Source organism: Leucoraja erinacea, chromosome 20, assembly GCF_028641065.1.
Source record: "Leucoraja erinacea ecotype New England chromosome 20, Leri_hhj_1, whole genome shotgun sequence".
In the NCBI taxonomy this organism is placed as follows: Eukaryota; Metazoa; Chordata; class Chondrichthyes; order Rajiformes; family Rajidae; genus Leucoraja; species Leucoraja erinaceus.
Genome location: NC_073396.1, coordinates 24,501,883 through 24,605,609, shown reverse-complemented (window position 1 = coordinate 24,605,609; position 103,727 = coordinate 24,501,883). Strand labels below are relative to the sequence as shown.

At 41.2% G+C, this 103,727-nt stretch overlaps 2 protein-coding genes across 5 annotated transcripts; one reads left to right on the top strand and one right to left on the bottom strand.

The window, feature by feature from the left end:
• The first annotated feature begins 3,255 nt into the window (after positions 1-3,255).
• On the top strand, positions 3,256-19,866 carry b9d1 (B9 protein domain 1). Of its 2 annotated transcripts, XM_055651685.1 has the most exons (7): positions 3,256-3,453; positions 5,276-5,344; positions 14,257-14,368; positions 14,871-14,967; positions 16,371-16,433; positions 17,480-17,547; positions 18,700-19,866. In XM_055651685.1, exons 1-7 carry the CDS (start codon positions 3,265-3,267, stop codon positions 18,822-18,824), a joined length of 723 nt encoding a protein of 240 aa, XP_055507660.1. In that variant the 5' UTR covers positions 3,256-3,264; the 3' UTR covers positions 18,825-19,866. The 2 variants fall into 2 exon arrangements, with proteins under 2 accessions (XP_055507660.1, XP_055507662.1); XM_055651687.1 differs by lacking the exon at positions 16,371-16,433.
• Positions 19,867-22,898: 3,032 nt separating this feature from the next.
• Positions 22,899-88,148, bottom strand: epn2 (epsin 2). 3 transcript variants are annotated; one of them, XM_055651684.1, is made up of 9 exons: positions 88,030-88,148; positions 58,244-59,033; positions 47,035-47,147; positions 42,103-42,210; positions 40,874-41,027; positions 40,122-40,280; positions 38,639-38,734; positions 35,826-36,038; positions 22,899-28,356 (listed from the first exon to the last, which is right to left on the bottom strand). In XM_055651684.1, exons 2-9 carry the CDS (start codon positions 58,839-58,841, stop codon positions 28,037-28,039), a joined length of 1,761 nt encoding a protein of 586 aa, XP_055507659.1. In that variant the 5' UTR covers positions 58,842-59,033; positions 88,030-88,148; the 3' UTR covers positions 22,899-28,036. The 3 variants fall into 3 exon arrangements, with proteins under 3 accessions (XP_055507659.1, XP_055507658.1, XP_055507657.1); XM_055651683.1 differs by lacking the exon at positions 88,030-88,148 and adding an exon at positions 87,543-87,668; XM_055651682.1 differs by lacking the exon at positions 88,030-88,148 and adding an exon at positions 87,207-87,411.
• Between the last annotated feature and the right edge of the window lie 15,579 nt (positions 88,149-103,727).

Below are 103,727 nucleotides of genomic sequence, written 5' to 3'. Positions count from 1 at the left end.
GTGGCTCGGTGGGCGAAGGTCCTGTTTAGACGCTGTATCCCTAAACTTAACTAATCTAAACTAAACGAGAAATGTGTGACTGGTTATTTAACAAGAGCTCAGGAACCGGGGCTTTAGTGCGTTAAAAGCGAGTGCATGAACTGAGGCCTCCGTGAAATGGAAGAGGGCGTGGAAATCAGAGTTCTGAGTCATTGTGTGGCACGGTGGCGCAGCAGTAGAGTTGCTGCCTTACAGCGTTTGCAGCGCTGGAGACCCGGGTTTGATCCCGACAAAGGAGTTTGTACATTCTCCTCATGACCACGTGGGTTTTCTCCGAGATCTTAGGTTTCCTCCCAACCTGTAGATGTACAGGTTTGTAGGTTAATTGGCTTGGTGTATGTGTAAATTGTCCCTAGTGATTGTAGGGTAGTATTAATGTGCAGGGATCGCAGATCAGTGCGGACTTAGTGGACAGGAGGGCCTGTTTCCGCGCTGTATCTCTAAATGAAACTAAAGTTAGAGGGGAATGCAGGAACTGGAGCCATGACGAGTTGGAATGGAGCGTAGGAATGCTCTAATCTACCTCACTGCAGACATTGAACTTTGTCTCTGGAACTGTTACCCTACAAATATGAGAAACTGTATTCTACACATTGCATCCTCAGCTTGAGGGAAGAAGATTATACTTTATTGCCTTCCATCACAGTGAGGAATGTGGGGAATCTACTGTGGTGGATGTTTATGTTAACTTTTATGTGGTTGTGTGTCTTGTTGCTCGTTTTAGTATGTCTGTATGGTAATACGAATATCACTGTAGCTTAATTGGTACACGTGACAATAAAAGACGGTTGAAACCTTTGAAAGCTTTGATTATTGCTCCAATATTGTAGATAGACACAAAATGCTGGAGTAACTCAGCGGGTTAGGTAGCATCTCCGGGAAAAAGGAATAGGTGACATTTCAGGTTGAGGCCCTTCATCAGACTCAACCAGACCTGTAATGGGCTTGAATATTGTACAGGTTTAGGTGGATTGCAATCATGTATAGTATTATCTGCTTTGACTGGTGGAGAACACAAAATGCAAAGTTTTATAATTTCTCATACTTAAAAATATATACTAAAACTAATCTACTTGTTTCATATTATGTTCCTTTCCATTTAACTTTAAACACTACTTATACCGTATGAGGCTCGTTTTTAACTCTCATCCTACTCCGGTCATTCCTTCTTCTCCTTGTTTCTATCTGGCTCAATGTATGGAAATTTGTAAGAGTGCACCACCAGATTCAGGAACAGATTATTCCTCTCTGTAATCAGGCTTCCGAACGGTCCTTCCATAAGCTAGGCTAAAATCTGAATCACTACTACCCAACTGCGGACATTGGACTTTGTCTGGGAAACTGATGAGCTATAATGCTGAGAACTGTATTCTGAACTCTGTATCTTTCCCTTAACTCTACCTATGTACTTGAGTTTATATTGATAGTATTTATATATAGTATTTTCTGATTTGGTTGGATAGCATGCAAAATAAAGCGTTTCATTGGTACACCTAATAAACCTAGATAAATCAAAGAGCAAAACCTCCAGATGATTTTGAACACAGCTCATGGCAGTGAGGAATCAATTCCACTATGATCAAACTGCCTGCCTGTCCCTTGCAAGTTGCTTTGTCTTTGAACCCTGCATCTTTATGATGCAAAAATCACACCAGTGACATTCTGATTATTGCAGTCTGCAGCAGTATCTTCCTCCCACCCCTTTGATCATATCAACGTTATCAAGTCTGTTTGTTGTAAATCCCTGAATTGATTGATGAATTGAATCAAAACCATGTTTTCAAGGAAATGTTATTCTGCTTCATAACTGATCATCATTGTAAATATTTGCTTTGATTTTCCTTTAGAGATACAGTATGGAAACAGGCCCTTCTTCAGACTGAGAGTCAGGGGAGAGGGAATCGAGAGATGTGCGAAGCTACAGAACAAATCAGAGATGGCACCAATGGCCAAAGAGCCCACAATGGTCCATTGTTGGCTGTGGAGGAGGTGATAATGAGGGGCTATGAACAGTGAAACTAGCAGGACATCAAGGGTGGGGGAGGGATGGGGAGAGAGAGGGAATGCAAGAGTTACTTAAAATTAGAGAATTCAATAATCATTCTGCAGTTAGACACAAAATGCTGGCATAACTCAGTGGGTCAGCCAGAATCTTCGCAGAAAAGGAATAGCTGATGTTTTGGGTCGGAACCCTTCTTCAGACATGCTTCGGATGTCTGAGATGGGCCCCGACCGAAAATGTTCCTTTTCTCCAGAGATGCTGCCTGACACGCTGAGTTACTCCAGCATTTTGTGTCTATCTTCGGTTTAAACCAGCATCTGCAGTTCCTTCCTAAACATTTAGCATTAGTATATATTTTTAAGTATGAAAAATTATAAAACTTTGCAGTTTGCATGCTATCCTGTCAAAGCAAATAATACTATTCATGATTGCAATCAAGCTAAACTCATGTACAATATTCGAGCCCATTGCAGGTCTGGGTGAGTCTGATGAAATGTTTCAACCAGATATGTGACCTATTCCTTTTCTCCAGAGATGCTGCCTGACCCGCTGAGTTACTCCAGCATTTTGTGTCTATCTACAATATTCAAGTAATGATCAAGCTGTGTGCAGAACACAGTTTCTCGTCATTTTAGCATAACAGTTCCAGAGAAAATGTCCAATGTCTGCAATGAGGTAGTTTGGAGCATTCCTGTGCTCCATTCCAACTCGTCATGGCTCCAGTTCTTGCACTCGCTCCTTGTTCTTTTATAAGCATCTATGTCCACCAAAGAAATCCTTCATGCTTGAGCTCACTGGAACAGAGCAACTGGGAACAGGTCTGGGCCATGTGTCTCGTTGGGCCTGCTCTGCGGATTTGATTGCTAATGTAATAAGAAGGAACTGCAGAATGAATAAGAAGGAACTGCAGATGCTGGTTTACACCAAGATAGACACAAAACTCAGCGGGACAGGCAGCATCTCTGGAGAGAAAGAATGGGCGACGTTTCGGGTCGGGACCCTTCTTCAGACTGAGAATCATCATGGGAAAATGACACAAGAGATATAGATGATGATGTAGAGATATAGAACAAATGAATGAAAGATATGCAAAAAAGTGAGTGATAAAGGAAAGAGGCCATTGTCCGCTGTTTGCCATTTAGTGTGTCTATACTAATAGGCACAGTCTATGCTGTGTCTATACTAATAGCAATCTGCTTTTCTTTATTAGGTGGTCAGTGTAGATGTGGTATCAGACCCAGGGCTGGCGTTCACATGATGCGCATGCGCAGTGGCGAGGGAAGGGGGCGTTGGCCTGGAGACGCGACGCCGGCAGCGGGAGGCGCGTTGCAGGCACCAGATCCACGGTTATGCTGGGCGTAAAACCCTCTGTGTTCCTGCTGATGGTCAACGGACAGATCGAGAGTGCAGATGTGCGTATGGTATTTGTGTCATTTCAGCGAATAGATGTAAAAATTTAGAGCAAACCAGATCTGTGTACGGCGCGCAAGGCCGCTGGGAGTTGTAGTTCGCTGTCTCTGACGATGCGCTGGAAATGAGCAGCGGGCCGAGTACGTGGACTACAACCCCCAGAATGCCCCGCGGCCCGGGCCTGACCATCCCCGTGGTAACTGCTGCAGGAGTTGCAACTCTTTGTATCTCGTTGTAGTTTGTATCCTTTTCTCTGGATACATTCTGCTTCAAAGGCTGGTGTTACTTTTTGTTGCTAATTGTAACCTTTTAAGATCTACACTCTCCACGGAGAGACCTTTTACATTTAGAAAATTATAAATGCCTCACATGCTGCAGGGAGAGTGGGAAATCTCCACGTTAGAATTATTTTAATTATCCTAGGAATAATATTACTATTTAGCTTCAATCATGTGTGCAATGAAAGACCTAATTATTTATGGGATGTCGGAAGATCACGAAGATGCTGAAATAATGCAAAATCTTTACATACATTTTTACACTGACTACTCCACCCCAATCTTCCACCTAGTTGCCCAACTTTTCAAATTTGTTATCATTCCTTTTCAAATTATTATTTGTTATCGTTTCCTTTTAATATAGACTGATTCTGTATATTTTGCTTCTGTATTCAGAGAAGAGTAGAACAGACACTTCAGCCCACAATGTCTAGTTTAGGGACACAACGTGGAAACAGGCCTTTCAGTCCACCGAGCCTGCACCGACCAGCAAACACCCATACACTAGTTCTTTCCTACACACTAGGGACAATTATACAGAAGACAATTAACCTACAAACCTGCACGTCTTTGGAATCTGGAGCACCTGGAGAACCCCCAGACAGTTCATACGGAGAACGTACAAACTCTGTACAGCCAGCACCCGCAGTTGGGATCGAACCCAGGTCTCTGTCAACTCTACTGCTGTGCCACTGTGCCCCCCTGTACTAACCATGATGCCAAGTTAAATTAATTGCATCTCCATTTCCAGCAAGCGCATGTGCCTCTTATGTGTATGTTTAAATGACTCTTACATGTCACTATCGTGTCTGTTTCCACCACCACCATGGCAGTGCATTTTAAACACAATACACAATACACAATACAATTTATTTGTCACTTGGATCCCGTTGAGGTCCAAACGAAATGTCGTTTCTGCAGCCATACATTACAAAATGAAAAAGACCCGAGACACAACACAATTTACACAAACATCCATCACATCGTTGTGATGGAAGGCAAAAAAACTTATCTCTAACCCCCCCCCCCCCCGATGTCAAAGTCAAAGCTCCCGGCTGGCGATGGCGATTGTCCCGCGGCCAATAAAGCCACGCCGGGTGATGCAAGGTCGCACACCGGGTCTTGATGTTGGAGCCCCCGGCGGGCGCTAGCAAAGTCCCGCGGCCATTCCAAGCCGCGCGGGGCGATGATGTAAGGCCCCGCTCAGGTGCTCTTCAACCCCACAACTCGGGCGGGAGAAGTCGCTGTTGTGGAAGCCCCGAAAAGCGGGAATCGTACGCCAGACCCGCAGTTGCAGCCTCCGAATCTCCGGCGGTTGGGTGGCAGCAGCGCTCCACCACAGCTAAACCCACTCCGGACTCAGCCAGCCCCGTGACGGTATAGGGTATAGATGATGCTGACAGAATGTTCAGAATAATGTGTATGCATCTAAGTCTACACTAAACTTGCATCAGTTGTTAAATATCAATTCCTTAGATTATATTAGTCGGATAATTTTCCAATGGCAATTTATTGTTGTTTAAATTTGCATATCCTCTATTTCTAGTTTCCTGAATTTGATGAACTGTATTGCAAATATTCTTATGTCTATGGACATGACTGGGCTCCAACAACTGTGAGTATTGAATCTTGTTTGTTCAAAATAATTAAATGACAAACTTCTTACTGAGGGCCTGAGCTGTCGGGAGAGTTTGGCAAGCTAGGACTTAATCCTTGGAGCATAGGAGGGTGATGGCAGTTCTTATAAAATGTATAAGACGATGAGGGGATAGATGGGATAGATACACAGACTTTTACCCAGAGTAGGGTAATCAAGAACCAGGTGACATATACAGTGCCCTCCATAATGTTTGGGATAAAGACCCATCATTTATTTATTTGCCTCTGTACCCCACAATCTGAGATTTGTAATAGAAAAAATCACATGTGTAATAGAAAAAAAATCACATCACATTTGTAATAGAAAAAATCACAAGCACTTTGGTCAATGAGAGTTGTTTTTAAATGTGCTATAGAAATAAAATTGACTTGACTTGAATTGACATGTGGTTAAAGTGCACATTGTCAGATTTTAATAAAAGCCATTTTTATACATTTAGGTTTCACCATGTAGAAATTACAGCTGTGTTTATACATAGACCCCCCCTCCCCCCTCCCCATTTCAGGGCACCATAATGTTTGAGACACAGCAATGTCATGTAAATGAAAGTAGTCACATTTAGTATTTTGTTGCATATCCATTGCATGCAATGACTGCTTGAAGTCTGCGATTCATGGACATCACCAGTTGCTGTGTGTCCTCTCTGGTGATGCTCTGCCAGGCCTGTATTGCAGCCATCTTTAGCTTATGCTTGTTTTGGAAGCTAGTCCCCTTCAGTTTTCGCTTCAGCATATAAAAGGCATGTTCATTTGGGTTCAGATCAGGTGATTGACTTGGCCACTCTAGAATTTGCCATTTATTAGCTTTGGCAGTATGTTTGGGGTCATTGTCTTGCTGTAGAATGATGTCTTCTGCAGACAGTGGTCATTGACAAATCCACATCTGACTACTGACGACTGTTTCTGATCTGTCGGACAGGCGTTTGGGTTTTTTCTTTATTATAGAGAGAATTCTCTGTCATCAGCTGTGGAGGTCTTCCTTGGCCTACCAATCCCTTTGTGATTAGTAAGCTCATCAGTGCTCTCTTTCTTCTTAATGTTGTTCCAAACAGTTGATTTTGGTAAGCCTAAGGGTTGACTGATGTCTCTTAGTGGCTTCTCTGACTTTCATTGACACAACTTTGGTCCTCATGTTGATAAACAGCAATAAAAGTTTCCAAAGGTGATGGAAAGACTGGAGGAAAGACTAGGTACTGATAGCTCTCTTATACCTGCATCAAGGAGGTATTTAAATACACCTGAGCAATTACAAACACGTGATTTTAATAAAATCTGACAATGTGCACTTTAACCACATGTGATTTTTTCTATTACAAATCTCAAATTGTGGAGTACAGAGGCAAATAAATAAATGATGGGTCTTTGTCCTAAACATTATGGTGGGCACTCTACGTAAGATGAGAGGAGAAAGATTTAATAGGAACCCGGCAGACAACTTTTTCACACACGTTGATGGGTATATGGAACGAGCTGTCAGAGGAGGTAGTTGAATGGTACTATAGCATCATTTAAAATAGATTTGGACAGGTACATGGATAGGAAAGGTTTAGAGGGATTTGTGCCACATGCAGCTAGTGAGGTAAGTGTAGCTGGGGCATCTTGATCGGGATGGGCAAGTTGAGCCAAAGGCTTGTTTCCATGCTGTATGATTCAATGACTATTATTAATTGCAGGCTCAATTGCTTTGGTTATCCACATTTCAGTGTTTGACCAAAGTAACATAACTTATAACCTAGCCTCTTGAAACAGCTGTTGTTGATTTCCAGTTGTCCTGCAACATTACTCTTGCAATCTAGTAGCTAATTAAAAAATAATCAAGATGTAGGAGCAGAATTAGGCCATTCAGCCATTGAGTCTACACCCCCATGGCTGATCCATTTTTCTCTCTCAATTCCATTTTCCTGCCTTCTCCATGTAACCTTTGACGCCCTTCCTAATGAAGAATCAAGTGAGCATGTTAGATTTTCAAACGTGAAAAGCACCAATAGCTTAATAGGTTTGATACTTTGTAGTGAACCTGAAGAAAGCATTTTGAGTTGCTATTCAGTGTGCTAATTTCTCTTTTGTTAATTTTTTGACAAATTGTATTGTAAATTCTTAAGAGTTTTAATCATAACATAGCTGGAAGAGAAAGCCTGTTTACTTGGCACAGAAAATTTGGGAAGAGGTTACAAGCATATTTTAGTTTAGTTTAGAGATACAGCATCGCGCCGACCAGTGATCCCCGCACACTAACACTATCCTACACACACTAGGGACAATTTATAATTTTACCGAAGCCAATTAACCTACAAACCTGTATGTTTTTGGAGCATGAGAGGATACTGGAACACCCGGAGAAAACCCACGCAGGTCACGAGAAGAATGTACAAGTTTCGTATAGACAGCACCCATGCAAAGGAATACTTTGTTATCTGTTTTAGTTTAGCTTAGAATTACAGCGTGCAAACAGGTCCTTTGGCCCACCGAGTCCACGCCAACCACGAACGCTAGGGACAATTTCCAGAAGCCAATTAACCTACCAACCTACACATCTTTGGAATATGGGAGGAAGCCGAAGCAGCCAGAGAAAACCCATGCGGTCACAGGGAGAATGTACAAACTCCATACAGACAGCACCCATAGTCAGGATCGAACCCAGGTCTCTGGGGCTGTACGGCACTTGACATTATGGAGCATCACAAATGGAGTCATACCGCATGGAAACAGGCCATTTGGCCCACCATGCCCAGGCTGAGCAGGGGTCTCCTATCCATATTAATCTCATTTTCTCTAATACTGGTATGTGGCCTTCTATGCCGAGACGATTTCAGGGCTCATCGAGATGCTTCTTGTTCTTGTCAGTGACTCTGCTCCCACATCTCGCTCTCTCTGCCAAAAGAGCACAAAAAGTGCTGGAGTAACTCAGCGGGTCAGACAGTGTCTCTGCAGGACAGACGACATTTCGAATCGGGATCCTTCATTAAACCCCAAACGTCACTTATCCATGTCCTCTAGAGATGCTGTTTGACCCGCAGAGTTACTCCAGCACTTTATGTCTGTGTCTGTGTGTCTAACTCTGGCAGAGCATTCCAGCTGCTCATCACTCTCTGGTTGTAAAAGCTCCTCCTCAGATCGCCTCTAAATTTCTCATTCCTTACCCTTAAATTTATATTCTCTATTTTTCTTTATTCACCTCTGATGAGGGGCTTAATACACATGGGTAATGTGGATGGAACAGGTGTAGTGAGCAGAGTTATTGCCTTTATTTCTCACTCTGTGGTTCAGTGAGGTTTATTAGATGCATCATTAACACTAAAATAAACTATAAGGAAATTATCTGATTTTTCTACAACTATTAATCATTTGGGTAAAAGCAAAAGAAAATTGTTTTAAATTCAGTGTACCAATTCAATCATGCTTTCAATTTGAAAAGGAGTTATTGAATCAATCTTTGAATTAATCTTGAGTCCAGAAAATTAGGGTTGAGCTGGCTGCTTATTGAAATTCAATTTCATAGATAATTGATTTTTACTTGTATTCTTTGAAACCATTCACCATATTAATGAATTAATGGGATTGTGCCTGCGCTGCGTTTCTTGTTAACAGGTTTATTCATTTAGATTAATTCATTTAAAAATTATTTTTTTCTAGTTATCAGCTTTCCAAAATTGCTTGACTAAATGCTTAAACTCCTCTACGATACTATAATGTCAGAATGTGTGTTATACCAGTCCAAAGATGTAAATATCTGAGAAGGTGGCACGGGTGCAGCGGTAGAGTTGTTGTCTTACAGCGCCAGAGACCAGGTTCGACCTTGACTACGAGCGCTGTCTGTACGGAGTTTTACATTCTCCCTGTGACTGCATGAGTTTTCTCTAGGTGCTTCAGTTTCCTCCCACATCCCAAAGACGTGCAAGTTTGTAGGTTGTAAAATTTCCCTTTAGTGTGTAGGATAGTGTTGGTCGGCGTGAACTTGATGGGCCGAAGGGCCTATTTCTGTGCTAAAGTTTCATCCCTAAAGTTTAAATGTCTAATAGATGGCATAAAGAAGGCAGAGTTTTTAATTTGAATCCATATGCCTGCTAAAATCAAGGCCGATTTGTATTATAATCTTCACGTACACCTTAATTCGAATCTGCAGTACGGTGGCACAGCTGGTAGAGTGACGTTCAATCCTGACCTCTGGTGCTGTCTTTGTGGAGTTTGCAAATTCTCCTTGTGACTGCATGGGCTTCCTCCAGGTGTTCCACTTTCCTCCCACATCCCAATGACGTGCGTGTTTGTGGGTTCATTGACTTCTATAAATTGCCCCTAGTGTATGGGGAGTGGATGGGAAAGTGGGATAACATAGAACTAGTGTGAACGGGTGATCAATGGTCACCGCAGACTCGGTGGGCCAAAGGGTCTGTTCTCATGCTGTTCTCACAATCTAAAAGTTGATGTAATGGAAATTTTACCAGGAACCTACTGCACATTCATACGGTACTCTTTCACACCTGGGCATGGATTTTGATTGTGATTTAATCATGTCACCCTGGCATGAAACTTTAACTAATAGATAGAATTGAAACTTTTATCTGCAGAGGTTGATGTTTATTTTGTACCAAGGCACACCTTGTACAATGACCTGGAAACTCCTCAAGGGGGCTCTGCTTCAGTATCATGACAGAATATGGTTATACAGGTAGTTCTGCTATAATGCAATAATTGATTATTATTAAACGATACATCATGGAAACATACCCTTCGGCCCACCAAGTCCACGTTGACCATCGATCACCCATTCACATTAGTTTTATGTTATCCCACTTTCGCATCCACTTCCTGCACACTTGGGGAAGAGGTTGAAGAAGGGTCCTGACCCAAAACTTGCTCAATCCATGTCCTCCCACTGATACTGCTTGACCTGCTGAGTTACTCCAGCACTTTGTGTTCTACACAAGATTACAGCGTCTGCAGTTCCTTGCATCTGTCTCGTTAGATTGTTAAATTGCTTTGTAATACTGCCACTAATATCAATTATTAGTCACATTTAATATGTTAAACTGTAATGGTTCATAGATCTATAACATGGTGTTGCGTCTTATATAGTGTGCTTTAATTTTAACTGAATTTATCAACGCAATAATTGTAAAGCAAGTATAAAGTATTATTATTAAATGGTGGCAGAGTGTTCATCTAATTCATTTTTTCATTTGTTGGAATTCTAAGTTTTTTTTTTCATTGACTGCAAATTTTTTATTTTTGCTATAAATATCTCATCTTTATGTCCTTTCTTGTGCAAAGGTGGTGTGGATTTGGCAAAGTAATATAGGAAGCTTTGCCAGACATTGCACAGTGACCCATAATAGTGGAATAATTGTAAAGTAAGAAGTATAAAGTATTAATTATTAAATGGTGGTCTTGTCATTCAATTTTTCATTTGTTGGAATTGTAAGGATTTTTTTCAATTTTTTAATTCAGAAAATTGTCATTTTTGCTAGACTACTATCCCATAACTATTTGCAGCCTTCAAATATCTCATCTTAATGTCTTTCATTAATCTGGCAAAGTAACATTGGAAGCTTTGCCAGTCCTTGCACGGCGTCCCTAAGTATATCCTTCGCAGAAGAGACTATTTGATCAAAGGGGTATTATTCTTCCCAATGATAAGGTCCCAACAGCAGTCCAGACTGGAATCTGCAATAAATTTAAGATCAGAATGCAAATCTTAAAACATAGTTTACTTGATAATACAACATACAAGTTCTCAGATTCTTAGTGCTATGTGGAGAGGCCATTTAGGTTTCACCATAGAAAATGTCTTCCTTATACCAAATATTAACTGTTCAAGAAGGAACTGCAGATGCTAGTCTGAAGAAGGGTTTCGGCCCAAAAGGTTGCCTATTTCCTTCGCTCCATAGATGCTGCTGCACCCGCTGAGTTTCTCCAGCTTTTTTGTGTACCAAATATTAACTTGTAACTTATAAATGAGCTTGTGAGAAATTAGAACACAGACCAATACAGCTCAAGAACAGGCCTTTCAGCATGATGTCTGTGCCGAACATGATGCCAAGGCCAATGCTAATCTCCTGTACACAATCCATATCCCACAATTCCCTGCACATCCATGTGCCTGTCCAAAATTCTCTTAAATGCCACTATCACATTTGCCTCAACCACTATCATATCTGTCTCATCCACCACCTCCAACAGCACGTTCTAGGATCATGCCACCCTCTGTGTAAAAAGATCTTTCCCCACACATCTTGTTAATGCACATTTAATAAAAAATGCACAGGTCTGATGTTGGCCTATTGTGACTCGGCTTCACTTGGATTTCTGCATCTGCTCAGCCAAACACAAGGCAAACCTGAGGTCAAATGCCTGTGATTCTAACCTGTGCCCTCCACTGTGGGACTCATCAATTGACGAGAGTGGCTTGATGCACTTCTCATCCACCTCCCGAACAGTGACCCATTGCATGGAGTTACTGACCCAGTAGAGGAAGATATGTGCCTTGGTAGAGTTGCTTCCTTACAGTGCCAGCTTCCCAGGTTTGATCCTGACTACGGGTGCTGTCTGTACAGAGTTTGTACGTTCTTCATGTTACCGCATGGGTATATCTTCAAGTGCTCTGGTTTCCTCCCACACTCCAAAGACATACAGGTCTGTAGGATAATTGGCTTCGGTAAAAAGTGTAAATTGTCCCTGGTATCTAGGACAGTGCTAGTGTACGTGGTGATTGCTGGTCGACGCGGGCTAGGTGGGCTGAAGGGCCTGTTTCCACGCTGTATCTCTAAAGTCGAAAGATTGTTTACTTTACTTTTTAGTAGTTTAAAGTCTCTTTTATTGAATATTTTTGATAATTTTTTAATGTCTGCATCACAAATATCTTTGATGCTGGAGGTTTGTTGTGGTAGGAGTTCAGTTGTTGAACAGTTGAAACCCATATGCTATTTGAAGCCCGCTAATACTCATGGGGCACTCACTGGGGGCAGAGGTATGGCTTGTACAGTCCTCAGCATCTGAAAAAGATTAGTCCGGATGGATGGGGATCAAGGTCAATAAGCCCAGGCAGACAGCCAGCCAGCCAACTCTGATTCGATCTACTCGCAACTGTTTTGTGTTTTTTTCCTTATTGGAATGATTTCTACACCTTTCTAAATATAGCAGTTTAATTACTCAAGGGAACAGAGCAATTTAAATAAAAATCTTACTGCTGCTGATTGGCAAATTTCCCATTGCTGGAAAAAAGGTTACATGGAAAATAATTAGTGAGCTATGTGGAAGTTTATAGTAGTGCTTTAAGTGGGAAATTAAAGACCCAGGAATGCAGATCAACTTAGTGTGTGCCTGTGTGTTTAAATGCATAAGCATGTCGTTTCTGCATCCAGCTAAATCCACAATATATGGATATCCTATACAGACTGTTCTCTGAAACACACTGTCCTTCACATGCATTTTTTCTCCAAACAATTGTTAACATCATTTAACTAGCTTTTATCTGGTATGATTGTTTCCACGCAAAGACACAACGTGCTACAGTAACTCAGCTGGTCAGGCAGCATCTTTGGAGAACACGGATTGGTGATGTTTTGGGTCAGGAGCCTTCTTCAGACTGATTTTTTCAACAATCCTTTATAGCAATTAATATTTAAAGGGAAATAAAGATAGAGCCAATATCCGTATAATTTTTGACATACTTTTAAACATTGTCCTCGGGTTCTGTCTTTGGAGTTTACACGTTCTCACTGTGACCGCGTTGGTTTCCTCCAGGTGCTCCTATTTTTCCCACATCCCAAAAACATGTGGGTTTGTAGGTTAATTGGCTTCTGTAAATTGCTCCTAGTAAGTAAGGGATGGATCCAAAATTGGGATAACATAGAACTAGTGTGAATAGATGAGGCCTGTTTCCATCTCTATCTCTAAACTGCCTATGTAAACCTTACGTTTCCCATATATTCCATACTTTTAGTGCTATGCAACCAGATGCGATAATGAATCTGCCTGTTTTTTTTTTTGCAGTTGGGGAATGTTATTCCCATTTAAACTAACAATTTAATGTTTGTTTTGTTCCCAGATGACCTGTGGCAATGTAATTTCTGGTCCAAAGAAAATCAGATTTAATTTAAAAGCAGTAAATGATGAAGAAGGGTTTATGTGGGTGAATTTTCTAAGCAAGCAAATCTTCCCCTTCCCCAGTTGTAATTTTTATTTCAATTTAATGTCTGAATATATTGTCTATTGCCTTGTACAGAGCTAATTTAACAAGCAAAAGGGGTTCTCTAGCTCATTCACTATTGTAGGATGGGTGAAATGAGTGTGAATATAATTACATACCAGGCAAATTAGATAATGCTTTTTAATCAAATACCACACATGCATTTCAAAAAGTGTCTCCACCCCAAAGTCTTGAAACATAGGGGTTGAACTAGGCAACATTTATTAGTGATTATTAAACATTCTGCAAGAATTAATTAAAAATGCATCATACATTAGAAAGTATCTTAACTTTTTAATATGATAGCAATTTATTCTTGCTATCATATTCAAAGGCATTAGAGAAACAGTAATAAACACAGATTATGTTGCAGGATTGTCGATTAGCAATCCAGTTGTAAAATTTGACCAACTGTCATCCTACTTGTCATTGTAAACTGTGATTCACTTAATATATTACATTAAGGTGGTTGTTGTGGTGTAGAATTACAAAAATACATTGCAGTCAGGTTCCAAAACTCAGCAAAGGTTTTAATGAGTGGCTTATTAGCCAGATACAAACCATCTGCAGCTAAAATAAAACAAGTGGAATGTAAAACCATCTGCTGGAATAGAAAGCACTTAACTCTTTTTAATGGCAATTGCTATTTTATCAGCTATCAATTTTCATTTTGAAATATGTAGGGTCTAGAGGAAGGGATATCCCAGATCACATCTAAAAGTAAGGATTGCAATCAAGGCTTTGTGTGGAATTTCCCCATGGAGATCACATTCAAGAGCACCAACCCATATGGTTGTAAGTATGTCTCTAAACTTCTACTGTTAAACAAAACTGCATATATTTTAACTTATTTACTTTCACACTATGTGAAACAGTAATGTCTCCGGTAAAAGGGAAAGGGTGGCACGGTGGCATAGTGGTAGAGTTGCTGTCTTACAGCGCCAGAGACCCGGTTTCGAAGGGCCGAATGGCCTATTCCTGCACCTAATTTCTATGTTTCTATGATCCTGACTACGGGTGCTGTCGGTATAGAGATTGTACATTCTCCCTGTAATCGTGTGGGTTTTCTCTGGGTTCTCCAGTTTCCTCCCACACTCCAAAGACATGCAAGTTTGTAGTGTCCCTAGTGTGTGTAGGATAGAACTAGTGTATGGGTGATTATGGTCAATGCAGACTTGGTGGGACAAAGAGCCTGTTTCCACGCTGTATCTCTTCTAAAACTAAAAGCAGCTGAATTTATGCCAAATGTTATTGGAAACCTTTGTAGCAATTGAATACCTGTGTTTGTTTTCCAAAGGGCCTCAGATAGTAATTAGTGTTTATGGAGCTGATCTGTTTGGGAATGATGTGGTCCGTGGCTACGGAGCTGTTCATGTTCCCATGACTCCTGGAAGGTGAGTCATTAACTTTTTTTAAATATATAAGTATGCTTTGATAGGGTACTAATATAAATTGGAAAGCTTTGTAAACCCAACCTTTGTCTACCGTCATTTCAAAACTATAATGAAATCTAGAATGAAGTGGTTCTATTAAAACCAGACTTATTCGGTGTGTGATAAGTGGTGTCTCTTGACGGGATATCTGATCATTTTCCATCCCTTGCCAATGATCAAGTTGGATTGGGCCCGCTTGAAATTTGACTTGGGTATATATATTGATATATATATTGAGTCAAGAGACAATTAAATTGACTCTTGACTCTCTTGACTTGACTCTTGTCAGAATTTACAGGGACAGTATTTGGATGAGATCTGCAGCTCTGTCCAAAACAATGATTTATATCCTAGCAGTTGAACAGGTCTATTAAGAATTAAAATTGCTAATTTTTTTTTAGCAATGTCTATTAGAAAAAAGTGCTGGAGCAACTTGGAGGGTGAGGTAGCACCTCTGGAAAACATGGATACGTGACGTTTCGGGTAGTGACCCTTCTCATACCGTTCTGCAGAAAGGTCTCTACCCGAAATGTCGCCTATCCATGTACTCTAGCGTTGCTGCCTGATCTGCTGAGTTACTCCAGCAGTTTGTGTCTTTTTCTATTAGTAACTTGTCAGTGTCTGTTTTCCTTGCTAAATTACTGGTCACTTAAAGGTCATAGTACATTGGAAAAAGGAACAGAAAATAATCTTGGTAACTTTACAAAAGGAAAAACAGACCAAAAAGATATATACCCAAATCATCTACGACCATCAGAATGAAGAAGGGTTCCAACCTAAAACATTGCCTGTCCATTTCTCTCAGGAGATGCTGCCTGACCTGCTGAGTTACTCCAACTTTTTGTGTTTCTAATATTCCTCCTAATATAAAACTCCTAATAATGCTTATGCTATAAACGTTATCTAAATGTGCTTATAGTCTAATGTCGCATCCACGATTTATCTATACATTTTGATGCCAATGGCAGTGTAGTTAAACAAATGATAATACATGGTCTGCAAATAACTTTGTCTCATTGCAAAGTACTAACTATATTTTACTTGGTGAGGGGTCGTTTAGAAATGTTAATACCTGCAACCATCATAATTACTAGAGTAGCTCAAGTACAGCACTTTAGCACAGATGCATTCTCCCATCAGCACCAATGGTACAGATATTGTTGAAGCCCACAAACCATTGTGTCCAACTCATTGATTTTTTTTTTAGTGGTGTGGATTTTGCATCCAGCATGTGCTTTAATTTTAAGAATGTTGGAAGAAATCTACAATTAATTTCGATAGGGAAGTTGAATGAACTGTTTTAAAAAAGGTGAAATATTTATAGGTGCATTAATAATTTACTTTTGAAAACTGCTTTTATCTAGGCACAAGAGAACCATTCCAATGTTTGTCCCAGAGTCTTCGTCCAAACTGCAAAAATTTACAAGGTATTACGATTAAGATATAACAGTTTGAGAAAATTGAGATCAATCTAAATGTTGCAGGTCACAAAATATGCAGAACTGTAAAAAATGAAAGAAAACACGCTTGAATATTTTTTTTTTACTTCTATATCCAATATAGTTGAAATAATTAATTTAGCATTGGGAAAATAATTAATTTAGCTGGTTCATTCTCTGGCATCTTGTCCAAGTCATCATCCATTTGTGCACTTTGACACTAAATGCTGGCAAAATTATTTTACTGCATCATCTTGGTACTTAATTTACAACCGAGATATAGAACTGCCATTACAGCAATACTTTAAGCCGTCTGAAATGAAAATCAATGTCTAGAACTATTGTGTAGGAAGGAACTGCAGATGCTTGTTTAAAAACAAAGATAGAAACAAAGAGCTGGAATAATTCAGCGGGTCAGATAGCATCTCTGGAAAAAAAGAATAGGTGAAAGCGATTTCTGTAACTTCAAGTAACCATTGAATCCCCTCTCTCGCCATCCCTCCCCCACCCTAATCGTTGTCCTAGTTTCAGTGTCGTCCTGGTGAGTCTCATTGTCTGTAACTTGTTTTCATCTAGCACACAGCTAACAATGGCCTGTTCCTTTTATCATCGTTAATTTTTTGCATATCTATCAATTTGTTCGATATCACTATACAGTCTATATATATAATTTTCCTTTCTCCTGACTCTGTCGGGAGAAAGGTCTCAACTCGAAATGTCACCTATTCCTTTTCTCCAGAGATGCTGTCTGACCCACTGAGTTACTTCAGCTTTTTGTGTCTATCTTCTAGAACTATTGCCAATGGTTCTTACAGTGGGGGTTACTGGAGATAATGAGTAGTCTTAACCCCAGAGGGCTGGGATCAGAATTTGCACAAACTACTAATGTTTAAGTCTACATGGTTTTGCTCTGCAGTAAGATTCTTGTTCTCAGGACAGAAATATCTTTGCCGTGCCTCCAAAGAAAAACATCCTTTGAGATTTTAAGAGGCTGTACTTTTAAGAATCTGTTTTCCTTTTCTTCTTTGGTTTAGTTGGCTCATGGGAAGACGCCCAGAATTCACAGATCCTAAAGTGGTTGCACAAGGCGAAGGAAGAGAAGGTGTGCCTTAAATAAAGTCTAGTTTCTAATTCACATATTGTTGGTTGGACAGGAGATGACAGCTGAATTTGTTCACGTTATATACGTGATATAGAAATCTCATAGAAATTTAAAATTATATAATCCACTATTACCATAGTAGTTTTGATGCATCACTTGATTTTCATATTTAAAGTCAGGGTTAAAGCTGATTTTTTTTTTTTTTTTTTTAAACTGCAATAGGGAAAATTCACATTGTGCTTCCTTGGTCCCAACAAGTATCTCCTGAGTAAGGACTACTTAATTAGGGTAAAAAAAAAATGTCTGCACTAAGCCGGTTTACGGAATTGATCATGCTGTCACGACTTGTATATAAGTTGCAGATTTCTGGACAAGTAATTGGATGGTGCATCTTAAAGGGATTTTATTTTGTTAATGGTGTAATCTTAATTTACCTAATTTGGGTCTTCTAATTTCAAATTGGGCTGCAATTTTAAGGATTTTCTGTAGATTCTACTAATTGTAGCCATTGGATGTCTTGATGACATGAAGACCAGAAATACTGTCACCAATGAGAACAGTGGAATACAAAATGTGTTTCAAGTCTCTCATATTCTGTATGCAACATTGAGTTGTTCTAATTTACTTTGCAGTAATGGAAGGTGCAAGAAATTTGTCTAACAAAAGAACCCACAAAGTGTCCTTATTGAGGCTAGCATGATAGGGCGGCACAGTGGCGCAGCAGCAGAATTGCTGCCTTACAGCACCAGAGATCTGGGGTTGATCCTGATGACAGGTGCTGGCCATACGCAGTTTGTACATTCTCCCTGTGGCCATGTGGGTTTCCTTACACATTCCAAAGATGTGCTGGTTTATAGGTTAATTAACCTGTAAAATTGCCCTAGTGTGTAGGATAGAACTAGTGTATGGGTGGTGAGCCTGAACAAGGCGGGCCACAGGGCCTGCTTCCACACTGTATCTCTGAACTAAACTAAAACTAATAACAAAGAAATCCTTTGCATGCTAGCATCTTCATGGTATTAGTAAACCTTTCATAAACCCTTTAAGTAAAGTAGATACAGGAATAATTTTGCAACCTATTTCTTAAAGCTTAAACGTTTATAATAATTGCTGATGGAATTAATAAGTCCACCATTTATCTTTGCATTTTAGTTACACGGGTTCTGTCGCAAGGATTTGTTACCGTCTCTTTCAACATTGTCACCAAGGATTTGAAGAAGCTGGGATATGACACCATCCCTCCTAACAATCAGACTTCTGCCATGTCCGATGGTTAAATGGAATTGCAGCATGATGAACCAAAAGCAGAATTTCTAATTAGGCATTTAGAGACAAAGAAAGAGTTAATGTTTTGGGTCAGTGCCATCTCATCTGAACTTGGAATAGTTAGATTAAAAACATACTTGGCTCTATCTATTCCCCATTTGATTCACGGAAATCATCCTGGGATGTTAACATTGTGTCATCCTCCACAGATGATGCCTGATCTGCTGAGTATTCTTGGCTGATGAATTTCTATTTGATAGTCTGGTGACTATTTAAATTTTGTTTCTCCCAAAATGCTATTTAGTTCCCGACTAAATATGACTCTTGGCCGCAGATTGATTGGAATATATTTCACAACACTATAGTTTCTAAAAGATCACTGTATCATGAAATAACACAAAGATACGTTGACGTGTTCTTAAATTATTTGTGACTTGTACTGGCATAAATCCACACTCGCACCCTAAAATTAAATAATTTCTGTGCTGTAAATAAACTTTATAAATGGAATTGTCACTTTGAATACAAGAACATACACTAAAATATCTTCCAGGCAATTTGTACGTATCTAAATGTTAATTTGAAAAATTTAAAAGAAACAAGATTTAAAAAGTGGTGTAATCTTTTTTTAATGGTATGCCTCTATTTTTATTCAAAATTTCTCCATGCATTAATTTTGTCCCGGTAATACCATTATTACCCATGAGTTAATCGTACACAGGAAGCAAAAAATTGGCCTGCCTCATTGTAAATATTTTAATATGGGCAAAGATTTCAAATGGAGTATTAAATCAGATTGACAAAACAAAGATGAATTTACTGTATTCTTGATGTTCTTTGCTACAACAGTGCCTGAAATAAGTTACTGTTAAAGCTCACCAATAACTACAGTTATGTTAGTGTGCATTTTAATAAGCCTATCTTCAACACAAAGCTTTTTATATGAACTATTTATCACAACAATGAAAATGTGACTTGTTGTATCCATGTTTGTCATTAAATGTCCATGAAACGATTATTTAATGGACCAATAAAAATAATTATTTAAGAATATTTAATTCTATATAATGGAAATAATTTCATAAGTGCTCGTGAATTGTAACTATTTAGAAAACATGAAGATCGCCATGAACAAGTGGGAAATCTAGTTTCCTGGTTTAGAATGTCTTGGTAAAATATGGAGGGTGGAAACACGTATCACCTACGTTAAGAGGTGCAGAAGGTCGTGTTGAAGGGACATTATGATCCAAAAATAACCGGTTAACAGATTTAAATGGTTTTGGATTCCTCTAAGCAGCTGGCATCAATTTTGTTTGCTGTTTCCAAGTGAATTTGCATTTAAAATCAGTGTTTCTCCGATTCACCCAGTTGTAGCCAATTTGCAGCCCACCATTCAATCAGATCTTTAGTCATGGATTCGGAAGGCGTTTCACCAATAACCTTTTACAAAGCCAAATATCTTGTCATCTACAAGACAATGTCCATCTTTCATTATTTTAAAAAAGTTTAAGCTTCGTCAAATTAATTCCTGTGTCAAAATCCATGCCGACTATATTTTCAGTTTATCAATGTACTTAAATTATTCCTTCCATTATATTTAATGCCATCCACATCACAATAATTAATCTGTTATTACTGAATGTTATATCTTATATTTTACAATTAGCAATCAAATTTGTTGGCTCCAGTCATTCAGCACTAATCCCTTTACCAGGAATTTTCTTTATTCCAAGATGCACAATTTTCTTTTTTTTTTTTTAAAGAAAAGGTAGATTGATAAACTGGGTGTTATCTTCAAATGCTTATTAAATAGACTTATTTTCTAATCTGGTAATTACTAGAAAGTTATTTATTATTAACTGCTTTAAACTTTGCTTTAGGCAGTTAAGTTTTATATTTGGGTCCTAGTAACAAAGTTAAAGGTGACTAAAATTAGTTAGATACACTAAGAATTTGCTTCTAATTTTGCTGGAATCCATTCATCCTTATCATTCTGTGCTGTTGTGGAGGTGATTATTTTGCCTATACCTTAAATCTGTACCTTGTGCTTATTAATATTGAATGATTTCTGCTTATTAATACTATTCATGCTTTGACCATCCTCAAACCTAAAGAAATACACCTTCTCCATTCACTCCACATAACCGAGCTTCCTCATTTTTATAACAGCTCTCGTGCTCTTTTCTAAAGCCTTGACAGGACTTAGAAAGTTAATGTTTGTTCTTCCCACTCTGTATCATTATGACTAAATCATGCTCTAATTGCAGAAATGGAACCTGTAATATGTATGGGCAAGACTTCTAAACACTTGCTCTCCAGCATAAATTTGGTAAGAAAAAGCTTAGGACTCTGAGGGATAAGACATATACGCGGGGTTAATTAAGGATAATTAGCAGCATTATTTTGTACATTGGAAAGCGTCTTGATTGAATCTGTTTGAATTTTTTGATAAAGTAATCTAAAAGGTTAACGAGAGTAAAGTCGTAGACGTTGTCTATATGGACCTGCAAGGTTCTGCATGGTATGCTGCTCTGGAAGGATAGAGCACATGGGATCCAGTGAGAGCTTGTCAACTGGATCGAGAATTGGCTTCATGGAAGGAAGCAGATAGTGATGGTGGAAGGTTGCCTATCTGACTGGAGGCCTGTGACTGGTGGTGCTCGTCAGGGACTGGTGCTGGGCCCATTACTGTTTGTGATTTATATCAACGATTTGGATGAAAATGTAGGAAGCTTCCACATAACACTACAGTAGGTGGTATAGATAGTGAAGTTGGTTATCAAAAATTACAGCAGGATCTTGATTTGTTGGGTAAGTAGGCTGAGGAATGGTTAATGGAATTTAATGCAGACAAACACGAGATGTTGCACTTTGGTAAGTCAAACCAGGACAGGATCGTCAATGTGAATGGCAAGGCCCTGGGGAGTGTTGTATAGCAGAGGGATCTAGGAGTACAGCTACATATTACTCTAAACGTCACGTCACAGGTAGATAGGGCGGCTTTTCGTACATTGGCCTTCATCAGTCAGGATATTGAGTATAGAAGTTAGGATGTTATGTTACAGTTGTACAAGACATTGGTGAGGCCACATTTGGAGTATGTTCAATTTTTGGCACCCTGCAATAGGAAGAATGTTGTTAAGCTGGAACAAGTGCAGAGAAGATTTACGAGGATTTAGCCATGACTCGAGGGGTTGAGCAATGGTGAGCAATTGGGCAGGCTAAGATTATTCCTTGGAGAGGAGGAGTCTGAGGGGTGATCATATAGAGGTGTACAAGATCATGAGGGGACTAGAGTGAATGCACACTTTTATCCAGAACTAGAGGACATAGATTTAAAGTGAGAAGGGAGAGATTTTATAAGAGACCTGAGAGTTTTTCACACAGAGGGTGAGTAACCGAATGAGCTGCTAGAAAGGGTAGTTGACGCAGGTAATATAACTACATTTAAAATACTTTTGCATAGGTATATGAATAGAAAAGGTTTAAAGGGATATGGACAATGGGACTGGTGTAGATGGGGACATCTTGGTCAGCCTGGGAATGTCGGGCCAAAGGGCCTGTTTCTTTGCTTTATGACTACACTTTCCCAAGTTGCCTGATATCTTGAAAGGCACAGATTTTCCAGGTAAGTTGGTGGACAAACTGGACAGGAATCACTTATATTATTTTCTGTTGAGACAATTAAAAATGAGTTAGTTACAAAACAGTCTTTTGCAATATTGTTTCTGAATCAACATGGCGATTCCACTAATTGGTAAAAAATTTATAGTTAAGGATATTGCATTCCATGCTATGCAATGCCAGAAAGGCAACAACTTTCATTTATACAAAATCTGCATCCGAGGGAGTTGCCAAAATACTTCACAATCAGTTCATTACACTAGAATTGCTATCTACTGTTAGGTCATAGGCCAAGTAATATTCCCGATTCAAACACTTGGCACTTAAAGCCCACATGTTAATACAACAGCAGTTTACCTTGCTAATTAAACATAATCAGGAACATGTTTAAGATCTTAATGGAAGTTAGTACGATTGCAATTGTGTATTTCTAATGTAAAAGAAATGAACTAAAACTATAGTTCAGATACCGACAATTTAATTTCCTTTTTTGAGCAACAGGCCCCTGATCTTTGCTGCTGTTTAAATGGCAGAAACAATAACTGCGTGATTTGCTACAAAACCATTACATAGAAAAAAGGATACAGAACATATGTTACAATAGTACAAATGATAAGTTATATAATACAGTAATGACAGTTGAGCACAATAACATATAAAGCAGCCTGCTCCCAGCATCATGAATAAGTTTGTGGATGAACAGAACATAATACATGAAAAATGTGGGTACTCACCATTATGTGCAGCAGTCCTCATTCTTTAAACATAGTTATCTTTGCCTAATAAAATGCAAGCCAAATAACTGGAAAATCAATAAGTACCAGTCCCTCTACTGGCCTTCAAAATTTAATTCAGATTTATTTTGTTCATCTCAGCATAATACTGGTGCCTCACCCCACTGTTTCTCACCAAATTAAAAAGTAGGTTAGTCAATCTCAAGGGTTGTCAAGTTGCTGCATTCTAAATTAAGATGTCTTGACTACATTGTCTCCACTACAATGTATCAACTCCAAGCTAGTCTAACTTGCATCATGATAATCACAAAACCAAATGCTGGTGACAGCACAAATTAAATTGGTATAGAACACAGCAACCACCTTATAAATGATTATTCAAATAAAATAAAATGGAGATCCCTGAATCCAAGCTAAAGAAATAAATCCTGATGAATCTGGGACATGTTCACCAAGTTTTGGAGGAAACCAAAGTTCTCCACTGTGACGGAAAGACAAAACTTTTTTTTGTTCAAAGAATTATTGCGGGCTGCACTAGAGCGCAGCTGGCAAAGCTGCTGCCTCACAATGCCAGACACCCAGATTTATTCCCGACCTCGGATGCTGTATGTGCGAACTCTACACGTTCTCTCTCTGACTGCGTGGGGTTTCTCTGGGTGCTCCGGTTTCCTCCCAAAGTGCAGGTTTGTAGTTTAACTGGCCTTTGTGAAATTGCCCCTGGAGCGTAGGGAGTAGATGAGAAAGTGGGATAACATAGAACTAGTGTGAACGTGTGATTGATGGTCATGTGGACTCAGTGGGCCGAAGGGCCCGTTTCCATGTATCTTTACAGTAAATAAAACACCCATTCCAAAGAGATTAGATGAAATGAATTCACTCATATTTGGAGGATATCAGGTCATTTAGGGCTAAACAGGTGCTATATCATATCAAGAAGTTAAGGCTATAATCAAAGAGTAGTTTCCTTGTTAGTCCATCAGTATTGCACATTTCTATTGTTTCCTCGAGGATTGGGAAAATCACGATTCAGTGTTGTTACCCTTAAGAAAATAATCCAAGTGCATATTACCATGATGATAGTAATACATAACCTGAAGACCTAATAAGAAACATGATATACACTTATTAGGGTATTGGATTGAGTTCCACAAGTGTCAGAAATTTTTTAACAGGTTCTTAAAATATAAATATGCATCAAGAATGGATTTTTTCGAGCTGTAGTAACCACTCATTGTATACCTTTGCTAATTAATACAATCATTGTTTTTATCTCGGAGGCTAACAAAATGTTTTTATGAGTATTATTGAATAAAAGCTGTGGGTGAAGGAGATCTATGATCTAGTTTTATGTTGTATATAAAATGTAAAATACTGGTAGATAGTTTTGACAATATTTTGAAAGAATACAAACAATAAACAAAAATGATCCGGTGACTAAAATAGTTTGGTGTGACTTTGTAGCTTAATGCACCATATTTATTTCTACCACCCCAGTTACCCCAACCCACAGCCCAGATGCCCAGAAAATTGTCTTCTGATAAAGCCTTTTTGTATTCTGGGACCCAGCACTTTTAAAGGAATTCTGTGGCATCTCTCCTGACTTATTCACCACTGGGTTTGGAGCACCCTAGCTCTCTCTAATCTGTTAGCATGTTTAGGGGTAAATATGTAAATTCTTGAAGATCAGATGCGTAATAAATAAATGGAGCCAACCAACAGTGGGTGCAGATACCACAGGACAAGACCACTAATTAATTTACAGGCCGTTGGGTTATTCATCACCTCGATACACCCCAGCCATGAAAATGAATATTTGAATACTGAATTAGCCAAGATCTTTGAAATATTTTGTTTTACAAGACCCCTAGAACTACTTCTCTGGTCTTTGTAAAGCTTGTGAGAAACTGAGCTTCTGGTACATTGCTACGTCAAAAACACGCTGGGAATATCCATCATAACATTAAAAAGAAATGGAGTGAGTGCGGTACAAAATATCAACTGGGTCCTGCGTGGATAAATAAAAAGGCGCTTGTTGCGAAGTGTCAGTTTCCATCTTCTAGAAAGAGTCATGACTTTTTCAATTGAGATGTCTCACACTGATTTTCCAGTTGCTTGACTTTCTTAATTTGTGTCAAAGATTTTTTTTAAAGGCTTTAAAGATATAACTATGCTAGTGAACTATGAAATTCTACTACATGACTTATTTTAGTAAATCCAATACAGTTACAGTACACATGAAATTACACAACAGGTACAGATGGTAGACTACAATACATTACATTGATGCAGAGTTATTAACAGAATGACAGCAAAGACATTTTACAGTACATGATGAAAACAATTAATACAAATCTTACCAGAAGCTTTGTATACATTTTAGTGACTAGATGCAAGACTTTACAAGTAGTGGCTGCACTCTTAGCATGCATATTCTCACGCACTCACATGAACCCTTTGAAGAACTAAAATCAATTCAAATAACTGGAATCATAGAATATAAATATATATGTGCAAGGTCAAACAGGGTTATGTTTCAAATGAACTTGCTTGGCATGAATTTCATTGTGGCAGTTCCATATCTGGTATATAGATGACCACTTTCTGGATATAAAAATGCATATACTTATGTGTCAATCTTAAAAGCAATAGAATTTTCATTTTCAGAAATTTGGAAAATTCTAAGTTATATAATATGCCATACTTGTATTGCTAATAGTGACTTTTTTTAAAATAAGGTGCATACCACCATAGCTATATGCTATAACTAGACAAATTACTTTGACACATGAACAAATATTCCACACCCATATTTTAAAATAATTATTATTGTAGGTATTTTCTTTTTCTCTATCTTAAGCAAAATGATATCAGCTGAAACTCAGTATTTTATTTAAGCATGAATGACAGGTGATAACTTCCAAATGTAGATCCGAGAAGCATTAAGTTCATAATGGTCTTTAACGTGGGTATGAAATATATGCACGTCAAGTGAATACTAAATGATAGGGTCTGGCAATTGATTTTACAATGAGTAAATACTGACCACTACTATTATAATGCCAGATTGTTCACTATCAAATCACTCAAGACATATTATTTAATGAATGGTATAGAAATCCAAGTTATTTTATAAAAGTAAATGAACTGTGGAAGGAGAACAAATACAAGCTTTTATCTTTCCCTTTAAAAGAAATACTAACTTGCTGTTGGCCATGTCTCCAAAACTCATTTCCTAGCTAAAAAAAACAAAACCAAATGAAACTGTAAAACACACACACTCCAAATTGTCAAGATAGAAAATTTCTCATTTGTTAAGAGCACAGACTGATCATGCTTGTTTTCCCATAAGTTATTAAAATAAAACTTTAGGACTACTATCTACCTTTTCTGCATAGCAATTCATCCTTAAGTAACCAGTCTGACCATTCATTCATTTCCAAAGAAAATCTATTATCAATTACAAAACTTAATAACTTGCTATGCACTTAGTGTTGAACCAACATGGCAGACTAAACACAATAATACAAGTACACTCTCAATTGCAGGATTCCCTTTTCTCTTTCTAAAATACAGGTCTTATTCTCTCAACAATGAAGCAAAGATACAGTTTGGACTGCACATATGGCACCTGTCAAACAATGTTTTAAAGCAGATAAAAAACACGCTTGCAAAATCTTACCAAAACCCCTAGACTGAAAGATTAAAAATAGCATTAAACTTGTTTTAAACTAGAATATGGTTGCAAAGAACAGACTCATAACTTGGCTCCTTGACCTTTACATGAAGATTTATCTATTAAAAATGCTGTGCAAAGTGTACAGGATTAACTGCTTATACCGATGTCGAGTCTGAAGTAGCTTAATGTTTGCTTTACTTAGTAAAATCTAAAACAAAAGAAAGTAAAAAAGCACCTAGAATCCAAGGTTACACTGATGTATTTTTCCTTCAAACTCTATACTTTACTGCACTAAGAGTGATACAACCTCTCACCTAAATGTGTTTTTATACTGGAGAATAGCCAGAAAGTAGCAAATTTTAGATTTCAATAACTGACTGATGCATGCAACTTTTCTTTTACATTAAAAAAAATCCTCCTTGATGTTACTTGTATTTACAGTTTGTCCCTATTCACTGCATTTATTTTTTAATTAGAACTCTACAAAAAATTCAATCTTTTCAGTGCTCAACCATTATTAATACTGAATAGCCAATACCATCTTCCAAAATAGCATCCAGAGCTTGGAATGATATTCCAAAAAGCAATTAAAGATGCATGCAACAGTCCAAGTTCAAAAGCAACTATTCAGCAGCATATTTAAGACACAACACGATTCAAAAATCTATACTGCTATAAAAAAATTGGAAGAATTTATCAGTTATGAAATCTGTGATGTAGGCATTCTGATTTGGGATCCTCTTTCAGATTTGCTTTTTTTTTTAAATTAGGAAGCAAAGTTCTAATTCTTAAAAACAGTCAGTGGTCTTTATATTTTTTTGAAAAAGATGACATGAGAAATATGCAAAAACTGAATATACTGCACAGAAGACTATGTTACCTTTGGACAAACTGTAATATGCACTTAAGGACTGAAGGATTCAGGAGGTATGAATATTAGATTCATTTTACTGGTATTCAACTACATGTTCAGTCACCAAACGATACCTCCATTGGCAGCAAATAGCTTCTTCAGAAAATTGAGAAAAGTAACCACTGTCAATATGTATTTCATAAAAACCAACACAGCAAAACCTAAATCCACTGTGACGGTTTCCTCATCTCACCCATAAATGTAGTCTAGAATACATTTAACTCAACTAACCGCACTCCTGTCTAGGTTTTCATTCTAATGACGATCTCTCATCTTTTATAATAGGAAAGGGTTAGTTGTGGTGGTCTGAGATGTAGATGGAGGAATGCCTGTTGATACAAGTGGCTGGGGCATTGTTCCAGTAATGTTCATTCCTGTACCCATCCTACCAATCATTGGCACTGGAACCATGCCCATTGCCACCTGTGGTGCTGACATGGAGGTGCATGGCATGGGCTCCATATTAACTGTAGGCATAGTACCGAACGTCGACTGTCCTGGGGCCAAAGGGCTGGCTCTCATTTGGTTCAGTGTTGGAGGCTGTGGTTGGTTAACTTGAAAGGGATTTATCTGAGTGACTTGGACTGGAGCTGAACCTACAAGGAAAAAAAACACATTATTAGAATGGAAATATAATAAATTTTAAAATAAAAACATATTACAAAGTAAGTGTTTGAAAGTAGACAATTTTACATCCTTTGTCAAATCAAACAATGCAAGAATTAAAAACATTTTCTTTATTTCACTTTGCCACAACTCAAGTCATCCTTAAAAATACCATGCTCCAATTATATCCGATCTAAGCCATAATGTATATTCCAGGTACAAATAGGCATCCAGTCTATTGCTATATGCAAAAAGAAATCAGTATTAAAGTTAGTTTTAAGCAATTCAGAAGCAATAAATTCTAAGGAAGGAATCCTATCTCCAAATTGATCTAGCTAATTAGGGGACCTTTTGCTAAATGACAAATGACAAAGACACACACCCCTCAAAATGGCGGCGGCGCGGGCACATCGCGACGCCCCGTGTCTCCCAAGAATTGTAGAAATAGCGACAATTCCCCTACCTGTTTCAAGGCTGCTCACACGGAGCAGTCTTGTATCCGTCTCGTACAGCCGACAGGAACTTCTGGACTTTGGTTCCTGCGGCTGCAACAACTTTCTGGGCGATCTCCGTCTCGTTCCCGAGCTCGTCAGAGCAACGGAGCCGCGGGGCTGGAGAACGCCACCGGAGCAGCGGGGCTGGAGAACGGCAGCTGAGCCGCGGGGCTGGAGAACGGCACCAGAGCCGCGGGGCTGGAGAACGGCAGCTGAGCCGCGGGGCTGGAGAACGGCAGCGGAGCCGCGGGGCTGGAGAACGCCAGCGAAGCCGCGGGGCTGGAGAACGCCAGCGGAGCAGCTGGGCTGGAGACCGCCAGCAGAGCCGCAGGGCTGGAGACCGCCACCGGAGCAGCGGGGCTGGAGACCGCCAGCGGAGCCGTGGGGCTGGAGAACACCAGCGGGACTGGAGACCGCCACCGGAGCCACGGAGCAACAGAACACCAGCGCGCACCAAGCCAGCTCGGCCGATCGGAAGCACCAACAGATGGCGATGCGTACGAAAGCACCGCCGGGGACAAAGAGGTGGGTTAAAAGCTAGGTTAGAGCTAGCCCCACACAGGCTAGCGATTCCTAGCCTTTTCCTCGCCAACGTGCGCTCACTGGCAAACAGAATGGACGAACTCCGGCTAAGGATCACCTCCCACAACTAGACCCAAGACTGCAACATCCTGATCTTCACGGAAACGTGGCTCAACATCGACGTTCCTGATAGCGCCACCCAGCTAATGGGGCGTCATTTACTCCGAGCGGACAGGACAACAGACTCCAGTAAGACCAGAGGTGGGGGTCTATGCATTTATGTAAATAAAGCATGGTGCACGGACTCCACCATCATCGAGAGTCACTGCTCAGCTAACCTTGAGTTCCTCATGGTTAGATGCAGACCGTTCTATCTGCCCAGAGAGTTTACCTCCACTGTTGTGACTGCAGCCTATATCCCTCCTGATGCTAATGCCAAGCTTGCAATGAAAGAGCTGCATACTGACATTAGCAAACAACACTCACAACCCCGAGGCAGCGTTCATTGTTGCGGGTGACTTCAATCACTCCAACCTGAAGACTGTACTCCCCAAATTCCACCAACATGTCTCCATCGCCACTAGAGTAGACAAGACACTGGACAAAGTCTACACTAACATGGCTGAAGCTTACAAAGCCGTCCCCCTCCCCCACCTTGGTCAGTCTGATCACCTCTCATTGTTCCTGCTCCCTAAGTACTCCCCACTCATCAGACGGGTTAAACCCACTGTGAGGACAGTTAAAGTCTGGTCAGAGGAGGCGGACTCCACACTACAGCTGTGTTTTGGAAACACTGAATGGAAGGCGTTTGCAGCCCAGGCCACCATTGACTCCCACACGGACATTGATTCCTACACATCCTCTGTTCTGGACTTTATAAACTCCACCATCAATAGTGTCACCTCCCTCAAACGGGTGACCATATTCCCGAATCAGAAGCCATGGATGAACAGCGAGGTCAGGCTACTGCTGAAAGCACGGGACACCGCTTTCAGGTCAGGCGATGCTCGAGCCTACAGTTCATCCAGGGCTAACCTGAAGAGGGGCATCAAGAAGGCCAAGCACTACCATAAGCTCAGGATTGAGGAGCACTTCAACAACAACTCCGACCCCCGACGCATGTGGCAAGGCATCCAGGCCATCATGGACTATAGACCCACCAACACCACCCCCACATCCAGCAGAGCCTCCTTCCTCGAGGAGCTTAACCACTTCTATGGCCACTTCGACAGGGACAATCTAGAGACAGTCATCAAGGCTGTGCTCCCTGCTGATCACCAACCCCTCACACTCACCCCCTACGATGTGTACATGGCACTGAGTAGGACTAATGCACGTAAGGCCGCTGGCCCTGACGGCATCCCCGGGCGCGTCCTCAGGGTCTGTGCTGTGCAGCTGACAGACGTCTGGACTGACATCTTCAACCTGGCACTTGCCCAAGCAGTTGTCCCCACGTGCCTTAAAACCACCTCCATCGTGCGGGTGCCAAAACACTCCACTGCGGCAAGCCTCAACGACTTCCGCCCAGTTGCAATTACTCCCATCATCACCAAGTGCTTCGAGAGGCTGGTCCTGGCACACCTCAAAGGCTGCCTACCCCCCACATTGGATCCCTATCAGTTTGCCTACCGCAAGAACAGGAGTACAGAGGATGCCATCTCAACGGCACTTCACTCCACCCTCTCCCACCTCGACAACAGAGACACTTACGTAAGAATGCTGTTCATCGATTACAGCTCAGCATTCACACCATTATACCTTCTAAACTGATCACCAAACTCTGTAATCTGGGCATCGACCCCTCCCTCTGCATCTGGATACTGGACTTTCTAACCAACAGACCCCAGTCTGTTAGGTTAGACAAGCACACCTCTTCAACCCTCACCCTGAACACCGCTGTTCCACAGGGCTGTGTGCTGAGCCCACTCCTCTACTCCCTCTTCACCTACGACTGCACACCTGTACATGGTACTAACACCATCATCAAGTATGCAGATGATACAACGGTGATTGGCCTCATCAGCAACAACGATGAGTCGACCTATAGGGAGGAGGTCCAGCTCCTAGCAGCATGGTGCGCTGACAACAACCTGGCCCTTAACTCCAAGAAGACCAAGGAGCTCATTGTAGACTTCAGGAAGTCTAGGGGCGGCACGCACACCCCCATCCACATCAACGGGACGGAGGTGGAACGTGTTTCCAGCTTCAGGTTCCTGGGGGTCAACATCTCCGATTACCTCTCTTGGACCCACAATACCTCAACTCTGATCAAGAAGGCTCACCAGCGTCTCTTCTTCCTGAGGAGACTGAAGAAGGTCCATCTCTCCTCAGATTCTGGTGAACTTCTACCGCTGCACCATCGAGAGCATCCTTACCAACTGCATCACTGTATGGTATGGCAACTGCTCTGTCTCCGACCGGAAAGCACTGCAGAGGGTGGTGAAAATTGCCCAACGCATCACCGATTCCTCGCTCCCCTCCATTGAGTCTGTCCAAAGCAAGAGTTGTCTGCGAAGGGCGCTCAGCATCGCCAAGGACTGCTCTCAACCCAACCATGGACTGTTTACCCTCCTACCATCCGGTAGGCGCTACAGGTCTCTCCGTTGCCGGACCAGCAGGTCCAGGAAAAGCTTCTTCTCTGCGGCTGTCACGCTACCCAACACTGTACCTCGGTGACTGCCAATCACCCCCCCCCGGACACTCCTCCCACAGGAAAAACACTATGACTATATATAGATTTATTTATTGAAATCATATTCTATGTCGCTCTCCAGGGAGATGCTAACTGCATTTCGTTGTCTCTGTACTGTACACTGACAATGACAATTAAAGTTGAATCTGAATCGTTGAATCTGAATCTTGTGGCAGAGATTTCATACCATCACCGCTGCGGATATATCAAAACGACCCCTCTCTACCAGATGAACTGAACGAGTTTTACGCACGGTTTGAGGTTAAAAATACCACCCAGATACAAGCACTCCTGCCATCACCCAGCGACCAGTCACTCAGGCTGTCCACAGCCGGAGTTAAAAAGGTTTTTGCCAGCATCAACCCACGCATAGCTGCAGGGCCGGATAACACCCCTGGATGCGTTTTAAGGGATTGTGCTGAGCAACTAAAAGATGTCTTTACAGACATTTTTAACATCTCACTCAGCCAGGCAGTAGTGCCCAACTGTCTTAAAAGTGCCACCATCGTTCCTGTCCCGAAGAAACCCAACCCAGCCTGTCTCAATGACTTTCGTCCAGTGGCTCTCACACCCATACTAATGAAGTGTTTTGAGCGGCTGATTATGCAGCAAATTAAAAATTGTCTCCCTGCCGACCTAGACCCACTGCAGTTCGCTTATAGAGCCAACCGGTCCACAGAGGACGCAGTCTCTACAACACTCAACCTCGCACTATCACATCTCGACCGGAAGAATTCCTATGCCAGGATCCTCTTTATAGACTTCAGCTCCGCTTTTAATACAATCATCCCACAGCAGCTGGTGGAGAAGCTGAAGCTGTTAAAGGTGGATACTGGCACTTGCAACTGGGTCCTTAACTTTTGATCACAACGGCAGCAGACAGTCAGGGTGGGCAGTCGGACATCAAGAACCATCGCTGTGAGCACTGGCTCACCCCAAGGCTGTGTCCTAAGCCCCCTGCTGTTTAGTCTGCTTACACATGACTGTACTGCTAGACTCAGCAACAACTATATCAACAAGTTCGCTGATGACACAACAGTGGTGGGTCTCATCAGCAACAATAATGAGTTGGCGTACAGGATGGAGGTGGAGCTGCTCACAGAATGGTGCAGATCCCACAACCTCACTCTCAATGTGGAAAAAACTAAGGAGATGGTGATCGACTTCAGGAGGGCTGGAAAACAACATCACACTCCGCTGCATATTGATGGAGCTGCTGTGGAGAGGGTCAGCAGTGTGAAGTTCCTAGGACTCCGGATGACCTGACCTCTACGACCAACACCACAGCAGTGATCAAAAGAGCTCAGCAGCGGCTCCACCCTCTCCGGAGACTAAGGAAAGCAGGTCTCCCTACTGCTCATCTAAGGACCTTCTACAGGAGCACCATCGAAAGCATAATGACCTACGGCATCACTTCCTGGTTTGGGAGCTGCAAGGCTTACGAACAACATCAACTCAACAGGATAGTGAAGACAGCCAGCAGGATCATTGGTGCCCCACTGCCTTTCCTGTTGGAGATCTACAAGAAGCGGAGCATCAGTAGAGCCACCTCCATCATCAAGGACCCCTACCACCCATCACACCACATCTTCTCCATTCTGCCATCTGGGAAGAGGTACAGGAGCATCAGCTGCAAAACCAGCAGGATGCTCCACAGCTTCTTCCCAAAGGCAATAAGACTGATTAACGGACTGTGTCCCCTCCCCAAATATCGTTCACCAACACATTCAACCTCGTCCATACTTTTACAGCTAGGCACCTGTCAAAGTAAAGCCACTGTCGGTCGGAATGTCTGTTTTTATTCAATTGTAAATTTTAGGCCTACTTTCTGTTTTTAGACATGGTCATTTTAATTTGTTTTTAAAGCTCTATGTATTCATCCTTTTTTACTAACTACACTGAATGGAAACTGATCGAGCAACGTTTTTTCGTTTCCTCTGTGTATGCAAGTACTCAGTGAAAATGATATTAAAGAAATACTGAATACTAAATACTGAAATGAAAGTCTCCTATTTGTATTTTGAGCATGTAGGGAACTGGACCAATTAAATATTTTTCTTTCATTTTTAATTTTCTTGGTGGCTTATTCTGACAAAATTCAGTGCAAAAAGACTTGCGAAGGAACATTTAAACACATTGTGGTTACTGAATAGATTACATTTTTGGAAGCTCTTACAACTTTTCAAAATGATGGTAACTCATTTATTGAACTTACTGCAGAATTCCTATAATGCAGATTGATTCATGAGAAAACTCTAAAGTCTAGGCTGGCATTCCTGTGCATCCCTGAGGGGTATTGCTCAGTGGTGCCAGCTTTTCATTAAGGCACTAAAAGGAATGCCATAGCTGGTCTTTCAGGAAATAAACTTTATTTGACGAGCAGGGATTAGGATTCCTTACTTTCAGTTTACAAATGAGAGGCCTCCTTTATGATGTTGATCCCAAGTGAGAATGTAAGAATAACAACCACATGAACAAAGAAAATAGTTAGGTCACATTTTCAAAAACAGAAGCAAATTAAAACAACTGGACCAAAAAAATACAGGACACATCTGCTACTTCCTTTGTAATGTGGCTGCAAAAAATGTTGTATTTTGATTTGTTTGCAAGCTTCTCAGTTTAAGGGGACACTATATAGAAAATGCTGGTCTTGCAAAATGTGCCCAAAAACACATGAACAAATAATAATAAAACAAAACAAAAAAAATATTTTTTCTATTTAGTAGAGGCACATTACAAAAAAAAAAGGTAGAAAGCAACAGTGTATGATGTATGATGTCACAGATCAGTTGGTGAAGTTAGGCTGCAGAAAGCAATTTATTTTGTCATTATATTTCCTGAGCTCCCATTCTCATAGCAGTACGATTCAATTGCAATGGTGGTAATGACATATTTATTAAAATGCCAGAACCAATTTCCAAAGCTGTTTTATATCAAATACATCAGGTTAACCCATCTCGGATAAGTAACAAAATGGCCCAGCATTTACAGTCTTGCTGCTGACTGATGAATAAAGTTCAGACTTACATTATGCAGTTCCCCAAGTGGGAACTTGTAGAGAGAAGCGAACTCCATCAGTCGCAATGAGCCCTCTGCAGCGACAGGGCCTTCCATGACATAAATGTCATCACATGGAGGGTCAGAATAAGCCTTACCCATAAAACAGATGGAAAAATGACAGCTGGTTAAGCTATACCCCACTGTCAAACACCCTGGCATTCAAACATGAGGCAGAAGTTGTTCAAGTGGATTCTCCAACACATGGTCAGGAACTAGCGTGGACATCAAGTTATGTGGAATCAGAATGCAATTGAGGAAACTGCAATACAAGACTTAGGACTTTGCATTGTGAGCAGAAATCCTGAAGTTTGCAGAGTTATGCAAGGAATACTTTGCAGTTGCACAAGGCACTGTCAACATTTCCCTACAGAATTTGAGCTATTATTTCTCAATGCATGCAAATACCTTGAGGAAAGTACAAATAACCACAGTAAAGCCATGATGGGCCTGGGGATATTAGATTGGATTGGATTAGGAATCAGCCTGCAATATTGTTGAATGCTGGTATGAAAACCTTCAAGTCTACTTTTCAATCAGTTTAAATTTTGAATGAATTTCACCTTTTAGAGAAACTAGTTTAGAGCCTCACCATACCACAACACTCTGAACAAATCAGATTTTTATGATGTTTTAACTTCAAAGCAGGTAGAAGAGTTCAGTTTAAAAGGAAAACAAATTCTCAAATTCATACCTGTAGCTAGAAAAGGATTAGATATACTGGATGGGTGGATAGGTTGGGATACCAGGGAATCCAGATTCACTAATGCTGCATTAGGACCAAGGAAGGATTCTGGTGTTTTCCGAGCTGCAGTCTGTTTTGCTGAACTACCAAACTGAGTGTCAAGTAGATCTGGGCTAATCGAACCACATAGCCGGGAACTCCCTCCCAACACATCAGTCTCATCTAAAGAAACAAAATCATAAACACAGCCATAATTAAAAACAATTTTTAGATAATTTAAGACAGCCAATTCCCAAATGTTAAGAGCAAGTATTTAGATCCACAGGTCTATGTAAACCTATGTTCCATTTTCTGCACACATCTTCTGTCCACCTACGCACAAGGATAGAAATCCCCTTTCCCTATCCCACCAGTCTCCACATTCAACAGATCATCCTCTCTTTCAATTCAACGGTTCTTTATTGTCATGTGTGCACTGCCCAGTGAAATTCTTTTTGCATAGAGCACACTTGCATGAGTCGACATATTTTGGCGTCATTTACAAAAAGTCCAATGTTCGGCCCACATGCTCGATGTATTGAAGCCGCTCCCGATCGAGGTAAGCCCCAGGCTGCAGCAGGGACTACTCCATCATCTTCGGCCGGCCCGGCCCATGGACTGATGTCTCTCTCCTAGCCCGACCTCCTTTGTGTCCCGGAGGCACCTCTTGCAGCCGACCTTGAATGCGTTGGAGGCAATACCCCCGGTACCTCTCCTACTCACCTAATTGTAATTTATGCCTTCCCCAACGCAAATGTCACCAAGTACATTTTCTCCCCCTTTCATATTTTTGAAAGAACCATTCCCTGTGTTAATCCAGTCAACCCTTCTATTTCCACCAATATTCACTTTCCCTCTCACTTGCCTTAATAAGCAAATGCTGCCGATTCCAGTTGGAGGTGATAAGTACAGACGACAAAAGAGTGTAGATGTTGCGATTTACTAAGGAAGGTGGAAGTGGAATGTGGAATCCGGAGGGAGGGTTGGTGGTTAGAACAGAAGTGGGAGGAAAATGGGGGGGGGTGGGGGTAGAAGATGAGCAGGTGGAGGAGGGGAAAGGAACAGGCAGCAGAAGTAGAGGGGAAGAAGAAATAGAAACCAGAAGATGCGTCTGGTGGTGGGTTCCCATTGAAGCTGGAGGAAATGTCAGATAATGATGAATAGGATGCTGTTGGAGGGGGCAATAGGTTAAGAAGGTTAAGGACCAGAAGAACTCTATCCCGGTTCTGTCTTTGGGGAGTAGAGAGGAGTGAAAGCAGAACTGCAGGAAACAAAGAATATATAGATGGGAACTCCATCCACTGCTGTTGGAATGGAGTTGGGATCCATGTATTCTGACGAACAAGGAATTTCACATGTCCTAGAATGGAAAGCCTCTTCCTGAGAACAGATGTGGTGAAGATGGAGAAACTGCAACAAAAGGATGGCATCCTAGCAAGAATTGAGGTAGAAGGAGGTATAATGAAGGTAGCTGTATGAGTCAATGGATTTGCTGTAAACATCTGTGGATAGTTTCTCTCTTGATATGGAGACAGATCAAAAAAGGGGAAAAATGTGTCAGAGATGGTCCAAGTCAATTTAAGGGCAGGATGGAAGTTGGTGTGAAGCTGATGAAATCAACGAATTCTACATGGGTGCAGGAGGTAGCCTCTCTGCAGTCTACGTAGTGGAGTATGATTTTGGCAATGGAGCCAAGATACGTTGGGAACAAAGTGTGTTCAATTTTGGCAATGTAAAAACGATGGTTGGCAATAAATTCTTGAGTAACTCAGCGGGACAGGCAACATCTCTGGAGAGAAGAATTGGGTGAAGTTTCGGGTCGAGACCTTTCTATGTAAAAAAGCGGCATAGCTAAGGCCCACACCTTTAATTCGAAGTGAGAGAATCAGCGTAGATCAGACTTAATTGAAAGTTACACAGAAAAGCTGGGGAAACTCAGCGGGTGCAGCAGCATCTATGGAGCGAAGGAAATAGGCAACGTTTCGGGCCGAAACCCTTCTTCAGACTGAATTCTTCAAGACTTAATTGAAACTTAGTTCAAAGAGTCAAGTGGCTTTTTCCTGCTTCTATTTACTGTGTTCTTGCACATTTAACCATGGCCTGGGAGCTTGCACAGTAATTAGTAACATACACTCTGCATTTTGGTTTTAAGATACCAAGTTTTAAGTTTGATATGTGGGACAAGTGTAATGTATTCATGAGAACAAAGTGTATGTAAAGGGCCTCCCACTTCCGCGACCTTTACAGGCGACTGCTGGCACCCGTGATAGGTCGCCAAAATTTTCAACATGTTGAAAATTCAGCGGCGACCAGAAAGACTCTGGAGACCTCTCACAACCATAGGAGACCTCTCACGACCATACAGACTGTCGCCAGGGGTCGCTTGTATGGTCTCCTATGGTCGTGAGAGGTCTCCAAAGAGTCGTAGCGTCTTTCTGGTCGCCACTGGTTTTTTTAACATGTTGAAATTTTTGGCGACCTATCACAGGTGCCGGCAGTCGCCTGTAAAGGTCGAGTAAGTGGGACAGGCCCTTTATTGAGAAAACTATTTATATTGTGTTCCCTAATTGGGTTTCCTCATTATTGGTATACGGTTTTCAACAAAACTGTTTCTCTTTCTACAGATGCTGCCCGGCCTGCTTTGATAACAAGCTGGTGAGACATTTTTCTTGAATATCATACATTGAGTACTTACTTAATATGATTAACATTCTAGAAACTATTAAAGTTGCACTGACCAAGGTTAACTGGGTAAAATACTGAACAAATAATCACTTTAGTACCTGGCTTTTTTGATGAAGCTCTAAGGTCCTCAAAATCAGCAAAGTCATCCTTTGCTGCACCATTTAACGTGCTGAAGGGATCAAAAGCTGTACTGCCTGTAGAGGGAATTGGAAAGAAAATGCAGAAGGAATATTACAGTGAATTACAAAATTTCTTCCAAATTACAATTCATTCAAATCAGTTTTGTTCCCCATTATGTACTTTATTCATGTTTAGAGTATACCAAGCTCAATTTAAATAAACAATCAGAATACTACTCAAATACAATTATGTTAAAAATTCTGTCAAATCCTGTTACATATTTTAGTTTTCAATTCAATTTTCTATTTGCCCAGAAAAGATAATCGTATGAAATGTTTGCTGTCATTTGGCAAATTATCAAGTAGAAGAAAATTACAGCCCTGCAGAGCTAAATAATTAAAATTAGCCACAGATAAACCGAAGGCAGTAAACAAAAATGTTCTCTATATGTAACTGATATGCTTTGTAAATAAAATTTGATGAGTTCCTTGTTGTTTAACTACAGTTATGTTTAAAAAGATGACGGGCTTCTGAATGCAGGCTGGATCAATTTGAATGCACCTGGATCAAGTTAAATAGCTTAAAATTGCTGGCATATGAAGGTTTGGGTTTTCACTATTCAGTAGAGTTTAAAAGAAGAATGAGAAGGACCATGACAGGACAGGACAGGACAGGACAGATTAGATAAATAAAGGATGTTCCTTATCTTGTGAAGTTCTAAACCTGTGGGTCACAATGTAAACTGGGAGAAAGTCTATGACGGAAGGTAGTTGAGGCTAAATCATTAAAAAAATATTCAATATAGAATTAGATAAAGTTGTTATGGCTCAATAGATCAAATGGTATAGGGAATACAAAGCAGGAACAGGATACTGAATTTGGCTGCAATTGTACTGAATAGCAGAGCATGTCAAAGGGCCAAATAACCTATTGCTATTTTCTATATTTCTGTTTAATTGAATGGTTGCCATTGGACCTGAACCTACAATTGACAAATGACAAACACATCTACTATTTCAAACATAATTTTTCTTTGAAAAACATAGTTAATTGAAACAAATATTACATTATTAAAAAAACATTCAATTTGACAGGTGTGTGCAATATAACATGGTTGCATGTTTTCCTTTCACTTTTAGACAGAGGTTTTAATTTTGGCTATGTAGATTCAATGGAGAAAAATAATTTTAGACAGCATGAATTTCACATTCAATAGGTATTAAAAACTGCTCAATTCAGCTTTAACTGCAATTTATCAGGTTTCACACAGACAGGCAATTCAAAGATGAAAGTATCCCACTGTTGTTGTAGGAAGGGTCTTGAGAAACAGAGGCGGGACAAATTCTAAAACAGTCTTCAATGTCCCTGTACCCATATTATGCCTACATATGGGTGTGCATGATACTATCAAAGTACATCAAACAAAAAAATTACAATTTCCAGAGTTTTCAACAGGCTTACCAGAAATAGTATCAGCTGAAGGGCCTGGTCCCCATGGATCAGCTGATGGTGTCACGACAGTAGAGGTGGTCTGTGAACTCCATGGGTCTACGCTTTTAGTAAGTGTCTGTGGGGCAGATGAAGCACCCCAAGGATCAATGGCAGCAGTGGGTATTGTATCTAATAAAAGACAAAAATGTTAACACCATCTGACAAAATGTATTTATTGTAACGTGTAACATAGCTGAGAACAAGAACATTCAGACAAAAAACAGATAATTTGGCACATTTCAAGTCCTTCCAACAACTAGAGAGCAGTCCTGAGCTACTGTCTACCTCATTGGAGACCTTCGGACTATCTTCATTTGGACTTTACTGGACTTTTATCTTGCACTAAACATTGATCACGTTATCCCCTTTATCATGTATCTGTACACTGTGGATGGCTTGATAGTAATTATGTATTGTCTTTCTGCTGACTGGTTAGCAGGCAACAAAAGCTTTTCACTGTACCTCGGTACACGCGACAAAAACTAAACTTCACACATTTAACATAAGCGTATTTTGAATTAAGTTAATTATCTTGCCAATTCCTGGCTATCATAAAAAATATCATTTAAAAGTAAAACTTGAGTAACTATTTCAATTTCAATATATCCTGCATACTGAATTTTAGATTATTAATTACTATACTTCAGATTTAGTGTGTTATGATTGTTAGGATATGCGTGTTATTCATCTTAGAGAAACTTGCCTACTTCCACATTACTTACCAAGTGTTTGCCATGGGTCAGATGCTACTGGGCTACCTGCTCCTCCCCAAGGGTCAGGTTTTTCTATTAGAACCGGTCGGACAGATATTTCCCAGAGTCCATTTTTCTTTGATGTTGCAGCTGGCAAGGGATCCGTGAGAGTAACCATGGATGCCTGATGTGATATTTAATTAAAAAGATTAAGAAACATAATTATCTGATAGAAATATAACAAGAAAACAAAAATGTGATCTGCAATAGACATGCTGATGTATTATTCAGAGTAATTTGCAGATTTATAGAATTTCAGATTAGGGTTTTATAAAAAAAAGTATACCATTTAAAAAAAAAAATCATTCTATGTTTATATTATTGTACTTTTACTCTCAGCACAAAAAAATCATGTATGATATATAAACTAAATTCTCATTGTCTGATACTTCTCTCCTACATTAACCATGTGCGAATGACAGTAAGAAAATTACTCTCAATGATAATTTCATACCTGGGGATTGGGAGTAAAATTATGCAAGAAGAATACAATTGATTATTTTCAATGGAAAAAGAAAGGTGCTCAGTTTCTGGTTTCCACCTCTCATAACAGGATAACATTTGATGAAATTAACAAATATAAATTGATATGGTAATGCACCCCTACTTCAAGGGGGAAAAAAAATCTTGAATATTGATCTAGCAGCTAGATCAGTTTTGGCTTTTAATCAATCTGAAAATGATCCACTCGAAAATTGAATTATTAGATATGATTTTTAAATTGATATTGTAAGCCAGTTTTATTTTATTTTATTTTATTTTCTGATCAAAGACATCAAGATCTATTCCACAACTAACAATGCCACATTTATATTTTCTCCTAACTGCAGGCCAAACCTATCTACAAACCATGAAAATGGAAAAAAAAAACATAATATTAACTATGAATAAACTAAATTTCACAATTAATTCAACAAGCCTTTCAGCCCAACAAATCCATGCTCCATATGCATCTCCTTGTACCTTTCAACAACTAAACCACCAACATATCCTTCAACTCTATTCTTGGTTGCATGCTTAACTACCTTCTCTCAATATGTTTCTATTAATTTCCTCATTTAATTATTTTATTATGTAAAAAAATCCTGTTTTCCCACCCTATGTTTAAATAACATTCCATGGAATTCCCTAATGCAATTTGTGACTCTCTTATATTTATGACTTGCGTGCTACTTTGGGTGCAGCAGCACTACCCTCACCTTTTTCTTCTTTGGAGCTGTGCTGCCCACTAATACAACTGAATTTCTGCGACTCTCCTCCAAGGCCATCTGAAGTCGTAGATCATCACCACGGCGGAGGCGGTCCTCCTACAAAGATTACCATGCAAAATTGTAAAATATTAGCTCTTTTGTTTTTAAAACCTTTCAAAAATAAGTTTTAACCAGCGAAAGTGACAGCACTAAACCAGAAAAATCCGATTAAATTTATCCTAAAGTGTCAAAGGGGCTGAATAATCTTCTTTCCCTGACCAAATGTGTAGTTATTAATAATGGCATATTTGAAGATTAGTAACATCTGCCTTTTCATATGGCTGTTCATATTTTAATCCGATTACTGTGTAGAAAACATACCTGTCATTTATCTTTAGTCAATATATATTTGCTTTTAAATTCAATTCTTAAGTACAATGAAAAAAATAAAATACCACATTTAGCAAATTTGACTTGCAATTCAAAATTGCCTTGTTAAAAGTCGATAATGCAAGTTACTACACGTGGTATCATCAAATTCCAAACTGCACAATTAATTTTCATTGTTCTGAGATGGGACACATGGCAATTATGTCACTGTTCTAAACTAAAATACTAACAAAACAGATGTGAACAAACATATTTTCTCCCATATTAGATTCAACTCTATCTCACAAATTTCCAGTATTCAATATTTTCTCTGCTGCAGCCTATCTTGTTTTGTACAATGGGATCAATGTTGTTATGATCAGCACTCTTTAGAAATGTCCTTACTTACTTGAGAAAATTCTACATTGTTCAGAAAATTAATTACCGTATTTTAAACTCACACAGTTTTCAAGTTTCACAATATAATGCATCTAAATGGTATCTAAATGTGTACAGCAGTTGAAATTTAAATAGCAAGTTTCACAAGATATCCCTTTTAGGAGAACAAATAAATCAATGGTTATTTGATTAACCATTACAGAGTGCAGAGTTATATTTACTGTGCACTTTTCCCACCCAAATATCAGTAGCAACATATGTATAACAAAAGATCCAAACGTTTTTTTACAGATTATTTAACACCGTCTACCTAATGTGTCAAATATAATCTCAGTTACTAAATTTCAAAGCATTCAAATTTTTGGTTGGAATTTGATTAATTTTCCATAGATCCATTGGTGATATCATGGAATAGGCAGAAAAGCACAATTTAAAACAGTGTGTAAATTACAAACCGTGCATAGCTGGTTAGAGCGTGTAAATATAGTAGACACAATTTGATAGTACAACATTTAAATTGGAGATAAAGTGCACACTCTTGTAATCCTTTTTGTTCATTAAATGTTTTTCAAACAATAATCATACATGGCCACATTTGATAAGAAAAAAGTGGAACAATGGGAACTGGGAGCAGAACAACATAGCCAATAGGACCCAAATTGTCTTGGAACTGTGTTTTCTCAAATTAGTGAATACATTTACTACTTAAATATCATTGACATTGTTTTCATAATCCTAGTGAGGCAAAAAAATTAAAATGTGTTTGAAAAATAAAACATTCCGAGTAGCTGTTCAGATTATTAACATTCGGTACTGTGCCCTCCATAATGTTTGGGACAAAGACCCTTCATTTATTTATTTGCCTGTACTCAGAGCTTGCACACCTCCATTTTTTTGTGTGCTGAAACTGATCCCCAAATTTCCTGAAATTTAATGGTATTTCCTGAAATTTAAACCTTCCCCAACTGCACACGCGTGGATACCGGGCCCACTGCGCACGCGCAAGAAAATGGCGTCATTTTGCGTCCCTACTGGGTCGCCGGCGCCAATTTCCTCCAAATCCCTTTGCGTCATCCCGCGCGTGTGTAGTGAAGATGGAACCAAAGGAGTTATTCAATTGGTCCGCCATATCCTTGTTCCCCATGATCAACTCACCTGTTTCTGACTGCAAGGGACCTACATTTGTTTTAACTAATCTCTTTCTTTTCACATATCTATTAAAACTTTTGCAGTCAGTTTTTATGTTCCCTGCCAGTTTTCTTTCATAATCTATTTTTCCTTTCCTAATTAAGCCCTTGTCCTCCTCTGCTGGTCTCTGAATTTCTCCCAGTCCTCTGGTATGCTGCTTTTTCTGGCTAATTTGTATGCATCATCCTTCGCTTTGGTACTATCCCCGATTTCCCTTGTTATCCACGGATGCACTACCTTCCCTGATTTATTCTTTTGCCAAACTGGGATGAACAATCCTCCAAACTAATGTCCTTCTTTTCCATTGCGTTAATCTCCTCTCTAACCAGCAACGCTACCCCACCTCCTTTTCCTTTCTCTCTATCCCTCCTGAATATTGAATATCCCTGGGTGTTCAGCTCCCAGCCTTGGTTACCCTGGAGCCATGTCTCCGTGATCCCAACTATATCATAATCATTAATGGCTATCTGCACGTTCAACTCATCCACCTTATTACGAATACTCCTTGCATTGAGACACAAAGCCTTCAGGCGTGTTTTTACAACGCTCTTACCCCTTATAAAATTATGTTGAAAAGTGGCCCTTTTTGATTTTTGCCCTGGTTTTGTCTGCCTGCCACTTTTACTTTTCACCTTGCTACCTATTGCTTCTACCCTCATTTTACACCCCCCTGCCTCTCTGCTCTTGTACCCATCCCCCTGCCACATTATATGTATATATGTATATGTATAGACATATCCTACCTGCTCAAGTTCAAACAAATGCCTCAAAACTCAGCCAACGGTTGGCCAGCGGTTGATTCTACAGCAAGACAATGATCACAAACAGTTGGTTCAAGAAGGAACTATAGATGCTGGAAAATCGAAGGTAGACAAAAATGCTGGAGAAACTCAGGGGGTGATAGGCAACGGTTCGGGTCGAAACCCTTCTTCAGATCGCAAACATATTGTTAAAGCGACAAAGGAGTTTTTCCAAAGCTAAAAAATGGTCAATTCTTGAAAGGCATTCAATCTCCTGATCTGAACCCAATTGAACAGGCCTTTTATATGTTGAAAATGAACCTGAAGGGGACAAGCCCCCAAAACAAGTAAAAGTTAAAGATGGCTATAATACAGGCCTGGCAGAGCATCATCAGAGAAGACACCCAGCAACTGGTGATGTCCATGAATTACAGACGTCAAGCAGTCATTGCATGCAAAGGATATGCAACAAAATATCAAACATGATTACTTTCATTTACATGACATTGCTGGGTCCCAAACATTATTGGGCCCTGAAATGGGCAGACTATGTATAAACACTGCTGTAATTTCCACATGGTGAAACAAAAATGTATAAAAATACCCTTTATTAAAATCTGACAATGTGCACTTTAACCACATGTGTTTTTTTTCTATTACAAAACTCAAATTGTGGAGTGCAGAAGCAAATAAATAAACAATGGGTCTTTGGCCCAAACATTATGGAGGGCACTGTATATTGTAGTCTCCAGAATTTAAATGAATGAGATCACCTGATTAAAACTTTAAAAAATATTTGACACTTTGGCAGGATGTTTCCCTTGGCCGAGTACTGTAGAACCAGGAGATCACTGTCTCAGAATAAGGAGTATGCCATGTAGAAACAGTCACTGTCATTCGTTTATTGTCACGTGTACCAATGTACTGTTAAAAGCAGTGTGGAGAATCTTTGGATGTGGGATTGAGTAGATGCGATTGTTGGATATCTGCATATCAAATAAATTATGGGATATTAAAATAGAACAGGTAAATGGCTTTTGAGGCAGAAGATTGGCTATAACAGAGCCGGCTTAAAGGACCAAATGATACGTTTCTGCTTCAATTTCTAATGCTTTCATGTTTGCGTTGTATGATAGCATTAGAAGCTTGCATGGTAATTAGTAATACAAAGACTGCATTTTGGTTACAGGCAATCTGTGGGACAGGCTTAGTGTTTATGCAAGACAGCTAAATGTTCAGATTGTCAAGAAATGTACTTACATTAACTTCTTCAATTGAATTAAAAAGGGTTGGTAACTAATGTTAAAGCTCCCATCTATTCAATGAAATGTTATGCTGATATGATAAAGGTTAAGTGGCAATGCTTTCGGAAATGAGGTTATTCATGACGCTTACCATGCTGCTGGTAAAAGATTTCTGATGAGGGCTTGGTCCCTTTTCAATCAATTAACAATTACTGACTATCCCAAATAAGAAGGGGAGGAAATACATAAGCATCTTTAGCATCAGGATATTTCCAAGATGATCTGTCATTCTGGAAAAGGCGAACTTTTTAATATCTGACAACATCAACCTATACTTAAATTGGTCAATCAATTTTACCAATGATTGCCTACCTAAGTTGTTAATGGAACCTGTAGAACTAGCCCGTCCTTGAAGCTGGGATTCTTTCCACTGAGCTCCAAGAATCCTGCAAACCACTGCATATTGGATAGCAGTGGGAAATTTACCAAGCGTAGGAAGGTAGAACAGCCAGGAATTAAACAGAGTACACAAAAGGATCTGAAATAGAAATTAAGAATCGGAAAGAGAGAGAACTGCAACAGAAGGCAGGTAGGAGAAAAAAAAAAAAGGTAGGATTTTCACATTATTTTCTGTTTCTTGCACAGGGTGTTTCTGCATGAATCTGAAAACTAGTCTCAGTGCTTCCTTATCAAAAGGAAAGCATTCATCAATTTGCTTGCCAATATGATAGAATTTCACAAGCTTTGTTTTTGTATAAAATAACTGGGGAGCAATAAATCCATCAAAAAACTGCTTTTAAGGTGCCTTAAAAGACTCTGGTGTATTTCCTGGAGTCCCCAAGCCTTATGAAACTCAAGACTTGCAAAAAATATGTAACCTGTTAAAATATAATAACCTTACATGTCATGCATAGGCATCAGCAAATACGTTCCTATTACATAGGATCACAAATCTGATTGACAATAATAACATACCAGGATGTTGGAATGGTGAAGATTACCTGTTCTGCTGCTTCCCTACTCATGGCCAATGCCAATTGCAGCTGAAGTTCTTCCTCTCCACTTGTTTGTGGTCTGGCCTGTTCCAACTCTGATGAAGCTCGTGGAGAGGTTGCTAAAAAGAAACAAATACACCAATGCTAAAGATCAAAAATAGGACTCGATTGTATATTGCACTACAGCTATCAGAAATGGTATGAACCAGCATCTTTACCAAACAATTATCCGTAATGGGATACTGTCAACAGCTTAAAATACAGTTAAAATACATCCATTGTAAAGGAAGCAGAACACAACCTGAGAACATACTCATGCCAAAATAAGATGCACTTAATCCACATTAAAAAATAGTTTACAAGTAAATTTGGGCTTTAATATTAACTAGAAATTTAGATTCAGTAATGGCCATGAGGGGAACTTTCTCATGTTTAATATTTCCCATGCTCATGGCCTCAGTTTTGCAGATAAATTTAAAAGAAAGACGCCCTTAGCTTAGCACACTAGTTATGAATTATAAGCAATTGTTTATGATAGATAAAATACTTTATAAATGTACCCTACACTGTTGCACAAAACTGTGCAAGTTTACTAAACAATTACTTGGAATCACTAAATAAAATGTTATTTGCATTCCTGTTCAGTTTTTGGGCTAGACGTCTGACAATTAAAAGTCTGTATAACTTTTACTCTCATAACTGAATAAGTTACTAGAGTACGTGACTGAGCTATTACACTGTTGGCCTTCCTCCATTGCAAGAGGTTTATCATGTCTGTGGAAAGTTATACTCAAAACACACATCCTTAGTAGAGAAAAAACATCAAAATATTTCACAAATGGAAATATGAAAAGATAATTGACTGAGCAAAGGAAAGGGAGTCAAAAACTGACCAAGATCTTGGTGGAAAGCATGGTTAATGACCAAAGCTTGGAAAAAGTTCTTAAATATGGGAAATTATGACAGACAAATCAAGAGAATACCAGGGAAGAGTAAAAAGACTGCCGAAGACTCTGCCCATTAATCGTGATATTTCGCTTAGTATCACTTTATGGTCCTTGTTAATTGATGGGAATTAATTTCTTGAGAAAGATGACTAATGCAGGATATTAAGAGTAAACTATTAGTTTAGAGATACAATTAATAACTTTGTTATGCATATTATCCAGCCAAATCATACCTTATATGAGGAGATCAGGTAGTATAAAAGAAAAGTGCATAAGGTGTAACAGCTACAGAGAAAGTTCAGGTAGTGCAGGGAATTAAAGGCTTTGCGGCCAAGTTTGCAGATGATACGAAGATAGATGGAGCAGCAGGTTGAGTAGAGAAAGCAGGGACTCTGCAGAAGGACTTGGACAGGTTGCGAGAGTGGGCAAAAAAGTGACAGATGGAATACAGTGTAGCAACGTGTGGAGTCATGCATTTGGCAGTAGGAATAAAGGCGTAGGCTATTTTCTAAATGGGGAGAGAATTCAGAAATTGGAGGTGCAAAGGGATTTGGGAGTGCTGGCACAGGATTCCCAAAAAGTTAATTTGCAAGTCAAATAGGTAGTAAAGAAGGCAAATGCAATGCTAGCATTTATTTTGAGAGGCTGGAGTATAAAATAACAGGGATGTAATGCTGAGGCTTTATAAGGCACTGATCAGACCACAATTGAAGTGTTATGAACATTTATGGGCCCCATATCTGAGGAATGTTATGTGCTCACATTGGAGAGGGTAAAAAGGAGGTTTTCACACAGAGAGTGGTAAATCTCTGGAACTCTCTGCCACAGAAGGTAGTTGAGGCCAGTTCATTGGCTATATTTAAGAGGGAGTTAGATGTGGCCCTTGTGGCTAAAGGGATCAGGGAGTATGGAGAGAAGGCAGGTACAGGATATATAGATGAGGTTGGATGATCAGCCATGATCATATTGAATGGCGGTGCAGGCTCGAAGGGCCAAATGGCCTACTCCTGCACCTATTTTCTATGCTTTTATGTTTCTATGTTTATGAGAATGACCGGGTTAACATATAATGAGGGTTTGACGGCACTGGGCCTGTACTTACTGGAGTTTATTTAGAAGGATGAAGGGAGGACCCCGTTGAAACTTACCGAATAGTGAAAGGCCTAGATGGAGTGGATGTGGAGAGAATGATTCCACTGGTGGAAAGTCTAGGAATAGAGGCCATAGCCTCAATATAAAAGGACATACTTTTAGAATAGACATGAGAAGGAATTTCTTTAGCCAGAAGGTGGCGAATGTGTGGAATTCATTGCCACAGAAGGCTGTGGAGGCCAAGTCAATTAATATTTTTAGTATGGGTGTCAGGGATATGGGGAGAAGGCAGGAGAATTGGGCTGAGAGGGAAAGATACAGTCCCCTCCATAATTTTTGGGACAAAGACCCATAATTTATTTATTTGCTCAAGAAGGAACTGCAGATGCTGGAAAATCGAAGGTAGACAAAAGTGCTGGAGAAACTCAGCGGGTGCGGGAGCATCTATGGAGCAAAGGAAATAGGCAACGTTTTGGGCCATAACCCTTCTTCAGACTGATGCAGGGTGGGGCGGAATGGGAGGGGGAGTTGAAGTGCTGAAGCACAGGGAGATCAGGTTGGTTACTGCGGACCGAGCGGAGGTGTTCGGCGAAACAATCGCCAAGCCTACGCTTGGTCTCACCGATGTAGATCAGCTGACATCTAGAGCAGCGGATGCAATAGATGAGGTTGGAGGAGGTGCAGGTGAACCTTTGTCGCACCTGGAACGACTGCTTGGGTCTTTGAATGTAGTCGAGGGGGGAGGTAAAGCGACACATGTAGCATCTCTTGCGGTTGCAAGGGAAAGTGTAGTTTCTGTGCAGTTTTCTTTTCCTATCTGTTGGACCCATCTCATAGTGTGGTACTGCTAATGGAAACACATAGCATGGACAAAAAACCCCCAATCTGAATCTCTATGCTACAATACATCATTTGGCCTCACCCACAGATACTTCCTTTGGCTACCTGTCCTCCCCTGCCTTTGTGATATTGAAAACTGATGTTTTTTTTCTTTTCCCATTCCAGCCAAGGGTTTCGGATTTGAAATGTTAACCTTTTCTATTTCCATTGATGCAGCCTGACCCAGGAAAGCTTGAGCATGTGGGGAGTGGATAGCAGGAAGCTAATCCATTTGCTCATATTAAGACCATATCCTCCTATGCCGGGCCTTTTTAAGTGCTTGCTTAAATGTTTCTTAAGTAGTAATTCTATCTAACTGCCCACCATCTCTGGTAACCCAAATCAGATATATCAACTACTCAAAATATACCCTTCTGATTTCACTTTGTACTAAAAAGATCCTTGTGGGAGGAAAATACATTTATATAAGAAATCTCAAGGCACTTGTTAGGAGCAATAATAACATTTGGGACTGCACAACATACGAGACTCAGTAATTAAAAATTTGGCAAAAGAACTAGGATTAGAGGTATTCTCAAATAACGCACTTTCTTTGTCCTCCATACAAAAAACCTGCAATATCAGATGCAACCTCCAAGGCATTAAGAATATTAAGGCACATTATAAATTCAAGTTCAATAGGCATATGCAGTGATTTAAATGAGAACATGAATAACAAAAATTGACCATGCTTATAAAGCCCTTGAAAGAAGTGGGCCTGGAAACTATACTGGACAAGTTAATTGGAGACTTAAACTGTTTCTGCAATGTCTTATCCTTCCCAGAATAAGGCCAACAAATCCAAAGCAACAATCATCCTCAAAGAAGATTTTTATTCTTCTTATCCTTCCTTTGCAATCCCGTTCTTGTCAACATCCTCAAAATCACTTTGATCTCGTGTCAAGTTTAATGCAACCCAAAAGTCATCACTAGGTTGCACAAAATCAATGGATTAGGGGAGGTGGGGAGGCATAAAAGTGGCAATTGGGATCTTCTCCAGAGAAATCTAAGAGAACATATTTGGGGAATGCAAACAAGGCAAGATGATAAGATACTAAATGTACAGAATTATAGAGATCTTGGAAAGCATAACCTCAAATCCTTAACATAATGGGTAGTTAAGGTGGTTAAGAAAGCATATGAAATTACCTTTCTTAATTCATTTAAGGTACAGAATACAAAAGCAAGGAAGTCGTGCTGGGACTATAAAACTCTAAAAAATTTTAGCAGGTCAGGCAGAATCTGTTTCTTTTGCCACAGATGCTGCTTTATTTACTGATTACTTTCAGAATTCATATATCCAGAATCTAGTAGTAGTGTGGCTGTGAAGAAAATACAGAAAGGTTTCATTGCACAAAGACAAATAAATTGAACTGGCAAGGTTGGCGCGGAAATATAATGTGTAAAAATTTGATAATTGGCTAAAAAGGTGGGATATTTTAAACAATGAGAGACGGTGTTTAAAAGAAACTAGATGTCCTTTACACAAATCACTAAGGGTTAATGTATTGATGTCAGATGTAATTAAGACTTATCAGATCGATTCCTGATATGTTTGTCATACGAGGAAAGATTATGCAGGTTGGGTCTTGCTCAAGTTTAGGTGAATGAAAAATGTAAGTGTACTAACAGGTGAATGATGGTTGGAGGACTGTCTGTGGCCAAAGGGCCTGTTTCCATGCTGTATCTCTAAACCAAAATGTAGTGTACAAAATTCTTAAGGATTTCACAAGGTAATAACAGAGGTGGAATTTCTCCGGGCTCGAGTACCTAGAACAATGGGTCATGGTCTCAGCCATTCAGAATTCAGATGAAAAAAGAAACTCATCAACTAGGAGTGAATCTTTGGAATTTCTACATAAGAGCTGCAGATGTTCATGAAAGAGTTTGATGGACTTAAAATATCTAAAATTAATTGGCAATTTAGTGTAGAAACCATGGGCAGACTGAGTGCACAACAGGCAGGAGAAACTGAATGATGTACTCCTGCTTATGTCTTATATTCAAATAATCAAGGCTAGGCATGACTGTATTGCAATATTTGAGTCCAGGAATAAAAAGTGGGGTTAGCAATTAATGAGGTAAACCCTCAAAGACGAAGGTAAACATCCGGAAGTGGTAGTGCATGTCGGCACAAACGATGTCGGAAAGAAGGGGATGAATATTCTGCAGCATGACTTTAGAGAACTCGGAAAAATGTGAAAAGCAGGACCTCCAGGGTTGTTATCTACGGTTTGCTTCCAGTTCCTCGTGCTGGCGAGAGCAGGAACAGGGAGATACGGGACCTGAACGTGTGGCTGAGGAACTGGTGCACGGGGCAGGGATTTAGATTCTTAGATCACTGGGATCTGTTTTGGGGTAAGGGGGAACTGTACAAAAGGGACGGATTGCATCTTAACAGGTGTGGGACCAGCATTCTGGCAGGCAGGTTTGCCACTGCTACACGGGTGGTTTTAAACTGAATAAGGGGGGTGGGGTGTCGAATGGGATAGTGGAGGATGGAGTTAAAGGGAAAGGGTTTCTTAAATGTGCGAGCGTAGAGACAGAGGGGGGTGTAAAATGAGGGTAGAAGCAATAGGTAGCAAGGTGAAAAGTAAAAGTGGCAGGCAGACAAAACCAGGGCAAAAATCAAAAAGGGCCACTTTTCAACATAATTGTATAAGGGGTAAGAGTGTTGTAAAAACAAGCCTGAAGGCTTTGTGTCTCAATGCAACGAGCATTCGTAATAAGGTGGATGAGTTGAATGTGCAGATAGCTATTAATGACTATGATATAGTTGGGATAACGGAGACATGGCTCCAGGGTGACCAAGGCTGGGAGCTGAACATCCAGGGATATTCAATATTCAGGAGGGATAGACAGAAAGGAAAAGGAGGTGCGGTAGCGTTGCTGATTAGAGAGGAGATTAACGCAATGGAAAGGAAGGACATTAGTTTGGAGGATGTGGAATCGGTATGGGTAGAGCTGCGAAACACTAAGGGGCAGAAAATGCTGGTGGGTGTTGTGTACAGGCCACCTAACAGTAGTAGTGAAGTTGGAGATGGTATCAAACAGGAAATTAGAAATGCGTGCGACAAAGGCAAAACAGTTATAATGGGTGACTTCAATCTACATATAGATTGGGTGAATCAAATTGGCAGGGGTGCTGAGGAAGAGGATTTCTTGGAATGTTTGCGGGATAGTTATCTAAATCAACATTAGAGGAACCAACGAGAGAGCAGGCTATTTTAGACTGGGTATTGAGTAATGAGGAAGGGTTAGTTAGCAGTCTTGTTGTACGTGCCCCCTTGGGCAAGAGTGACCATAATATGGTTGAGTTTCATTCGGATGGAGAGTGACATTGTTAATTCAGAAACAATGGTTCTGAACTTAAAGAAAGGTAACTTTGAGGGTATGAGACGTGAATTGGCCAAGATTGACTGGCAATTAATTCTAAAAGGGTTGACGGTGGATATGCAATGGAAGACATTTAAAGACTGCATGGATGAACTACAAAAATTGTTCATCCCAATTTGGCAAAAGAATAAATCAGGGAAGGTAGTGCATCCATGGATAACAAGGGAAATCAGGGATAGTATCAAAGCGAAGGATGATGCATACAAATTAGCCAGAAAAAGCAGCATGGAGGACTGAGAGAAATTCAGAGACCAGCAGAGGAGGACAAAGGGCTTAATTAGGAAAGGAAAAATAGATTATGAAAGAAAACAGGCAGGGAACATAAAAACTGACTGCAAAAGTTTTAATAGACATGTGAAAAGAAAGAGATTAGTTAAAACAAATGTAGGTCCCTTGCAGTCAGAAACAGGTGAGTTGATCATGGGGAACAAGGATATGGCGGACCAGTTGAATAACTACTTTGGTTCCGTCTTCACTAAGGAAGACATAAATAATTTGCCGGAAATAGCAGGGGACCGCGAGTCAAAGCAGTTGGAAGAATTGAGTGAAATCCAGGTTAGCCGGGAAGTGGTGTTGGGTAAATTGAATGGATTAAAGGCCGATAAATCCCCAGGGCCAGATAGGCTGCATCCCAGAGTACTTAAGGAAGTAGCTCCAGAAATAGTGGATGCATTAGTAATAATCTTTCAAAACTCTTTAGATTCTGGAGTAGTTCCTGAGGATTGGCGGGTAGCAAACGTAACCCCACTTTTTAAGAAGGGAGGGAGAGAGAAAACGGGGAATTACAGACCAGTTAGTCTAACATCAGTAGTGGGGAAACTGCTAGAGTCAGTTATTAAAGATGGGATAGCAGCACATTTGGAAAGTGGTGAAATCATTGGACAAAGTCAGCATGGATTTACGAAAGGTAAATCATGTCTGACGAATCTTATAGAATTTTTCGAGGATGTAACTAGTGGCGTGGATAGGGGAGAACCAGTGGATGTGGTGTATCTGGACTTCCAGAAGGCTTTTGACAAGGTCCCACATAAGAGATTAGTATACAAACTTAAAGCACACGGCATTGGGGGTTCAGTATTGATGTGGATAGAGAACTGGCTGGCAAACAGGAAGCAAAGTAGGAGTAAACGGGTCCTTTTCACAATGGCAGGCAGTGACTAGTGGGGTACCGCAAGGCTCAGTGCTGGGACCCCAGCTATTTACAATATATATTAATGATCTGAATGAGGGAATTGAAGGCAATATCTCCAAGTTTGCGGATGACACTAAGCTGGGGGGCAGTGTTAGCTGTGAGGAGGATGCTAGGAGACTGCAAGGTGACTTGGATAGGCTGGGTGAGTGGGCAAATGTTTGGCAGATGCAGTATAATGTGGATAAATGTGAGGTTATCCATTTTGGTGGCAAAAACAGGAAAGCAGACTATTATCTAAATGGTGGCCGATTAGGAAAAGGGGAGATGCAGCGAGACCTGGGTGTCATGGTACACCAGTCATTGAAAGTAGGCATGCAGGTGCAGCAGGCAGCGAAGAAAGCGAATGGTATGTTAGCTTTCATAGCAAAAAGATGAGTATAGGAGCAGGGAGGTTCTACTGCAGTTGTACAGGGTCTTGGTGAGACCACACCTGGAGTATTGCGTACAGTTTTTTTTTCTCCAAATCTGAGGAAGGACATTATTGCCATAGAGGGAGTGCAGAGAAGGTTCACCAGACTGATTCCTGGGATGTCAGGACTGTCTTATGAAGAAAGACTGGATAGACTTGGTTTATACTCTCTAGAATTTAGGAGATTGAGAGGGGATCTTATAGAAACTTACAAAATTCTTAAGGGGTTGGACAGGCTAGATGCAGGAAGATTGCTCCCGATGTTGGGGAAGTCGAGGACAAGGGGTCACAGCTTAAGGATAAGGGGGAAATCCTTTAAAACCAAGATGAGAAGAACTTTTTTCACACAGAGAGTGGTGAATCTCTGGAACTCTCTGCCACAGAGGGTAGTCGAGGCCAGTTCATTGGCTATATTTAAGAGGGAGTTAGATGTGGCCCTTGTGGCTAAGGGAATCAGAGGGTATGGAGAGAAGGCAGGTACAGGATACTGAGTTGGATGATCAGCCATGATCATATTGAATGGCGGTGCAGGCTCGAAGGGCCGAATGGCCTACTCCTGCACCTCAATTCTATGTTTCTATGTGACAGAATCAAGCAATATGATGAGGTGGAAATATGTAGATTTAATTATGATATAATTTACTCTATATAAATATAGAGAAATAAGTGTGGAAATTCAAACCCTGCAGCTGTTGGAAATCTAAAATAAAATGGAAAACTGTAAATACTCAGATCAGATAGGATATATGGAGGAAATTCAGCATTAATGTCACATGCTAACTTGGCTTGGCTTGCCTGCTGACACGAGGCCTACGCTATTTCCCGTCCCAGCACATTGATGAAAAATATCTGCTCATTGCTAGAGAATAAGAGAAAAAGTAGCATGTTTGCAGGATCAAAGGGAACATATATTCAAATTTGCAGGTTGTGTTGATAAAACTGCCAAAAACATTGGCTTTTATTAATATGCCGTACAAAAATGAGAAAGTTATATTAACCCCTATGAAATGCTGGGTAGATCTCCATTGAGATTGGCTGTTCAATTGTGTACATACTTTATGAAGGACGTCCAGACCTTAGGGAAGGTGCAGAGGAAATCTGAAATAAAAACAGATAATGCTTGCAATGCTTAGAAGTGAAAATTTATTCTAACAAGCACCAATGCTGAGGGACTTCAGCAAAGTCGATGAACCAAAAAAGCTGAAGCTGTTCTCAGTGCATGTTTAACATTTATATTCAAGCCATTTATGATTCTCAACAGGTAGAAATAAAGGGAAACTTACTAACTCTTCTGCCTTCTAAAAATAGAGTTGGCAAAACTTAAAGTGATTGACAAATAAACTAGGGAGTTATGATCTGGAATTCATTGCCCAAAGGAAAAGTGAAGGAATACTAAATGGCAACTTTCAAACAAGAATAGGTAAATATATTAAAAGGAAACACTTTTGATAAGGGTTTGGAAAGACTATCAGAAGCGAGACAAAATGAAGAGGCCCTACCAATCAACGAGCAAAACAGCAACTTTTTGTGCTGTATCATATATTGAAGTAAACAACATGGTCCCATTTAATCATTAAATAAGATGTTATCACAGATAATTTTTAGAAAGAGTTCCCCATTTGGAACGGTGTCACGTCCAAAACAAAAAAGTGCAATTGTAAAATAAATTGTTTGGCCCCAGTTCTCCAAAAAACATTTCTCTCCATTGATTATTAGAAGAGACTTCTGCAGCAAAAAGCAGTTGGAACAGGTTGCCAGCGACATAAAAAGCAGGGTCCAGAAGACTCAAGAATTAAGAATATGTTCTTCTTCAAAATAAAGGCAGGATATGAATAGACAGATACACTTCTCTAGTTTAATACCACCTTCATGTGATATGATCGATCCTCAAGAATATGAATGTAATTTTAAGAGTGCCCATGGCATATATTAGATAGGATTCTCCAGCTTTTTAATACTGAGGAAATTATAGTTACGCTCTACAGTTCTGCATATTAACTTCATTGATGGGAATTAACTATTATTTGAAATAAATAATAACTATCCTAAACGCTATCTGTTTACCAGACTAGACACTCCTACAATACCTCCAATAAATCAGTACCATGATTTACATTTTCAATTATTCGCATTGTCTAACATGTTTACAGGGTTGGCTAACAGGCAAAAGCAGAGAATAGAAAGTAAAGAGGGTCATTTTCAGACCGGCATCCTGGAAGTAGTGAATACCACTGTGATCAGTGCTGGAACTGCAACAGTCTACTGTATATATATATATATATATAAATGACAGTGGAAAGAAAGCCAATACATGTCTGCCATATATACAGACAGCAAGTAGAGAGACAAAAATACAAAAATGTACAGAAAAAATGACTTGTTTAGGTGATTTATGCAAAAGTTTGGTAAACCAAGAGTGATTGTTCTTTGGAAGGAAGAAGAAAAGGACAGTACTATTTATATGGACAGAAAGCTGCAAGTTGTGTTGGAGATAGTGCATTTGTAGAGTAGATTCACAAGCACATAACCTGGACTGGAGGACTTTAATTATAGGGAGAATTTGGATAGGCTGGGTTTGTTTTCCCCTGGAATGAAGGAGACGAAAGGTGACCAGATGGAATTATATAAAATTTGTAGGGGGCATAGACAAGGTAGATAGCCAAGAATCATTTCCCCAAGGCACGAGTACTAAATAAACAAGAGGGTGTAGGTTTAAAGTGACTGGAAACAATTTTAAAGGGTGATTTATGTGGAAAGATGTTTTAAATCAAAAAGTGGTTGATATCTGGAACTCACTGCCTGAGATGGTGGTGGAGCCAGTTACAATTAAAATACAAACTTAATGTGGGCAAATAGGATGATTGTAGATGTACAAATAGTTTGGTACGGACATGGTGGGCTGAAGGACCGGTTTCTGTGCAACTGACTATTTCTGTGCTCAACCCGTCGTCCTGGTCTTTTCTGTGTTGCAACGTCCCTTTAGATCACCATCAGAATTCCTTTGAAAATGTCTTACAATGTTTTACATAAATGTAATTTGGAGTATTTTCCCTAAGTTTCCTTTGGCATTCTCATTTAAAACAAGCTTTTGCTTAATAATGCATTTTAATAGTTTATTATTTTCATTCAATGTTTCCTCAATATGATGCCATGGTGCCATAACACACAATAGAAAATGTACAATTTCAACTATATAGTCACCATAATGAAAACCATAAAATTAAATAGTAAATGTAAGGATGCAATGTTCATCAAGAAACAGCAAAAAAAGATGCACAAAATTGAAAAAGGTTTACTCACAGCCATGATATGAAGCAGGTGATCCTCCTGATTTTCCATACTCGTGTTCTGAATAACTGGTGGACAGGTTAGGCTGGCTAGACCCACGACCAAAAGTAATTTGATTATTGCTTCCTACTCCTGTTGCCACTTGAGCCATACGTTCTTTTGTTTTAAGAGCTTGGCTTCTCTCGGACTTGAGCCTTTCGTCATCCTTCAACAAAGTGACAAGCTGTTTTGACTTCTCACGTACATTTATACCTTGATCTTTACCATCACGATCAATGTACTGAAAGTCTTTCAAGGTCTGAATAGCAAATATATTTTCCTTACACTGTTGTGCAACTCTTTCAGATCCAGTTTTTATCATATAGTCTAACAGCGTCAGAGCCTTGTAAACATGCCGCCAATTCTTGCCATGATCATTGAGACGCTTCCATATCATACTCATTATTTCTGAAAATGCCACAACGTTATAGGTTAGATCTGCAATTTCGGTCATTAAGGAACTAGAGGGTCCCCAAGGGTCATTCGAAGTTGCCTCACGCACTTTAATTTCAGCTTCAGAATAATTGTTCACAATGTTTTTCATTTGCCGTCTAATAGCTGATGTAGTCATGATGAACCTCGTCAAGACGTAATTGATCAGAAAAGGTTTTTCTCCAGTTACTCAATGGTATTCAATGATTTTCACATCCAACAACTATTGCTGAGAACACCACTGAAGATCTTTGTATATTTCAATGCCTGTTGCGTGCCTGTTGGTGAAATCATTTCCACTCAAAGCGAAATCTCAGTTTTGGCAAATAACCTGCGAAAATAAACATCTATAAATAACGGCATTTTAGATCAGCTGAACCAACAATAATTTCAATCATCTACATTTTAGGAATACATTGAGCTGCAATAGTACCAATTCCATTATTTTAAATATATACTGATGAAAATAATGAAAATGAATAATGTTGAAATGTAATGTGGTTGAGAAGTTTTCCCATCAACATTACCACATGAAATTACTTTGGATTATTGAGCATCTGCGCCAATATTAACATGCTATAGTCAATTGGACTTTTTATTTTTTTTTTAATCCAATTCGAAATGAAAAAGGAAACAATTGGATTTTTAAAAATCCAATTCAAAAGTAAACACTTACACTTTAAGAGGGCCAGATATTTATTCCGCAAGATATTAAGAAAATTAATGGCCTATCATTTTAAACCAACTTTGCTAAATAAAATGGAACAAGCTTTTGTTAAGTTGACTCAGAAGCTTAATCAGGTCAATTAAGCGTCACAAGGGATGGCTGGTCCCAGAATGCAATATTCCACCACTCACACATTGGTCCTAATACTCACCACTCCCTAGAGAGGGAGGGGTGGTAGAGAGGGGGGGGAGATGGGGGGGAGGGGGGTAGAGAGGAAGGGGGAGGGGGGTAGAGAGGAAGGGGGAGGGGGGTAGAGAGGGGGGGGGGGGGGGGTGGAGGTAGAGAAGGAGGGGGAGGGGGGTAGAGAGGGAGGGGGAAGAGAGGGAGGGAGCAGAGAGGGAGGGAGCAGAGAGGGAGGGGGTAGAGAGGGAGCGGTATTGAGAAGGAGGGGGTAGAGAGGGAGGGGGAGGGGGTAGAGGAGAGGGAGGGGGGAGGGGGTAGAGAGGAGGGGGGGAAGGGGGGGTGTACAGAGGTAGGGTAGAGGGAGGGGGAGAGGGGCACGGAGGGAGGGGGGGGGGGAGAGACCCTACCCCATCTCCTCATTTCCCTCATCCTCCTCCCCTCACTCCTATTCCCTGCTCTAGGACCTACCCAGGTCATAGATCAGCGCCAGGGCCTGGAACTCGTACTCGACCTGGCCCTGGCTGTGGACCCAGGCTCTTCCTTGGTTCCAGCAGCAGCAGCATCCAGCTGTCAGCTCGGCCGTCGCCTGGGCTCCAGTCCTGGCCCAGGCTCGTCCTTGGTTCCAGCGGCAGCCTCCAGCCATCAGCTTGACCGCCACCTGGGCTCCAGTGCAGGTTCCGACTTCACCGTGTCAGACCCTGGACCCAGGCTCATCCTTGGTTCCACTGGCGGCTTCTTTATCGGCCCCGGTCACGGCCCCATCCCAAGCCCTGGGCTCGGCCCTTACTCCAGCTCCAGGCTCGGCTCCAGCCCAGGCCAGGCCCAGTCGCCGGGCTCGGCCCGCGGCGGGGCAGCCGCAGAGCACGGGGCGGTCGGCAGACGGCGCCACTCCTCGATCACCACAAGCGCTGGAGTGACCCTTCCTCCCAGAGTGTCCCGTCCTGCCTTGCGAGTGCATTGTGATGTCAGTCAGATTTTTTCCCCACAAAATGGGTGAGTTTGGGCTGTTTTCAAATTTTCAAGGATCAAAAAGTTCAGAAATATATGTGGAAATGCGACGGCAAGATGTTTATCGCCTCCAGGGGAAAATGTGAGGAGGATGTGTGAAAATGGGAAGGCTGTGGCCTTTCGTTTGGAAGAAAATAGGAATTAACCAGATGGTGTCCAGATGTGTGTGTGTGTGTGTGTGTGTGTGTGTGTGTGTGTGTGTGTGTGTGTGTGTGTGTGTGTGTGTGTGTGTGTGTGTGTGAGAGTGAGAGTGAGAGTGAGTGTGAGAGTGAGTGTGAGAGAGACACGCACACGCATGCTTGCTTCTCTAGGTTAACTGACTAATGTTTTCATTTACTGTGATGTTGAATAAATGTAATAGTGCTCCTGCACAAAAATGCCAAAGTGTCCAAACACTTGCATGCCTTTCATTTTCATGCAGACAAAAAATCTTCAGCAGATATCCTCAATTAACTGTTGCAAAACCAACCAAGTCTGGCTTTACAAGATCCATTCCCCCTTATTCATTTCCATAGAGTAGAAATTGAGAACTAATTCAACAAATGAATGATTTTCGGTGTATGCTGAATATATTGCCGCAAATCTCTTGAAACAAGAATGATCTTATCAATATCAATATCAATATTTATTACATGTCATTTGAACCTCAGTGAGGCTCAAACGAAACTACGTTTCCACAGCCATACAAACAAAGACAATATCATACAGACATGCACACAATTCAATTTACAAAAACATCCATCACAGTGAACCCACTGTGATGGAAGGCAAAGTCTTTTCTCTCCCCTGTTCTCCATTTCTCTCCCGATGTCCAAGCTACAGGCGGGCGATGATAAGTCCCACGGCCATTTTAGGCCGCGCGGGACGATGTACGGCCCTGCTCCCGGTCTAAATGTCACAAAGTTGGAGCCCCCGGCGGGCGCTGGAATGTCCCACGGCCATGAAGCCGCGCCGGGTGATGTACGGCCCCGCTCCGGGTCGTTCTAACCCTGCGACACGGGCTGGAGAAGTTTAGTTGCGGGAGCTCCGGAAAGCTGTCTCTCCCCCCGGACCCGCGAGCTCCCGATTTCCCGACAGTCAACCGGACCTGCGACTGCAGCTGGAGCCTCCGAGCTACGTGGTCGGGCCGCAGCAGCGAGTCACCACCACTCCCCACGCTCCAATGCCGGCCAGCCCCACGATGGTGAGTAGTCCGCAGCTCCGCAGGCTCCGTGACTGAAGCCTCCAGGTCGTTCAGGCTGGAGGCCGCGCGCCCAACGACAACGGAGACCCGACAGGAAAAAGGTCGGGTCTCCCGTACAGGGAAGAGATTTTTACAAATGTTTAACTAGACAAAAAATAAAAAATAAAAAAAAGACAGACAGGCTGTAGGGGCCGCTGCAACAGTGAGTCGCGCCGCCAACCTTGATTATAATAACAATACATTTTATTTGTATAGCGCTTTTCAAGGACTCAAAGTCGCTTTAGATAATTGCCTCAAACATGATACTCAACTGCAACCCAATAGGAAATGAACTGAAACCCAGAATATGCTATGTTATAATCCTGCATTATTCATGTTCATAAATGACAGGAGCAGAATTATGCCATTTGGCCCATTAAGTCCACTGTCATTCGATCATGATCTATCTCTCCTAACCCCATTCTTCCAGATGTTACAGTACGATCAGCATGGTTGTTAAGGCGTTTCAACAGTTTCCTGTATTAAGAAATAGACAACTGGAGAACCCTAAGATACCTCAATTTCCAACTGAGACAAAGGAATAATGAAATCTCCAAACAGTTGCTGTTATAATCTAGACTCTGGTTCTACAAAGCCACTAAAAGAGACACAAGCAGCTTCATGGGAAAATACTAAGCTGGTTTTCACTAGTTGTGACGTAATTCCAAAATGGTTTATGTTGCAATCCATCCTTAAACATCATGCCACTCAAAACGAGTGCTCAAACACACACTTGAATAAGTAGGGGTTTTTGGGGGGTTTCTGTAGCTGGAATGCTATTTAAAAATAAAAAAAGATCCAATTTCTACCACATTTTTTTTCACATCTTTAATACTTTCCTGGTACAATAAACAGCCCGGCCAGCAGCTTTTCCATACTAGTGAGGCCACTGAATATTTAATGTTTAACTGTTCCGTTCAAAATCTAGATTTATCACTGGCACCCTAATTTACTCCAGAGGTTGGTAATGATAAAGAGGTGGGTATTTGAGTTAGAATCAGGAATCAGAAATGATCATTTTAAATTCAGAAGTGACCTACATTTTTAAAATCAGAAGTGAACTAAATTAGATCTGAAGAAGAGTCTCGACCCAAAACGTCACCCATTGCTTCTCTCCAGAGATGCTGCCTGTCCCGCTGAGTTACTCCAGCATTTTGTATTTGTCTAAATTAGATCTGATATTAACTTGCTTAGCAATACAGTAGTTTTTTCGACAAAATAAATTAACATCTGGGCTCATTGTCCATTTACACAAACTTCCTGGTGTCATATATCTTCCAAAGTTTCCATCATTATAAATTCTAAAATCCATTTTGTTGATAGAAATAGCTCACATGATCTCCTTAATATAATTGCGCAATCATCCATACTCGACTCAACGATGACATTTGATTTTAAGTTGCTGAGCAATACAGGAGTTTGACAGGCATATTAAAAGAAAATTCACATCTGGACTCATTTCCTATTTACAAAGACTTCCTGGTGTTGTACATTTGCCAATGTTTCCATTATAAATTCCAAAGTCTATTTTGAAAATGGAAATGGCTCACAAAAACTCATCAGCTTAGAATTGCACAAATATCCAATATGTTCCCTCTTCAGCATGACATTTGAAAAAATATTGCACAACAAACATATTATACATATATGTGGCCTGGACTCGGCGGGCCAAAGGGTCTGTTTCCACAATGTATCTTTAAATTAAACTAAAAACACTAAAACCAGAGGAAATCTAAAGAAGGGTCTCTACCGGAAACGTCACCCAATTTCTTCTATCCAGAGATGTTGGCTATTCCATGGAGTTCCCCCACAAAATTAAAGCATGGAATAATTTTCATCATAACATAGTTACCCAACCAAACGCAACTAAATTTAAGTTAACTCTTATTTCCCAAGAACCCTTTTTTGCTTAAGTCCAAGTCAAGAGTCAAGAGAGTTTTATTGTCATGTGTCCCGGATAGGACAATTAAATTCTTGCTTGCTGCAGCACAACAAAATATGTAAACATAATACAGAACACGAGACTTCAGGGTAACAGGAAACTTCAGTGTGAACTTTGTCAAAAGTCCTATATATAGCGATGTTACAAAACCTACCTTCAGCGGCGCTGCAGATCTGTCACTGGCTGTGCGTGCGACTTCGGGGCCTTTGGGGGCAGGGCGGGATGATATCGATATTATAAGCGATATTATAAGCAATATTATAATCGATACAAACCTTATTTTCCAAAGGAGTTCGGTTTGCAGCTGTGAGTGAGCGCCAGCTATGAACGGTCACCTCCGGGTCTGCAGAACGCTCGTTCTTTCCAAAGATCCTTTAGCCGCTATGGGATCTTTGGTTATTTCTGCGCAATTTGAACAACGGGGGGGGGGGGGGGGGGGGGGGGGGGGGGGGGGGGGGGTTGGAGCGGGTGGGCGGGCGTGGGGACACCGAGGCACGGAGAGAGGGACACACAGAGAGAGGGGCACACAGAGAGAGGGGCACACAGTGAAGACTGGAGTTCGGCGGGAGGAGCGCGTGTCGTCACACACACTAAGCACCCGCCCCCACAAACAGATGAGAGTGTCTGCTTGAATGTAGAGCGCGCGTGCCCGCCCCAAACAGTCACACACACACACACACACACACACACGGGCGGGAATTCTCCCCTGAAGCAGGTCGGTCGGGCACAGTTGCCAGAAGCTGAAAAACTGTGGCTGTGGTTCTGGCAACAGCTGGCGTTCTGCTCTGTCTGGGGGGAGAGGGTGAGTGGGAGTGAAGGGGGAGAGGAAGGGAAGGATGGGGGAGAGGTGGTTGGGGGAGGGGTTGGAGCAGGCGGGCGGGAGTCGAGCTGCAGGAGGCATGTTGCGAGCGTACTTGGCATGGTGCGGGCAGGGGGGGGGGGTGGGGGTTGGAGGGTGGAGGGCCGGGCTGCCAAATGAAGAGAGAGAGAAGCGGCTTCTGACTCTGTAAACCCACAGCTGGAATGAGCACGCAAGGCTTCATAAGCTGCGCCAACAGTGATGATAAGGTTCAGTGCGTGAGGAGTCGATGCCCCGAGATGTGTAGAACAAAGAAGCTACAGCTGAATGGAGCTCTTCTCGATCTCTCTACACCTTTAATCCACAGCGACGGGGGGGGGGCATGGAGGCAGGTGGGCCTGGATTGGTCGGCATGTGGCATTGTGACGTCAGCAGCTCGTGTCCCGTTTAATTTTAAAATGAGTGAATGTGGGGGGGGGGGGGGGGGGGGGGGGGGGGGGGGGGGGGGAAAGGATTTTATTTTAAAATGTGTACATAACAATGTCCAAATGTAATGAGGAATGGATTAGCGAATGTAAAAGTGAAATCGCCAGCAAAATTGAAAAAAATCACGCAATTTCAGCATGTAGTTTTGGCGGACCAAAGGCCAAAAATCTGATCTGAAAAAATATCTGAAAATGGACACACACACACGCGCACGCACGCTCTTAATATATAGACAGATATCCACAACAGTTTTAGTGACATGTATTATGCAAAAAGTGATTATTTTGATTATATTGGAAGTGGATGTTTCTAGATTAATTTATGGGAATTAAACATTAAATTCCTTCCATTTGGCATATGTCCATGAGATTTAAATATCATGTTATATTGTGAATGCTTATGTGAATGGGATTAGTTTGTTATTTGGATACTTAGGCTTTTTAAAATGTTTGTCTTCTTAAGAAATGGATAGACGTTTATATCTAGTAATAGAATTTAGATGAATTTAATTGATTAGATGAAGTGGATGAATATGAATTTTTTTGTTGGGTATTTACTATTTGTTTTAGCGTTTAACTTTATCATTTCTACCTTTTTTCTAAAACTGCAAATAATAACTTGTTGCTGTTAATGCTGTTCAGTGTCTTTTTTCCTTTACATTTTAAACAGATGAAGAAGAAATGCAAAATTGTCAATCCAAATGCTTATCAAAAGAGATTGATTTAGACAGCATTCGCAGAGATTATCCGGATTTGTACTACTCCAAATGTGATGATCTATAGGACATTCTTAAAGGGAAAGTAGTGGGCAGAAAGGCATGTCATGCGTGGTTTGAAGAGCAAAAACTTGTAGTTTACAATGCCAAAATTGAAAAGTTGAGGAAAAACAAGGTGTACAGAGTTGCTTATTGGTTACAATCTGAGCAGTATGATGATGCTACTGATTATGATATGCCAATGTACCAGCTAGCAACTGATCTTCTCCATAAAGACTTGGTCTATTGCTAGAAATTGTAATTTATTTACCTATCTGTAACAGACTTACAGCATATAATACAATAATATTAAAGTTCTGATCTTGAGAATATCACATTTTTTAATTTTCAAGGCAGTTTGGGTGTTTATTACTATTTCCGTCACAACGGTCAATTTTGTAATTAGCTACAATTAGGTCACTAATTAATTATATGCTTTAATTTCAGGTCATCCAAGTAAGATGTTTTATATTTGTTTCAGAATGCTTCAATCTATAATAACTGAAAATTTCATTCAGTTTCTCTTAATTTTTAAGAAAGTTATGGGCTTTTGACTGTCCTCGATCACAGCTTTTGTGTTATGTCAATGGAAAAGCAATGCTAATTTCCGAGTATGAAAATGGCTATAGCTTTTTTAATACAGGTGCACAACCTTTTATCCGGTGTTCCAGAAACCGAAAAGCTCCGAAAACCGGCCATTTTTTCCAGATGTCGTCTGCGCACCAAAGCTCGCGTTTGGCGCCAAACTTGACCCAAAACGACCCACGGTCAACCCAGGTCTGTACTACTGTAGCGGCTGCCTCCTCCCTGGAGACCGGGAGACGCTTAAACATCTGTAAATCATTGCTTAAATGTTAGTCAGTTAGTTTGGAGGGCTTTTATGTGAAGGGGGGTGAAGGAGTAAACTTTAATTCTTAATCCCCTACCTGGTCGGAGAGGCGGGGAGCGGTCAATGCCTTACCGGGTCGCCGTGCAGTAAGCTCCGCAGCGCTGTGGCCGGTGGGGCTGCGGGCGGCGCCAGTTTTAGCTCCGACCCCGGCAACTCTACCCCTGGCTGCGAGGCGCTCCAAATCCAGCGCGGCCCGCGGCCGGACGCCCCAGCTCCGCAAATGTCGGGAGTCGGCAGCGTCGCAGCGCTGGGAAAGCAGCGGGGAGCGGGCAATGCCTTACCGGGTCGCCGTGCGGCAAGCTCCGGAGCGCTGTGGCCGCCGACACACAACATCGCGGAGCGTCGCTGGATTTGGAGCCGCGCAGCCAGGGGTAGAGTTGCCGGGGTCGGAGCTCCAACCGGCGCCGCCCGCGGCCGGACGGAGCCCCCAGCTCCGCGAGGTTGGGAGTCGCCGACCAGGTAGGGGACTAAGAATTAAAGTTTCCCCCTTCACCCCGACTCCACCACCACCACATAAAATCCCTCCAAACTAACTGACTAACATTTATGCAATGAGTCTCCCGGTCACCCGGGAGGAGGCAGCAGCTCCAGACTTTTCAAGCCGCCCGCGCTACCTACCTAATCTACGCTAAAAATCTTCCATTCTGAAATCCGAAAATGTCCGAAATCCGACAAGTGTCTGGTCCCAAGGCTTTCGGATAAAAGGTTGTGCACCTGTACTGAAGATATGAAAGTGAATTAGGTATTAAATTAACCTTTTTTTGCTTTATCTGATGGGATAAATTGCAGGCTTGATTTTTTTAATCTCAAAATGTTGTAACATTGCTACTACATACCATAGACCATATATATACAATAAATACACAGATAAAGTGCAATAGGCTATTACTTTTCAGAGTTTGGAGTTTGGTGGTGGTGGGTCCATTCCTGTTTAAATTCCATTTGGAATTTTTTGGAGGACTAGGAAACCAAGAAGCAAGAGTTACTCCAGGGAGTTACTCCAGCTCCAGGGAGTGATTCTGCGTTGGTTTTCAGCGGTCTCGGCAAGGCGGAGAGCGGAGACCCGAGACCGTGACACAGACACGGATGGCAGGCAGAGACGGAAAGTGACACAGAGGGAGATAGAGAGGGGGGCCCGCTCAGAATTAAACGATAGGTGTCCCGGTTGTTTGCCAAGCCGGGTAAAATAGCATGGCATTTAGGTTGCCCGGTGGCACTTTAGGTCGCCATTGGCAACCGGGCAACCGCTAATTTTGAGCCCTGTTAATACAGTTCATACAGCAGATCAGCTAAGAGGATAGTAAATACAGAAGATATATGAATGTTTGAACGGCTACTTTTGCTTCTATTTCAAATGTTCTTATTGGTACTCTGGTGCATTATTATAGATACAAGTGCACAACCTTTTATCTGAAAGCCTTGGGACCAGACACTTCTCGGATTTCGGAATTTTTGGGATTTCGGAATGGAAGATTTTTAGCGTAGATTAGGTAGGTAGCGCGGGCGGCTTGAAAAGTCTGGAGCGGCTGCCTCCTCCCCAGAGACCGGGGAATCATTGTAAATCATTGCTTAAATGTTAGTCAGTTAGTTTGGAGGGATTTTATGTGGTGGGGGGGGGGGGGGGGGGGGGTGTAGTGGGAAACTTTAATTCTTAGTCCCCTACCTGGTCGGAGAGGCGGGGAGTGGGCAATGCCTTACCGGGTCGCCGTGCAGTAAGCTCCGGAGCGCTGTGGCCGCCGACTCCCAACATCGCTGGGGCTGCGGGCGGCGCCGGTTGGAGCTCTGACCCCGGCGAACTCTACCCCTGGCTGCGCGTCGCTCCAAATCCAGCGCGGCCCGCGGCCGGACGCCCGCAGCCCCGCAATGTGCGGGGAGTGGGCAATGCCTTACCGGGTCGCCGTGCGGTAAGCTCCGGAGCACTGTGGCCGCCGACTCCCAACAGCATTCGCGGGGTGGCGCTGGATTGGGACGACGCGCAGCCAGGGGTAGAGTTCGCCGGGATCGGAGCTACAACCGGCGCCGCCCGCGGCTGCAGCTCCGCGATGTTGGGAGTCGGCGGCCCCAGCGCTCCGGAGCTTACTACACGGCGAACCGGTAAGGCATTGCCCGCTCCCCGCCTCTCCGACCAGGTAGGGGACTAAGAATTAAAGTTTCCCCCTTCACCCCTCCCACCACATAAAATCCCTCCAAACTAACTGACTAAAATTTAAGCAATGATTTACAGATGTTTAAGTGTCTCCCAGGTCTCCGGGGAGGAGGCAGCCGCTACAGTAGTACAGACCTGGGTTGACCGTGGGTCGTTTCTGTTCAAGTTTGGCGCCAAACGCGAGCTTTGGTGTGCAGACGACATCCTGGAAAAAATGTCCGGTTTTCGGAGCTTTTCGGTTTCCGGAACTCCGGATAAAAGGTTGTGCACCTGTATATTACTTGGCCACATTTCAGTATAGAGTTTACTAAGAAAATTTATACCGAAGATTTGGTTTTCAAAAACAAAGATATCAATGAACATTACAAAAATGAATTCACCCTATTCTCTCTCACATCTTTCCAAACTCAACCACTGCATAGCCTCCAATTAAACAGATCACATTGAAGTTCACAACACATTAAGGACAAATATAACAGCGCATAACTACATGAACAAATCAATTTATCAAAAATGTCTTCGTATACAGATAGCCAGAAATCTGCCTTCCCATGCTTCCACATTTAAATATATCTAATGTATCTAATGGTACGCCACAGGGTTTGCTGCTGGGACAGTTACTGTTTGTCATCTATATCAATGATTTGGATGAGAACATACACGGCAAGAATAGCAAGTTTGCAGATGATACAAAAGTGGGTGGTTTTGAAGATAGTGAAGATGGTTGTGAAAAATTGCAGCAGCATATTGATCAATTGTCCAAGTGGGTTGAGGAATGGTTGATGGAATTCAATGCAGAAAAAATGTGAGGTGTTACATTTTGGGAAGTCTAACATGGGCAGGACCTGCACCGTGAATGGTAGGGCTCTGGGTGGTGTTGTAGAGCAGAGGGATCTAGGAGTGCAGGTGCATAGTTCCCTAAAGGCGGAGTCGTAGGTAGTTCGGCTGGTCAAAAAAGCTTTTGACATATTGGCCCTCAGCCAGAGTATTGAGTATAGAAATTGGAAGGTCATGGTGCAGTTGGAGAGGCCACATATAGAGTATTGTGTTCAGTTCTGGGCACCGTGTTATAGGAAAGATGTTGTGAAGCTGGAAAGGGTAAAGAGAAGATTTTCAAGGATGGTGCCAGGACTAGAGGATCTGAGCTATAGGCAGAGGTTGTGTAGGCTGGGATTCTATTTCTTGGAGCACAAGAGAATGAGGGTTTTTTTTAGAGGTGTATAAGATCATGAGAGGAATAGATCGGGTAGATGCACAGAGTCTCTTGCCCAGAGTAGGTGAATCAATGACCAGTGGACATAGGTTTAAGGTGAAGGGGAAAATATTTGATAGGAATCCGAGTGGTAACTTTTTCACACAAAGGGTGGTGGATGTATGGAACAAGATGTCAGAGGAGGTAGTTGAGGCAGGGACAATCCCAACATTGAAGAAGCAGTTAGACAGGCACATGGATAGGACAGGTTTAGAGGCATAAGGACCAAATGCTGGCAGGTGGGACTAGTGTAGCTGGGAGATATGTTGGCCAATGTGGGCAAGTTGGCCCGAGGAGCCCGTTTCCACGCTGTATCACTCAAGGACTCTCTAATGATTGGGGCACTTTCCTTCAGTTAAAGTCGTCTTGAAGTTATCAGCTCCATATATTCCCAGTATCATAAAAAAGAGTACATTTCAAAAGTAGCTCAAGCCAAGTGTTTAAATGTTGGAAACTAGTCAACTGTTCACAAAGATAGCCACCGGTGTTTATAATCAAATTAAATGTACATCAGGACAAACAGAGCTCATAAACAAATAAAGCCGATCATCCTGAAATAAACCTTCCAAAAAGCCAGTGCAGATATTGCTGAAAAATATCTTACTGTTACCAGTGGAGGGATTTCATGCTGAATCATTTTTAAACATAATTTAACGAGGTTTTAGTATGATACCAAATTGTGTTTATTTGCAGCTGTGGCTGCACTGCAAAAAAGAACCAATTACTTAAAATAGAATGATTTATATGCTGCACTGATGTACAAAGCCCAGGTGCAAAAACAGATAATAATCTGATGATCAAATTATAAATGGTGTATTTCGACATATTATCAAAATACTCTTTTCCAAAGACTCTGCGTTGTCAGATTTTTTCAGACTATTACGCACTTGGTACTGCACTGAAGATTCTTACCAAAGCATTTTATAACAAATTATTAAAACTAGTGTATTTTATTGTACAATGAGACCACTTCAAGTTATTCCCTCCAATAGTATTACAAAGCTACAAATTCTCTCCACAGTCGCAATACGTAGTGTGAAGCTCAGAAACTCCAATTGTCCTGCCAGGCCTTTATTTTATTTTATTTTAATTAGTACAAGACAAGAATTCCACATTACCACCAATATGTTATAATAAGATGCCGTTACCAAACTGAGTGTTACAATTTATCTCCGATCAGAAAAAACTGTTTCACTTTCTATAGATGCTGGCTGAACTGCCAATTCCTTTTTAGCATTTTCCATTTTTTGTGCTGGATTCCCAGCACCTGCAATTTTGTTTTAACTTTTAATTTGGAATTTAGATTAGTCCTGGCATGTACCTGCCATGACATAACATAATAGATTATTAGAATGAACTATTCAAAAACATATATAACTTTACAAATATTGTGTTTGTTAATAAATTTGCCATAGCTTTATAGAGTTAGATTTCAGATGTTTTTGGCCCATAGCTAACAAGCTGGACATCTTGTAATATACCATTTTGGAACAATAAACATAATAGACAATGTTACACTAATAAGTGTTTCCATGAAACACCTCCAAGTTGTTCCACTGTGAGTGCCAATATACATAGTAAGACAAAACCTGCAATTTGTAATCTAACTTGTAAATCACACACACACTGAACAGTGATTATAGTGCCTTACTCTAATATTAATTCCTTGAGCCAAAAGCAAACATGGCTAGCTTTCACTCTCTCTCTCTCCACACTCAAATATGTTTACCAAGGGTGAAAGTAGAAAGTTTAAAATCCATTAACTTACATTACCAATATCACATTATAGTCCAAGTAATTCACAAATATAACAAATATTTTTAGTGCATTTAAAATATACAAATTTACAAATGTGCAATACAATAACGTTGAAATTGAGATATCCCAAATGATCACATTTCAGTTAGCTCATCTGGTAATTCAACAAAGTATTACCATCCTCAAAATGGGTTTGTGGCATTGCTTAGTCACAAATCAATATAGTTATTTTACTAGCTTACCATTTAACGTAGACATGGAGGGTGTTGAAAACTAAACATGAAATCCATGGATATTTTTTCAGCTCTCATAGGCTGTGGGCCGAGGAGCTTTATTTTACTGTTTCGTGACCCAAGTCACCAAACTACATGAAATTTTCACATATTGTGTAAAACAAACTATATAAATCACCCCTGAAACTCGTCATGAACAAGACTTGCACATTTTTTAAAAATTAAATTAGAGAAAAAACGGAATATTTTCGGGTGATTTTTAGTCCAATCAAAGCACGTTTAACATTGAGTTATATGCAAGTTGGCCAATCACGCACTTTGCTTCAGGCTAGCACACAAAATGGCTGAGCCCATATACCTGCGCTCAGACCATAACCCTCCATTCCCTTCCCATCCATATAACTATCCAATTTATTTTTAAATGATAAAAACGAACCTGCCTCCACCACCTTCACTGGAAGCACATTCCACACAGCTACCACTCTCCGAGTAAAGAAGTTCCCCCTCATGTTACCCCTAAACTTCAGTCCCTTAATTCTCATGTCATGTCCCCTTGTTTGAATCTTCCCTACTCTCAGTGGGAAAAGCTTTTCCACGTCAACTCTGTCTATCCCTCTCATCATTTTAAAAACCTCTATCAAGTCCCCCCTTAACCTTCTGCGCTCCAAAGAATAAAGCCCTAACTTGTTCAACCTTTCTCTGTAACTTAGTTGCTGAAACCCAGGCAACATTCTAGTAAATCTCCTCTGTACTCTCTCTATTTTGTTGACATCCTTCCTATAATTAGGCGACCAAAATTGTACACCATACTCCAGAATTGGCCTCACCAATGCCTTGTACAATTTTAACATTACATCCCAACTTCTATACTCATTAACATTACATCCCAACTTCTATACTCAGTTTATTTATTAATTATTATTAATTAACAGAATTTATTAACATTAAGAAGAGGTTGAAATTTTATGAATTGAAGTCCATGCAGACTTAATGATTATGAGGTTTTTTTTCTGTAGCCTCTACTTAAATTTGAAATAACTTATCAATTGTAGTAAATTACAGTGTAAGTCTCATTGACATTAAATAGAGGTTGACACTTTATGAATGGAAGTCCATGCAGACCTAGGTACTATGAGATGTTTCTTTCTCTAGCTATTCTGCACCCTCTGCTCCTGCACTTGATCTTGAAGTCTTATCTATGGCAGTAAATTACAGTGTAAGTCTCATTGACATTAAGAAGAGATTGACATTTTATGAATTGAAGTTCATGCAGACCTAAGTAATATGAGAGGTTTTTTTTCTGCAGCTTCTGCCCCTCCACTCTTCAGAGCCTGTCCACACAAAAGTATTTTGTGTGGACATGCACTGTGCTTTAATGAACACTAATTTGATAATTTGCAGGCTTGCCATCCCATCTACTTGGACATGCATACATGTTTAATTTCCTCATTGATATGTCGATATTGTCTCACATAATATAAAACATGAAAAGATGTAAAATACACCCTGACATTTATTATCTTCTATTATTAGGAGGCAGCAGTGTATCCCGGTTTATCATGCAGAGTGCTATCGTCACTTCTGCAACATAACAGCAATAAGTCGAGAGCGATAGCAAAGTCTAGAAGGAAGAAAGGTAATGATAGGACTCAAACAACAAATCTTTTTACTTATGGTCATATGATGTTACTTTGAAAAATGAAAAGATATATTTGAGGATGTTGATTTATTTTACTTTTCATTCCTTTTCTGTTTTCTTTTTCCTCTTTCAATTGAGTTAAAGACGCTGAAAAGCCTGAAGCAGGTGAATCACCTCAAGAGACAGTTCCTGATGGTGAAGCAGATGAGTCGGCCCCAAAGAGACTGCTTCGATCCATGACAAGTCATAGTCAACAAACAGCAACTGTCTAGCATACTGATCGTAGGCATGTCCTACCAGCGCATTGCATCATTTGTAAAGGTTCAAAATACACAAAATAAAAAAGTTTTATTTTAATGTGGATCGTTTCACTGTTTATTTGGTCAAATTATTTAAACAATGAGTGAATTACTTATGATAATGGCGTGGCTGTTAATGACTGCGACAATCCACTCACCGATCCACACATACATACATACGCACATCCACACACACACACATCCATCCATACGCACACTTCCATGCATGCAAACACACACATACATGCACACATAAATCCGCACACACATCCACTCACACGCTGACATACATGTACACATCCAAACATACATGCACGCATACATCCGTCCACACGTACATACACACTTACATCCACAGATACACGTTTGAAAGGCATACACAGACACACACACAAACTAGAGATAAACAATGCAACACTTTTAGGGATCTTTTAGGTCAAAGGTAATAGCCCTCATTTGCAAAGGCACCATCGATAGGGGGGGGGGGGGTCTATAACATAAATATAAGCTAATTGTAGCTTAAAATGAATATTCATCGAGTAAACATCAGAGCATTTGATTCTTGGCCAGGATGTGACATTTACATCAGAAATAAGACTGGTCTCTTACAGGTCTGGCACTACCCCAGTCCCACTATGGCCGTTACCCCCACTCTCCCCACTTTGGCAGTCAGCGGGGTTCAGTAGATGGGGAAACCTAGAGGATCTATCCTGACCCTTTATTTAGGCAGGTTCATGAGCCCTTCAAACCTGGGACATCTGCTGCAGTCTCATTTAATTTCCTATTAAAGTGACTGGAACATGCTTGCCTGGCACTGCCCCGGTCCCATTATGGCCGTCACCCCCACTCTGCACACTGGCAGTCAGTGGGGTTCAGTAAAGAGAGGAACTCACAAGAACTGCCTTAACCCATTAATTAGGCTGGCTCAGGAGCAGGACCTCTGCAACAGTGTCATTTTAAAAAAACACACTCACAATTATATTCATATTATTTTAATATCGTGGGTCACAAAAACCTATTTCTAGACACATTTTTGATGCTCGGCCCACAGCCTATCAGTGCAAAAGTACAAAATGAATGAAATCAATCCTAAACTCATCATTCCTATTTTGTATAATAATGTGAATGTTGACACACACACGCGCACACGGTAGCGCTGTCTGAAATTCACACTCACGATGAAGAGGAAGGTAAAAGACGGCTGCACAGTGTACGGTAAGTCCTTTAGAGATCGCGCGGGGGTGGGGGGGGGGGGGGGGGGGGTGGGGGGGTGTGAGAAGGGGCGTGATGGAGAGAGAAGGAGTGGAGACACTTTTAAGAAAACGAAAACGTTTAATAAAATTTAGCGGGCATTTTATCTACCAGTAGGTCTTCCTTGGTCCAGAAAACTCCAATGAGCCAATCAAAATGCCCGGTCAGCGAAGGAGATTGCCTACGGCTGCCCTCGACTGCCTGTAACTAAATAGCGACCCCACTCCACTGCACTACGAGTTAAAAAGAACCACACCGACCAATTTTTACTCAACATGCTGAAAAATTTCCCGCGACCTAGCTGAGGTTGCGGGTATGCGGGAACTTCCCTCGAGCATGAATGAGTGTTTCAGTGACCTCATAGGACATCCTTGGACCACGTGTAGACAGGGAAAACTCTTCTAAATTCGCAGATTATGTCGCCGCAGTGGGACAGCCCCTTAAGAGTGGATGGGGGGGGGTTAAGGGGGAATGGGATGGGTGGGTGGTGGGGGGGATGTGGGGGGGGGGGGGGGGGGGCGGGGAGGGAAGGGCAAGAGGCAGAGTGGGGGGGTGAGGGGATCAGGGGTGTTACAACGGGAACCCATCAACCGTGCCTACGCAGTTAGGGGCTATGGGTGAGTGGTGGAATAATGCATTGGGGGACGGGTTGCATTGGGGGGATGGGTGAGTGGTGGAATATTGCGTTGGGGAATGGGTTGCATTGGGGGAACAGACCTCCAGTGTGACTGGGACCCAACGGATCCCACTTAGTCTAGTAGTGTTATAATAATTAAGAAAGCAAATGAAAGAGTACTAGCTGCTTCAGTGGAATCCAAATGTCAAAATGTCCAACCAATGTGGACGTATACAACAAAATATAACATAATAAAATTTAGCTTTTGAACTTGGATAGATGGCACAATGATATTTTAAAGCAAAAAAAAATTAAAAGGTAAGAATTAATGCATAATAGTTCCTTAAATTCTACTGTAAGGAGAATTAAATGGCAGGCTCAAAGTGAAAGTAATTTTAGAATTGCTGCTGTCAAATTCTACTTCATACCAAATGATCTATGTGTGGAATAAACTTTCAAAGTGTGAAGGCTGAAACTGTGGGAACATTTAATAAACAATTGCAATACCACAGAATTGTAGTGGTGTGGATGAAATTGCAGAATACCAGGGCCTCAGATAGATACATTGATATAGAAGCAGAAGACAATGCATCAAATTATCTTGCAATTGCTGGATTACTTTGGGAAAGTGAGACTACTTGTTAATTCTGCGTTAAGACTGAATTATTACTGACCATTCACATCTCTGACCAGAAGAGCATAATTTTCTAAGACTAAAAACAAAGGAGTAAACATGATAAACAAAGGGAGAAAAACAAAGCAGCATTTCATTGAATTTATGCTGCATTGTTTAGTCTCTAACTGTACTCATTTTATAGTTTTATTTTATTGCATTCTCACTTTAGCGGCAGTTATTAGTTTTACTACTAGATAACTGCATTAATAGCTTACCCTGATCTAACCCTATCAGAAATATTCCCCAAAACCCTCCTTCCCTCACTTTAATGGCAATTTAAAATTAAAATGTTTTCTGTTTTCCTGAGATGTTAACCTAGTTTCTTCAACAATAGATGCTATTTGCTAATTGTTTCCAACACTTCCCATTTTTTGTTATTAATGTAACAAAGATTCAAATGATCAGATGTCAAAACTAAATCAATTAAAGTATCTTATGAAGAAATAATGCTTTAACATGTTCCTATCCACTATTATGGATAAAAAATAAATTCCATAATTATGTTTGTACAGTAATTTGATTTGGACTTAACAGTTAAAACACAAGTATCTAGGTTGAAAGTTCCGGGTTAAAAGTTGTCTGATGCATTTTGTTTTTATTCGTTCAAGGGATGTAAGCTTTGCCAACTGAGCCAGCATTAAATTGCCCATTCCAAATTGCCCCAGAGAAGATGGTGGCAATTTGCCTTCTTGAATGAATTCTACATTGTTTACCATCTAAAGGATAACCCCCTGACCCATCTTTACTAAAGTTGAACCATTTAAAAAAAAATCCCCAAATGTTGCTCAATATTCCTTACATAGATTAGATATTGGGGTAAGTGGACAAAAGCTTGGTCACAAAGGGAGATTTTTGGGCGTATTTTAAAAGATGGAGATAAGGAGGCAAAGCTGGTCAGGATGGGAATTTGAATGCTTTGACACATATCAGCTTAAAGCACATTGGCCATTGCTGACACTATAAAATACATACTCAATCTAAAATGTATACTCAATCAAAAATCTAGACTTGGCAGACCATGCCTTGATTATAAAGTTAAAATAAAAGACAGAGAAAGGGTAGTGGATGACCACACCAAGATCTGAAAATAGTAATCTGAACGTTTTTATAATATGGACTGGCTGCAAACCTGACTACATGGAATGACCTCACATTTAAAAAAAGTTGAACAAAAGAGGCTAAGGCTCTGTAGTGGAATATTCAAGCCTAGGATAAACATTTTAGCAGAGTCAGTCCCTAGTGACCATATTATAATTTAGCTCTTCAATACAATTGGGAAAACATTCTACATCTGAAATAACAAAGTGTATATTTTTATAGATTATTATCAGGCTATCCATACATATTACTCAATTTTCAAAAACAAAGAGACACAACCCACTATGTTCTTCCTGATGGGCAGGACTTCCATATTTGGATCACCATTGTTAGCAGTGTCAGATTGCTACACTCTGCATTACAAAATATTATGTGTCATCAATCCTTAAAGAGACATTTTTTTTAATGAAACTACATCACAATACGTAAGTGCACTCATACATTCCCAGTGCTCGAAAATAACAGTCGCCCGATTGCCAATGGCCACCTAAAGTCCCGCCAGGCAACCTAAAAGCAGTGTAATTTTGCCCAGCTTGGCCCCCCTCTCTATCTCTCACTGCCACTCTCCGTCTCCGCCCCCGCCCGCCATCCGTGTCCGGGCCACCGGGTCTCTGCTCTCCGGCCGATCCTCATCCAGTGGCCAGCCGCCTTGCACATGCGCACTGCCACGGTTGCCACTCCTCGGTTGCCCTGCACATGCGCACTGCCATGGCCTGCACATTCTCCCCCAGCACTTGCGCACTGCCACGACCTGCACATCCTCCCCCTTCACATGCGTACTGCCACTGGTCGGTGCTGGGCACTTCCTCCCTCCCTCCCTTTGCATTGTGAGAGATCTGGCCGCCATTGCTGTCCGGTCGCCGCCTCGCCACGACCGCTGAAACCCAATGCAGAATCACTCCCTGGAGCTGGTGGACAAAAATGCTGGAGAAACTCAGCAGGTGAGGCAGCATCTATGGAGCGAAGGAAATAGGCGATGTTTCAGGTCGAGACCCTTCTTCAGACTGATTTGGGGGTGGGGGGGGCGGGAAGCAGAAAGGAAGAGGTGGAGACAATGGGCTGTGGAAGAGCTGGGATGAGGAGGGGAAAGAAGGAGAAAGCAGGGACTACCTGAAATTGGAGGTCAATGTTCATACCTGCTGGGGTGTAAACTACCCAAGCGAAATATGAGGTGCGGCTCCTCCAATTTACAGTGGGCCTCACTCTGGCCATGGAGGAGGTCCAGGACAGAAAAGAGTAGGAGCTGGAGTAACTCCCTGGGGTAACTCTTACATCTTGATTTCCTGGTCCTCCAAATATATTCCAAATGGAATTTAAACTGGAGGTGGTAGAGGGTGGACTTAAGCAAAAAAGGGTTCTTGGGAAAAAAGATCTACCTTAAATTTGTTGCGTCTGGTTGGGTAACCATGGTAGGGTGAAGCCTATTCCATGCTTTAATTGTGCGGCAGAACTCCATGGACCAGCCAACATCTCTGGATAGAAGAAATTAGGTGACGTTTGAGGTAGAGACCCTTCTTTTGACTTCCTCTGGTTTTAGTGTTTTTAATTTAATGTAAAGATACAGCGTGGAAACAGGCCCTTCGGCCACGCCGACCACTAGTTCTATCCTACACATTAGCGACGCAAGTCAAGAGTGTTTTATTCTCTCACATCCCAGTTAGAACAATGAAATCCTTACTTGCAGCAGCACAACAAAATATGTAAACATAGTCAGTCTGAAGAAGGGTTTTGGCACGAAACGTTGCCTATTTCCTTCGCTCCATAGATGCTGCTGCACTCGCTGAGTTTCTCCAGCACTTTTGTCTAACACTGAAAACAATGTTATAATCGAGAAAACAAAACAGTGTATATTTATATATGAATATATATATGAATATATATTCATATTTTTATATATATATATATACATACATATATATACACACACACACACACATATATATATATATACATGTATATATATACACACACATATATATATATATATATACACACACATATATATATATATATATATATATATATATATATATCCACACACACACACAATTTCCCTCCTGAGATTAATAAAGTTCTATCGTATAGTATCGTGTGTGTAGGAAGGAACTGCAGATGCTGGTTTAAACCGAAGATAAGACACAAAAAGCTGGAGTAACTCAACAGGTCAGACAGAATCTCTGCACAAAAGGAACATATTACGTTTTGGTTTGGGTTTGAAAAAGGTTCCTGCACAGCTTTGGAATGTCGAAGGAAACAAGAGCATCCGGAGAAAACCCATGCGATCAAAGGGAAAAGAAGCAAACTCCATACAGACAGGACCCATATTCAGGATCAATTCTGAGTCTCTGGCACTTTTAGGCAGCAACTTCATGGTCAATGTTAATGCCCCATAGTCTTGAACTGAATTAAAACATCCAGTAGCTGTAAAGGGCGACATAGCATGACTTAGAGATTTAAGACTGAAAATGGATAGTTTATGTTTTTTAGTAACCAAAGTTATCAACGTATAATTTTTTGTGTGTTGGAAAACAAAAAATATAGTGGCACAGCTGGTAGACTTGCTGCTTCACACGCCAGAGATCTGTGTTCGATCCTGTCCTCGGGCACTGTATGTTGAATTTGCACATTCTCCCTGCAAGCATGTGGGTTTCCTCCCACATCCCAAAAACACATTGGCTTTGTAGGTCAACTTGTCTCCAATGTGTAGGGAGTGAGTGAGGAAAGTGAGATAACAGAACTTGTGCGAATGGGTGGTACACAAAAAAGCTGTAGAAAATCAGCGGGTGATTTGGAGCATCTATGGAGCGAAGGAATAGGCGAAGTTTCTGGTCAAGACTCTTGTTCAGACTGATACCTGAAATTGAAGCTAATGTTCATACCACTTGGGGTGTAAACTACCCAAGCGAAATATGAAGTGCTGTTCCTCCAATTTGTGGTGGGCCTCATTCTGCCATGGAGGAGACCCAGGACAGAAAGTTCGGATCGGAATGGGAGGGGGAGTTGAAGTGCTGAGCCACTGGGAGATCAGGTTGGTTATTGCGAACCGAGTGGAGGTGTTGTGCGAAACGATCGGCAAGCCTGCGCTTGGTCTCACCGAGGTTGATCATACGCTGAATAATCCAACCCCATTTTTGTTTGGAAGTGGAAAGAAACAATAGAAATTGCATTAATAGCAACATGTAAAAAGAGTTGAGATACTGTATTGTAATTTTGCAGCATGTCATAAGTTTGTGACTTTATTTGAAGCAAAAATAATGTGTGAATGCTTCATTGAGCATAATTCCGACTGTTAATTCCAACGCACTTCGTCCAAGCACATTATCGCACGCGTCATGCAAGCCGTCTTAAATGACCATCTAAACTGTCATTTGGCAACCTAAAAAGCTGCCTAGGTTGCCCGACTAGCAACAGGGAAAAAAGTTAAGTGAGAGCCCTGCATTCCTCTCTGGTGCTGGAGGTATCTGTAACGTGCATCCACTGTAATCAAATTATTATTAGAGGATACTGGTATATTAATACAGTATCCACTGTAATAATAGTTTGATTGTTGCAAATTATCTATTGGCAAGATAGTATCAATGACTGTGATAAATTATATAGGTAGATTATAAATCTGGTAATAGGAATTTGCAATAGAACAACGGCCATAGTACATGTAGATTCAGAATTCTTAATCCTTTTCAACGATAAAATACTGTGTAGCGGGGACTCACAGGGTCCAACCAAAAACTAAGCAGAATACAAGTTGTGTGAATGAGACGTATTTTATTCTGTTACAGTCCCTACTCCTCCCTGGTCACGGGCATTGCCCGGCCTTAAATACCCACTCAGGTAAAACCCCTGTAACTAGCGCTTCCCACACCGAGACGCCTCCCTCCAGGACCCCCCCCAGAACCAGAGGCACCGAACCGGACGCCAAATGGGGCGGCCAGAACGTGTAGATACGTCCCCACGTCCCGGGGGCTTGCTCGGTTCGGAAGAATCTCTGGGAGCCCGGGACGGCGGATGCCCACGACGGGGTGGTTGAACCACCTGGACTGGCTCGATCAGGTCCAAATGGGCCGCCTTCAAACGAGCCATGGACACAGTTTCGCAGCATTCGAAAAGGGACCTTCATACGAGCGACCTGTGGGAGTCACGGCGAAGAAAGACGTACGGGCAGCCCATCAGCGGCAGTGGCACATGGGAAGGGGCCACCCCATGACGCGACGTTGGAACGGGAGACAGGGTGCCAACCCTCTCCCGCAAGCGCACCAGCACCTATGACGGCGGTTCCTGGGACCCATCAGCAGCAGGGACAAACTCCCTGGTGACGGTGAGCGGAGCACCATAAACCAACTCCACGGAGGATGATGACAGGGCTGGTGGTCGCTCATGAGCGTGAGCATCTCGCTCATGAGGGCTAAGGGCGCCCATGTTGAGGACCCGACATGCTGGATCCATTCAGCTCGGCCCATAGATCCGGAGCAGAAGCTCCTTGAGGCCTGTATATTTCCCCACCGCTGACGGATTATCAAGGTAAGGTACGACCCGACTGGCCGTTTCTTGAACGAGAACACTTACCACGTAGTGATAACGGGTCTCGTTGACTGTTACACCGCGGATGTAGAACTGGGACTTGGCCTGTCGGAACCATACCCCCAGCTGCGAGGTCCAAAATGTAGGAAGCTCCAGGGAGACCGCGTTGAGTTTGGCCTCGTAGGCGGCAGTGGCAGGTTGCATTTTTTGCGGAATTTTCCTTTCAGGATTACACTCCTGGACGTCGGGGTCACCAGTGTAGCAGGGACTCACAGGAATCCAGCCAAAAACCAAGCGGAACACAAGTTGTGTGAACGACCGATAGGTATCCCTGGTTTTCAATTACACCGTATGCTGATAGCCATAACTTAATGGGTATTTAATGGGAAAGCTGCATTATTGGAGTTAACAATTAATGACACAATATTATATCTTGCATTGCACTTTCGTGCTCATCCCAACAATAAACCCCACCCAGATCCCATTCCCTCAATCCTTATAACCAAATCCAACTTTCTAGGACCATGTAAGAAAATATTGCTAAACTGATAATAACTCAAAATTCTAACCAATCCCTGGGTAAAGTAATCTTTTCTTTCAATATCCCAGGTAATACCCCTTTCAAATTAGCCATCACTCCTACCTACAAAAAAAATCTATCATCATCTCTAACCAGCCACCACTCACCTCTAGCATCAGTTTGCTCATTAAAGTCTCTGAACTCACCTTCCACATCCATGCCCATGTTCTCTGCATTTCAACATGCAAATCCCTCAAATCAGAATTTATAACTGAAAAGATTCTTACTATAATTTGTTAATATAACATGGCAAATCATCCTTCCACCCACTCCTTGATCGACAGAAGCCTTCAACAGCTGATCACATCATCCACCTCCAACATTGGTTCCATACTTCGGTTGCATTTCATCACGTTACTTACTAACACTTCCTAATTCTAATCCAATCTCAGTAGGATACCTTATAGTTTAATTTACTGTGTACCGATGTCATGAAAAGCTTTTGATGTGTGCTAACCAGTAGGCAGAAAGACTATACAGAATTATAATCGAGTCATTCACAGTGTACAGATATATGATAAACGGAATGACGTTTAGTTCAAAATAAAGTCCAGTAAAGTCTGATTAAAGATAGTCCGAGGTTCTCCACTGAGGTAGATTGTAGCGCAGGGCCTCTCTCTAGTTATTTACAGAATGATTCAGTTGCCTGATAACAGCTGGGAAGAAAATGTCTCTGAATCTGGAGGTGTGTGTTTTCACATTTCTATATCTCTTACCTGTTGGGAGAGGGTAGAAGAGGGAGTGACCAGGTTGAGACTCGTCTTTGATTATGTGGGTAGCCTTGCCATGGCAGCGTGAAGTGTAAATGGAGTTAATAAAAGGTTGGTTGGTTTAGGTAATAGTCAGGGCTGTGTCCACAATCTCTGCCATTTCTTGCAGTCTTGGATGGAGCTGTTCCCAAACCATGCTGTGATGCATTCCAATAAAATACTTCCTATGGAGCATCTGTAGAGATTGGTCAGAGTAACTGGGGCCATGTCGAAGCTTTCTCAGGAAGTAGAGGCACTGGTGTGTTTTCTGGTCATTGCTTCAATATGGCTGGTCCAGGCCAAGTTGCTGGCGATATTTACACCTAGGAATTTGGAACTTTCAGCCATCTCGACTTTCTATATCTGTCAATGCATACTGACGTATGTGTATCACTTTGCTTCCTGAAGTTGATCACTATCTCCTTTGTCTTGCTGACATTGAGAGAAAGGTTGTTGTCTTCACTCCAGGTCACGAGGTTCTCAATCTCCTTCTTATACTCCATCTCGTCATTATTTGATATCCGGCCCACATCGGCGGTGTCGGCCACAAATTTGTAGATTGAATTGGATTTGTACTTGGCTGCACAGTCGTGGGTATACAATGAATAAAAAAGGGGGCTGAGAACGCATCCTTGAGGAGCACCAGTGTTGAGCAACAGGCATGGACCCATTATGGTGAAAGGCAAACTGCAGTGGGTTAAGGCTGCCTGGTAGACTGGATTTAATGCATTCCGTAACTAGTCTCTCAAAGCATTTCATGATGACGTCAAGGACACTGGACGGTAAGGCATGAGATTAGGCAAGGCAATATTACTTTTCTTCGGCACTGGGATGATAGTGGTCTTCTTAAAGCAGATGAGTACTTCAGAATGGAGTAGAGAGAGATTAAATTTGTCCGTGAATACTCCCGCTAGTTGTTTCTCGCAGCTTCTAAGGAAGCGGCCAGGGACTCCGTCTGGGCCAGTAGCCTTCTGTGGGTTCACCCTCGGGACGGATGATCTCATTTTTGTAACAGTGACCGTGGGAAGAGGCAGACTTGAGTCTGAAATTTTTTTAATTTTGATTTTTTTTTTTTTTTTTAAGGTGTCAAATTTTCATATATGCTCATCACCAGAATGGCCAGCATTAAATGCCTGTCCCTTACTGCCCAGAATTGTGTGGCTTACAGGGTTCATTCAGGAGGCAATATCATCACTTTGGTCTTGTCTCAACTTGTCTGCTGCTGGAATTATCATACACGTCTCATTTATTCCAAGAGTATTCGAATATTTCTTGTTAGTCCCCCAACTTGTACCACCTATAAACTGTGTAGGGAGGAACTGCAGATGCTGGCTTACACTGAAGATGGACAGAAAATGCTGGAGTAACTCAACGGGACAGGCATGTCACGAGTAGGAATAGGTGACATTTTGGGTCGAGGTCCTTCTTCAGACTGAGAGCCAGAGGAGAGACAAACTAGAGATATTGGTTTCAAAGAAAATGAAGGTGTGAAAACAACAGATAAAAGCAGCCAATGGTCAAGGAAATGTAGAGTGTTTGGAAACACTTCATTTTCAAGAAAAATAAACCTTAGTAATAGCCAGCTTTACTCCAAAGACTTGGTCTGTAGGTTAATTGATAAATGTAAAAATTGTCCCTAGTGGGTGTTGGATAGTGTTAATGTATGGGGATCGCTGGTTGACGCGGATCCGGTGGGCCAAAGGGCCTGTTTCCGCGCTGTATCGCTAAACTAATCTAAAAATTAACAGCCACGTGCTATTTTATAAAAGTCATGAATGGACATATAATACCAAACAAAACAGTACACAACAAATGCTAAGTTCCAAAGAACTAGATACTTTTTCCATCCAAGCACATATGCTTATGTCAGGTCTTCAGAAAAAATATAGCTTCTGTCATCCAGTTCAAATGCACACTGAAATAATTTCATTTCTTGAAAAAAAAAATCTGAACATATTACTCAAATTAAAACTCATTCCAAAATGTCATCTATTCCTTTTCTCCAGAGATGTTGCCTGACCCGCTAAGTTACTACCTCATTTTGTGTCTATCTTCGGTGTAAACCAGAATCTGCAATTCCTTCTTACGCATTAAAACTATATAACCTACGTTAAAAAATACTTCTAATGCAATTAGAAACAACATTCTTGTTCTGCAAGTATCAGTAGCACTGCACTTTCCATGCAAAAATTCAACCAATTCAAACTTAACAATACAAATGTAATAATCTATGCTGGAGTGTTCTGGACAGAAACTGTGAACACCAAGGAACATCCCTTAATTACAGTTTAAGGTGGGACAGAATTAGAAAATAATTTTAAACTTATTCAAAAGAAAAATAAATTAAAATATTTTGATTCATAACTAGTTCTTTGACGATTAGTTCTTAGAATCTGGGTTGTTCACCACGTCACAAATGTTATAACTAATCACAGCTTTATCAGTATGTTCCATTTAAAAATCTTCATCATTACTCTAGGGGTAACATATCAGTTGATCCATTATCAGAAAGTTAGGAAAAATATAAGATTTAATATAAGTAATTTAAAATGTATTTATTTCTACATCAGTGACTATATTTCAAAAGTACTTCAGCAGCTATAATGCAATGAGATAAAAACTAGGTCTTAATTATTTTACTCATTCCCTTATGCTAAATATATTTCAATGTCTCAGCCATTTTATCCACACCCCAATACACTTAATATTAAATATGTTTTTCCTGCTTGACTCCTACAACTTGCCCTCTCCTCCCCCAAAGCAAATACTCAATTATAGACACTTCCAACGTGACAAAATAGGGCAAATTTCCTTTCAGGTTCCAAGAATGTCATCATTCAGGATCAAAATTCCCCCAACATCATCCATTTTCCGGTGAAAACCATAAATCCTTTGTGATGAGCCAGAGTAGACATGCCTTCTGTTACATTTAATAACGAGGAGAGGAAAAAAGATATGCCGACAGAAAGCTGAAACTTAAAACCACCCAGGTCCCTGATGAAGGTAAAATGAATGTACATGTAGTACATGACCTGGTTGCTAAAATGAACTTCCTTCCAGGAATTAACATCTTAAAATACATGTGTAATACAAACTCACTGGTATTTTCTTTTACAAAAAAAAACAGAGCCCAAATTGCATAGTGGCAAGTGAGGCAGGGTGCATGGATGTTAAGCAGGCACCTTAAACTTCGGTTGATTAGGCAGCAAGAGATGCTATTTAAATCATTTAAAAGCCAAGTTGACAGCTTGCAGCCGTGGCCTGGCGGGGAGAGGGGAGAGGGGAGAGGGAATTGGATGGATGGATGGAGAGGGAGGTGGATGGATGAATGAATGGAGAGGGAGGTGGATGGATGGATGAGGCGGGAGGGAGGAGGCAGCCGGCTTCTGGGACGTCCAGAGCCGGGGCACAGACATCGTCCAACAAGCCTGTAACAAGTGGAAAGTTTTCTTCCCCCCCTCTTTAACCGCAGGACATTATTATTAGTAATTACAGAAGGTGTGTGTGTATATATATATATATATATATATATATTAATACGAGGGCGGGCCTAGTAGACGGAGGCCTGAGGGCAGCCCTTGGCCCAGGCTGGCTTTAAACTCTCTCTGCAGAGGTGAACATAGGGGAGGGTGTCGTTAATATTGCTGCTGCCCTTTGCTTCTCCCCTGCCTTCCCTTCCGCCTTGGTGAAGCCCCCGCCACCCTCCTTCTTCTCCTCCTCGACCTCTTCATTCTCCTACCTGCTCGGCAGCTCGGGGGGTCCCGCAACCAGCCAGCAACTCATCCGACCACCCATCCGCCTAGAAGCTTCTGGGCGTTTTCCTGTGAGGTAGCGGGCGGGACTGGCGGGGCGCGCGGGCGGCGAGGAGGAGGAAGCGGCGGCGCGGCTCGAGCTGCTGCTGCAGCTGCAGTCCGCCTGACGACAACATGGCGGCGGCAGCGGCAGCGGCGCCTCGCCTCGCCTCACGTTGCCTCCACCCCCCTTCGACGACGACGACAACAACAACAACAAGACAGGGAGGGCGAGAGAAAGCAACACAGACGGTAGACCCCCACCCAGATAGAAAACTACGAACCAAAGATCTTTGCTACGAACTGCAGATTAAACGTGTAGGAAGGAACTGAAAATACTGGTTTAAGCCGTAGACACAAAGTCAGTGCTGAGGCAACGGCGGGTCAGCCGGCAACTCTGGATAACATGGGTCGGTCGGGACTGTTCTTCAGGCTGATAATGTATGGTACTTTTGTCGTCTTGGTGTATTTAATGTGCCTGTAAAACTACAGCTGGCTTACATGGTTTTAAATCTCACACGCCCAAAGTGCTTAAGTAACTCAGCAGGCCAGGCAGCATCTCGAGTGCACAACAAGACGGAAAGTTTGTAGCTTAACAGGCACGTTAAATGCAACAACACAAAATACCATACATCTTCAGCCTGAAGAAGGGTCCCGACCCGCAACTTCACCTAAGATAGACACAAAGTGCTGAGGTAACTCAGCGGATCGGGCTGCATCTCTGGAGTACAAAAACACACACAAAGTCTTTGTCTGGAGAAGGGTTCCGACCTGAAATATCACGTATTGTATTCCTCCAGAGGTGCTGCCTGACCCGCTGAGTCGCCCCAGCACTGTGTCTATCTGCAGCTTCACATGCACATTAAATGCAGCAACACAACAAAAATACATTATCAGCCGAAAGAAGGATCCGGAAGAAACTCCACCTAGTCTTTTTCTCCAGAGATACTGCCTGACCCGCTGAGTTACTCCAGCACTTTGTGTATAGCTGCAGATTTATGGGCACGTTAAATGCAGTTTTACATGCACGTTAAATTCAACAACATGACAAAAATATTTTATCATAATACATTATCAACCCGAAGAAGGGTCCCAACCGCATACTTCACCTATCCTTGTTCCTCGTCGACACAGAATGTTATTTACAAATAAACACACAAATGTGCTGAGGTAAATCAGCGGGTCAAGCAACATCTCTGGAGGCGTTAGGTGACGTTTTGGGTCAGGCTGATAATGTATGTTATTTTTGTCGTGTCGTTGCATTTAATGTGCTGTAGATGGTTTACATTTGAAAAATCTCACACGCATGAAGTGCTAGAGTAACTCAGCAGGGCAGGCAACATCTCTGGGGTGCACAAAAGGAGACAAAGTCTGCAGGCAAGTTAAATGCAACAACACAACAAAAATACCATACATTATCAGCCTGAAGAAGGGCCCTGACCCAAAACTCCACCCAGGGTATACTCAAAGTGCTGGAGTAACTCAGTTGGTCAGTAACTCTAGAAAAAGGATGGGTGACGTTTTGGTTTGGGACCCTTCCTCACCTATTCTTTTTCACCCTAAACTTCACCTTTTTTTCCACCAGAGATGCTGCCTGATCTACTGAATTACTCCAGCACTTTGTGTCCATCTGCAACTTCACTGGTACATATAATGCAACAAAAATACCATACATCATCAGCCCGACGAAGTGTTCCGACCCAAACCTTCACCTATCCTTGCCTCTTTAGACACAAAATGTTGGTTTACAAATTAAAAGACACACAAAAGTGCTGGAGACACTCAGCAGGTCGGATGGCATCTATGGAGCACACGATAGGCAATGTTTTGGGTACAAACTCTTCTTCAGTCTGATAATGTATAGTGTTTTTGTCATGTTGTTGGATTTAATATGCCTATAAAGCTGCAGTTTCATTTACACTGAAAAATATCCTGCACACAAAGTGCTGGAGTAACTCAGCAGGTCAGGCAGCATCTCTGGAGTGCACAAAAGTAAATTTGGTCATCCCAGTCAGGAAGGATGTGGAGGCTTTAGAAGGGGTACAGTGGATGTTTACCAGATTATGCCTGGATTAGGGGGTATTAGCAACAGGGAGATTTTGGGTGTGTTTGGAAAGTTTTCTCTGAGACATCGGAGGCTGAGGGGAAGTATATAAAATTATGAGAGCCATAGGGTAGGTGTTTTTCCTAAGATAGATATATCAAATACGAGAGCGAATCACTTTAAGATAAGAGGAGCAAAGTTTAAATGGAATGTGTGGGTGTTTTATACAGAGGTGAATGAATATACGTTGGAACACGCTGCCAATGGTGGTGGTGGAGGCAGATATTTTAGTGGCATTCAAGAGATTTTTGGATAGGCACATGTCAGGCACATGCCGCGAGTAATTACTCAGGGTAGGTAGTCAGTTGGCTTAAAATAAAATCTTAAACCGCGCATGCGCAGATTGTTCTCCTCTCTGTAAAAACAAAAAATAAAAATAAAGAAAGTAACAATTCAATTTGCCCAAGGCTTCCAAATCTCCTTCATTCTGAATTACTGAATGGGTGGGGGATGAAGGGTGACGGCAGGTGGAGAGATGGTGGGAAAAACGGGAGCACACCGGGATAAATTGAATCAGTTGTGATCTTATTGAATGACAATACTAGTTCAAAGAACCAATTGGGGGGGAGAGTTCCTTTCACAGCGTGTGGGGAGTCTGGCCAGGGGTAACATTGCGGGGAGGGCAGGAGCGTTGAGAAGGAGGGGGTCGGGGATCATGCCAGTAACCCACTCACTCACCGCTGCTGCGGCTCTCCGGGCGCGGAGCCATCGTATTGTGGCCGGGGAGGGAAGTAGCTCGGGTGGCTGCGAGCAGTTGCCTGGACCTCAGCGCCTTCTACCGGCCCGCTCACCTCTGGCAGTGCTCTCCATCTGAACAGTGAGGGGACCAACTCAAGAGCAAAGATCATTGAGCGGAGCGGGTGAGCGGGGATGGATAACAGGACAGCGGGCAGTGGACACTCCTGTGTCAGCGTGAACAAGGGAGCAATTGAGGTTACTCGCACTGACACATGGAGTAAGCTCCACTGCCCGCTGACCTGTTAACCATCGCCCGCTGACCGCTCTTGAACTGGCATGATCCCCGACCCCCTCCTTCTCAACGCTCCTGCCCTCCTGTAACTTTATCTTTGGCCAGACTCCACACATGCTGTGAAAGGAATTCTTCTTCCCCCCCCTCCCCCCCCCCAGCAGCGCTGTCCTTTTACAGCCGCTCCCCACTTTACAGCCACTTCGCATCAGCAGCTAGCAACGAGGAATAGACTTGGCTATCCCTCAGTCCAACAACATTGTTCTTGATGTTGCTATACTGAGGGATAGCCAAGTCTATCTTTCTTAGCTAACAAACCTCGGCCTCCAAGATGCAGGTACATTTTCGTGCCTTATTTTTGGGTAAAAAATAGCGTTTTCATTGCCGGGAAATACGATATTTAAAAACATATAGCTCAAAGAAATCTACTTACCACATTATTTGTACACAAACTCCATTCTTCTCTCTTTGTTTCTTAAGATACTCTTAAGGTAATGTCAATCCATGTTTGAATAACCCGCCAAGAAACTTGCGCTGCGCCTGCACAGTGGGCTGCTGCACATGCGCAGTACGCAGTCCACACTGCAAAGGCAGAATTTCAGCTGCCTTCAGCTCCCCTTCAAATTTACAGCTTGAAGCAGCGTCAACGGCATGTGGGCTGCACAGACTTTCGCATATTACATGTACTGTGCATGAAAGGCACGGAGAATTATGCCTACCTACGAGATTGATCTTTTTATATTTAATAATTATCGTTTTATAATTTTAGTCAGAGTAGGCATTGCCTACTTTGCCTACCCTGCGGCACGTGCCTGGCACATGTATATGCAGGGATTATGTGCAGGTAGTTAAGAGTTGGTCTTGGCATCATGTTCACCACTGATATTGTGGGAAGAAGGTCCTGTTCCTGTGGTTACTGTTCTATGTTCTAATGTAAACAAATAAGTCTTCAAAAGTTTAATAATGATCATTATTGGTCTGCCATATCTATTTCTTAAATCTCATAATTTTCATAACATAACAGGATTTCCTCTTCAGGCTAAAAACTGTTATGCAATTTTCCCCTGAACTTGTGAAATTTGCTCTTGTAAATAATTATGATTTTCTGATATAGAAACATAGATGCAGGAGGAGGCTGTTTGGCTCTTCGAGCCTGCACCGCCATTCATTGTGATCATAGCTGAACTTCCACAATCAGGTACCCGTGTCTGACTTCTCCCCATATCCCTAGATTCCGCTAGCCCCTTGAGCTATATCTAACTCTATTATAAATTAATCCAGTGAATTGGCCTCTATTACCTTCTGTGACAGAGAATTCCACAAATTCACAAACTCTGGGTGAAAAAAGATTTTTCTCATCGCAGTTTTAAATGGCCTCCCCTTTATTCTTAGATTGGTTCTGGACTCCCCATCATTGGGAACATTTTTCCTGCTTCTAGCTTGTCCAGTCCTTTTATAATTTTAAATATTTCTATAAGATCACCTCTCATCCTTCTAAATTCCAGTGAATACAAGCCCAGTCTTTCCAATGTTTCCTCATATGACAGTCCTGACATCCCGGGGATTAACCTCATGAACCTATGCTGCACTCCCTCAATAGCAAGGATGTCCTCCCTTAAATTAGGAGACCAAAACTGCACACAATACTCCAGATGTGGTCTCACCAGGGCCCTGTACAACAGCAGAAGGACGTCTGTCCTCCTATACTCAAATCCTCTAGTTTTGAAGGCCAACATGCCATTAGCTTTCTTCACTGCCTGCTGTATCTGCATGTTTACTTTCAGTGACTGGTGTACAAGGACACCCAGGTCTCGTTGCACTTCCCTTTTTCCTAATCTGACACCATTGAGATAATAATTTGCATCCTTGTTCTTGCAGCCAAAGTGGATAACCTCACATTTATCTACATTATACTGCATCTGCCATGCATCTGCTCACTCAACCTGTCCAAGTCACCCTGCAACCTCCTAGCATCCTCTTCGCAGTTCACACTGCCACCAAGCTTTTTGTGTCATCTGCAAATTTGCTAGTGTTACTTTTAACCCCATCATCTAAATCATTAATATATATTGTAAACAGTTGCAGCAGCCTGAGACTTGCGGCACTCCACTCGACACGGCCTGCCATTCTGACAGGGACATGTTTATTCCTACTGAGAGACTCAGTGCCTAACTTAAAAATCTGCTATTTATTTATTTGTTCCATGACCTAATTCGACTGAGGTTTTTTTTAACTTAAAATAATGTTGTGAATTCAATGAGTTTGACATTTAAATGCATGAGGCAGATGGAATACTTTGTATTTGGTGGCTACTAAATTCATTCTCTATTTATGTTGTTAATTACAGCCTATATTTAACAGGGAAATAAAGTAGTGAATGGCAAGAAATTATAATATCAACATGTTATTTGCAATGCTGTGGAAGATCATACATATGTAACACAGTAATAATTAACCTCATTCCACTATGTAAATAGTTAACCAGCCTCATGGGAAAGTTTTGGTTGCCTCCCTCTTACCATTGATAAAACAAGAAATACGAAAAATGAGGTCAAGTTTCATATTTTTAGAACTGTAATTTACAAACTCTACCAATTAGTGGAGTTAAAATTAATCCTAAATCAATGTCAATCATTTAACTATCAAGCAAAGTGGGAGTTTTGTCAAGCATCCTCATCCAAACACTACTCTTCATGGTTAATAAAACAAAAAGTCTAAAAAAAAGCTCAATGGGACAGACTGCATTTGTTGAGAGAAACAGAGTTAATATTTCAGCTTGACCTTTCATCAGACCTTGAAACATTTCAATTTTCTCACACAAACTGCGCAACTGGGCAGGGCTGCCAAGTTATCTTTCTACTATGACCTCATATGTGACAGGAACTGGATTCAGACTGCCCATACTTGTTTCAGGAGATCCTATCTTCACCCCAAGTTATCTCCAACCCATATCTCATTCCATGACTGAGCCCAATTCAAAGTAGACTCTGATGAAAGGACAATGGTTTGACAGTAGTTGGCTGGGGTTCCAGTGGTATATTCTTTGCACCAAAATCTCTGGGGAAATGATAGGCAGAATAACTTTGCATTGACCATTGAACCTCACAAATTAGCATTATTTCAGAAAACAGCAGAACTATTTTCAGCCAATTCCAGGAATATACACCTATCAAATAAAATGGAAAGTTTGTGTGCTGAAGATTTAATTAACAATAATATTGCTGACCTTTCGATGTTAAGTAAAAAATAAATTTGCAGTGGTGGCGTTTGCGTGTGCAGCTGTTTTGAATGTGTAGGTTGCAGTTTCCTGTGGATCTGGTGAGATCACCTAATTTAAATACCCTCCCTGTATATATTTCACTGTCTCTAGGGAACCTTATGCCTGTGAGTAGGTGATAGATTATTTTGTCCAACTACAGTTCACTTTTCTTCTCGGTCAGATCGCATTTGTAGTGGTCAGACTACTCCCTATTTGGAGTATTGTAAGCAGTTTTGGATCCCATATATGAGGAACGATGTGCTGGCATTGGAGAGGTTCTGGAGGAGGTTTCCGAGAATGATTCCAGGAATAATTGGATTAACATATGATGAGCATTTGAAGGCACTGGGCCTATACTCGCTGGAGCTTAGAAGGATGAGGGGGTACCTAATTGAAACTTATTGAATAGTGAAAGGCCTAGATAAAGTATATGCGGAGAGGATGTTTCCATTAGTGGGAGAGCCTAGGACCTGAGGACATAACCTCAGAATAAAAAGATGTCTTTAGAAAGGAGATGAGGAGGAATTTATGTAGTGAAATGGTGATGAATCTGTGGAATTCATTGCCACAGCAGGTGTGGATAGATCAGTCATGATTGAATGGCGGAGTAGGCTTGATGGGCTGAATGGACTAATTCTCCTATAACATGAAATTATAAACTTCATTGGCTGTCAAAACATCCTGTGGGGAAGGGGTATATGCATCCGGAAGCAAGTGAGGACAACTGTGTTGTTTAGTGATGAGACCCTGAATGTGCTTTCAGAGGAGGCACAGCAAAGAAGATTTGAACAGATCCCAACCTGGTAGAACTTGACCTGCTGAATAACTGATATCAATGTCCACAGCATGTGAGAAAAGTTACTGAGTAAGAGAGATTGACAAGGTGATGTTAACTAAAGGGAACACCTGAAGTGTTCATGTGCGATGTAGTAATTGCACATAAAGAGACTGGCAAATACATTTAATGCTGAACTAGGCCTGCTTCACCACTATTCACAGCAGTAGGATAAGGAACAGCAGAATATTCCACTCCTGAATGCTCTGATGGTAGGGTCATACTGTCTGGTAACCTGATATCAGATTTGCCAAAAAACACTCTTCCCTGAGTTCTGTCTTGGCAATAACATTCATGGCAGAAAAAAACACTGCAAGGACTTTCTCAAGGTCTTAGAAATGTAACATTCTTACTGGGTGGGAAATCCAGACATGATTGCTCAAAATACAGAAGAATCATGCTGGTAGGCACTAAGAAAGTTGAATCTCCATGACATTAGTACTTAGAGGCCATGTGCAAATTGCACAAGGAGTTAAAAAATCCACACACTTGCTCTGTCAGGTACTACCTGCCACACCTGTGGCAGAACCTGGGATTCCTCCATAAGGCTCTTTAGCCACAAACTGCAACAGGGTACTTGGTGTTCTCAACACTGAGGTGTTGCCTGAGAAAGAGGAAAGGGAAAAAATAAACAGCAACTAAATTATACTCAAGAGTTTGGAAAGGTAAGAGAAAGCATGGTCAAAGACGTCTTTATTTTTTCGAGACTGAATAAAGTTCTAGGGACATGGGAAGTATGGCCTTGACAGGATTGAAAGACAAGAATAAGATCCTCAATTTGATGATTTTGGAGGATGGGTCTGAATGGATCAGTGAATACAGCAGCAAACATATTAATCATCATTATTTCACAGGGACAGTATTTATGATTAGATTCAGTGCAAAACTAGTCCATTCTCTCACCAGTGCCATTTTCTGTTGTGTCATTTTGGTCAGGTGTTAGACAATGTATTCATCTCTTCTTAGCCACAACTGGTGTTAGGGAAAGGATTGCTCCAAATAGGATTGTTTCTATCGTAATGTCAGAGCACTTTTGAGTATAGTGTATGCGAGTCGCAATCCCCAGCATGGAATGATTCCATGGAATGGAATGGCATTGATGCTGATGGGGGGAAAAAACAGATTCTCAACTTAGTAGCTTCCAGTAAAAAAGATGAAAAAATCAAGATCAGAGGAGCCAAGTTTGTTGTCTAATCCTAAAACACACACAAGATCAAATTCGAATTTCATTGTACCTTAATTGGTACATGTGTCAATAAACTGACCTTGAAACCTTGATCTGCAAGGTGAATTTTTGTTTCACTTCCCCTGCTTTAACTTATTCATTCAAAAAAAAATCAAGAATAACAGGAATTCCTTTTTAAAACAATGGACATTCCAGAAATATTTAGGTAGGGATAGGCACAGCTGGCATTTTAAGTATAGGGTTCTTTTGTATATTAACAGGTATAATTGTAAGAGTCTGAAAATAAATATATAATTTCCATTTTTCTAAGTATTAAATTTAGAATTGATCATTGAAAATAATGCGCTCCAGGATTACAATGTTTATGTTCATGTAACTACATTTCCCAGTGACAGAATGCTAACATGTTTAGCACGGTTCTTGGTCTTTACTTTGCCAGGAACAATAAAGCCAAATATAAATGTGCAAATGTTTTGCAGTTATTCATATTTATATTTATATGATTTATGAATTTTCGTTCAAACCATGTCTGTTTGAATGACATTAAAAGGCATTCTATTCTTCTATTCTATTACTTTGATATTTGTGTGTATATCACTTTAGGAGCGATGTCTTGGGGTGATTTTGTTGTATTTGTTGCATGTTAGTGATGACATTATCATCTTTATAATTGTATAATATTTAGTTATTTTAATACTGAAATTATCTTCCCAAATATTCCTCCTTTCCTGAAAGCATAAGCTCATGGTTCCTGCAGGTGTGTCACCCATTCTTTGGTGGCTTTTATGCAAGTGGTATTTTTCATGAACATCCTGGAATTGAATTTCCATAGGCTGTGCAGCTGCACAGGATCACAATTATGTTTGATCCCTTTCATTCATTAATGCAATTTTGAACAGGGAGAAATTGGGTGAACATCAGGAATTCCAAATTAAGTTTTCCCTGCTGCAGACAATTGTAGTTACACCTTCAGACTTGTATCTGTGAATTCGACATAGTAATTAAAAAAAAACTATTTTGAACATATCAAAATTCTGTGATGGAAATTAATATTTTACTTGCAAGTGATTCATGTAAACATCTTATAAATGATACAGCGAAGGCAAAGCTATCTCATGTAAACTGGCAAATTAGACTAAAAGGTCAGTCAGTTGTGATTCAGCAGCAGATGTTTAAGGAGATCTTTCAGGGAACATGGAATAAATACATTCCAACAAGAAAGAAAAATTGCAAGGAGAGATACCTATCTTTGGCTTACCAATAAAATTATAATACGAGTCTTAAAGAAAAAAGCATATTATTGAACAAATACTTTTGGCAGATGAGAAGAATGTATAGAACACAGCATAAAGAATGGAAAAGGATGATCAAGGGACTAATACGGAAGAAAAAGGTGAGAGAGATAGAAAGCAGGAACTTACTTACAGGAACTTGGTGAGAACTTGGTATTCAAAGAAAATTTTAATTTATTTTATAGATCTGCCAAGAAAAGAATTTAGATAAAGTTTATTATGAAAAATAAAAGCCAACACTCATTGCCGGTTTCAGGAGTTATGGAGAGAAGGCAGGAGTATGGGTTTAGGAGGGAATGATAGATCAGTCATGATTAAATGGCAGAATAGACTAGATGGACCGAATGGCCTAATTCTGCTCCTATCACTTATGATATAACATATTATAACATATTAACGTGGATGGAATATTGGCTCGGCAACGGGAAACAACAAATAAGCATACAATTGTCTTTCATTGGCAAAATGTAATAAATGGTGTGCTGGGGTCTTAACTTTTTACAATTTATATAAATGCTGTGGTTGAAGATGCAAAGGTAATCTGCTAGCATTGGCTGATGACATAAAAAAAGGATAGGAAAGTAAATTGTGAAGAGAACATAAGAAGCTGCAGAGGTATAAGTAGGTTTGTAAATAAGTAGGGAAATATCTGGGAAATGTGAAATTGTCCTTTTTTCACAGGAAGTATAAAAAAAACGTATAATCTAAACAATGAGAGATTGTACAGCTCTGACATCAAGAATGATATGGATGCCCTGGCTAATGATTTGCAAAAGATTAGAATGTAAGTACCTTAAGCAAATAAGCAAGTGTACTTCTTTTCTTGGATAACATTGGACAAAAGTAGGGTTTTGTGGGTGGAGGTGGCAAGGCAAACATTTATTCATTGACATTAATAAGACCACAACTTGGGTAATAGGTACAGTAGCGACCTCTTTATTTTAAGGAAGGACGTTAAAGCACAGAGAGCAGTTCGAGAAAGGTTTACTGGACTTGCAACCTCCTGACAATGTGGAAAACAGCACATTTATCCTGCAGAAAGCAGGCTAAATCCAACCTGACTAAATATGATCCAGTTAATCTACTCTAAATGATCAGTGGTGATGGAAGACCTGGATTGGTGCGGCCTTTCCTGCCGGGATCGACCGGAGCTCCAGCAGCGGCGGGACAGCGCTGGAACATCGCGGGGCTAGCAATGCCTTACTGGGGGTCGCCGTCTGGAGCCCGGAGTGCTAGACCTGCTGCACCGACATCCTGGAGCTGCGGTTTGCGGAGCTCCCAACGTGGGCGGCGCTGATGGACAGAGCGGGGTCCTGTGACTCTGCCCGGCTCGGCCTGTGGAGGAGGATGTTCACCGTCGGGGTTCGGCGTCGGCGTTCCACCAGCCCGGCGTGAGGGCCTGAACATCGGGCCAACCGGGGCGGCGACTGCGGGTGCTCGGAAGGCCCCGACGACGGATGAACACGGAGAGGAGGCTGGCTGGACTATGGTGCCTTCCTCACCTTGGTGCCATTTATGTTATGTTGTGTCGTGAACTTTCTGTGTTTGTGCTTTTTTTTAATTCAATTTCATTTTTAATATCTTTTATTATTTATTTATTATTTATTTATTTTTTGGTGATTTTTTTTTATGATACTGCCTGTAAGGGAAATTCATTTTGTTGTCTCAAATTGAGACAATGACAATAAATTTGAATACAATACAATACAAGACAGCACTGACAATCGAGTTCTATTCAACACCCTAAGCATTAATTTCTCTGCTTCTGAGGCACCATGGCTATAATGAATACCATCTATAAAATACACCATTGTTATTTGTACAGTATAAGATACTTTAATCGCACCTCCCGACCACTTCTATAACTAAGAATGGCAGAGCTGCAGGGGGAAGGAAATATCACCACCTGAAAATGGCCTTCAAACTCTCAAATATAGTAAACCCTCGTTATAACGGATCATAGAGTGGGAATGGTGTCCATTATTGCCGATTGTCCGCTATAACCGAGTGTAATATGACATTTCATGTGTCGAGACCCAACAATAAAAGTTAGGCTGAGCAAGTACTGCACTATCTATTCCTTTCTTTCAGCTTACCTGCCCTACGCTACAAAGCTCCACAGTCTCAATGCAATAAAACAGGCGGCGGTAGGAGGCAGCCAGAGAGGGTGTCTGGGCCACCACCGGCGTTGGCAGCTTGGCCGGGATTTGGCCAGGGTGAGTGTGCGGGTTAGCGTCGGTAGCCCGGCCTGGAAGTGACCAGGAAGCCGATGCGGTCTGGGGGCGGCGGCGGCGGCAGCCTGGCTTTGAAGCGATCGGGAAGATGGTGCGGTCTTGGGGCAGTGACGGCTGCCCGGCCTGGAAGCAACCGTGAAGGTGGTTAGGTTAGGGGGCGGCGATGGCTGCCCGATCTGGAAGCGGACGGGGGTGGCATCGGCAAAACGGCCGGGGATGTGGAGCAGCCCTAGGGTAGCGTCGGCATTCCGGCGCGGAGGTGAAGTTCGGTAGGTACGTCTGCTATAAACAAAATCGATTACAAAGAGGTCCGTAAAAACGAGGGTTTACAGTATATTACTATTCCTTCATCTTTCCTTAGTTTAAAATACAGAACTCTTTACCAAGCAAAATCTTTCTGGAAGATCTTTAGTGCAAGATTCACCACTACGTTCTTAAGGACAGTTGAGAATGAGTAATAAATGTTTGCCTTGCCACCTCTACCCACATCTCTAAATTAACTTAAAAAAAATTGAAACTTTGTGGCTGGCTGACATTGCACTATCTGGGTGTTTTTTTTGCAAGACCGTGCAGAAAATTGTAATCATGTCATGTATGCATATATGCATAATTTGTTCATCATGCTGGAAATCCCCAGTATATCTAATTCGAGCATCAGGCTGCAGACAGAATGTAGAAATAAGGAACTGCAGATGCTGGTTTATGCCAAAGATAGACGCAAAGCGCTGGAGTAAATCAACGGGTCAGGCAGCATCTCTGGGGAAAAAGGATAGGTGACGTTTCAAGCCAGGACCCTTCTTCAGACCCTTCTGCAGACAGTATTAGAACGGGGGGAGTGGGTAGATGGGTGGGTTGTATTCCTAGAAAATTGTCCATATCAAGATTCTCTGAAACACAAATCCAAATCATTAATGCACGCATCAAGGAATCCTAGTTGAATTTTGTATCTATGCAAATAAATTCTGTGAGGGCAAATTTTATTCCATTTATCATTTTTTTGATCATGATTTGTGAATTCTGTAAGGGTAAGATTATATTAACTGCTCAGCTGCAACCTGTATTTGCACATTCAAAAAATACACTAAATTTTTGCTTAGAGGAAACATAGAAACATAGAAATTAGGTGCAGGAGTAGGCCATTCGGCCCTTCGAGCCAGCACCGTCATTCGATATGATCATGGCTGATCATCCAACTCAGTATCCCGTACCTGCCTTCTCTCCATACCCCCTGATACCCTTAGCCACAAGGGCCACATCCCTTAAGGAACCTTTTTAAAATTCATTTAAGGGATGTGGGGTTTGCAGGTTGAGCAGCAATTAATTACGTTCTATTAGTACCCTTGAGAAGGGGGTGCTGAATTGCCTTCTTGAACAGTGGCAGTCCTTGAAGTGTGGGTGCACCCATAATACAGTTGGGGAGGGTGTTACAGGATTTCAACCCGCAGATAGTGAAGGAATGATGCCTACTTCCAAGTCAGGATGGCGTGCAACTTGGAGAGCAACTTCCAGGTGATGACGTTCCTTTGCTTTTATTGCCCTGTCTGGTAGAGGTTGTGGGTTTGGAAGAGAACATGTCCCCCAACCCAGTTTAAGGCGTATTGGTGAGTTGTTGCAGTGCATCTGTAGATGCTGAAAATTGCTGCTACTGTGTGGCTGTGGTGTAGTGGCTAAATAGTTGCGGGTGGGGTGCCTAGCAAGCAGGATACTTGAGTAGTGTTGAAGCTGCACTCATCCAGGCGTGTAGAAGGTATTCCATCACATTCCTGACTTGAGCCTTAAAGATGGTGATCAGCTTTGGAGAGTTATCAGGTGAATTACTTGATACAGGATGCCTCGCCCCTGACCTACACTTGTGGCTCAACTGTGTATATAACTACTGCAGTTCAGTTTCTGATCAGTGGTAACCCCTAGGATACTGATGGAGGATTCAGTGATGACAATGTCATTGAGCGTCAGTGGGTGATTGCTGGATTTTTTCCTTGTGGGAATATTGTCATTGCCTGGCACTTGTGCGGCACGAATGTTACCACCAATCAGCTCAGGCCTGGTATTGTCTAGATTGCTGCATTTGGGTGATACCTTCAGTATCTCAGGAGTTGTGAATAGTGCTGAGCATTGTGGCAATCATCAGCAAACTTCACAATGGCAGGCAGTGACTAGTGGGGTACCCCAAGGCTCAGTACTGGGACCCCTAGCTATTTACAATATATATTAATGATCTGGATGAGGGAATTGAAGGCAATATCTCCAAGTTTGCGGATGACACTAAGCTGGGGGGGCAGTGTTAGCTGTGAGGAGGATGCTAGGAGACTGCAAGGTGACTTGGATAGGCTGGGTGAGTGGGCAAATGTTCGGCAGATGCAGTATAATGTGGATAAATGTGAGATTATCCATTTTGGTGGCAAAAACGGGAAAGCAGACTATTATCTAAATGGTGGCCGATTGGGAAGGGGGGAGATGCAGCGAGACCTGGGTGTCATGGTACACCAGTCATTGAAGGTAGGCATGCAGGTGCAGCAGGCAGTAAAGAAAGCGAATGGTATTTTAGCTTTCATTGCAAAAGGATTTGAGTATAGGAGCAGGGAGGTTCTACTGTGTTGTACAGGGTCTTGGTGAGACCACACCTGGAGTATTGCATACAGTTTTGGTCTCCAAATCTGAGGAATGACATTATTGCCATAGAGGGAGTGCAGAGACGGTTCACCAGACTGATTCCTGGGATGTCAGGACTGTCTTATGAAGAAAGACTGGATAGACTTGGTTTATACTCTCTAGAATTTAGAAGATTGAGAGGGGATCTTATAGAAACTTACAAAATTCTTAAGGGGTGGGACAGGCTAGATGCAGGAAGATTGTTTCCGATGTTAGGGAAGTCCAGGACAAGGGGTCACAGCTTAAGGATAAGGGGGAAATCCTTTAAAACTGAGATGAGAAGAACTTTTTTCACATAGAGAGTGGTGAATCTCTGGAACTCTCTGCCACAGAGGGTAGTTGAGGCCAGTTCATTGGCTATATTTAAGAGGGAGTTAGATGTGGCCCTTGTGGCTAAGGGGATCAGGGGGTATGGAGAGAAGGCAGGTACGGGATACTGAGTTGGATGATCAGCCATGATCATATTGAATGGCGGTGCAGGCTCGAAGGGCCGAATGGCCTACTCCTGCACCTAATTTCTATGTTTCTAAACATTCCTGTCTTTGACTTTATGAACAAAGGAAGGTCATTGAAGAAGCATGCAGAGTCAAGTGCATGCAGAGTCAAGTGCAACATGACTTGGCCTATAAAGTAAAAACTTTAATAACTGCGTGGGAGTCCAAAATATGCTAGCAATTAGGTAGATAGATGCTCGCAGTTCTGTGCAGACTGTTAACAAAGCCAGCAAAATCTGGGCCAAAGTGAACTACCTTTACCATTTCTTTCATCTCTCCTGAAATATTACAAAATTATGGAGGACAATAAGGAGAACTGCAATATCAATAAAATCCCATTCAGCCAATTTAATTTCCATTGGTGTATCCACGATGTTAATTTTGTTGAACAAAACTGATCAACAGATCTCTTACCTCTTATCATAGGTTACAGGGAGAAGGCAGGAGAATGGGGTTGAGAGGGAAACATAGATCAGTCATGATCGAATGGTGGAGTAGACTCGATAAGCAAAATAGCCTAATTCTGCTCCTATGTCAGCATTCAATATATAGATTGGTTCCTCCAGTGTTCAAAACGGTGAAAGAGAAGAATAGTATAGGCAAAGGCGCAATATATTGGAATGATTTAACCAATTATGAGTATTATAGCCAGGTAAAATAGGTGAGGGGAGGGGAGGGGGGTGGGGGTGGAGATGGAGATGGGAAGCAGAGGCAAATAGACAATGGATGGAGACAGACAAAAGAAAGATAAATAAAATGTAGACAGATGGAAACAGATGAGTGGAGGAGAGTGAAGGGGGAGGCATCATTAATATTATAGTGGTTAATCGGAAATACTATCCAGCTTAATCTTTCTTCCTGGATCTTGGTTAATACCCTTATATTCTACAATATTTAAAATGCCAAGCCATGTATCTTTTAAACACCATAATATTTTTCTGTCTCCACTGTCCTTTCCGGTAGTGAATTATCTTATCCTTTGGATTTATAAATATCCTTCTGTATTTCACTTTAATCTTATTCCCAATAGCTTTAAATCTCTGCCTTGGAAAAATAGGTTTTTCTATTCACTCAGTGCAGGCCTTGAATAATGTTATATATATTTGGAGTAGACAGATTACTTTGAATTGTTGTTTCGTTTAACAAATGCTTTGAATGAATACCGAGGCTTTGTTCAAAATTGCTATTCACCTGTGATTATTGCAATACTATGGAATTTATTTTGACTCACAGTGGGTGGAATTGAACCGGGTGGAGTGCAAAAATGGTTAGAACAAGAACATTGAGGGCAGGTAGTCATCACCAATAATCAAGATGAATCTAGCTCAGGTTCTTGCAGATCCTCTTTGCGTTTCAGTGTATTTTGGTAACTAGCCTTATGCAGTGGATTCTTCTTTAATTTGTAATTTCCTGGACTTTGATTACCTAATGCCGAAGCAAAACTCA

What these genes read in the sequence shown, in the direction of transcription:
- b9d1 (XM_055651685.1), top strand. Translation starts at nt 3,265, where the DNA reads ATGTGGTATCAGACCCAGGGCTGGCGTTCACATGATGCGCATGCGCAG. An exon ending in GTTCCCATGACTCCTGGAAG is followed by an intron (nt 14,968 to 16,370) that starts GTGAGTCATTAA and finishes GCTTTTATCTAG; the next exon opens with GCACAAGAGAACCATTCCAA. An exon ending in ACAAGGCGAAGGAAGAGAAG is followed by an intron (nt 17,548 to 18,699) that starts GTGTGCCTTAAA and finishes TTTGCATTTTAG; the next exon opens with TTACACGGGTTCTGTCGCAA.
- epn2 (XM_055651684.1), bottom strand. Translation starts at nt 58,841, where the DNA reads ATGACTACATCAGCTATTAGACGGCAAATGAAAAACATTGTGAACAAT. An exon ending in CAGCTCCAAAGAAGAAAAAG is followed by an intron (nt 41,028 to 42,102) that starts GTGAGGGTAGTG and finishes ATATCACATCAG; the next exon opens with GCATCCATGGTTACTCTCAC. An exon ending in TGACCCATGGCAAACACTTG is followed by an intron (nt 40,281 to 40,873) that starts GTAAGTAATGTG and finishes GTCTTTTATTAG; the next exon opens with ATACAATACCCACTGCTGCC.